The following is a 144179-nucleotide window of genomic DNA, read 5'->3' on the forward strand; positions in this document are numbered from 1 at the left end:
TATTTTTTATCTACGCAAAGCATTTAGGCACCAGAGACGCATTGAGGAACTGAAATCTAATCAGGAATTTAGGTAACAAAGTAACATGATGCAGCTTTGTTTCAGTCCAAAGCTTGATGTACCTGTATGATGGTGGGAAGAGCGAGTTCAGGGAAGCTGACTGAGCTGGCCTGAGTGTGGAAGTATTCCAGTATGAGGTCATACAGCTGGTCGATCAACCCATCCTGAGACAAAACACATTTTTACTGTCATTAAATGTGTAATATTGAATTTTGGTAACACTTTACTTGAAGTTTCATACATAAGGCTGACATTACGCTGACTTTAGCATAAATAAGGTGCCATGACGGCCGTTAGTGTAGTTTGCTAAATTATGACACCTTTTGGAGCTATGTCGGCATTTTTTGGGTTGGGTGGAAAGATCTAGTGGAGTTAGGTGGGGTCAGGATTAGGATAACTAACAACACTCAATGACAGCCTTCATGTCACCTTGTTCATGCTAATGACAGGTGTCATGTCATAATAATGACAGCGTAATGTCAGCCTTATGTATAAAACTTCAAGTCAAGTATTACCAATTTTTTTTTACATTCGCAAAAGTCACAGGCTCATATACAAACGCAAATTAAATTTTCTTTCTTGATAAATCGCCATGTGCGTGCGTGTTTGTTTTCCTTGTCACCCGTCTCCAAAAAGGCTGGAGACATCGTCTCTGCAAGATTGTTCCATAACAGAAAGAAAGGAGAAAACTCTTATTCAGGTATCAACCTAGCAGATCTATATGTGTGTGTGTGTGTATATATATATATATATTTACAACATATTCTGATTCTGTTAAGTTCTTAAATCCTTTAAAAGTAACAACACATTTATAAAAGTGCCCAGTATGTTTTATGAAAATAAAGTGTACAACTTCCAAGCGAAAATGCATTGAGGAGTGAGTTTAACAAGATCTGATGGTGCGTTCAATGACACCTAGTTACCGGGCGTTTACGTGCTATGCATGTTTGCACAATTAAATAGGTTTTTCGTTAAGAAACATGATTAAAAAATTTATTTAGACATTTTTTGGATGGATACGATGACTGCACATTTTTTTTCTAACACCCTTATTATGTATGCATGTAAGATATCTCAGCCAGTTTGTAACATTAGGAAACAGTATAAAGTAACCAAATTACCTCAATAGGTTTGCCAATACAGCATTGCAATCTATAGCCTAGAAAATATGGTACATCAGTATTTTCTTTCTCAAGAAAGTGGATTCTGGGTTTAAGTCACTGGTTCAAAATGACACTCAGGCACTTTTATTAACTCGCTCCAAAATATCAACATGTCACCATTTTTGGCATTTTCTCTCATGAGGGACAGCACATGTGAGTGAGTTCTGTAGCGTGGGTTCTTTCGGGGCAGGAGCCTTGACAGACTTATTGATTTGGGTTGCAGCAGCTTGATAAAAAAAAAAAAACTGTCTATGATGTAATTTTTTTTAAACTTCTGTTGTTGATGGTGAAAGAGATTTGTCATGCTCAAACTTTGAATAACAACGTGCTTTTGGCATTCTGTGTAAATTGCATTTTGGTGGCTAAAATCCGAACCCTTTCCAAAAAACTTGTGATTGTGCTTTCTGCTGCAGACCTGATGCTCCTCTCCAATAACTTCCTTCTCATCCACAACAAGCACAGATGGTGCACTTGTTGGATTCAGATGGTGCACTTGTTGCTGAACATACAACTCAAAGCATTCATTATTACACAAGTTTAGTTTTTAAGTCTATAAATGTGATAATTTGCAGTAAATTAGAACAGTGCCCGTCAGAAGAATGTATTCATATAGTGGGAGCTTAAGTAGAGTTGTCAAATATGATTCTACCTTCAAACACATAATGAGTACTGTATGTGTTTGAAGGTAGAATCTGATAAGACACATACAGTAAATGTGTATAAATAAAACCATTTAGTATTTCTTACTGCAGGGGTGCTTATCTTTTATGCGCGTGTGATATTATGTTTATTGGATGTGTTGAGGTCCTGTTAAAACCTTTCCTGTTTGTGGTTGGGGGGGCGGGCGCACAGGGGAGATCTGTAATCTCCAGGGTCGGAGGCTGCTTGTCCTCCGGGGTAAACTCCCGTAGACCTCATGCTTTTTAATGATGGTACAGCGTAGAAAGAACAGGCCATTTTGCTGTTGTAGACCTGCACTTTATTGACAGGCTGCACTATATAACATAAGACTCGCTACCTATCCCGGATGCCGTGGCGGACTCTATTTATAGGCACGCCCATGCATCTCACTTCCATGGGCTCACTCTCACACATGCATGCGCATCAGCCATATACATGGTGTGGCGTGTGAGCATGTGAACAGGTTGAAATGCGCGTCTCTCACACCCAATGCGTGAGACTTGAGAGCTTTGGTAGTGTGTGTGAGGCTCAGACGCCCCTCCCCCCTCTCATGTCAGTCCGTTCTAACCCGCGTTGATTGATTTCAAAATAAAATGAAAATAAACGTTTTGAAATGTAATCACCAAACTCCAAAATAATGGATGCACACCCTCGGGTCATGTACAAGCTGTTCAAAAAAATTCAGGTCCATCAGACACTGCGTCAGGGAGATATGCGCTCCACACACGTGCACAGACTTTCCTTGTATTTATAGTGTGATTTAAATGTTGACTTTTTATCCAGCACTAGCAAAAGACAAAAAGCATCAGTTAAGTGAAACTTTCATTAAGGGACAGGAAGTTAGTCTGCCTCGCAGTAGTTTTTTTTCATACTTTTAGGAGTTGAGGTTCAATCAGATCCGGTTCTTTGGTCAGGTCAGCAGTGTATTTACGAGGCTGGGGTTTGTGGCAGCCATCCAGGTGACAGCAGTGAAAACGATCCTAGCGAATGGAGCGCAGGGATAATCCCAGGGAGCCGTGTTGCAATCCTCTTGGCCACGGCGCTGAGCGTGGCGACTAGTCGCCTGTTTTAGAGTCTCAACAAGGAGCTTTCAGCCCTGCCCTCAATCCCCTTATGCACACACGCCAGCTAACACTGTTACTGTGAGTCACTGAGCAACACAAGAGCATCATCTAATCAGCTGTTTGTACTGTTAGTGAAATGCTGACAAAAAGGCAGCAAACATTAGTGCTTTAATGCACCTTGTTGACTCAGTGTGCCCCGAGTATCATTCTACATCAGTGTCAAACTCATTTGACCTCAGTGGCCACATACAGTGCACTTTGTTCTCAAATGGGCTGAACCCATAAAATAATGTACTATGAATAAAAAAACAAAACACAATATATCATTTATTTCAACACAGTATTTAAAAACCTTGAAATTGAATAAAATAACTGCAATTTAAACAATATTATGCCTCAGCTTATTTACACATGTGCATTTCAAGTTACAGACCACAGAGGATTTATACTTCATTTCTTTAACAAGACCAAAACAAAACAAATACAGAATCGTTTTTGCAATAACATTGTGCATTATGTTGTTCTCCTACTCTCACTGAAAGAGTGTGCCCCCTGTGGTCAAACATGAAACTTGTGGTATAAAAAACATTGTGTTATGTCAGTGACTTGCAGTTTTATTTTATGGTCCAATAAATAAATTAATTTGATCACCTTCTTATATTTGGTAAATTGACCTGGTGGGTGATAGACCCTCTAGTGGGCTGTGGGCCGCCTGTTTGATACATCTTGTTCTATTGCACTTCCTGTATGCATATATTACATGGTATTTAAAGTGTGTGAAACCTTTTAAATTTCAAGGAAAACTGCATGCATGGAATTTTAGCATGTAATAAAAACACACGCTTAGCTGGCAGCGAGGAAGTCATCGCTGTAGTGACATTATTCTGACCCTTTTCTTAACTTTCTATTATTGATACTTTTTCAAATTTACAGAACAAGGAATACAGCCATATATACGTATGTTGATCATAAAAAATAAGAATGAAAACATGAAACAGGGCATTTTAAATTGAACATTTGTTTTAAAACAGTAATCTGTCAAACCTATTCCCTCAGTGTTTGCTACTGACCTTGTAGGCTTTCTCCATCAGGTTGATCTTGTTGAGTTTCAAGATGACTGCAAAGTTGATTGGTTTCTTACTCATCCGACCAGGTTTCTTGTTGAAGTCCACTTGCTGAAAGATCTATAAAGAGACAAAGACGTTTAACCTTGATGTTTCATAACTTTACAGACATAATGTTAATTTACAATATACAGAGTGGAATAATGTACACTGTTACTGCTGTGAAAGGCCTGAAAAGAAAACATGTTTACTTTATAGTAAATGCTATGCAACATTTTTTTTTAATGTCACTTTATTTCAAGGCCACTTATTGAGTTTAAAATCGTTTTGTTTTTTAAAAAAGCTTGTGCAAACAAAATGAGGTTGTTCTGTTGCCCAAATTATTTGTCAAAAGATTCTACTAAAATAAACTGATATTAAAGACCTTACTAGAAAGGTCCAAACGAGAGACGTAATTACTTTTAGAACAACAGTGTTTCTTAAGTTGAGTGTGTGTAATTTTTTGGCAGTCTTCATCTGACAAACCTGCCTTCTTGCAGGATGTTTTGATACTTGATGTTTTAAACTGATAATGTTAAAACACTTTAGTCATAATGAAATTAAACCTTTTCATCTTAGTCTGATAAAGTACATACTGGGCACTATATGGCTATTGTTTTACACAATAGTAGCTTCAGCCCACAGTGTATGAATTGTGTCCTGTATCTGTGTATAAAGCTATTTCTGACTGTATGCATCTTCCATTGTGTGTATGTGTGTGTGTGTGTGTGTGGGGTCGTTAATGTTCTCTTTTTTTGCAAGACAGAGCAACCCTTCTGGCCTGCGCTGCCTGTACAAACATAGGATGTGGTGGCGGTCTGCGGGGGAGCCAGAGGGAAGTGGGAAGGCATGGGCCAACCCAGACGTGCTCACGCACATGCTCACAAACACGTTCAGCGACTCAAGCAGGAAGCTCAAATCACCCCCACCCCCTCCCTCGGAGATACAAGAACACACACAGGCGCAGCACACACAGGAGGAAGGGGCTGCTCTAATTAAAACAGAAGCAGTGTAGCTAAGCTCTGCCTTTACAAGAGGAACAGTAAGGGGAAAAAAACAGGAAGTATTGTGCGTCATAAATAAACACAGCTTGGTGTGAAGGTACGGGAGGGCTGCGAGTGTGAGAGCGGGCCAGAGGCAGGGAGGATGTGGTCTGCACAGCATGTTAGGACCAGAGACTAAGCCACAACCATGCCTTTACCGTCTCGGTCAAACTGCTGCCTGCACACAAACACAAAGACACACACAAGGACACTGACCACTGCCTCCATGCTTAGCGGGTCCCTGCATGTAACTCCTCCACAACAAACAACACAATGTGCACAAACCGAGGACACAAAAAACCACACACACAATCATGTGAACAACACCTGACTCACAGAAAGTGTTGCTGGTTGGTGACTTGTGATTGATCTGATAACAGAATCAGCTCAACACTGAGATGTTTCCTGCTGAGCTCTGACAGTTTTGACCGTTAAGAGTCAGGATGCACTGATGATATTTTTAACACAACAAACCACTGAGAGTGGTTTCATTACATCTACCATTTCACTTTTTTAACTGAAACTAAGTGAGCCCACTAAAGATTACTTTAGATTACTTGACTGGTTATTGTCTAAACAACTTCAGAACAGGTGGTGGGGAAACCTAAACCAAGACTTATCTGAGCTCATGGGTTCTGTAAGATCGTTGTATTAGTTCATCAGTCAACTCTTACCTCCAACAGAAAAGGTAGGACGGGCACAAAGGTGTTGGTGCTGCTGGACAGCAGCGTGAGGACTCTGCAGCAGTGCATCCTCAGTGGGTAATATCTGGCTGTGGGGACCAACCTAAGAAAAGAAATAGTGGTCAGTGTCTCCTCCTGCTGGCAATAAAATGTAAAGAGGTACAGCGGCTTCATGTGACTATCAGGTCTGGATAACCAAGGCACATCCCAGAAACCATGATTTATTCACAACTCAGTCATACTGCTAGAGGTGAGATTCAACAGTAGCAGCAGTGCAGCTCTTTCAGCAGCACATTCTGGCCATTTAAAACCAAATACAAAAGAGAAACCTCACATTTCAAGGTTAGCATTTTACTGTAGTTTATTTTAAATGAAAATGTTAAGTTGCCAAGTGGATATACAACTACGTTAAGTAAATACAACACCACCCACAGTTTGTTTGAATCTACACAGCCATAAAACTCAACTTCCAGCATCTGCAAAATGATGAACACAAACTGATTTTACAGTTGTATGCCTTTATTAGTATACGAGACCTACTTTTGTTGTACTGCTGGCTAATGTAAAAAAAAAAAAAAAAAACTAAAATTGGGCTCCAGCATGACACAGAAATGCCTCAGAGAATGTTTTTGGGACAATATCACTTATTTACATATTTTTTTTATTACTAGAAAACAGGTGATTGAATGTCTAGAAAGTGAGACACATGGACACAGTTGTCCGGTCCACCCATAATCCTGTTCAAAATCTCGTGTGATGTGTTAGGTTTGTGTAGTGATCAGGTTATCCTGTGATTGAAAATGAATGCAAAGCTTAATCTGAAGTGTGTTTTTATGGTGTTGGGATAAACAAGCGGTTCACAACTTTTAATAACTATATTAAAATCTGAAAAGGCACTAGTACAAAGACAGGTTTAGCTCTTGGTGTATTGGCTGAACTGGTGATGAATTTAACTGGTGACATGTCATTGCAGAAACATAGCACCTCTAATGACACGGCTTTTTGGGGTTTCGTGCAAAACATAAGGGTGATTCGCTGGTTGGCAGTAATTAAAGGTTTCACAAATAACGTTTTGGGAGCAAATCACATGTTTTCATGATATTTTTCCTGCTAAACGGATGACTGAGGGTCTAGCAGAGTGGCTAACGTTACCCCTACAATGTAATCTTGCGTGATTTCAGCATACCATTCCATTTACGTAAATTATCTGAAGCATATAAAATGTTAAATAATAATAGTAGTTGACTGTTTTAAAGCCTCTTTGATACAATTGTGAAAGCCCTAAATTATGCCTAGATTTCTAGGCATAATGACATAAGCTGTCATTGAATTTACACTTTTAATTTCATCACTTTCAACATCTTAAGCATTAGTTTACACCAGGGGTGCACAATACGTCGATCGCAGAGGCATTTTGTGTCCATTGCACACGTGGGCCTCATAAATGAATGAGAACGGCACCGTCACATATACCAGACATGAAACCAAACAATTTAGCTTTTGACCTCGATTTGAGGGGGCGCTAGCGCACCAATCTGTTCATGTAAATCCTCTAATAATAAGTAGAAGAAGATTCTCCTCCAGCCCAGAGACACTGACCAGGTACATTTATTATCAGCATCTTCAGACAACCAAGTGTGTGACAGCTATCGAAGTTCTTCTAAAGAACAAAGTGAGCTACAAATACTGAAATGCTACTGACTGGATCCGCTAAATGTGGTTTTTATTGTGGACCTTTGATGAAATGAGCAGCTGTGTTTGGTGCTTTGCATTTTCAAAATTTCTTCATTGTATTTTTAAAAATGTATTTTAATCAAATGTTTTAAGTGTTACTGTTTAAATATCATTTTTGTATTTTAATACAAAAGTGGAACAACAGAGCAGAGCAGAAGTCAGCATCCAATATAAACATTTTTAAATCCAAGTTAAATGAACTCTTTTTCTCTACTGCGTATGACTGAGGGATATTCTTAATTGATTTAATATTCTTATTTATTTTTTAAAAACTTGAATATTTTCTGTGGAACATTGAATTGTTTTAACATTCCTGCTTTTCTCAAAATATCCAAACAAAAACTTTAATGTCTTGATTGCATCAAGTTTATGAAACTTTTTGGGGACCTATTTTAAAAGATTACACGATTTGTAGGTATTAGGGTCAAGGATCAGAAGTCATGTGATATACTTCACCTAGATGTTGGTAATTTATAAATAATCACAAGCTAGTTAGAAAACGCTGGTCTTTCTACCAGGATGGGGAATGGGTTGATGGGTTGGTGTGTGGCGTGAAATAAAATAATATTTCAAATGTATCAGATCATCTAAAAAAATAAATAAAACACTCACTTGATGGTTCCTAGTATGACTTGGCAGAGAGGGTAGATCAGAGGTTGGAGGACATCACTGGGGTACAGGGTGCTCAGGACTCGACACCACAGATACAAACAGTGGATAAACTGCCAGTTATACACTGACTGGTAAGTTTCCTGTTCACAAAAACATCATACAAGCATTCCATTAATCTCCAACAGTTCATCTTTAAGGGAATAATTTGGACTTCGAGGGGAAAATTCCTTTTTTCCCCAGCATTAACAGAAGCTGTATTTAAAACTGTTCGCCATGGATTAATCTCAGCAATGATTTGACTCCCTCCTGTGAGGTCAATTAATATATTTCAAAGAAAAATGACCTTTTTCTTCATGGTCATTGCATTTCTGAGGTGGATGGCCAGCTGTCGAATATAGATGAAGGCGTGTTGATAAGCAACCTGTGTGTCCAGGGCGTACATCTCTGTCAGAGTTCGCTGCATGAAGTTGATCATGGGCAGCATGTTGGGAGATGTAAACTTGCAGTTTTGTACGTAAGAAATGTACATTTGCTGTGAAGAAAACACAAACACGTGTTCATAGAGAAGAGACCTGATCAGACAGTTTTTAATCTCCCGACCAATCACGAAGCTCACCTTGAGAATTGGGTTGAGATACGTGTCCTGTTTGTGTCTACAAATCTTGTTAAGAGCCAGAAAGGCAAGGACACGACTCGTCTCCTCCCCTGTGCTCCACTGCTTCATTAGTTGCTGGAGACAAAAACAAGAAAAGAGCTCAACCTTAACCTTCATTGAACATTTAAAACCATGTTTGTTTATTTATGTAGGACAGTGCATTTTATAAAATACGCCAGGATTTGCCAAAACAGCTAGTTTTCATCCACAATCTTTCAGTACCTGCTTTTATTAAACCCTTCAAGGGCTTGGTACCCTACCTTGAGCAGATGACGACATTGTTTGGGCAAACAAAGGTAATAAGGAATGAGCTGGTTGACATGCTGCAGGACGGCGTTGATGACTGTCGCTTCAGTTAAAGATGAGAGCAGCTGCAAATGGAGAGCAGAGAAACAAGAAAAGATCATTTCAGAAGTTTTCTGAGTAAAAGGGAAAAGCAAGAAATGAAGAGAGCTCTGGAATACAACATAATTTATCCTAGTGACTTTAAACCAACGTATAGGAGAAAATCAGTGAGACGTGGCTGTGTAAAACAGTCCAATTCTACTCCGTTCTTCCTAAATGTTGCGCAAATAATTCAGTGCTGTTAACATTTGTTGAGTAAACAGAAAAAAAAGGAGGTCACCATGACAATTGGTGGCAGTAATTAGAATAACCAGGGTTGGGAAAACGCGCTCCTTGTCGTGTATCTGTGTGATTGCGCGAGAGTTGAAGAACACACACACACACACACACACACAGGGAGAGAGAGAGAGAGAAAGGAACAGCTCTGTGTGCGTGCGCGCGTGTGCGTAATAAGTCCGTGTGAATGTCGTCATGTTTATGCCTCCGTCCATCCATGTCTGTTAAGGCTCTTATTAAATAAATATCGACTCTAGTCCGGATGGACACCCTCGACTATTGAAAGAATTTGAAATTATAAACACAGATCTGCTTTCTTTTATGTGGGCATCGGCTAGTTTTTAATGCACTCTCCATGTTTAAAATGCCTTAAATTTTTTTCCATACACTTACCTGTTTAAAGGATGATGGTGTTATGCCTTATATTGCACGTTGTTTTTATACGATTCAAAATTTTATTTAAGGATTGGATTGACACCTCAAGTTGTTTGTATTTAATGAGCAGAAAAATGTTGCGCTAAGTGGAGAGAAAAGTTATTTGTCTCGTCTTTTTCTTTGTTTTCCTGCTGATCCGAAAAATGATCCGATCCGTGACTCAAAACCGTGAGCTTTTTGATCTGTTGCACCACTAGAATTAAGGGATAAAATAAGAAAAGGAAAAATCTAAAAAAACGATTAAAAAAAATGGAAGGTCAGCCCTTAACATGGATGTTAAAAAAAAAAAAAAAAAAAAAAAACATGGATGTTGGGAAAATAAAAATTAGCATCAGCTTGACTTTAACGACCAGATTTTGTGTGTGTTTACTTGCGAGTATATCGCTACTCCTCAATCACATGCACAAGGCACATTGCTTATTACTGGAGTATTGAGGCCACGCCCCCTGCCTAACCCTAACATAAACCCCGTTTTCAAATAAGAGGTCAGGGAGATGAGTAATATTTTACAGAGTCAACATTGATGTTTTTGTTGTGAAGGAATTCATTGTTCACTCAAATAAAACAATGAGCTGTTTGAGCAGTTATTGTTATCAGTGCTGCAGTTTTTACCACAGAGATTTTCTGTTATTAAAGTATTGCGTTAAAATCAATTTTCGATGTTTAGGATCATATTACTTATGGCAAATCCTAAAAACAAGATTCTTACAAAACTTCAATAATTGTAAGGTCCTATTTACAAATAAATCTGTTGAAATGTATTATTAATTAAATTATTTGACTTGGATGCTAATATTTTTGTTTGGATATGATACAGATTGATCCCCAGTTATTTCCAAAAAATAATTCCAATGAAAAGTTTCAATTTTTGAATATTAAGAAAATTCTCAAGCTCAAGTTCCCGAGGAAATTTACCACTCCTAAGCATAACAACCTGCAGCGTGCCTATTGCCGTTTACAGTGTAGAATAAGTTACAGCCCTATTTTTTCTATTATGTCTGCCTTTGGAGAGAGGCTTAAAATGAAAAATAAACACACAAAACATACCTGAACGACTCCACCGAGATACATCTTAATGTCAATCTGATTCTTTTGCCACTTAGGACTGGACGAAGGCAGCACAAGCCTGGGAGCAAAGCACAGCACAAACAGCTACATTTTACAAAACATACTTTCATAAAAAATAAAACAATATATAAAATACTTAAGCCTAAGAGAGACAGTCTGATGCTTTTCTCCTTACTTTCTCTGGTCTTTATTGACCTTCAAGCTCAGCAGCTTCTGCAGCATCGCATAAATGTCTTTGATACAGAACAGCACCAAAGCATTAAACACTGCAAAGACAGAACAAAAGAAACCATGAATACAGCAGGAGTAGTAACAGGCACTCAACAATTTCAAAGTAAAATTATTCACTGAATTTACCAATTTCGATAAAACACAGAATGCTTGGATTGTATAAAATGCTGTTTTTACGACTCAAATGCAAATTTCCAGCAGCTCCAGTTCTGACTCTACTGACTCGTTATATCTTATCAAGAGATAATCCAAAATGCAATTAACCATTTAGCATACTCCATTTGTTTTGTTCAAATATGAATTAGGAACATGCTTTGAAAATAATACAGTATTTTCCGACGCTTAGGACACTATTTTTTCATTGAAAGTTGAGGGTGTGGCCAATGCGGCGGCGCACTCTGTGTTCACTTTTCAGTCAGTCGGTAGACATTTGTCCTGTGAAAACTGGTGTCAGGAGGCAGAATATTACTGACAGTGCCCCCTGCAGCGGAATGAATGAACTGTAACAGCCAATGAACATCACGGTGAACTGAACCTTCAAAAACGAGCTTTGAATAAGGTAGGAAAAGTGAAAGCTCCCAAAGCATAAAATAACTCAGGACGATTGCGTCATAGTCCATGTGTAGGGAGCGAGTGACAGTAGAAGTCATACATTTGTTGAATATTTGTTTTTATTTTCTGTGCCTAAAATAAGATTGCTGATTGTTTAAAGGTAGGGTAGGCGATTTTCCAAAGCTAGCATGATTTTGAATGTAACTTCCCTGATGGCTCCGCCTTTACTCCCCTCGCCCCTCCCCTCTGTGCTTCGTCTCACTCACATGCATGTGCACAGCTGCTCTAGCAGCAGACCTCAGCTCATTGCTTCTATTGTGTAGAAACTTCGGTGTCTCATCTCATTCAGCGGTAAGTAAACAATAAACTTTACCATTATATATGTTAAAAAACGTGACCAAAAACTCTGTTTTAACTCTGTCAGCGGTGACACGCTTTCAGTGTGAGCTCGTGCAGGTGAGGGATCAAGAACGAGCAGGGAGACAGGAAGACGTGATTGAAAAAAAAAAAACGGTTTGTTTTTTCCATTGGTTGAAGTTTTTATAGATTTACAGCTGCTACAGTTGACAGTATTTCTTAGTTACTTTTTCAGAGCACATAAGATCTTAATTTCTGTCAGGACATAAAGACAATTTCAACCAAAAACCTAAAAAGTGTATCTGGAGGAAATCGCATACCCTAGCTTTAAATAAAAAGCAAATACCGGGGAGCAGTGCGCACGTATGTATTTATACTGGGAAGAGCATTAAAAAAAATACAATAAGGTTTAAAATGTAATATCTCAGCCAATTTTTAATAGTAGGAAATAATCGGCATAAAGCTGTCAAATCACCACGTTAGGTTTGTTCAGGAGCCATCGCGCACAGGACTGTGAGGCTGACAACTGACGTAACTGACATGAACACCCGGAGAGAGAGAGAGAGCGCTGCATCACTCCGGATACACTAAAAATCAGCCAGTTTGTAAAAAAATTAACAGCAATAAGTTGTCAAATCACAGTGTTAGGTTTTTTCCGAAGCAATCACGTCCTATGTGACGGTGCTGCCTTTACGTGGATTGTTCTTGGAGAATTGCTAACTTGCTAACTTTTTTTCTTCCATTGTTTTGGTGCAGTGTGATTGTACAGGAGAAGACCTACCTGAGCTATCGTCCACTTTATAGCGACACGGTCCACCCTCGCCTTTCGTGGTGGCCACAGCAGCTTTAAAGGCCTGAGTGACTTCTCTGAACAAACGAGCTGAAGGTTCCTTCCTCACAGCAGATCTCCACTCCGCCACCATTTTCTCCGTAACTTTAATTGCCTCCACTGCTTTTTTGGATTTCTTGGAACTTTTCTCCCCTTCTTCATCGTCATCCTCAGAGCTGGGCTCCTGCACTCAGAACAAGACAGTAAAATAAACACGAGAATTCTTTATGGTAAACACAGAAACCAAACACCAGCAGCTCCCTGACCTCCAGAGCAGACGGCAGTTTGTGGTACTTTGTCTCCTCCTCATCCTCAGAACTGTCGCTGTCATCAAAATTTAGAAGCGTTTGATCGTTGTCTTGAAGAAACTTGTAAAAATCTGGATCTTTGTCCTTTAACCGAGACAGCTGTTTTTTATGCTGCGAGGTTTTGCCGTTCTGTTTGTCATTTCTAAAAAGTAAACCAAAAACAGCTTTATGGAACACATCAGAGGGCTTGAAATAATGCTTTATGTTTGGAAAACAGGTTCAATCACAAAAGCCTTACGTCTGAGCGGAAGCATCGCTTGGCTTCTCTTTTTTCTGAGGCTTTGACTTCCCTGGAATCTCTTTCTCAGCGTTGCTCTCGTCTGCAGAATCAAACCCTGACAGCAGGAACTCGTCCAAATTGAGATCTTCTAATTTCCTGAGGGGAAAACGACAATGAATTTATCAACTATAACTATTTATTAAATAATTCAACTTAAACAAACAAAATAACAAAAAACAAGTGGTTGTACATTTTATGAAATAGCTGAGTGGGAAAAACTGTGAATGTGTGAACAAATGGATAATCAGGATTACTAACAAAAAATATTTGGTGAAATTGTGCTGATATTGAAACTTCATCACAGTAATGTAGAGAGGATTCAATGTAAACTTCAGAAGATGAAATATAAATACATAAGATCTATCTAAATAGACAAATGTACACCACCAGTAAATAAAAGAAGCGTCTCCTTGTATGTAATGTGTATTCATTTACCATCATTCTATCTGTACGAAAGATGACGTTACCGGAAGGCACATGACCATTCCGTGCGGTTAGGGTCATTTAGTCCGTAACGTAGTTTAGGGACGTGTTACTGTTATGGCTAGTTAGTTCGTTAAGTAGTTGACAAATGTGTAGTGTCTCATTGGCCAGTTTAGGTCATGTGGTGCCCCTAACACGTGACCTAAACTGCACAATGAAGAGTGTTGCGTATGGATAGAATGCAGGTATATAAATAAGCGTTAAGTATTGACAGCCACTGCCATAAATACATACCTATATGCTTTTATTCCTTGTGGAATTAAACATTAGTGGAAATATTTCACTCATCAACACATAAAACTTTATTTTGTGCACTCTTATCTTTGTTTCTTATGTGTTCTATTTCAAATTCTTGTTTTTTATGCACTGAATAAAGGAATTTCATTGTACTTGTTGCAACGACAAATAAAGTTCTATTCTGTTCCTATAACTGAGCCTTTTGTCGCCCATACCGGCTTATTGATCTTTGAAATTTACAACATACAGTATGTAATAGACACCAATGATTTATTCTTATACATCATTTATTTACAGCTTTATTTTATGACCTATGCTGACATTTTTCATAATTCTAAAGTTTTTTCTGTGTCTTTCCACATATTGCTCCTGAAAGCTATGCTAGTGTTCTTTAAACTCACCTTCAGCCACTTACTGAGACTTTAAGAATTTTGTGACATTGGAGAAAATAAATTACTTTAAAGTGCTGGGAGACTTGATATTTCGATTCTGTTCATGTGTCAATAAAATACCCTTGTGTCAAGGAGCTCGAGAGCTTGAGTTTGTACAACTCTGAAGACAGAAATTGAAAAAGCTTGAGTGAAAATACAAGGAGAACTTACTATAAAATGAGAATACATCAATATAAAGGCCTCTAAACAACTTCAGACTTTTAACTCAAGTAATTTGTAACCTAGTGTTGGGAACCACTCAGTTAGAGATAAGAAAATATTTTTTTCTTTCGTCTCTTTCATGAGCAAAGAGAAAGTTTAAGTTAAAGTTGTGATGAAGCTAATAGTCACTTCATGCTAATAGTAGCATTGACAGCTAACACACTACACCGCATCCAGTTAAAGGTCATATTTTCACCTCTTAAAGCTAACAGCAGGCTTCACCACACCATAGTCTACCTAAGGTAGCATTGTGTTTAACATGAGTCCAGTCAGGGGAAGTTATTTAAAAGAAAACGGGACACATACCTTTTCTGCTTCGCTGCCATGCTGGATACACAACGTGACTACAGTGCTCAGTACCCACAATGCATCAGTGCGAAACGGAGGGGTTGGTTTTGTGTTTCACAGGCTCTTTCCAGGGTTCACTTAAAGAACAAACCCCAAACTCAAACTAAAAATGATATTATTATTTGGTTTTCATTTCAAGAGGAAGGAATTACAACTAGATTTGGATTAAGCAAGAATAAATAGAACACAATAGACCCAAAACACCACAAATATTAGTCAGTAAAATGGCGATATTATACGCATTTGTATAACTGTTAACGTCAACTCCTGAAGATGCGCAGTGACGTCAGCGCCGAGGCGTGCGTGTTAACCTTAACATTAAAAGTTTGAGCAGGAACGAGCAGTGTTTTGATTCCACACGTGAGGCCCTCAATTAAAGATGCTGACCGGAAGACACGCAGAGGTGAAGGTTTTTGCTGTCTTATTTTCTTTCTGACCCGTGGGCACACAAAGATATAAAGCTGGGCAAGCAGACCGCCCGGAAAAAAACAGCCCCGTCACACCGTCACCGACGACGGCTGCTGGTGAGCATCCGCTTTGCTTTATTTTGAAAAGCGCCAACGTTAGCTTAGCATGCGATGCGCACTGGGATGATATCATGACCATTACTCAGGTTTAGGACTCCAAATAACATCTACTCAACAGTTAGCTACTCATTGATCACCTGATATTCGGATAGTTCAATGTTATTATACATTGGTCGTGAATTCAAAGCCCAAATGTTTGTTAAATTAATATTTTGTCAATTATTTTGTGTCCTCTGAAAACAATGAAAGTTATTTATCTGAAAATGTTGGTATGTCTATTCAAATGCTGAGGTTATTTTTGAGTAATGTTTTGTATCCTTGTTCCTCGGTACTGCTGTCTTTGTAAAAGAAAACCACATAATAATTTTCACTCAAATTAAATGTAACTGTACAACAAATATGCTAATTTTGTTTACTTCCTATCTCTTTTTATTTTTATTTTTTTTACCTTGGATTGTAAAAACATACATCGGTAATCTATGGAATCCTGTTTCCGCCATTAGAAAAAAAAAAATAATAATTATGGCAAGTCTTAAATATTAGTTAGTGAAGTCATAATTATGAGAGAAAGTGTAATTATGAGATAAAAATTCATAACTATGCAATGAAAAGTAATAATTGAGATAAAAAGACATAATTATGAGAAAGAAAGTCATACTTATGAGATTGAAAGTCATAATTATGAGAAAGAAAATCATATGTATGAGATAAAAAGACATAATTTGGAGAAAGAAAGTCATACTTGTGAAATAGAAAGTCATAATTATGAGATAGAAAACCATAATTATGAGAACATTATTTGTGATGTAAAGTGCAAAGAAGCATACAAAAATGTGACAGAATAATTTTGCAATAAACCTATTTATGCACTTCCACCATTTTCTTCATTATGTACCATGTGTTGAATTCTAACTATATAAGCGGCCAAAATATGTGTTTTGAATGAATTATTATTCAGTGTCATTAGAATGGTAACAGTCACAGTGTCAGTAGAGTGCTGCAAATGCTCTGTTTGTATCTCATAATTATGACTTTACTAACTCATAATTACTACTTGTCGTGGTGAATATTTTTTTTTTTAGTAACGGAAACTGGCTTCCATAGTAATCTATTCATTTGCAACTAGATAAAAACTACTGTGATGTACACACACGTTGTTGCTAATCCACAATAAAAAATTATATTTTTATGTTGACAGTGTAATCAGAATCTCAATTTTTTGCCATATGATACGAGCACAACAAAATCTTAGTTGTGTTTTATATTTAAATTCCTGATATTTACACAAAGAGGAAGAAGAAATTCACCTGGTTTCGTAGACTAATGAAGAAGTGATTTAAAAAATAAAATCAAACTTCATTATGATAAGTGGGTTTTTTCTCCTTGTATGAAACAGTGTCTAAGAAAACACAGATTTGAAGTGGGTAGAAGACAAAACTAAGGAAATTATTTCTAATGTGTGTGTATTATTGCCAATGTATGTATTATTTTAGGTTCAAAGCGTGCACTCTGTAGTTTAGTGGTTCCCAACCTTTTTTAGATCGCAACCCCATTTTGATATCCAGAATTTCTGGTGACCCTAAAGACATCCCCCCCCCCCTCTAGAATTAGTTTTTGGTAATGTTTGTTATACTGTATTAATTACAAATACAGAGTACCCAATATTAGTGACAAGTTGTGCCTGCTCAGATATTTTTTCTTGCTACATTTTTAATAAAATTAGAACTACATTTATATTTGACAAAATGAAAACATTAAATACAGATTGTTTTAATTTGAAGATAATGGGGGAAAAAAAATCAGCATATATATAATTTTTTATGAATTACTCGACATGTTGAATTTATTCTGTTTTTGAACAAAAAAAAAAGAAGTCAGAAGTGTACACTGTACAAAGGTACAGAAAGGGGACAAGCAAGCAAGAATCAAATATACACAATTGAAAGAAGAAAAAAAAATCAAATATTAAGAGGTAAATCAGTTATTATTCCACTTCAAATATATTATATGCTTTTTTGTATGAATAAATTACAAAGTATTAATATATTCTTTAAATTCACACAGAAAGCTTACAGAAAGGGGAGAAGATTTGTTGAATTTACACTTGTGTATGTATATATGTACATATAAAATAAAATTAACAGGGAACGTATTCAGTGTGTCTGAGAGCGAATGTGTCGTTTGGGTCGGGCTTGACCAATCAGAGAGCTCCTAAGACAAGCCACTCCTTTTATGGGCGGGACTTGTACATGTGGCTCACTTCCTGACTCTGAGAGGACAAAAGGAGGCGCGTCAGGACCCTAGATTTGTTATTTACATCTGATGGACAGTATATCGCGCGACTAGTCTATGGATTCGGATTAACCCTCTGTGTATTTATTCTCGTTGTGTTTCCCCTTCGTTGGGAAACAAAAACAACTCACGCAGCGATTAGTCCCGAATCCCGCTCCACCTTAACAAACCGATGTCAGCTTTCGTGCAGTTTTTTCCCCCTTCTTTTGCATTGACGTCAACCACATCCAGCACCAAACAGAGGCTTTCTGCACATTTTTCTACGCCAGCCTCTGAACATGGACACACAGTGAGAAGATGATCCCCCATTCAAACCAGTGAAATCACTACCGAGGACCAGCGAGGAGGACACACGGTCACTGGTAAAAAGATGACATCCTTCCTCCTCTGCAGCTGCTGCCATTCAGCATAGATGGAGCAGGGCTGGGGGGGTCTAACCAATGATGGTGTCCTGCTTCTCTGTGCATGTCAGTCCTTTACTGGGAAACCCAAAGAGCTTTACTTTGTAAATGTGTTTTCAAATGTGTTTAACCTGGGCACACAGGAAACCTAACATTTAGCAACAAACCACGTTTAAAATTCAGATGTGAATTATTTTGTTACTTTTGACCAGATTTACAGCAATACTTGTTTGTTTACTTTTCTTGTAAAAATATGTCAATTTTAAATTTAGATGTTCAATATTCAATTTAAATCTAAATCTCAAATCTAAATGTAAATCTAAATGTTAAATCGTAAATGTAAATCCAAATGTTAAATCTAAATCTAAATGTCAAATCTAAATGTAAATCTAAATGTTAAATAGTAAATGTAAATCCAAATGTTAAATCTGAATTTCATATTTAAATATAGACGTTAAATCTTAAATATGAAATCTAAATGTTAAATAGTAAATGTAAATCCAAATGTTAAATCTAAATTTCATATTTAAATATAGACGTTAAATCTTAAATATGAAATCTAAATGTTAAATCTACATTTTACATTTAAATCTAAATGTTAAATATTCAATCTAAATCTAAATGTCAAATTAAAATGTTACATTTAAATCTAAATGTTACATTTAAATCTAAATGTTACATTTAAATCTAAATGTTACATTTAAATCTAAATGTTACATTTAAATCTAAATGTTACATTTAAATCTAAATGTTACATTTAAATGTAAATCCAAATGTTAAATCTAAATTTTTCATTTAAATATAAATGTTAAATCTAAATGCTAAATTTTAAATCTGAATCTAAACCTAAATGTTAAATATGAAATGTAAATCTAAATGTTAAATTTGAAATCTAAATGTTACATTTAAATCTAAATGTTAAATATTAAATGTAAATCCAAATGTTAAATCTAAATTTTTCATTTAAATATAAATGTTAAATCTAAATGCTAAATTTTAAATCTGAATCTAAACCTAAATGTTAAATATGAAATGTAAATCTAAATGTTAAATTTGAAATCTAAATGTTACATTTAAATCTAAATGTTAAATCTAAATTTTACATTTAAATATAAATGTTAAATCTAAACCTAAATGTTAAATGTACATGTTAAATCTAAACCTAAATGTTAAATGTCATTGCTAAAAATGTTAAATCGAAATGTTAAATGTTGAACAAATTTCACAAATATTGCTGGAAATCTGGTCAAAAGTAACATAAAAAAAATGCATACGTTTTTTTTAAACTTTGTTGCTAAATGTTGCTGTTTTTCAGGATGCGCTACTTTACAGTTGCTGCCCCATAGCCCATTCCCTGCAGATTTCAAGGGAAGGTTTTTGTGTTTTTTTGTTTTCTGGGGCCTGTTGTGTTTTTGTTAAAGGGACCAGGAACAGGATGCCAGGCCACTGCACTGACACTTGAGCTGGTGTTCAGTTGGACCTTAAATGGTTTTCATTTGAGGAAGCAGATGTCAGCCGTGCTGTGATCCACTCAGACTGTGAATTGTTGTATTCAAAGCTTTGTGTCCAGTGTTTTGTACTGGTGAGGAGTACATTATTCAGTCAGTGTGTTGAACTGGACAGATGGTGGGTAGAAGGTTGTAGGTTCAGCCCCTGTAAGGCCCTGCTCTCACTGGGAGAAGTCTGCATGTTCTCCCCATTCTGAGTTTTTTTTTTTCTTTTAGTAAATGTTATGTTATAAGCAATGCTCATTAAATTATTGTTTTTAAGTCAATAGAGGAGTGTGTCCTTGATGAGTTTAATTTGATTTTACTTTATTAAGTTACTTAATCGTGTTTTTGTGTGTTTTTTATTTATTATTTTAATAAATGATATAATTTGTGCTTTACAAAATACTTTACAGTAAAGCACAGACAATAGTCAAGCAATATATTAGTCTCTGCATGATATTCAATTAAATGTCCTTGATTTTGTGACCATTTTTGTCAATTGTGGGAGATTTTTTGAAACAATTTGAGGAAAACTGCAGGATTTGGGAAAAATTGAAAGTTCTTTCAACAATTTGAGTTTAAAAATAACTGCCATCATGTGATATAAGCATGGATAAACTGTGGGCAGTGCAAATATATTATTAGTTTCATTGAGTTAGTGTATATGGAGGGGCTGAGGTATCTAAAACTGATTTTTTATTTTTTTTTTAAATTACAATTCATGTTTTTGCGGTAATTTTTTCTATCTCCTGCAAGCTGAATTAGATGCTTTAAAAGGCCAGATTTGGGCCCCAGCATTTAGTCGGACACAATTGCATTATGCAAGGTTTTAATAGTGCGCCCTGCGTTCAGCAGCTGATGGAAGAACTGTAAAGTAGCTTCAGAGGTATAGAGCATCAAATTTGGCATGCAGGAGAATGTTAAGAAAAGAAAAAAAAACATAATTATTGTCTAAATTACCAAATAATTCAGTTGTTATATCTCAGATCATATAGATATCTAAATACACAAGTTTAATGAAACTCCACAATATTTGGAGGATTGCAATTTTCCCACGCTTTTTTCATGACTGCAGTCATTTAAATTTTAAATTGTTCAAAGAACTCAATTTTCCTGAAGTTATATCACACAATTTTTACAAATTAAATAAAAATTGGTCACAAAATCAAGAGAAAATCATACAGGGATTGATATCTGTCACTTATTTCCTGGATATTGTTGGCGCCTTACTTACATTTACCATTTATGTATCATTTAAAAATTGTGTATAGCGCAAACTTGGGAACATTAATGTTGAAATTTCTAGATTTCCTGCCTAAAATCTGTGGCCCATTTAAAATCAAACTACTTTGTATTTGGCCCCTGAACTAAAATGAGTTTGTCAGCCCTGGTATAGAGGAATGGAGGTTGGGAAGCACTGTGACATGTGCTGTCCAATGGAGATTTAACTACTTTGTCCTGTGACCAGAAGGAAAGAGTAAAAGCTCAATTCCATCAGCAGTTCGATTCCAGGTTATCTGATGAAGTTCTTTCTCTCTGAGATTTAATCGTTCCTGACACAGAATGTCAGATAATCAGGCCAGCTGTCCTTCTCCCACTCTTTGTACTGGTGTGTCTCAGCTGACAGAGCAGCTTCTAATGCTATGACCGACTGTAGTATTTGTGATTGTTGTGGACACCTGTCATAGCTGCTGCCTTGCTTCAGATGAACTAACCTCAGTAGACACTGACTTTTAAAAAATGGATTCTCTTTGTGCTGCAGTTGCCTGGAGTGCGGCCGAGTCACGAGCCCACGGCGGACACATCAGGCATCATGATGGAGGGGGGCATGCAACTGCTCAACCGCGATGGCCACAGCATCTCGCACAACTCCAAGCGACACTATCACGACTCGTTCGTGTCCATGAACAGGATGCGACAGCGCGGTCTGCTGTGCGACATCATCCTTCACGTCTCCAACAAAGAGATCAAAGCGCACAAAGTTGTGTTGGCGTCCTGTAGCCCTTATTTCCACGCTATGTTTACTAGTAAGATGTGTTGTTTTTTTTCGTCATAACTATGCTTTTGTTGTTCCTTAGATCTGGCATTGATTAAATGTGTTATTTTTTCTATGTTTTATAGCTGTAAACTAGGGTGACCATCCGTCCAGCCGGATTTTATGAATTGATGAAAATATTCGGGTTTCCCAGGGCAGGGACTCTGAGCACATCTCGGGTTAAATGTTATTTTAAAAAAAACGTAACTCAGCTAATATTTGTAGTATTGGTGAAATTCCACAAGTTTCTGAAAGCTAACGAGTTGTTTTTACAGCCAATATCATGCCATTACATCAATCTTACCCACACGTGACAGAATCATTAAAAATACCACTTTGTTTTGACAAAATCCTGACACACGCAGCAGAGAGACGAGAAAGACTGAAAGAGACCAAATAGTGGTGGAGTTAATTAAAAAATGTCAGCAGGAAGACCCTCCTGATGATCAAACCTCCATAGACGTTCAGAGAAACGTATCCTATAGGAAGTTAGGGTCCCAGTTATTTATTGAAGTGTATATAAATGATTATTTAATGTTCTGTAAGCCTTGAGGGATTTTTTGTTATAGTTTTAATTTCTAGAATTAGTTTCATTGATTGAGAGATTTTAAGAAGGTAAATACGAGATTTTTCAAGGACAGATTTTCATAAAGCATAATAAAGGTGATTGATGATTGACTTGAGTCACAGCTGATTTCAGATTGTTTTTAAAGAGAGAAATTCATTTTTAAACTTTCTGAACAAAAACAACGTATTTATCTACTATATGGTATTTTGCCATTACAAGGTAGATTCAAGAAAACGTCAAGTACTGCTGGGGTTTTTTTTTTTTTATTTAAAATCAAAATATGGTCACCCTATTTAAACTGATGCAGGATACTGCACTGTAATTATTCTTAGCCCCTAAACTTCACCCTCTGACCTGCTTTTAAGACATTTGTGTAAAAGCACTTATTTGATATGAGCATTTTTTAGGTTACTTACTCATCAAAACTGTCAAAGAACTTTGAAGGGGCTGAAACTAGCTCGGACTGGCTAGATTTTTCTATAGTCTTGTGCAGTTTTTTAAGCTAATTTAACATTGAAAGTAACATGCTGGATTCAACATCAACAGGATGGTCTTTATATTGGACAAATTACTGGTTTTAATTTATCGGTGTGAAACCAACATTGTTTTTTTTTTCTTCTTCTCATCGTGTCTCACAAAGATGAGATGTCAGAGAGTCGGCAGACACATGTGACTCTTCATGACGTTGATCCTCAGGCCCTGGAGCAGCTGGTTCAGTATGCCTACACGGCAGAGATTGTGGTTGGGGAAGGGAACGTGCAGGTAACCCAGCAGGATTCAGTTTGATAGATAAACGTGTATTTTACAAACATCCTGTGGGGATGCTGACCCTGTATTTGCTCCGTCCAGACACTCCTGCCCGCGGCGAGCCTGCTGCAGCTCAATGGGGTGCGGGATGCCTGCTGTAAGTTCCTCCTCAGCCAGCTGGACCCTTCCAACTGCTTGGGGATCCGAGGCTTTGCAGACACGCACTCCTGTAGCGATTTGCTCAAGTCGGCTCACAAGTACGTTCTGCAGCACTTTGTGGAAGTGTCAAAGACTGAGGAGTTCATGCTGCTGCCACTGAAACAGGTACGTGCATTGTACATGGATCATTCTGACGTGTGGATGTATGCTGGCTACACTCGCTTCATTCCAAAGTTTAAAATATCAGAGTGAGGTTATTTGTGACTGGTTGTTTGGATTTTCTAAAGTGTGTGTGTGTGTGTGTGTGTACATGTGGGTGTGTATTAAATTCCTTAATGATTTATAATTACTTTTACAGACAGTTATACACATTCAAGCTAAGTACTGAGGGCTGTCTTCATATTTTTTTCACTTGGTTTTTTATTTAATTTTTAAGTAATAATCGGTATAAAATACAACAAACATAATTTGAACAAAAGGGAAAACACCGGTATCGAATTGTTCAATATGTTATTGAGAATTGTTGCATGCCTAACATATACAATATATATATATATATATATATATATATATATATATATATATATATATATATACATATATATATAACCATCAATTATTTCCAGCTGGGCTCAGCAGAGACATGGCAGCCATTCCTGTTCTGGAAATGATAGTATAGGGCAAAGTGGGGCCATTTTTGCAGCTGCTGCTCTGCCTGTAGAGCAGAAGAGCAGCCATAAAAATAGTAAAGTCAGCTTTTCTGCAGGATGTTGATGGTTGGTTTATTTTAGTCTGGGAACAACGTCAGTAAATGTTGTTATGGGATGGATGATGGATATGAACATATATGTATGTAGACTAGAAACAGCTGGTTTTTGCATTAACTTGTGTGGGAAGCAAAATGCCCTTGAATAAAGGAGGACTTCCTAATCTAAAAAAAGAACTGTAATGCATTTCAGGGGATAAAACATTTCCTTTCATTGGTCAGACATAAGTAATAATGTTTCAAGCAAGTCATTTGGCAAGCAGAATATGCTTCTCTTGGGACACAAAGAAAGTTATTTTATGCCAAATTTCTAATGCATAAACAGTTCCACCCATAAAGGAGCCCTGGATCAAATCAAAGATGACCATAATTGATGGCTTGAGTGAATATTACTGGAGTCAGTAAATCAATGTGTAATTATCAATGTGTCAACTGATTCTAACCTTTTTAAGGCTTAAATAGATGATTATTATGTAAGAATAATTTTCCCCATCATAATGGAAAAACCCTGAGCCTCACACTGGGTCTGGCCTTCAAAGCCCTGACGGTAAATCTGCTCTGGAAGTTTGTGTCCATTAAAGCCCAAAGTTAAGCTGCGTTACAGCAGATTAAAAATAGTTTCTTTTGTTTTTTGTTTCTGTTTCCTTTGGCTCACCACAGCTGTTCTGCGTCTGTACCAAAACTTGAGACGACCGAATGGCCGTGAAATTTCCCCAATATTTCTCATTTCTGAGGAAGACGCAGACTAGCACGGCCAGTTTTGTGAGTGACCCGTCAGCTTTAGTGATGTTTTCACCGAAGCAGCTTTTTCCATTCACGAATCCCTACTTAACAGTGTGAGGCACAAAGGCCGATCCTTTACACACGCAGCATAAACACTTTCTATTTCTATATTTCTCCCACTGATGTTTTCTCTTCCTGCTTTTTTTTTTTTGAGAGCTGATGTAATGCAGTGTGTGCATGATGAGCTGAGAGGGACTGCTGTGTGTGTGTGTGTGTGTGTGTGTGTGTGTGTGTGTGTGTGTGTGTGTGTGTGTGTGTGTGTGTGTGTGTGTGTGTGTGTGTGTGTGCGTGTGCGCGTGTGTGCGTGCGTGCGTGTGATGGTGGATTAGTGGATGCTGCTCCTGGGAGGCAGCGCCTGCTAGCTATTTCCCTGATCTGTCCGAGAAAAGCAGCAGCAGCAGTTACTCTGCCCTGCCAGCTTTGTGCTGAGCTGGATCAATGCCAGCTCACCGCTGACTGCAGCATTCACAGACCGTTGACTAGAGTATATACTGCACACAAAGGCTCTGTTCGAAATGACATACATAATGTATTTACATAATGTTTAGGGAAATCACTTTGGCAGAGTTTTTCAAGGCAAACACAGTAAGAATAAAGTAAAAACTATGGGTGTCCCGATCCGATATTGATATGGGTCCGATATCAGCCAGAAAACGAATATCGGATTTTATCGGACTGCATCTAAAATCTCTGATATAAGCGTTCCAATAAGTTTTTGTTATTTTTGTCCCCAACCTCAGTTGTTCCCATCATATACTGAAAGGAAAAAATAACTGAAGTGAGCTTGAATTGTTGTCTATTGTTCTATGTTTGAGTAACATCACTTGATCAAGCCTTTTCTAACATTCCACACTACAAAATAAGTAATACAAGTATATATGATTTGTGCTGATATCGTATCAGATCAATATTGGTATCAGCCAATACTCAAGGCTGCAATATCGGTATCATATCAAAAGTGCATAAGTTGTATCAGGACATCCAAAGGAAAAACATATCTATGATTTCGTCTATGAAACTCCACATCCCACAATTCAATGCAGGAAACTTTTCTGATCATCACAACAAATAGTGTTTACAGTGGAGATTAAAAAAAAAAAACTTTTATTGGCAATCTCTACCTTCTACATTGGTTTCTGAGTAAATGATCTTCCATTTATTGATTTGTGAAGCCCAAATTATGGTCTCCATCAGCTTTAAATAAAACCTGATGTTAACAAACCCATGGTTGAATCTGTTCGAATCCTAAATGTAATACATTTACACCTGTGCTCTGATTATTTATGGTGTGCCTCGTTTCCCTTTTGCTTTACACTGTTATAAATAAATGCATTTTGAGTTCTGCTTCTGATTGAAGTGACTTGTTTTCTATCCTCTTTGAAATTTAGGTTTTAGATTTGATCTCCAGTGACAATCTCAACGTACCATCAGAGGAGGAGGTGTACCGCTCCGTGCTGAGTTGGGTGAAACATGATGTCGATGGTCGCAGACAACACGTACCCTGGGTAGGAGCTGTTATTTTACCATTTCTTTTCAGCGTACGTTGGCTCTCATGAAGCAAATATGTCATTTTTAAATACTTGAAAAAAAAACCCCACTCCCATTTACATCTGCCATACTTATGTGAGGAATTCACACTCAAACTTGATTTGGATTCTACTGTAAATGTTAAAACGTCTTTAGTCACTTGCCTACAAAGTTAGGAGTCTGACATTAATAAAACCATTAATATTTGGCGAGACCAAAAACACTTGCTTGGAGGTAATTGTTTATGTTTGATGGTAAATCTCTAAAGGAAATCGGTTACATCAGAGTTGACAGCGTGTGGGGAAACATCACTTCCTGTTTACAACAGATGTGTAGACTCCAGGTGCACGTTGTGTGTGTTTGGGACACGTCCACACATAAAGAGCTCCACACACACTTCTACCATATTCACTTTAATGAAGCGAAACCAACAACGGCAGCCTAACGCTAGTCTGATTTGATATTTATATTAAAAACATGTATCGAAAAATTGAATGCAACTGACTTGTACATTTTTAGGAAGGTGAATTATAAAGTTTTATGAGTGTTTTATGCTCTTTTAGAATGTGACATTTGTTATTCTAATAATGTTGATTGATTTTGTTTTAAGGGTTCCTTTTAACAGCTGTACATGGACAGCAGATGAAAAAAGAAACTCTGGTACATTTACTGTAATGTTGATCAATGTACATTGTCCTTGTCAAATAAACAAAATCATAACCAGGCAAGACCTGTATTCGCAAGGCAAATACATATTTGGCAATTGAAAACTGGCAAAATGACAACCTGTATCTGGATTTGTTGACAAGTTATATAATGCAGGAAAAACAGAAGACTGACCTTGACCTTAAATATGACATTAGGCAAAGGTCAAGGTCACACACTGAAAGGAAATGTTCAATGGTAGTAGTGAGCACTCTCTCAATTTGTGGCCAAATTATAGGAATTTCTTTTTTGTGACGTCATGAACTTTGACCCCGACCGATATTTTTATTGGTAGGTCACACATTGAAAGGAAATGTTGTTCAATGGTACCAATCTGAGTACTGTATCTCAAACTGTGGCCAAGTTATAGGGATTTTTTTTGTGACGTCATGAACTTTGACCCCTACTGATATTTTCACTGGTAGGTCTCACAGCTTCGGTGTAATTAAATAAAATACTCTGTAATATAGCTTTTCATAAATGTAGGCATCGAACTTGTACGATAAATATTCATAGAGATTTGGAAGATTTTGGTTTTTGACACTTGACACAACCTTGACATTTTGGCTCCAAAAAAGGTTAACAAATCATCCTTGATATTGCCCTTATGAGATGACATATGTCATTAGTGCTGCATTAATAGCCTAGGAGGAGTTTTACGATAACTAACTACGATAATGGAAGTCGGTCGCCAATGAAACCATAGCACTGTCTGGTAGCAGAAATCATGCTTTAGCATGTCAAAAAGTCACTGGAATCCTTTTTTTTTTTTTGTAAATAGACAATGACTGAGCATCCAGAGCTGTAACTGTTTTCATTGCTGTTATTTCACCATCTGTGGGTGCTGCAGTGTTGTGTTGGCTAACCGCTGTCGCTCTCCTCAAACTACATCCACGTTGCCAATGTTGCAATATTTTTCTCAAACTTTAATTTAAAAATAAACAACTGTATTTATACTGACATTGCTTTTACACCTTCAAACTAGCGATGTAAACCAATTGGTCGAGGCTAAAATCCCGCACTGTGGAATCAGAGTACACACCAGTAATGTGTCCGATCCGATTTGATTTGATGGCAGCCATAATGTTTTGTTTTCCTATCCCACAACTGATCCCTCTGACTTTTATTTTCTTGTAGAACTTTAAATTCAACGTTTTCTTCTTATGTAAAATTTTGATATCAGTGTCCAACGTGTAATAACTACCTTTACCTTTGATCCCTACCAACCTCCACACTGTTCTCCTACTGTTCTCAGTTGATGAAGTGCGTGCGGCTGCCGCTGTTGAGGCGAGACTTTCTGATGAGCAACGTCGATACAGAGCTGCTGGTACGTCACCACTCAGAGTGCAAGGACCTGCTGATTGAGGCTCTCAAATACCACCTGATGCCCGAGCAGCGGGGAGTGCTCAGCAACAGTCGGACACGGCCGCGGCGCTGCGAGGGAGCCAGTCCGGTCCTCTTTGCTGTCGGTCAGTTTGCAGCTGTGCTGCATTCTTCAGGGCCTTCTTAAGTCAGTGTTTCAGAGAGATAGAGAGAGAATTTAAATAGATTTTTGAAATTCTTCTTCTTTTTTTTTAAATTAAAACAAAACACACTGTTAAACAACTGTATTTCTATACTTTCACTTTGTGAAATATAAATCAACTTCAACTAAAATGCAGTAAAAAAATAAATAAATTAGCTCAAACATCAAAAACTACTTCTAGAAAAAAATGTCTTTGGGGTCACGATCCAAAAAAGGTTGAGAACCACTGCACTAAATACTGTTTCATTCCACTTATGGTATTTACAAAATTAGATTCTTTAAAATGTGCTATTACTCATCCATTCCATCAATAGTTGTTTTTAAATAGTTTTCTAAGCAAAATGTTGTAGTTGGACAAAGGGGGTACTTGGATTCAGAAATAAGAGAAATGGGGTACTTGAGCCTAAAAAGTTTGAGAACCAATGACTTAAGTAATGATTTGGTTGGTTTGTGATGTGTAAAGAGCTGAGATAAGATTTTAATGATAACCACAATGAAAATACACAATTAAAGTAATTAGTTCTTGGTTCTTACTTTGTGTCGCAAAGGTGGAGGCAGTCTGTTTGCGATTCATGGAGACTGTGAGGCCTACGACACCAGGACTGATCGCTGGCACATGGTGGCGTCCATGTCCACTCGTCGGGCACGAGTGGGCGTGGCAGCCATCGGGAACAGATTGTATGCTGTCGGAGGGTAAGTCATGTTAAAACTGACATTCAGATAAACAACTGGACCCAATATTGGCCTTTGAAATGGACTCTTCCACCTTTAGTTTTGTCTCAGTAGCTGACGTATTTGTCTTTTCACATCTGCTCAGGTATGACGGCACCTCGGATCTTGCAACCGTTGAGTCTTATGATCCCATCGCAAACTCCTGGCAATCTGAGGTTTCCATGGGAACACGACGGAGCTGTTTGGGCGTGGCCGTCCTGCATGGCTTACTTTATGCAGCTGGAGGTTACGATGGAGCTTCTTGCCTTAACAGGTACACACATGCACAGCTGACATTTGCAGGTAAAAGCTTAAAGCTGATGTCCTGATCATTTTTTTTTATTAGATAAAATCATCGTGTATGCCTCATAGATCAATGAATTGAAAATTTTTTAGGAAAAAAAGTTGAAATTGTTGCTTGAAAGTTATTTTCATCTCCATTGTTTTCGTCCCTGCATTGTGGGATGTGGAGTTGTGGAGACGGATGCATGGAAGTGTTTTTACTTCATTCTGATACCACGAGTGGTACTATCTATCAAGCGAATCACTGTCCTCCTTGTTTGGCAAAGAAAAACAAGAAATCACAGTGAGAATGATCTTAAAACACTATCGGTTCACAATGCATCTGTTTACAGGACTCCATATCCCACAATGCAATGCGCAAAAATGTCAACAATCTGAGTTTTGACTGTGGAGATTAAAACATTTTTTTTTGCAGCAATTTAAAACTTTTTCCCTTTCTTTATGGAGTAAATGATGCTTGATTTATTGATCTGCGTCATACACAATGATTAACAAATTTAAACATGATTGCAAGGTGCAGCTTTAATTCAATGGCAGTTACTCTTTTATAGTGGAATCGCATCACCAAATAATTGTTCTCAGTTCTTTCTTTTTTTAATATTAATTGATTTATTTAATTGATGTCTGATTTAGTCAATCAAATAATTTTTTTGCTTTTCTTAGTGCCGAGCGTTACGATCCTCTCACCAGTACATGGACGTCAATCGCTGCCATGAGCACCCGAAGAAGATATGTGCGAGTAGCAACTCTTGGTATGAATCTACTGAAAACAGTTAATGTGATAAAGTAGCTGTTGTTTGCAATCGGTCAAATAAAAAGGGAGTAGCCACCTCCAAATGTTTGTGTTTACTCCATTTTTTTCCTTCCAGATGGCAGCCTGTATGCAGTCGGAGGTTATGACAGCTCATCACACCTCGCAACAGTGGAGAAATATGACCCGCAGGTATAGTGCTTGTAAATTTACCATCACAGCACAGTATGATTCTGTGTGACCAATGCTTGTTGTTTTGATTGGCTACTCAGAGCAACACATGGACAGCCATTGCCAACATGCTGAGTCGACGCAGCAGTGCCGGGGTGGCCGTGCTGGATGGTATGGTGTACGTCGCTGGAGGCAACGACGGCACTAGTTGCTTAAACTCAGTGGAACGGTTCAATCCCAAGACCAACACCTGGGAGGGAGTGGCCCCCATGAACATACGCAGGTTAGCTACTCAAACTCAAAGTACAAGCTCAGTGTACAGAAGAAAAAAATATAGAAAAGTATCAATATTAAACCAATGATATGTTAAGGTTTTTCAGGAAATTTACTTTAATCTCCACTGTCATGGTAACATGTCAGGAGATCAAAGTAAATTTCCTGAAAAAATGTTGTCTGAATAAATGAAACCTTAACATATTATTAAAAAAGAACTTGCTGGAATTATTTCGCGAAAGTCAATGAAACATCAAAGCATGAGCAGATGCCTCTGAAGAAGACTGGCAGTTGACAGTCTAAATATGTCAGGAGATCAAAGTAAAATTATTGAAAAAAAAATAGTTGTCTGAATAAATCAAACCTTAACCTATTATTTAAAAAGAAGACAATAGTAAACCTAGAATACAATAAGAGCTTAAAAGGACAACAAGCTTTCCTCAACAGCCAATTATCTTAAAGAGCGATGACTTTGATGTCACAGCTTTTCCTCAGCAGAGGTAGAATTAAAGGCACTGAAACAGATCTCAGCCAGTCATGTAAAAGGTGTCTGAGCAACTCTGCTGAACCCTGTGACGCCCTCCGTCCACTGGTGGACATGAGTCATGGCAACATGCCACTTACCAGCATTTTCTCTGTAAATACAGTTTGTTTGGTTTCACTTTTATTCTCTTGTTGTACCTTTTCAGAAAAAATGCAAAATACAGTACTTAAGAATAATTTTAAGCACTGTAATATGTTTAACAAGGTGATTGCAAGTTAATAACTGAGTAATTATGTGATTAATTAAATTTCAAAACTGAATCATTCCCAACCCTAAAAATAACCGGTTGAATTTAATAGCACACGCTAATTCACTGAGCAGTCACAGCGGTCCAGTTCTGATCCCCAGCATTGTGCTGCCATGGCAACTGCTTTTAGGGTTTAAAAATCAGTTTTTAAATGAATCCTGTTATTCATGAAATTGCATTCAAACACACCTGCTACACTTTTTTTTATTTAAATAAGAAATTCCTTGAAAAGCTGAAAGTCCTGCTACAGATATTTGCACTGAGGGAATTCTTTCCTGTTCAAGCGGAGGGATTTGGGGCATTTCCATGTCGTCTTAAATGCTTAAATCTTCTTAAGGCATCAACATCAAATGGCTTACTCGCCTGAGGCATGGTGGCTTTTCTCATTTTGTAAAACGGGAGCACGTTGATATAAGCAGTGCATGCTAACACAGTATGGGATGGTTGGAGGAGCTCCATCAGAGATGGAGATTTTAAGATGTAACAGTCTGAGTTTTTTCTGATCACATCAGCAGATTTGAATGTTCCCAGGAGTTCTGTCACAGAATTCCACACATTGGCACTTTTAGTTCGGTGTTGGCATGTAGAGTATATTCATGGAGCAGCAAAAACCTATGACAGCCTTTGCTAATTAATAAATGAAATAATTCACATTATTGTTATTAATGTGTAGTTCTCCTAAGTTACTAAAGAACGTATTTCTAGCTGGGTACTGGCCAGGGTTGGGGTTAATTACATTTTTCTGTTGCAATAGCTTTAAATTATCAATGTTAAATTATGATTACAGTGACCAGAATTTTTTCCAATTACAATTAAATTGCACTTATTTTTTATTCTGAGAAAGTAAATGACAAAAACATTCTCAATTACAATTAATATTGTTTACTGAGCCTGAAATAAATAACCTAATAAAAGTTAACCTTAGCTTTCTGTTAGCATATCTTATGATAATGGTCCCTGAATCAGCTGTAAATTACGCTAAAAACAAATATCGATCATCTACTGGATTTCCTATCTATTGTTTACCTTGTTAGGCTTTTTAATCAATGAAAATATAGGTTTTAATATTTTTGGTGTGGGTGTCTGAGCCTTTTTTCTGTCTTTATACTCCTTGATTTTCAATTTTTTTTAAACGGTAAAACGTGGGAAAGCTTGCAATGAAACACATTGATAATTGTTTCTACATACTGCATGTGTAAGCCATAGAACTGTAACATGGTTCCCCAGTTTTGTGTTAAATTATAAATGACAATTTTTATAGAATTTTCATGGCAATTACAACAACAAAGTCAATTATCTGAACTCAATTACAAGTTAATCACAATTAGGACAGCAACATTATAATTACACTATAATTGAATTGTGATTAATTATTGATTACGCAATCACAATTATAATTGACCCCAACCCTGGTACTGACAAAATCACATTCCCTGTGGATCCCTTCCTAACAAATGATCTGATCCCGTTCCTCCAGGAGCACCCACGACCTGGTGGCGATGGACGGTTGGTTGTACGCAGTGGGCGGTAACGACGGCAGCTCTAGTCTGAACTCCATCGAGAAGTACAACCCACGGAGTAACAAGTGGGTCGCCGCCTCCTGCATGTTCACGCGCCGCAGCAGCGTGGGCGTCGCCGTGCTGGAACTCCTGAACTTCCCTCCCCCGTCCTCACCCACCCTGTCCGTGTCCTCCACCAGCCTTTGACACGGGGTCGCTGTTTGGCTGACCTCGACCTCCGCTGCTACAGCCCAGACTGGCTCTGGGAAGAGACGCAACTGCTCCGTTTGAGAAGGGGGGAAGGGAGAGAGGAGGGAGTCAACGGGTGAATGCATTGATGCAGCTTCGGAATTAGAGAGGAGGTGTTAAATTTGTAGAAATATATACGTTAGAAACACTAAATCCTTCATAGACCCCATAAAAATCTCCTACAGTCTAAGGAGTTTTCAATTTACCAACAATAGATATTGTACGGTTTGAGCTTACACAGATTTCTGTTAAAAGTAAATAGTTACAAACCACCCTGTAACAGTCCAGCTGCTGCTGCTGTTTACCACATCAGCCTTAAATCTGGCCTGCACCTTATCCTCTCATCTCTTCTCTCCTCCTCTCACGGTGCGTGCTCTCTCTCTCTCTCTCTCTCTCTCCTCTCTCTCTCTCTCTCTCTCTCTCTCTCTCTGTCACTTGTGATGTAAATGTCTTATTTTTATTTATTGTCATGAAGTATTTAAATTATTGTGCAAAAAAAAAAAGAAGAGAGAAACTGAATGGTTTTTATTTTCGGAATGTAGCTTTTAGCTGGTTGTACCATGCATGTTTACATTCCCCAGTTTTTTTCAAGGTGTCGTAGTGCTTCTGAGCCACGCTAGGTGGCGGTAAATGGCAACGTTGTAAAAACCCTTCACACCCAGCAAGAAGAGCATGAGCACACTGGGGAAAAACTTAGGCCAGCTGTAAATGAGTTAATTATTTTCAATATGTAAAACAGAGAGATATATATATGTGATCTATTTATGAAATGATGTAATTTGTTTGACCACAGAAGGAAAGAGAAACAAGCTATTTCTATTTAAGAGTGTTCTATTCTATTTATTTAGTTGTGTGGTGTGTTGGCAAAGGATGTTTACATGTGGGGGAGAACTCTCAGTGTATTTACAGTTATTTTTAGGGTGCTTTTTTTTTTTCCTCACTGCTGTAGGTGTGATGTTGCATGACTACATCACGCTACAAAGACACTGACGGGTTGAAAGAAAGATTATTTTTATGATTTTTCTATCATTTTACATGTTGAAGTGAATTGACTGCAGTAGCAAATGATATTCAATCAGAAACATGGTGTTGGTAATTCAATACAAACAACAATTTGTTGGAAAACCTGCTTCGTGTAGTATTAACAAATCAATTTTGCTTCTTTCTGAATCAGTCATCAGTGCAGTGTTTCAAACTTCTGAGAAGTTTTTTTTTTTCTTTCCTTATGTTAAAGGATTTTGTATTTGAACTTCTTTGATATGATATTTATGAGTAGAAGGTGTTGAATTGAAACATCAGTCAAGTCAGGAAGTAACACAAAGGTGCACAAAACCAGGTTGAAAACCAGGTTTCTGTTCTACAGCAGGAAATTAAAATGTTATTTCTTTTTTTTTTTTTTCATACATTTGTGCAATTTTAGTGTGACTATCTTTTTTGCTTAGTAATTCCTGTGGTGAACACTATTTATTTATGTTTATTTAAGAGTTACAAAAAGAACTTTGCACTATTGTGACATGGAGCAATACTATACATTCAAATAAATATGCTTTCAGACATGGTACCTGTGCGGATGCTTTTGTAATGATTCATTTGATCAAGTAACTAGAATAGAATAATTTTGTCATTGCACATGCCCCTCCCAACAACATTCAACTACACTTCAAAGATTCAAGCCAAACAGACAGTTATCATAAACACATAAGTTCTGTCGGAATAAAAAGTTATAAAAGTGTATGGGTATAAAAAGTTAATCAGTATAGGCATGCATGGTATGAAGCAGTGTTTCTCATATGGGGGTATGTGTACCCCTCAAGGTACGTGAAGGCAACACAGGGTACTTGAGAGAGAGAGAGTGGAAAATTAAAAAATAAAGTATCAGTCTTGGTCCAACCTTATGCGTGAGATGGCTGGAAATGATCAAAACTATAAAAATAAATCTATTCAGGAGCCATGAAATCAGTGGTTTTCAACATTGAGGTCGGAACCACATGTAAGGTCGCTTGAAATTACTGAAAAATGAAAATATATTTTTGAACTTTTTTTTTTTTCAAATTAAAACACAATTTTAAACAACTGTATTTCTATACTTTTACTTGTGAAATCTAAATCTAGTTCAATAAAATGCAGTAAAAAATATATATATCTGAGCTCAAACATGATCAAAAACTAATTCTAGAAAAAAGCATTTCTTTGGGGTCGACAGAAATTCTTGATATAAAAATGTACAGGAAACGTTTCTTTCCACTTATTTACAAAATGAGATTCTTTAAAATGTGTGTTCACTCATTTATTCCATCATTATGCTCTAATAGTTTTTCTCAGCAAAATGTTGCAGTCGGACAAAGGGAGATACTTGGATTCAGAAATAAGAGTATCAGGAACACTGGTATAAAGTATTAGAAAAGAGACAAATCTAAAAACTGAACAGGAAATGCTGTGAAATATTATATCGTTGCAGAGATGAGATGCAACCGAAATCCTTTTGCAAACCAATGCAAAGATACATACACTCACTAAGATTATATTGCTCGCTGTTAGTTTGTTGCTAGGCTCACGTACCTTCCTTACTTACTCTTCTTTCACAGTGATCTCAGCAAACAGCTGAACACTCTCACTTTACCCTTCTTGACCTCAGTCACAAGGCATTCACACCTGTGTGCGCGTGTGTGTCTGTGTGCGTCTGTGTGTGTCTGTGTGTGTGTGTGTGTGCACAAATCACTTCAGCTGAATGCACCACATGTGATATGAACAGGAAGAATGACTTAAATCAGTGTTTCCCAAACTTTTCACAGTCCCGTACCCCTTCAGACATTTAACAAGACGCCATGTACCCCTACTGCTGCACACAACATAATGTAATGCAGTATATTTCCACCTTGGGGTCACCTGGAATTCAATTGGGGTCCCCTGAAATGTCTAATAATTTATAATACTAATAAAAAAAATTATTTTTTACAATATTTTAATTATTGTTGTTTTTCAATAATAATAATAATAATAATAAAAATAAAAATACTAATTAAAAATGTATTTTTACAATGTTTTAATTATTATTCTTTTTCAATAATAATAATAATAATAATAATAATAATACTTCAGTTTTCTATAGGACTTAAAAAAAACCCCCAAAGATGCTTTACAGGAAGTAAATTACAACACCACTTTCTCAAATATAAATCTAGTTCAAAGAGATGCCAATAATTTGTACTATTAAAATGGGAACCACTGATATAATGTCACATACAATGTATCCCTACAGTGGTATTTGTCTCTGAATTTGACCTATCCTGTTAAAAAACAACACATAATAATTTAAAAAAGAATAATAATCTGTAGCCATGCAGTCTTACATCGGCTAATGTGTAATTTGTGGCAATGCATGGAGGCTCCTGACTGCTGGTCTATTTATAATCAAGTTTCCAATTTTTATTTTTTATTCATGTACCCCCCCATGACAAAATGCGTACCCCACTTTGGGAATCGAGACATTAGAAGACACCAGAACAAGTTGTGACACAGCTCATGTTTAGCATGACAACAATAATAAAAAATGTTATTAGAGGAACAACTTTAGCACAAACGTTGATATGGGATTCTTGATTATCCAGATAACGTCCCAGAAAACCAGTTTGTATGAAAATGTTGTTCATCTTCTTTTCTGTTTTAAGAACTTCACCCAGTTGATTAAGAGCACGATAGTCAGGTACAGCTTTATTCTCATCACCAACAAACAATAGCAGACACAAATAGGGTTAATTTTGCAGCCCTGAAGGCATTTTAACAATCATTCATACGTCTTGACTTTGAGAACAAAAGATGACCTGATATTTCCCTATTTAACACCATGTCCTGTCCCTTCACACACTTGTTTTTAACTCAAAAGTAGCCAATAAAATGAAATAATTGGACAAAAGTAGTGCTGAATAATTTTAAAGCTTTCAAAAATGTTAATCCAGTTTTTATTTCTTCCTTGAAAATGCCATACATGGTAGTCATACAATTTAGTCAGGTAAAAAAGTATCGTCAAAAAATGACTAGTCAACTAAATGTATAAAGTGTATATTTTATGAGGAGGTTTCTATCATTTAAAACAATGTTAAATAATGTTCTTGTTGACTTGTTTTGGGTTTTTCTTTTTCTTACCAAAGCCAGAGACATTCCGAGATTCTTTATTGGATATTTATTTATATAAAAGTAAGCACAGCCATGTGAAGAAGCTTAATATAACATAGTTTTCATAGTTCAGGCTTTGAGTTGGCACACAGCAGCTTTACTGCTTGCTCACTAAATCCAGTTTTTGTTGTAGATCTTCCTTTCTTAATTATTTCCTTTTTTTTTTTGGAGCACTTTTTTTGTCTTTCAGAGGAACAGTGTTGTTCTTACTGAGGCACAGGTAGATAAAGATAAATAAATTTCAATTCTTTCTTAATTTTCAATATATACATGTATTTTTTGGCCTAACACAAACTTGCAGAAGAAGCCAATGTTACAATATATTCAGATCATCATCCTATCAACAGATAGATAAGATAGGAAGGTAGTTCATCTTTGATCACAAAAATAAAATGGTGTATATCATAATATTTTATGAAATGGGACAACAAAAACATGTTGCCTCGAAATGGCAATTTATATTGTATGTATAATCTATAGTACATAATTTGGTGTTTGAACATTAAACTTTTTTTTAATGAAAAGTCACAGCTCTGTGCCTATTCCTGGTTAATTTGAACAATTACAGTTACAATTAACATGCTCCCTGTAGCAGTGATCAATGATTTATTACTAATCAGCTCTTCTGATATTGGCCTATCAGTGCTCACTTAAACTGTTAACCAATAACCTGACTTTTACACCCAATATACAAACTCTACTGTTTGAAAATGTTTCTCCATTAATCAGCGCCAATATGTTGAATCGGATCAACACGTCTTTAATAGGTAATAAGCCACAGGCTTTAAGGACAACTGTAATTAAACCTCACCAGAGGCTACTCTTGATCCAAGTAATTCAGTCAACTAAAGACCCATATCTAACTTTTCTTTTGTTTCTAAAATTCCACATAATGCCAATCTACACAGGAACATTTTATACGAGAGCTTTCAGTCTGGTTTTAGAGTCCATTGCAGCACAAAGACTGGCTTAGTAAAAGTAAGCAATAGCCCAAACAAAGGATTTGTCTCATTTCAGCTCCTCTTACATATCGGTGTAACCTTTGATACGGTAGATCGTGATTTATTGCTGCAAAGACTGGAAAGTGTTACTGGGATTAAAGCAACAGCACTGGGTTTGTTTAAATCTTACCAAACTGAACCTTGAACTTTGTTTATGTTAATAATCTTTAATCATGGAGTTCCACAAGGTTCCGTTTTAAGACCAGTACTTTTTACATTATGAATGCTTCATCTGTGCAACATCATCAGGAAGCATGACTTTTGCTGTCATGCATATGATACACCGCTCTATTTTTCTATGAAATCAGATGAAACATCAGTTTTTAAAACTCCAAGCCTTCATTAAACACATGAAGTCTTGGATGAGCTCCACCTTTTTCCTTTTTAACCAAGACAAAAGAGAAATGATTTAATTTTGCCCAAAATATTATATCTAGACTAGATTATTGTAACTGTTTATTGTCAGAACATCCCAATAACTCATCCATAAGTCTCCAGTTGAAAGCCACCTGTTAGCATCTAAAGCTCACAATGATTAAGCCCCCCTGCTGGTGGTCTATTGTCCAAACAGGGCACTTTAATCGCAGCCTGCTGGTTTACTAGATGTTTCTAGCGCATCAGAAGGTCGAACAGGAGGTAGAGCGTTCTGCTATCAGACTCCTCACCTATGGAACCAGTTCTCTGTCTCAGTAAAGGAGCTTATTCATATTGTTTGAGAAAGTTGTTGGAATGAGGGATGGCTCAGGTAGTGCTGAGCCTTTTTTTCCAGTTCTGCTGCTCTAGGTTTAGATGCTGGGGAGCTTTTTCTGTTGCATTGAGCATCTCTTTATCATTACTCCAGGTTCTTTTAAATATTGATTCTTTGACTGTGTATCTCTCTGGCAGAGCTTCTTTCCCTTCTCCTCCAACTTCCCCCTTCCTTTTTTGGTATCCTGGCTTTGGAGCATACAGTTCCTGATCTGTGGTTCAACCAGTTTGTGATATCCTGTTTTTTCTCTTCATCCTGTTCTGTTCTCCTCTTCCTGTCCACTAAGCCCAGCTTGTCTGTCTGTATGGTTCTGTGGAGGTTTCTTCCTGTTTGTCCTCGACATTGTTGCCCAGGCTGTTCACATGGATATGTTTTTTTTTCTCAATAAAACATGTCTTTATTCTAATAGTGCTATTAGATGACAGTCTGGGACTATAATGTAAAAGCATAGATACCAAGCCTGTCTTTGAGTACCGACACTTTGCTGTTGAAGTTTCATAACTTGTTGCTGTTTTCTTCTTCCTTATACCAGTGATTCTCAAACATTTTTGGTTCAGGTACCCCCTTTCTCTTATTTCTGAAGCAAAGTACCCCTTTTGTCCAGCTACAACAATTTGCTCAGCACACTATTAAAAAAAGCATAATGATGGAATGAATGAGTATTAACACATTTTAAAGATTAAAACTTTGTAAAAAAAAAAAAAAAAACTAAATTCCACAGTCTTTCTGAACTCCTCCAGCAGAAGAACCATGTTAGGAAACAAGATTCTAAAAACAATCCGAAAATTTAATGAGGATAATCCCTAATTTCATAACTCTACTAACCTATGTACATTGAGTTATGTAACATTTTCTTACATTTTAAGGTCATTTAAAACAGGCTTCTCTTTACAACTTGGAAGATAATGTTTAGGCTTTGTATGTTACCACTTCTCTACAAAAGCAGTGTTTTAAAACTCATTGTCATTGTGGAAGTAGCTCTCTGGCCACAAATGAGACTGACCCTTGTATTTTCAGTTGATGTTTATAATTATTATTTTAACCAAAAGTACACATTTAAAAATTCCCATATTTTTCAATTCCTTTTATTTGTCAATTGTGAATCACTGCCTTTTACAATAAACTGAACACAGCAATGTTTTTCTCTCTTCCAAAGATTTAGAATGGGGACAAAATTGTTGATCAGCAATGCTCGAAGTTTGCTTCCTGTTGGATTATGTACATAACAAAGCAGCTGTAGAAGATAATTAAATCATTGATTTGTTTAGTATTGTTTCACATTTTTTTCTGGTTCTCCTTAAAGCTGATATTTAGAGTTTCTGAGAGGACGTCTCGATGTCCCTCCCTCAACAGTCTCACTTCCTCCCTCTGCCTCTGCAATCTACCAGAAGCCACGCCTCTACTTTTTTGCACGCGCATCACGGAACAAAGCAAGGTCGCATTGGGTCGCATTGATATGCAGTAGGTCTATTAGTCAGGTAAGAGCTAAAATCATATTTACCTGTTTGCTGTAGTGACGCGTGGCCTTGTTTCCGTGCACAGTTTTGTATTCACTTTGATTGACAGTCTCAAAAAAAGGAAGTTGAAGCCTATTGGCTGGGTGCACTCAGCGATCGTTTGTATCGGGGTCTATAGGACGAAGGAGGGACTTATATACATTAATGTATACGAATGACTACTGACAGTAGACAATAGAAAAAGACTAGTTCGGTATTTTTATGAATTTCAAAAGAATTCTACATGAACATAGATTTCTCAGAAACTCCAGATATCAGCTTTAATTATCAAAACAAAAACTGAAACTATCCGCAGTTGGAAGAAAAACCGTTGATCTGGCTTTGACTGATCCTACCATCAAAGGCGAGCCGGAGCCCAATTAAGATTCCTTTATGGTGGTCCTGTGTGAGAACTTTGGCACGTCTGAGTCTCTGCTGGACACATGATGTTGGAAGCCTCTCATCCAGACTCCGTTTAAGTGGCCCGAGGTGCGACTTTAGCACCACTGCTGTCACCCACTGAGTCCAGATAAACACAAAGGAGGGACTTCTTGTGGAGAGTCAAAGTTCAACCAACCACACATCGAGGAGAACATGGCAAGTGGAAAGTAAAGGTCTAATTTTCATCTTTTTGACAGTGATGATGAGTATTTTTTCAGTTAATACTTTTTTTCATGTCTACCGTCTTTATGAAAATGTTGATGAATATCTACTTCATGTAAACTTGTGTCAATGGAAAGAAATTGAGTGTTTCAATAAAACTATTACATGTAAAAATATGGGGCAATTTTTGTTTTCATTGCAATATATGTTTTATATGTTCCAATATACAGTACAAGCAAAGCATATATTGCTTTATATTGAAAAATATAAACTATACTTTCTCATAGTTGACTCGTTGGGTTCTTTTTTTCTTACTATGGACTCTATATTTTCTTAAGCGCTTTGAGATGACTTTGTTGTAATTTGTGCAATATAAATAAATTTGAATTGAATTGAATTAAATATATGGAAATGTATTTTCCAATATAATGTACTATATTATTTAATATATTGCCATATAGTTTGTTTCATAAGGTTTCATTAAGTTTTTTCTTTGGTTTTTGCTATGCAAATACATAATATAACAATATTGTTCTTCCATTAAAGGTGTATTCTATTGCCAATTATACTGGAACAAGTTATTATTATTATTATTATTATTATTATTTTCAAATGATGAACATTTATTTGGATCTTTTGGTGTTATTGTTTTTTAACCATTGCTCATCCATTGGCCGGCTTAAAAACTCAGCCTATAAAAGGTAAATAAGTTTGACTATCAGTAGATTTACCAAAGGAATGTATTTGTTGGATGAGCTACAAATGTGATGCGTGTCAGCATTATTACATTCCAACTCTGATTTCAATGAGAGGATGTTTCAAAGAACATAAAAAAGAAAGTCATACAATAACATTTAGTGTTGTGTGTGAAACTCTATCTAATGACAACAACGTGTGTGAAACTGCAGGCTGCGGAATTCTTCGGAAACCCTTCATGTTGGAATTGGGAGCGTCACTACAGGAGTGGGAAGAAATGAATGAGCTTTTTTGTTTCTGCATTTTAGTTGCTTTTGGCATCGCGAGGGGTTTTTCCTTTCCCGTCTGACTGTGACACAAACAATAGTCAGAGTTACTGGACTAATTTAAAAAAGGGTTTGATAAAGCCACGAGTTTATCAAGTTTTGTTACAGGTTTTTCAAACTTTGTAAGTTTGAAAACTTCAGTAACAAATTTGACTTGAGGTTATCCACGCGGTCTTGCATGCATACAGAAGTAAGAGAAATGAACGCCTACCAGGAGAATAGTTAACATGTCGTAAAATATTCCAATAAAACTGATTTTCCTTTTTATGAGCTATGGGGTATAAACAAAGAGTAACTAGACAAACAGAGTTCACAGATTTTAGATTGAACTGTGTTGAGAGACAACAAAACAAATGTTTTAAAGGCACACTGTGGACTTTTTGACCTAAAGAGTTGACCCATATCAGTTATTTTAAATGATTCCTCAGGACAATATACAGCGCTTGACAGTATCAATGCTCCGAGAGGGGCTGCACTCTTGAAATACTGACCATGTAAGTTTGGAGAAGAAGGGCCGTCTTTGGCCATGTCATGTGACCTGGAGAATGCCTAAAACACGTATCACTTTACGGCAGTCATGTGACCACAGGCTTGTATATGCTCATTGGGCTAAGGCTTTTGCTGGTATTTTTCTGCTTGTTCGACTCCTGGTCATGGCCGAGGCAAGCAAAAAGTTTAAAACTGCTTCTGAGGAGGCTAAAAAGACGCTGCCGAGACCTGGCCCCCTCTGCCGACCTGCCTTCTGCCCGGCGCCGGACACCAACCCACGCTCACCAGATCGCCGGTCCGCCCTGACTCCGGCGGTGAAGGGGGCCGTCGATGGCGGCGAGGCCAGGGAGTAGCGAGGGAGTGACACCGACGCAGCGAGGCGGGCCCTGCGCCATGCAGCTACTCCTTCAGCTGCGCCGCGAGCCCAGCCCCGCTTCACACCCTAGCCCAACCGACCCACCCCTTAGAGCCAATCCTTATCAAGAAGTTACAGGTCAACTACTGTCTGCATATAAGGGAGGCTGGCCCGAATGACTGTTTGTTGATTTTTGCGACAGTGCTGCGGCGCTTGTGGCCACTAGGGGGAGCTTGACGTGGAAGTTACAGGTCTTGTGCCCCTAGTGGCCAAAAGTTACACAGTGTGCCTTTAATCAATCAAATATCCGTCGAGTGTTAAGCCAAATACAGACGAGATTTATCATTATTTAAAGATTAACTAAACCCCTAAACCACTTGCTTTTTATTGAAAACAAATGTATTTGGATATGAAGTGTTGTTGATTGATTCTTATCCATCTCCTGACAGTTTAGTCAAAGTATTTTAAAGTGACGTATTATGTCGTAAAGGGACTGTCCTCTGTGGTGAAACCTGGCTATTACAATTATCTTTTGATGTTGTGTTTTGTGGCTTCACGTCACTAACTGCAGAGTGTAAAGTTGCACATGCTAAAATAAACAGCAACTTTTGCAACATTGAGCAACAAACCACGTCTCAAAAAAACGTATGTGACATTTTTTAATGTTACTTTTGACCAGATTTACAGCAATATTTGTGAAGTTTGTGACATTTACTTTTCTATTTTTGCAACATTTGACAAACCACGTTTACTTTTGACCATATTTACAGCAATATTTACTTTTCTTATAAAAATATGTCAATGTTAAATCTAAATCTTGATATTAAATGTAAATGTTACATTTACATAAATCTAAATTTTAAATTTAAATCTTGAATATTAGCTTTTACTTTGGTACTTCCGGTGAATTAGCATATTAGTTAAATATTTAGTTCCACCTGTGACATTTGGATTTAACATTTAGATTTAGATTTAACGTTGACGTTATATTTTATGTATAAAGTTTCTCACTCGGTCTTAGCTGTCTTGCTGAGATTATCTGAGAAGTCAGAAATTATTCAAGATGATCAGTTATTGAACTATACTAATTTTACTATTTAATAACTAATAATTCTACGCTAAAGGTAACAATAATATTTTTTTTTTAAGTGCATTAATTACTGATGTTATTGTTATATTTTAGCCCATAAAGAGCTTTCTTTATTAAACACATTTAGCGTTTTGATTTTCATTTAGAGATACTGTGTCACAAACCTTAAATCAAGTGGGGATCAAACAAAATGTTAAGATTTTATTGAATTTCCATTAATTAATAACATGCCATGACAAGACCACTTGTTGTTGTACATTATCAATGATCCCATTTCATTCATTAGTAATAATTCAGTATCTAATACCTTGATGGGAATACTGGCTGTAATTTGGAAATTCCGCGGGGTAATTTAACTTTAACACTACAGTTTACGTAAGCACATTTAGACATGTATTCACATGATTTACACGTCCCTTTTCATGGGAGGAAAATTGTTTGTTTCATCTTCGAAAGGACAATTATAACTCACCTTTTTTTTTTTTGCGTTATCGTGTCCGGAAATTCTGATGGAACGCAATATTTGCCAATACTGGAATGTTAAAAATGAAACTAAATCAGCTCTGAAAAAGAAAACAATTATTGCCCCCTTTGTTTGCGTAGCTTACTTCATCATGCAATACTGTGACATAGAGGTGAGTCATGTTTAGACAAACACAAACTCACCTACTGTGTTTGGTTCTGGATGTCAATGATACTCGTTCAAGCCAGGTCATATTTAGTTGTAATATATTTACACCTTAAAAGAAATTGATAGACTATTACATCAGAGTTTATAATACAATATTAGTTATGTGATTTCATTTAAATATTGTTGTATTGTTGTGAGGTTTAGGTTTAGGGTGAGGGTTAGGTTATAACCCTACATCGCAACTATTTTTAGGGTTAGGGTCAGTGTGGTTAGGTTAACAGTTAGATTTAGTCTTAGTCACATGACCTAAACTGGCCAATGAGGGGCGCTGCGTACGGATAGAATGTTGGTATTTTGATTGGATAGCCACTGCCTATTTAAAAATGCTTTCAAATCATATTTTTTTTTTAAACCAATCTTAATGTACAGTATATATAATATCATATATTTCATGTGTCTTGATGTACCTTTTTATGTAATGTTTCTGTATATTTTTAACTGTCTTTCAGTTTTTCTGTTCTTACATGTACTAGAATCTTGATTTTTTTTTTTATGGACCCCAGGAAGATTAGCAACCACCACTACAATGGAAGCCAATGAACATATAAACGTTTAGGCTTAGGCTTAGGCTTAGGCTTAGGCTTAGGCTTAGGGATGTGGGTATGGATAGGAGTTATTTGATAAATTGGTATTTGATGAATGGAAAAACATTAAAATTTGGATTTTGTCACCAATTGTAAATATGATATAAATGTGAAAGTCTAAAGTTCACCAAAAAATTTCAAATGAGGAGGCGGAAATGAAATATAAAGGTTTTAATAGTACAGGAGCAACAAATGTGTTAATGATCTGAAAGCTATTCTCAAAGAGGACACTGCAGAAGAGATTAAAGTTGAATTTGTTCTGTCCTTATCTGATTCTTTCTCCTGATCTCATTTTCTTATCTCGTCTGACACTTATCAAGTCACTACATATTTACTCACTCTGCCCATTTTACCTATCAGCGCTTTTGATTACGTTTAGCGAGCCTGGTTCATTTAGATTGAAAAGAACAATTAGGCAGTGCCTTAAAGGCCAGACTAGTGGCTCTGTGGTGATGACTGTTAGTTCCCCGGGTGTATCAGCTCTAACAACCAGCTCAACAGGTCGTTGGCTCTGAGTAACTGACAAACTGCAGCACACTTTACATGTTATGACGCGAACACAGACAATGACTTCAAGAATGAGCAAGCACAGGTTGGTCATGAGTGTTTGACCTTTTTTTTCTTCTCCAGACTGATAAGACCACTCGGTTCATTTAACTTCAGGCAGACGACTGGAAAATTACACGGTTTCTCAGGAAAAAAGTGAAAGTTCCAACTTAACCCCCCCAAAAAAAACCCTTTAGGGTGTAATGCAAAAAAGAAAAAGGAAAAACACACAGAGTTCTAAGTATTTCTTTGGAAATGATTGAAGAAAAAATAAAACTAAACAAATGGATCCAGATGGGTTAAATTTTGTATACATTAACATCATTTGGATTAATCTATAAATAATAAATAGTAGGCAAATCATATTCAACATGTATATTTACTGAACATTTCTCATATCTTAAATATCTTCATTGCATTTATTTACATGTATTCATGACAACTGTCCTATTTTAGACTTGGTCAGTCATCTTGTGCACTTTTTGTGTAGAATTTTTACAAATACTTGAAATATTTAACTGTAAAGAACAAAAATAAAACAAAAACATAGTAAAGATAAAGGCGTTTCATTATTATGCAAATAGTTCCTAATTGTAGTTGATAACTGAAGCACATTGTGCAAAACACATCATTTGATGCTAATTAAATCTAGTCTCTCTGGTGAGGTGAAACCCTGTTTTTTTGTTTTGTTTTGTTTTTTAAAGATACACACTTCCATATCAAATTACAGTTAATTTAGTCTTCTTCATTCAGTCAAAGAAGCCTTTATTCCATTCTTGTTTTCATCCGCCGTGAAACAATCACAAAGACGCACAGACCGGTTTTAAAATAACATACTTTAAGTTTAGTGTTCTCTGTTTTCTCAAAGTGACAGATTGTTCAATGGAATCCTCCCTCAAATATGTAAGTGTGATTTCGTTTTGGAGTCATATCTCATCTAATGAAAGTTATAATCTTGGACTCTGTCAGCATCCTGTAACTGAGAACTTCCTACTTTTAAACAATCCCTGTGATCTTTTATCTGTTTTCGACATCGGCACTGTTTTACTGTCAATGTGTGACAAAAAGATCTAGTAATATATCAGATATTTTGGTTTCAAATCAACACCGATGTGCTTGAGTGGTCAGTAATAAATGGTAAATCTGAGTGTGGAGAAATTTTCAGGTCTGGGCATGCCAGCAGAAGTCCCCATCTAACCTTCTGATTGACACACACCATACAGTGTGTGTGTGTGTGTGTGTGTGTGTGTGTGTGTGTGTGTGTGTGTGTGTGTGTGTGTGTGTGTGTGTGTGTGTGTGTGCGTGTGTGTGTGTTTAATGACCATTCAATGCAGTAGTGACCCAACGACCAGCTCCATTTGGCTCTGGGAAGGTGTGAAATGGCACACCTCACTGTTGTTGCTGGGACTTATTTAGCAGACAGTCTCACTCAGATGTAGGGCGTGTGTGTGCGTGTGTGTGTGTGCGTGTGCGTCAGTCCTACAGCATAGCCCTAAACTCCACCCCTTTCATGCAGACTCATAGCCTGACTCTACAGCCCTCACCCAGCCCACTACTTCAGTTCAAGTGTGACTTCAGTGAAGAGCACAGTGCACTCTTGGATTACACTCATTCATCCCAGAAGAAGCCCCAGTTTGCCCACAGAGCACATCAGACCAGCAGCATGGGGAGCAGCATGTCATGTGTCCCCCAACAGAACTTCAGATTCTCCAGCAAAAGTTTCATACGAAGAAACAGGTAGGAAGGAATTATTGAACCTGTTCAGGTATTCACTGTGTGTCAGTGGGAACATGTATTCTGTCACTGAGTCTAGTTGGGTGTTGTAGATCTTGTGTTTTTACTTTGAAGGACCTCCTGGTTTAAGGAGTGAGTTTAATAAGAGGTTGTTAATTTTGTGAGGCCAGGGCTTGAGATCAAATGGCAATACAGGATATTCCCTGAGTCGTAGCAGAGTGGTGCCTGTCTGGCTGTTGGTTGGTGTCAATGATCCAGTTACCATTTGCCTTCTCTTCAAATTTCTGTGAAGATGATCTACCAGCTGTCGGTAAATCCGGTTTCCCTCCAAAAATTCAGACCTGAACCCCATTTCTTATCACAATCACATGTGTAAGATGCACTCATTAAATGATAAGAACCACTGTATCAAGCCAGATGTTAGAGATGATAAATTGTTGTGAAGACTTTGAAGATCTTTTCTTGAATCCTCCAGGATTATATGCCTGGGCATGTCACTCAGGTCCAGCTAACTCTGTTGGATCTACACATCTGACATGAATTAGCACCAGCTGCACTCTGCTGACCTGTGAGATGATTCATGCTCAGCTCATGTACTCTCACGGTTTCATTGATCAACAGGATGTTTTCCATTAATGCACTTACTTCAACGACTTAAGTTTGAATGGTGCTACACCTTCCAAGTTGGATCAGTTGTTCAGCATTAACAATACCATCACTGTTCTGGTTTCCCAACCCCTGTGTCCACGCTTTGTGTTGGTAAATCAAGCCATGCTCAGGTATTCCCAAAAGAAAAGGGAAGTATGTACTCGTGAATGCCACAGCCATTACTGTAAGAATGTTAGGCGTACAATCTATGGCACTATCTATTTACTGATGTGCATTCCTTTCTCACGCTGCGACTGCATTTGTATAAAACAAGTTTGCATTCCTCATTTAAAAGCTTACAAATCATTACATGAGGACATGAGAATCAGAGACCATGTCCAGGAAGTCCATGAGATCCACAATGGCCTGTGTTGTGGCCCAGGGACCCTGATACACATGTACAGATAAGCAGATCGACTACAAGCTCAGATAGTAAACACAGTCCCAGGGTTTTATCTCAGCAGCGAGCAAGCTTCCTAATAAAGATGGTGACACTAACGATAACGGATGAGGGCCGAGCAAAACAAAGAGGGACATTGAACACTAGGTTTTTTTTTGGCATATCCTTCCTATCAGAAAGACAGGACCTGATTGTTTCTTATCATTTAAAATGGCTCACGTTGTTGGAATGAAGACAAAGGAAAATCCTGCAAAAGATTTACATTGTCAGGCAAAAAATAATTACAACAGAGCAGTAAAAACTTCAGATTCTGAATAGCAAAACAGAGTAAAATGAAAAAAGTATACTATCTAGTTCATCTCTACATCAAAGAAGACAACAGTGGACTCCCATAAACAGGATGTATTTCTTGTTGACACTGCAATGGGGAAGTTAAATAAACAGCAAAATGGAATGGATGGCAAACACTGGAGATTAAGGAGTAACACATGATTATCTTTTCTCCCAAACAGCAGTCGCCTGTTTCGTAAGTCGAATCCTCAGGAGGGACAGGAGAAGTCCAACAGTATCATCAATATCCTGTGCACAGTCACCCCCAGGAAGGTAAGACTCACCATCAGCTGGTGGAACAAAGTAACACCAGGAGAACTACCGTCATCATTTCTACATACCAAACATGGCCATTAAGTCTTCTTTAAAATAGAAAACATGACATCTGACCAGGGGTGGACTGGTATACTGGGCATCATCCTGATGGCCGTTGACCCAAAGGTCAGGTTTGGTCCTTTTTTTGACAAGCAAGTGGAGGCAGACATGTTAACAGGTGGCAAAAAAAACTCCCAAAAGTGACAAAAAAAGTGACAAGGAAAGAGTGAAAAGTGACTAAAATAGGCCAAAATCAGTCAAGAGTGGCCAAAAAATGGGCAAATAAAGAGGAACCAGGTGGTATGTAATGGCAAAAGGTAGATTAAATGGTCAACATGTGGCAAACAATAGTGGAAAAGGGCAAAAATGTGTAACAAAATAATGCAAAATGTAGGGGAAAAGGAAACAAGTGGTATGTATTGGGCAAAAGTTAGCTTATTGGGATGATAAATGGCCCAAAAGCAAAATTAAAAAAAGGACACAAATTAGATAAAAGTGTCAAAAAGAACTTGCAAAAATGGACAATATATAGTAGTAAAAAAGGGATATTTATTAGCAAAAGGTTGATAAAGACTGAAAAAAGTGTTTTGAAAAGAGGAAAAATTGGGACACAGGAAGTTGCAAAATGGCCAAAGGCAATGGGTAAAAAATTAAGACATAAAGAGCCACATGTTGAGCATCACTGATTAATAACAGCTTTTAGATGGTGTCACTGATAATGTAGTGGGCTGGTCTGGACAGAAAATGCCAGGGCTGAATATTTGTCCCAGTCCACCCCTGCATCTAACACCTTGTCCGTTTACAGGAAATGTCTGATAAAGATCTACAGAAGATAGACAACATAAAATGGAATCCACCGTTTCCCTATGACCTGGCCAGTGGCTGGAAGAAGAGCAGTATCAATGTGAAGAATTATGGACGAATGATTCACAGCTCCAAAGTCCGTTTCCGCTTCCATCATTGCCAGGTGAGATAAAGATATTGCACCACAATGCAGACATTCCCTGCTGCGGTTCAAAACGTTTGGAAAAATCCGCTTCACATGATGTCAGGAACTGAAAAACAGTGGAGAAACAGATCGAAAGTAAACAGGTATCACAGCTGTCTAGGAATAATCCAGTGTTTCTCACCAAGCGAACGTGGGTCTGTGTTTGGACATGCTTGTGTTGCGAAACACCTTTGACAGTAAACCTCAGGCTAGATCCCATCTGACAGACTGATATAGAACATGCTAGATTCTCACTGTGGAACAACTACTGTACTATTTGTCAGAGCCGTGACACAACAGCACTGACACAGAAGATGGATGGAGGTTCGTCATGAAGAGAAAAGAACACGCTGTAACACCTCATTCATCAGATGATACTAACGCAAGGTGGAAGAGTTTAGAACAAAACTCAGAGGGGGGAGAAAACGTGTATAACTTTGGGCTTTGTTGTTTTAATAAAATGATCTACTTTGTTATTCTTAATTAGTGAAGATGTACAGTATATTATGTGTTGTTTATTGTTATTGGAGAACATATATTTGTCACATAACACATCCCACAAATTAACTCAAATTTTACATATCAAGGTAACCCAGCGTACAGATTAATAAGGACATTCCTGCAATCTTTTGACGATTGATTAATTGGCAAAATGTTATTTAAATTTTCATATTTATACCTATTGGAACCAGTGGGCGTGCACTGTAGCTGTTCTCACTTAACCTTCCTTCAGCCAAAATACGGTGCTTAGGGGCGCTTCCATCTTGGAGCTAGAGTTTGAGCAGTAGGGTCTGGCGGGAGGAGCCCTAGTAGCACGCCCCACCCATTTTGCGTACTGCCCAATCATCGGCTGTCAATCATCGTCATATATGACATCAATCCCGTTTTTCAACCTCAAATAACTTATTTTAAACAAACTTCACAGAAAAATGAGGACTTGAACACAATGTAGGAGGATGATAATTAATGATCACAGCAGAGTTTAGGTTTGGAAAAATGTTATGTGACGAGTATTTCAATTTTACAATTTCACCATTATCCCATCCGTTAACACTGAGGAGGCGGGGCTTATGACCTATACTGCAGCCAGTCAGCAGGGGGACGTCCATTCTTTCTCCAGTCAATGATTGGAACAGTAAACTACAGTTTACTGCATTACTAATACTGACTATAAAGCGTTAAACTGATTCCGAGGGGTTATAAAAATACATCAGAGTTATATAACGCTTTTCAAAAACTCAAATACGTGACTTTGAGGGCTAATTCTGACTCCAAGGGGTTATATAGGAGGGTTATACTGACTCCGAGGGAGTACCTCTATGCGATCTGTCTCGTTTTAAACTGTCTTGTCACCTTTTCTGCAGGACATACATGACTGCTACCTGGACCTCTTCCAGACGCACCTTCACTTTGTCTCTAACAACACAACTGGACTGACGTACCAGGTAACCAAGCTTCTGTCTACCCCTTGACTCATTTTAAAACCTCTGACACTCTTGTGTTACCTTAATTCAGCACACTGTTGGTAAACAGAAAGTATGACCAAGCAGCTTCACCTGCCTCATAAAGCATGAAGCAGCTGCTCACCGTAGCAAAGAAACCCCCTCAATGCCAAAGACAGACAGATGAGCACATGTGAGAACAATGAGTCAGGCTATTGATGGCAAATAGAAGCCAGACATGAATACATCGTATACTCACAGCAGTGACCTCAGTGATATTCTATGTTAGAGTTTGAATTAATCAGTTAATATTTAGGGGTTAAACTACCAAAGGGTCGAAAGCGAAGAGGAGGTTGTTTGTTAAAAGAAGTGTCAAACTCATTTAGTTCAGGGGCCAAAGTTTGATCAGTAATATCAACATTATCGTGCCCTAGTTTGCACTTTTATGTATACATAAAATACAAAATATGTAAGAAACCGACACTATCCAAGTGGTAAGTGATAGATATCAGTCCCAAAAGGGATCATCACTTTAAATTTTCAAATTCTATTCAATTAAGGGAAATATTATGTAATAATTTGAGAAAATTAGAGGATATTGTAAGAATTTTAATTTTTTTCAACAGTAAAAATAAAAAAGAAACATTATGAAGCACAATTTGTACATCCTTATGCAGTTCAATTCATTAAAAAAAAAAAAAAAAAATCCTGATTTTTTTTTTTTAAATTTTTGTGTAATTTAGAAGAATTTTGTGGAATTGTTTGTGAGGAATTGTTTTTTCCACAGTTTGCAATTAAAAATGACTGCATTCATATGACATAAACAAAGGAAAAAAAAACACAAGCCCGTAAAAATATTGCAGTTTTAATACATTGGTGACTTTGACATACAGTATCTACAACTGGATTATTTGGTCATTTACACAGTAATTCATGTTTTCTCTGTCATTTTTACTTTCTTCTGCGGGTCAAATTGGATGCTGTAAAGGGCCGGATTTGGGCCCCGGGCCTTGAGTTTGACACATGTGAACTAGTCCTTGTTTTGTGTGCAGGGAACGCTTCCATTAAAAGAACTGACCATCTGCAACCTGCAGCAGAACTGCAATCACAGCCAGCCGCAGGAATTCTCCTTCCAGATAAACGGTAAGTTTGGCATTGGCAACAAGCCTGGTATATTAGAATGATCAGGTTTGTTTCATTGGTATGTTGAATGCTGCTAATCAATTTTAAAGAAGCAGTTATATTAATCAGAAACTATAAAACAGGAGCTTGTAACACATAATAGGCCAGGGCCCAAAGGCAGATTAGTATCTACAGTATCTCTTATTTTAATGAAATATGTACAATTTCAACAATAGTACTCTAACAGTTAACTACTTAAACATCCTAGATAATCTACTGAAGTGCACAGCTTTAATGTGAGCAATTAGGTGTTTTACTTAATGATCAAAGTTTTCCTATGATTCTTAGTGTATGAGACAAGCCTGCAGGCCGGAATTGACTTACGTTTAACATTATAGAAGTAAATAAGCTTGAGAAAATGAACTACAGTACTGTATACCCAGAAATATGACTCATGTTTACTTCAGTTAAAGTATTGTGTTCTCTCTCACACTTCATTTCCTAACCTTTAATTGTGGCTTGCTGAGCATCAGTAACATTTCTCATCGCCTACAACACTTTCTAGCAACGGTACACTATTTTCAGGCCACAGCATTTCCTATGTTATCACATTCCAGTGATTCAAAGGTGCTACGCTCCCCCTCACCTCTTCACCTCTATTCAAACCCAAGACTAACTAGAGCTGGGCCCCTTTCACCCTCGGTCAGGGGGCCAAACTGGCCTTGGAGACCTTGCTTGTTAGACAACAGGTGCACTTCAGTGAGTCCCAGCTGTCGAGCAGAAAAGCCGGGCTGCTGTTCTTAGCCTTGTCACTGCGTTTAATCTATGGCACATTCCAATAACTGCTCAGGTTAATGCCTCAGAGAAGCCACGCTGAGCTTTTAAACTCCCAATGAAGAATCTGACACTTGATTTGTTTTCAGTAGGGATGAAAAAGCAGCAGTTGTGGCGAGATGGCTTTAGTCTGTGCTCCGAACTGTGTGGGAAACACAATCAGGGATCAAATGTTGTATAGATCATCTGAGTGAATGCCTGTGACCTGCAGCGGGGAGGGAGGGGAGAGAGGGATCTGAAAGTCGCGGACTGCACCTTTAAGTTACATACTTTATTTATCATTTAAAGGTGTAAATGCAAAGTAGGGCATATCATTGTTGAAATTGCTTGTTTTCCCACCTAAAATCTGTGTCCCACTGAAAATCAAACTGGTCCGTATTTGGCCCCTGAACTAAAACGAGTTTGACACCCCGGTCTAAGGTTTCTGTGTTTATACGTTCCTATCTGCATCATCTGACTGAAATCTCTGCTGTCACAATATTGATGCACTCTGCGGTGCAGCTTTCACGTTGAATTATTTGAACAACTTCCCAGCTTGAGCTTGGTTTTTAACGGTGTTGTATTTCTGTGTTTTATTTTCCTAATGGGAGGGATCACAGACAGGAAACTGGAAGAGGAAGCGTGACATAGTACTGAGTCAAGTTAAAGATGTGATATTATTGTTGCATTTATGAGACCAGCTTGATTCTTTCCCGGAGTGAGCACTGACGAATCAGAAAAATTCACAGGAAGAATGGTCAAAAATCCCAGAAGTATTCACATGATTGCTAGTCATGTTGCTTTAAAAGTTAGATAATGAGGGATATTAACATTTAACAATGGTTTACCACATGTGTAAACTCAAGTTATTTCACCCGAGTGTGGCTCTGTGAAATGTTTTCTGAGGTCGAGCTATAGACGGTCAAGGTCTATGTGTATTTGGGAGCCAACAGTCTCTGGTTTTCGACAATTAAGCTACAAAGGCCCTGGGCTGGGATGAAACAGATCATCTTCCCTGGTTATCTCTGGTATGTGTGGGATTGATAGTCAGAGGGAGATTTTGCCTCAGCCTTGGCTCAGTTCTCCTGCGGTAAAATGTTTGTGGGAGGGAAAGTGTGCCACAAGCTTTGAATACCAGACACAGCAGGTCAAAGGGGTCAGTCACACAATAAGCCTTACATGTGGTTTTATGTCCTCAACATATGTTAGAGTTTGTGTAATTATTGTATAACATCTAACGAGGCTGGGTGTGAACTCTTTATAGATGTTTGTGTAGAAAATACTTAATAGGGGAAATTCTATTGCCCATGTGTCAAACTCATGGCCTGGGGGCTAAATCCGGACCTTTGGAGCATCAAATTCAGCCCGCTCGATGAGGTAAAAATGATAGAAAAAACATGAAAAATGCTGTCTCCAAATGCAAAAATTCTATTAACATCCACAATATTTGCAGAGCTCAGTTTTCCACTTTTTATATCACATGACAGCAGTCATTTTTAATCTCAAATTGTCGAAAGAACTCTCAATTGTTCCAAAATCTGACACATTTTCCTCAAATTGTTTCATGAATTTTCCCCAAATTCCCCAAATCAGGGAAAGTTAAGTGAAGATCCTGCAGGGACTGATATATATCAGGGATTTATTTATCATTTATACATGAAAGTACAAACCAGGGCACATTAATGTTCATTTCATTCATTCATTTATTTGTTTTTTTCGAGCAAGGACAAGAAAACAAAAAACAAATGGAACAAAAGAACTCTTTGTGTACAAGGAAACTCCAACAGAGAAAAAACAATCACAGATGTTCAAAATAATATATAAGATCCATGTACACTTACAGTTGTCATATGTGTACTCAAATGGAAAGGGAAAAAAGACTTATTTAATCCCACCCCCATTTCTTAATCATACAATTTTCATCGTATTGCTTCTATCTGTTTGGACTTCTAGAAATACACAATGAGTACTAAACAGAACAGGAAAAAAACTCAGCAAAAAACTGACTAACTAATAATCAGTAACTTACGATATGTAAGAATACAATGTAAAATAGCATTAAATTACATTCAATTCAATTTGCATATAAAAACAACACTAACCTTAGATGTAATGGGCCCATTAGTGGCATTGAGCCCCGCCCCCATCCTAACTGTATTGTGACTCGGAGTGTGAAAAAAAAATCGATTTCACAATATATCGTAATTTTTTGGGTGTCATTTTAAATCGATTTTTCTAATTAAAAATTGATTTTTTTTAAAATTAAATCAATAAATAAATAATAATTTTTTAAAAAAAATCAATATTTTTGTGTTTTTGTGCAATATTTCAGTGGTTACAATGCTTTCAATGTGTTGCAATGGTTACTTGATGCACTTGATTTTATGATGGCAGTGTGTAACACTGTATTTATTTATTTTTTCAGCAAAAACACTAATAAATAATAAAAAGGATGTTTTGAAGCAAATATTTTGACTCCGTTTGTTCTCTGAATGATCATTATCTTCTGATGAACATATACAGCCACTTAATTTTTCATCTCTACATTTAATTTTGATATTAACTGGGTGGAATATTCTGATATATCGCATCGCGCCCCAAGTATCGTGATACGTATCGTATTGCAACATCCTTGCCAATACTCACCCCTAATTGTGACTAGATCATACGTTTATGAAGTGACTTGAAACTCTAAATGCTTAGACATCCCAGGCTTTTCCATATGTTCACCTCACATGCAGACAGACATAAACTCCAATCTTGGGTATTATAAAATGTCCAAAGCCCCTGGTACCTCTTTAAAAATGTTGAATTTGCTCTTTTCCCCACAAAAAAATCTGTCTGACTTCAGGTCAAACTGCTCCGTATTTGGCCCCTGAACTAAAATAAGTTTGACACCCCTGCTCTATTATGTCAGAATGTATCATTTTAACTGTGACCTGTGCAGGTGTCAGCTTGAACCCTATCGTCGTCTACTGCGCCAACCAAGCAGAAATGGATCTTTGGTTTGGCCTTCTCAAAGAAAACATCGAAGCCAATGGAGGCACAGCCATTTCTCCTGAGAGCTACACCAGAGTGAAAGTAAGTTAAACCACACGCGTATTAATATCAATTATCCATACTTATTAGGCAACACAGGAATGGCCCCGTGTTTGCTGCACTGATCGACGTAGGCCTGTCTCAAAGAAACAAACACGCACTTGATTGTGTTTTTTCTGAGTGCTCACACTTGGATTATCCAAACAAATATTTTGGCTTCACCTGATCCTGGTAGAACAGGATGTGGCTGAACGTTTGGTGAGTAATGTAGGGCAACGCTGGCTCTTCCCTGAGGCCTGGATACTAGGGAGGGGCGTTGGCAGAGTCTTAGCTTTCATCAAGCTACCGTCACATCTGTACAGGGTTAAAGGGCAGAACACACCCACAGGTGTGAAATGTTCTTTTAGGAAAGAATACTTTAATTAATGACTTTTCAAAGCAGTTTTTTTTTTTTTTTTTTTAAAAAAGAGAAAAGCTCAGAGTTTTGTTCTTATTCACCAAAGTGACAAAACTCTCTATTCCATATATTGGTTTGGTTTATTGGTCAGAGCATACACAGTTTACACTCTGGTCAGACCAGGGGGCAGAAGCCTTAGCTTATGTTTAACCCCCCCCCCCACTCCCTCCCCTCCATTTGACATCTATATTACAAAATACAACATTAATTGATAATCAAAGCTAAATAATATACATATATGCCTATACAAGTTGAATTGATAATCAAAGCAAAAAAACATACATACATACGTACGTACTGTACATACTAGGACTGAACAATTTTGGAAAATAATCTGAGATTATTTTTTCTAGGGCCTCTTGTCATGTGTTTTTCAATGAACACAAGCAATAAATCAATCTTTTTCATAATAAACAATTTCAGATTTATTTAAACTTTAAATATATATATAAAATATACATTTTAAAGCACAGATAAAACAAAAATAAAGCAAACATATCTGTGGCTTTACCTCTTCAACATGTTAAACTTCACGTTTCATGAAACATGTAAACATGTGGACTGCACTACTTAAACACTCTCTGAACTTAACAGGACAGTACAAGGAGAAAAAAAAATGAAATAAAAAAAATTGCAGCCTTTGCAATTAGAAAATGGTGTTTTATGATATCACAATAATACTGCAAATGCAATTAATCATTCAGCTCTAATACATACATATATACATACATATATACATACATATTCTTGATACTGACATACAGAACACTGTTTCAGGGATAGAGAAATTGAAAAATAAAAAAATAAATAAAATGAAAAAAATGTATCGAAAATACACCATTTCATACACTCTCTGTAGCCCAGAATCACTTCTGTACTTTTCCATCATATTATCTTTGTACGTTTTTTTAGATATCAACACATTTCTACTATACAGTATTTCAATTCATTTGGTAACACCCCACAGACAGACATACATCTACTTTTCATGGTTGTGTTGTGTATGTTTAGATCCCCTCTGAGGGGACGACGCCCCTCTCTTTCTTTGAACATATTTATTAAGTTGGAGGGAAGTAAGTTATTTCTAGTTTTGAACATAATTATTGCTGTTTTTGTGTACAACCTTTTAGCAAAACAAAGATGAGTGTCCAGAAGGAAAAGAAGAGTTGAGGAACTCCATCAACAGAGAGCCAATCTTTGAATGGGAAGGCTCCCAGAGAGATAGCCTGGGCCCCATCACCTACGTCACCAAGGTCCGCCTCCAGCACCTGCCCTGCCAGGTATGACATCACTGATCTCCATCAAAACTTCCCACCATTTTTGGTCACATATTATTGACGACTACATTTCCCGGTCTTCTGCTTAGTTAGGTGTTTTCAAATCCTGGAAATCTTTTACACAATGAAACCAAAGTTAGGACAATCCCTAAATCTATGTGACTCAAGTGTTGTTGTTTTTTTCAGATTGCACAACATACATGTAAATGTGAAAAGGGTGGAGACCAAACTAGGATTAGATGAAATTCACTTGACATTCCAAACAGAATACCTGCATAAACCAGCTTTTTTTTTTTGGTTGAAAATGATATAAATATTTTTGCAAAACTACATGACATATGAGCAATAACACACATTGTAGACATTGTTTCACATACCAGCCAAGAAACACAAGGGTATTGACTCAACTTGCTGAAAGATATTGATTTTCAGTGGGAAATAGCGGCGAGTCTCATTGAAGTGATTGAGATTTAGGGCCTGGGCGTGTTATAGTGACACTCAGTCAGCTCACCTCACAGCTGGAATGTCAGCTGTCCATCCAGACACTCCCTCCCAAACTGAAAAGAAACATAAACTCTTCATCTGCCGCACCTTTAAATGCCCTGCTAACTGATTTCATTAAAGTTCTCACTGGTGTGGTGGCCTGAAAGAATCCCATGTGTTTGCACAGAGGGCTAACCTTACCTTTCTGCCTTCTTCTGATCTCTGCTGGAGTTATCTGGACCTGTGTTTTTTACCTTCTAGTAGAGCTATGTGTTGTAATATTTCAACTTTCAAAGAGAGATAGAAAAACAACACAAAACGAATCCATGCTGTTTGAAAACATTCAGGTTTACACTGTACATGTCTTCAACCTGGGACATTCTGAAGGTACTGAAACCACATGTACAGAACAACCTTCCTGAACTCTGAAGGACTTGTTTTTGTAAATGTGACGCAGCAGTGAGTGAATGAATATTCAAAAACAGAGGTGTAAACAGCACTGATACTGTATATCCTGCTGTTACTTGATTCAAATTGTACTCAAGTACAAGTAAGTCATACATAAATTACTCAAGTACAAGTAAAAAGTAGCTCAATTAAATAATACTCAAAGTAAAGGTTACTAGTTACTTTCACCCCCCCATGTTTTTATTTTTGGTAATAAATCTTGCAACGGTTCTCTTGCGTACAGTAAAACAACTTCAAATGAAATACATTTTTAAAATAAAATAACACCAATTAATTCAATTTAAAAAGAAAAAAAAAACAACAACTTTGAGACCAAGTATTTATGAACTCTAGAAATGAGAAAATTCCAGGTGGTGGATTACGTTTAATCTGGTTGGTCGGCTATGACGTGATGCATCTGATTGTTGTCTGGTTATTTCAATTTTTGGTAGTTTCACAATGTCCGTTAATCATTTTAAAACAAAAAAATAATAATTTACTCTAACGGTTGAGTGTAAAAATGTAACAAATTAATTTACTTCTTTTAAAACATACTTTAGTACAAGTAAAATGACTGGTTTAGAAATGTACCAAAAAAAGTGCAAGTACCCATAAACGTAACTCAATTACAGTAACGTGAATATTTGTAATTCATTACTTTGACATCTGTTCTGTTGCATGAACAGCCTCACTACTGAATTTATAATTGTGTATCTCAGATGTTCAGAGTGTTATTTAAAGAGCACCATTGTTATGTATTGTCTATTTTACCTTTATTGTTGTGAGTTTTTGAAAAGCGCTTATAAATAAAATATATTATTATTATTATTATTATGAGTATATTTATTTGGTGTAGTTTTAATGAACATGATTACAGAACCAGACACGCTGCAAAAGGCAGAAAAACAACATGATGAAAAGTACAGTACTGTATAAAGCCATGGCAACATTAACACATTAACTCAAGAAAAAATTCAAATTTTCACTGAGGAAATATCTGCTTTGATGTGATCTAAAGGAGAGGTGAATTACAATTATTGTAGAAATATAAACATACATAAGCTTTCTAATATTTATCATAAACGCTGTTGTTTGCGTTAAATGAATGCAATGTGTTGAGATGCTATTTATAGCCTGATCATTAGAGAGTCATACTGTGTACACAGTGCAACTTAAACCTGCTCCTGTGTCACGTATTGTGCTCTTACTGTTGCTAGGCATTTTCTTTGTTTTTATTTGTTTATGTGGACATTGTGTTGAATGATTGTGATGTGATTAAGGTCCATAATCTATTTACCGTATGTGGTGTGATTTGTAAGTGAAAAATATTGTGAAAAATGTTATGGTGGAAAATTGACTAATCCGAATAAATGAAATGAACCACAATGAATAATGTTTCCACAGGAGCAAAGTGACAGATTACTGGTGATGTATCCATCAACTCTGATCATCCTGTCCGAGGAGAATGACGGACTCTTCTATAAAGTAATATTAAAGTGTATTTTCTACCCTCAAATGTAATTTAAAATCTGGTGTGTTTTTTTTTTTGCTGCAGTTGCTTTAAATAATCAATGTGATTTCAGGGAAAACTACCACTCAACATGGTAACAGTGACGACCCCCTGTCAAGATGTCAAACCCAACACGTTTATGATTGAAGGTGAATAGAAGACTCTCATTCCTGCATGCTGATGATAAATATGTATGATTGATTTTTAACATGCTAAAGGAGAGGGTTGGGGTCAATTACATTTTCCAGTTACAATTCCGTATTCAATTACCTAATTCAGTTATGATTACAGTTATCAGCATTTTTTCCAAAGACATTTAAATTACAGTTATTAATTTTTATCCCCAGAAAGTCGATTACAATTACATTCTCAATTACTAAAGTTCAATTACAATTACTCACAATGACTGAGCCTTTAATAAATAACCTAATAAAAGTTTACCTTCCTCTTGTGTTAGCTTTCTGTTAGCATCTGTTATGATAACGGGTCCTAATTCAGCTGTAAAATACACTAAAAACAAATATCTATCATGATTTTTTTCCCTATCTATTGGTTACCTTGTTAGGCTTCTTAATCAAAGAAAATATAGGTTTTAATATTTTTGGTGTGGACGTCTGAGCCTTTTTTGTGTCAGTATACCTCTTGATTTCATTTTTTTTTCAAATGGTGAAATGTGGGAAACCTTAATATAAACTATATTTTAATAGTTGTTTATTATATATGTGTAGAACTGTACATAGAAAAGTTTTGGGTTAAATTACAATTGACAATTTTTTATAGATATTTCATAGCAAAACAGTCAATTTTCTAAACTCAATTATAATTTCATTACGATTACGACTGTGACAGATTTTTAAAATGACAATGACAATTATAATTGTGCCATAATTGTAAATAATTATCAATTACAATTCTAATTGACCCCAACCCTGCTAAAGGGGTTGTACATTCCCCTGCATGTTTTATGTAAAGTAGCTGTTTGCATCATTCTGCTAACGTCACAGAGTACATATGAATGAGCTGGTTTTATCCCTGGTGAATAACGTCCTTACTAAAGCACATTCCACTGAGCCATTGGACCAAATGACAGGCTTTGTCCTCACAGGGAAGCTGATCAACCCCATAGTGGTGTCCTGTCTGGATAGATCCGCCTTCTGCGACTGGATCCAGCATTTCAAAGCTGCTGACGTGCCCGTTCTCAGCCCGCCGCCTCCCGTCTATGACATCATCTACACGCCGACCAGCACAGAGGTGAAGACTGCTTTCAATCCTTTTATGGGCAAAGAATTAATTACACATGATGATACACAACTGCAGAATGAATTATTGCCTTTCAAACAGAAGGTTGGAGTGTAATTGTTATGAAGTAATAACATTAATAAGCCAGACAGACAACTTTGAATTGTCTCTATTGCAGTGTTTCATAATAACATACGTCGAGATAAAATAATTAACTCACAGACATATTTTCAGATGTACAAGATGAATTAGGAATGAAAGAATGTTGATTATCTATAATTATCTACATTACATAGTGATGTTATTGTATAATGCACAAAGTGATGCATAATAGATGTTTTTGATACTTTTTTTGTACTTAAAGGCAGCTAATTGAATGAAAAAAGTGATTATTTTTACATACTGGTTTAAGCAATAGGATGAATGAAACATATACTGTATTATTAGTGAACGGTCAAAGACTCAATATCTACGGCAGTGGTGCCTAATTTCTTTTGTCCCGTGTACCACCTTTGCATTTTTGTCAAATCATGTGTACCCCCTCTTTATATCATAAGAACCCTCTCCGTAATTTCATTTCTTAAACCCCCTAAATGTGTCTCAAACATTGGTTCCCTAAGACTTAATCTACAAATTCAAAACAATGAGTGGAATTTAAAGTAGTCAATAGTAAGTACAGTAAATACAGTGTTCTTTGTAAAATGTAGTTCATTATTGTCAGAAGTGTGATAAATTGTACAGCATAGAATAATCCTGTTTCAATAAGTTACAAGAAAATATTGTATTTTACTGAGCAATAATAGTACTGGTAGTTTGTGGTGACTTTCTCCAAAATATAGCTTAAAAAGGAACTCCCAACATTTCCTGATTATTTTTCAATTCATTGTTAAATCTTTCCAAGTACCCCCTGCAATGTGCTCCTGTACCCCTCGGGGTGCACGTACCCCTGTTTGAGAACCACTGATCTACAGTAATAGATAGATTAATAAATATAGAGATAGTTTTATTCTTGTGGTTTTGCTCACAGACAAAGACTACCGTACCTGGTTTCTGATGAAGTTTATTTTTTTTTGTATGTGCTTTAATCTGAAGGCTCCAAAGTTTGACAGATGGAGCGGAAGCAGCCAGGAAAGAGCCGACTCTCTTAAGTTCAGCCAATCACTCAGCGGACGCTTGTCTCAAAACCCTCAGCTTCCCATTCACGAAGAAGACCCGCTTTCCCCAGGATACACTGAACCTCTTTGTGTAAGTCAGCTGCTGCTCACCACTTCCCACTTCCTGTTTGACCTTTGTCATATAGTACGCTAGGGGTGGACTGGGACCAAAACTCAGCCCTGGCATTTTCTGTCCAGACCAGTCCATTACATTATAAGTAACATCATGTAGAAGTTGTTATTAAGTCTGTGATGCTCAACATGTAGCTCTTTGTCTTAATTAGAATTATTATTCCCCCAGAAAACCTTAAAAGGAGGAAACATTAACCCTTTTTTAACCTATTTCCTTTGGCCATTTTGCAACTTTCTTTGTCCCATTTTTTCCCCTTTTCTAAAAGTTCTGATACTCTTTTCAGACTTTAGCTACCTTTTGCCAATAAATATCCCTTTTTGACACTTTTATTTAGTTTTTTTCCTTTCATAAAATGTTTTGGACAGTATTCATCCCAATAAGCAAATTTTTGTCTAATAAATATCCCTTTTTTATTATTTGTCTATTTTTGCAAGATGTTTTCGACACTTTTATCAAATTTTTGTCCTTTCATTTTTTTTGGCGACTTTTCAACCAAATAAGCTAATTTTTGTACAATAAATACCATTTGTTTCATTTTTCCCTACATTTTGCCTGTTTTTGTTCCACATTTTTCACTATTGTTTGCCACATATGGTCCTTTTTCACTATTGTTTGCCACATATGGTCCTTTTTCACTATTGCTTACCACATTTTGCTCATTTAAGTTACCTTTTATCATTACATACCACCTGGTTCCTTTTTATTTGCCCATTTTCTGGTCACTCTTAACTGCTTTTGGCCCATTTTAATCACTTTTCACTTTTTTCTTGCCATGTTTTTGTCACTTTTGGACCATTTTTTGGCCACCTGTTACCACGTCTGCCTCCACTCGCTCTGCAAAAAAAACACGTAGCAGATCGCATTGGCCCACTTTGGGTTAATGGTCCACTGGGGGATGATGCCTGGTATGTCACATGGCCAGTCCACCCCTTGTACTACGCCCAATGAAACACAGCAGGTCATCAATGTTTGCATGGATATAAATGGTAGCAGGTTTGCACGTGCACAGGAAAAACCAACAGGTATTAACTTTGGTGGAGCTGCAGCAACGACACCTTTCTTGAGCAAAGATCGTCAATTATTAACCAAGGTCGAGACAATGAAGCGCTCGTGTTACACAGGCTCAGATAACAAAGTCAGTCATTTGTACCCAAAACAACATCCTCACATCCTTCTGCAGCAGAGAAACAGCCTTGAAGCACTCAAGCATTATCAGGATGTTTGACCAAATCTCCCCCAGGAGAAGAGCTGAGGCTGCCTGCCAGCGCTCATTAGTGATGGGCAGGATGTGAGCGTGTGTTCAGCTGCCAACAGGGGCCACTGCTTATTTCACCTTGTACTGAAAATATTATTTTTAATAGGACAAGCTTTACTATGTCTGCTATATATATTATTAATTCTTATACCTGTTTAACAAAGGCGTGTGAGTCAGGGTTGGGATCAGTTATAATTGTAATCACGTAATTGGTCATCAACTACAATTACGACATATTTTTAATTATATTCGTAATTGGAAACATGTGTTAATCGTAATTGAATTGAGTTTCGTTAATTTGCTTTGTAACAGTAATTGAGATGGAACTTACACAAAAACTGTTCATTGTAATTTAATTAATCAAAACTGGGGAACCATGTTACAGTTCTATGGCTTACACATACAGTATGTAGTATACGTACAATTGTTAAAAAATGTTTCATATCAAGTTTACCTGTCAGCTTTCTTCAGGATCATTTTACCATTTAAAAAATGAAGGGTTATACTGACACAAAAAAGGGTTTAGAGGCTCACGCCAAAAAGATTGAAATCAATATTTGAATTGATTAAGAAGCCTAATGAGGTCACAAAGAGATGAGAAACAAGTTGGATGATAAATAAGATTGTTAAGTGTATTTTAGAGCTGATTTAAGACATGGGTCAAAACTGACCCGTTATAAGAGATGCTAACAGAAAGCTAACACAAGAGGAAGGTTCAGTTTAATGCAATTATTTATTTCAGGCCCCATAATTGTGATTAATTGAAATTAATTAATTATTTTAATTGTAATTTACTATCAGAAGAAAAATTAGAATTGTAATTTGAAAAAATGTTGGTCAACGTAATTGTAATTGAACTTGGATAATTGAAGACATCATTTTACTTTAAAAATGTAATTGTGGTAGACCATGAACTTCAGATGCCACTATGGTCCTAAACTCCTCCTGCCTGCTGGTCTTTGTGGTCCATACAGTACAGCTCCAGCCGCCCCTCCTCCAGTGAGACCACCAGACTGGGCAGCAGAACCAACAGCGTGTCATCTCACACCCGACCCGAGCGTGACCTACGACCTTTCCCGACGCGCTACTCCTCACCCCAGCGTGGTTCCTTCCTGCAGCCCGTAGAGGGCTCAGTGCTGCCTCAGGTGTACGGCACACCCTACTCTGGCCTGCAACGGGGCAACGCCCCACGTTTTGAGAAAGCCCAGCTCATCAAGGTAAATCACATATCTGCATGTTGACAAACTGTTTAAAGCAGTGTATGCAGTGAAAAATGTACACAATGATAACAGAATTGTTTGGGGTAATACTGTATGTGGTGATGACATCTATGACAGGGAAAGCAATGTTGCCAAAAGTTTTGGGACACTTCCAGTAAACATACGTCAGCTTTATCTAGCTTTAAAGTTAGTATTTAATCAATGGAGTATTGTACATTTATGGAAGCCTGTCATAATTATGTGTTTGTAAAATCATAATTATGAGAAAATTATTTGTAATATAAATTTGCAAAGAAAGTTAAGAAAGACCTAAAAAAAAAAATGTGTTTTGAATTATATATTATTCAAAGAAAAGTAAGAATGGTAACAGTCAGTGTAGGTAGTCTACTAATTATGACTTTCTATCTCATAAACATGACTTTACTAACTCATAATTATGACTTTGGTGATTATTTTGTTTTAGTGGCAGAAACAGGCTTCCATAGTTACCATTTTTGATTTTCTTTAAATAATATTTCATTCAAAACACATATTTTGGCTGTTTATTCAGTTCTTAGAATCCTAGAATTCTTAGTGTTTATTGTGAAATGAGTTTGTCACATTTTTGTATCTTTCTTTGCAAATTTACATTAAAACAATTTTCTCATAATTATGACTTTACTAACTCATAATTATGACTTTCTGTGGTGAATTCTTTTGTGTGACAGGCTTCCATATAAATTCCTTGACTTTTTTTTAATTTTTTTTACTTAAACTGCTGTTTGATATTTCACATCCGATAACTATACACATTAATAAGCCACATATTTGACTTCTATTTCTAATATTCATTCTTTGTAAATGGTTAACGCAGTGGTTCCCAACATTTCACAGGTTGTGAATCCATTTTTAAATCACAAATTTCTTCCGACCCCAGAGACATTTTTTTTCTTCAAATTATAGAATAAGTTTTTAATCACGTCTGTTTTACGTCTATATACTGCGTTTCAAATATAGAGTAGCAGCAGGATTAGTGAGCAAAGTAAAGAATACTATTTAAATAATATTGATTTAATAATTTCAATATATATATATATATATATATATATATATATATATATATATATATATATATATAATTTTAATCAGTAATTTTTTTTTCAGGCAACTTTAAGGTTGAAAAACACTGGGTTAACATAGTGATGTAAAAGCCAACTAAACAGCAGGTTGTTGATGTCTAACAATGTCTCCAAAAGGGAGACACATGTACTGATGCCGCCTTTCGTTATTTTAATTATTTCTTTTAATTTGTGAGAGAATTAACACTAATTGTACACAACATTCATTGTTTACACCACTGCATAACAATGGTGGCATCCGGTCAGACATGGTTAAAAGCATTTTAAAGACAAAAAAAACAATAGGAATAATATAAATTATTCACTACATTTACAGTTTACTTACTGATATTGTAACAGAGTAAAGCCGGCAAAGCAAAATGCATTTATTTAATTCTATGTTTATTTGTGTATTACCAATGAGTTCATTAACATTTCATGAGGTCGTACATGTCATACATCAGGTAATATTTGGTGTCTCACTGCTGCACAGGATGATTGGCCTTCATTTCAGAATCAGTGTGGCGTATATAACTGACAAATACCTGACACATAGAAAGCACATGCTGCTCTTGTGTTAACTCTCTTTTTCTTTTTCCGTTCAGTCAAACAGCTGGAGCACTCCTCAGGCGTCCCTGAACTATTTAAACAACCCTCAGCGCCACTCTGACATGTGTACCGTACGGCAGCCATTGTCCCCACTGTACGACGTGCCGTGCAGCCCTGATATTTACTCCGTGGATGAGGCGAGAACAGCGGTAAGTGCAGGAGCTTAAGATCAAATGGTTCAATTTACAGAAACGAATGCTAATATTTAGCATTGTAAACCCACATAAACAAAGAGATACAGACGGAAGGATGGTTTTGATTTAAACTGCATAACAGTTTAGTTAAATCCAAAATTATATTTAATGAATTAACAACTAACCATAATTTACCCTCTAAACCTAGGTTCCCAAACTGGGGTACGGATACGCAAATTGTCATAGGGGGTACAAGAATTATAAATAAAAATTGTAAACTAGAATATAAATAGACCAGCAGTCAGGAGCCTTCATACATTGCTGCAAATTACACAATAGCCGATATAAGACTATCCATGGTTACAGTTTTTTTTTTCTTTTTTGATTATTATCACCTTATATTTAAACACCATACATTATTGTATTATACATTAATCACCTTATATATAATCTCCTTACATATAATCACCTTATATTATTAATTTTATATATAATCACCTTATATTGTTCATCTTAATATAATCACTGTATATTTATATATTGTTTCTCAACAGGAAAGGTCAAATTCAGAGACAAATTTCACTGTAGGGCTACATTGTATGTGACATAATATCAGTGGTTCCCAACTTTTTTTGGGTCGTGACCCCATTTTAATATCACACATTTTTGCCGTCTCCAGATACTTTTTTCTTTCTTTCTAAAATTAGCTTTTGATAATGTTTGTTGTTGCCAGGATTAGTGACAATGTGACAAGATGTGACAGCTCAGATATTTTTATACTGCATTTTATTTGAGCTAGATTTATATTTGAGAAAGTGAAAGTACAGAATATGTTGTTTAAGATAGTTTTTTGTGTATGGTGTTATAATTTGAAAAAGAATAATAATCAAAACATTTAAAAAAAAAAATTTTAATCAGTATTTTTGGAAGCTGTAAATCGGCAGTCCGGTATCGGCCCTAAAAAATCCATATCGGTCCAACCAGTCACGACCCCAAGGGTGAAACACACTGCATTACATTATTATGTTTGTGTTATGTGCAGCGGTAGGGGGTACAGGACTGTGAAACGTTTGGAATTACTGATCTAAAACTATCTCTTGCCTTTCCTTGAAGGAACAGATAAGACCAGAGTCGCTTCAGCACCGATCCCACCAGCAAGACTCCCACCAGCTCCTCCCCTCATCCTTCCAGCTCCGCACTCCTCCTTTGGGCAGACAAAGCAGGAGAAGTTTAGTCCTGTCCAACTCCCAAGGACAAGAGAGTGGAAACCCTGTGGGCCAATCAGAACAGAGAGTGGATGCCTTTTCCAGGCTGAAGCTTCTGTCTAGGCCCAACCAAGTGAACCCAGAGCAGGAACAGGTGAGAGGCACAGAACACTAGTCTCCCAGGACACTCATGTTCCTAGAATGTGTGTGTGTGTGTGTTGCAAGTAATAACAGGTGTGAAATGAAACATGTTTTCAGGAAAGACGAGACTATTTGCTGTGTTTGATCACTTTCTCCGTTTGTTCATCTGTTGACAGATCGTTTACCCTCCGAGCTCTGTGAGGAACCCCGCTCAGATACCCTACAGTCACTCACCAGGTAAGAATCTGAAGTATTCCTGTATGGACAGCATGCCTCTGTGAGTGTAGGACTTTGCAGCAGCTTCTTACATCACGATTTTACGTCTTGCGACTTCCCCGTAAAAAATTCTACTTTTACAGATACACATTTTAGAAAAAATTGCGATGAAATCCACAATAAAGAGTGGTAAATGAATAAACTTTCATGAATATTGGTCAATCATGAATTTTTCATGAGAAATAGGGATTCTTTAACTTTAAAAACTGATCCAGCTGTTCCAGCTGTTCAACCCTGGCGTTCAACAGCATTTCTTTCATTCTTTTCTTTCAGTACCTTTGCTTCGCTTTATAGGTTTTCCAGTGAGTTTTCCAGCGTCTTTTCCAACTACTTTATCTCGGCAGATAGGTTTCGTAGACCCTCGCGTATCATCTCCTTGACCTCTTCCAAACCCGAATTGGGTTCTGAAGGGCCTCCCTGTGGGTTTTTCACCATTTTCCTTCAGTCTTGGGCCCAATTTTTCAGGCTGTTCAGCTGTAGCCAGCTGTAGCCAAGGTCGTGTTATCGGAGCGAATGAAAACACGTCTGCTCTCTCCAAAGACCAGAGATATTGGTGGTGGTCGGAGGGACCGTTGGTGCACTAAAGCAGCTTCACTTCTGTCAATCTGTCCCAGGTTTGAGTGTCTATGAAAAGCGCTTTATGAAATCCAATGCATTATTAAAGCAGAACTAAGTAACTTTTTAATCTTAATAAATCCTTCTCGTAGTCCCTGTGAGGGTAATACAAATGTTTATGGGGTGATTGGGGGGTCTTTCATCCCCCCTGCTGTCTCTGGCCAAATAAACGTACTTGTAACTTTCCTGCCTCCGACCCTTTAGCAAGACGTACTGCTTTACTGCAGCCCAATACAAACTAATGCTAGATTATGACTGCATACGGTTGTCTACAAGTTCACGTTTCTCAAACTTATATCATGGCGGAGCCAGCAAAACAAAGGCAAAGAAGACCTATGTCCGAGGAACGGAGCAACTCCATGCTGTCGTCGCGGCAACAGGCACGCACACACACAAATATCCATCCATCCATTCTCAGAGACGCTTTGTCAGCACACAAACAAACATATCACACACAATTCCACACTCCCTTCCGTATTACTCCCACTTCATTGTCTCTCTTCCTCATGCTGTTCACATGGTCACATGGGACTATATGTGTGAAAGCACCCTGAGTGTCACTGTTGAATTAGGAATTTTCAGTGATTGGTTGCTACCGTCTTAGGAGAGCAAAGGTGCGCATGTGGCTGTGAGGTGGGGCAGGCAGTGGGGGGTGCAGAGTTTTTACGGCGGTGACATAACCAAAAGGGACCTTTAGGGGGAGCGCTAAGCTCAAGTTACATAGTTCTGCTTTAATATTATATTGATCCAACTCCCCCCAAAATGTATTAGAATCTTCCATGACGTGAGGTCTTTCTTTGGTAGAAATCTATGAAGTACATTTGACTTAACAGATTTTGTAATCCTGCTAACAGACAGAAATAATCGCTGGTGAAATTATTACTTCCCTGGCAGAGACAATAAATAACTAAATGAATCATTTAATAAAAATATAATTATATTATATAATTATAACTTGTCTGTAAGTGAAATGTCACAGTGATCTATAGGAGGACCTTGGACTCTTTAAATTTATAGCACAGCTGCATCGTGTTTCCTCACAAGTGACAAATGACAGCCAGCACGGTGAGCCGCCTCGCTGAATACCGCCAAGGACACGCAACATTGCACGCACACCATTGTGGCCATAAATTCAACACCACATGCTCTTTGAACATGGGGTCTTGTCAGTAGGTACGCAGACGGTTAAAGGTCACAGACAGGAAGGCACAGGAAATGTGAAAATGTGCCAAGAAAACACAAGTTAGTGCAACTTGTGCGCAGACGCCCAAAGAGGCAGAACGGCGATGTAAGAGAACACGCCTGCAGAGATTACTCCTTACAGTGATTGACAGCACACAACATTAGCACAAATCTGCGGTCTCTTTTATCGCAGTGGATATAATACTGTAATTTATCTGGCAGTGCTATGGAAGGTAGCATGTTACAAAGCGGTTTGAAGAGATTCCTATCAATCGCAGGTGGAGCAGCAGTGAAACGCTGCACCACTGGTTTTACAGGAAAGGTTTGCTTTAGGTCACAAACTCAAGGCCCAGGGGCCAAATCCGGCCCTTTGGAGCATCCATTTTGGCCCTCAGGAGAAAGTCAAAATGAGAAAAAACATGAAATATTGTGTAAATGACCAAATAATCTAGTTGTAGACATCTCAAATTCACCAATTTATTGAAACTCTACAAAATTGTTAGGGGCTTACATTTTTCCTTTGTTTATATCCAATGAATGAAGTCATTTTTAATTGCAAACTGTGGAAAGAACTCTTAATTTTTCTGCAAATCTTGCAATTTATCACAAACTATTCCACAAAATTCCTCTAAATTACACAAAAAGTTGATAACAACATCAAGATTTTTTTTTTAATGAATTGAACTGATATTGAAAACTAGGGCATAATGATGTAAAAATTGTGCCTTTTTCCCCCCACCTAAAATCTGTGGCCCACTTGAGATCAAAATGGTCCGTATTCAATCAAGCCTTTTGTAACAGAAAAACTCCTCCTTGTTTGCAGCATAGTCTTACTTTTTTGTTTAGACTAGAAAACATGAATGATTGTGTAAATGAAACACCAATATTTGCAGGGGTTAACAGTTTTCCAGGTGCTTATATTACATGATTGCAGTCATTTTTAATGTTAAACTGTTAAAAAAAAAAAAAAAAAAAAATCTAAATTCTTACAAGATCCTTAAAATTGGAGCATCCAATTCGGCCCGTAGGAAAGTAAAAATGACAAAGAAAACATGAATCATTGTGTAAATGAAACTCAACAATATTTCCAAGGGGCTCAGAGTTTTCCCTGTGATTGCAGTCATTTTTAACATTAAACTGTTTAAAAAAAACTGAAAAAATCTTACAATTTTCCTTAAATTACAACACAATATTTCCCTTTATTCAATGGACATTGGTTACAAAATCCAGGACACTTAAAGTGAAGATCCTGTTGGGACTGATATCTGTCACTAATTGCTTGGCTATAACCGGTTTCTTACATATTCTGCATTTTATGTATATGTAGAAGTGCAAACTATACCACATTGATGTTGAAATGACTAATTTTCCTGCATAAAATCTGAGGCCCAGTTGAGATCAAGCTTATTCATAAATGGTCCCTGAACTAAAAGGAGGTTGACCCCCCTGCTTTAGGTCGATAAAGATCACGGCACAATTCTTTCTTGGACTCATTGAAGTTTTTTACCGTCATGCTGAGATATTTTCCTTTGTAGCATGAAACTAAAATCCGGGGATTTCTTTCTCCCTCTTGACTCTGACAGGTCGTCACTCGTATCTGGAACCCACAGAACCAGATGACCAGGAAGTGGACTATGACAACATATGGGAATACGACTGTAATACCGGAATGATTCAGCCAGCGTCTGGTATTTCGACACACTGGACGGGATTAGAGTTTGGGGCCAGAGGCCTTGGTGCCATGGCAACACCGCAGAGATGGTCATAGAACAAAAACAGCGGCCTCGGCACTCGTTGGGACGTGTGTGCAAATAGCAGATCTCTATCAGAAGGACAATAAAAGCCGCTGATCCGAGGCTGTGCTGCTCCCGCTGTGTACAGTGTGAACACGTGTCGCTCAGATGGCTCCATAGATGTGACGTGTACAAGCAGGAGCATAAAAAGAATATGAAAGATGGTTGTAGCTGTAATTGTATTTTTTATTGTATTATATACTTATTTTATACTGTCAAAGATGACAGTCCTTCTGTTTAATAACTATTTTTTTATTTAAAGGATTTGCTAACTGGTTGTTTGTTTAACTTATGAGACTATTTTGACTAAATGAAGCTATGTAAAACATTCCATCAGGGCTTGTTGAAGAAGACTATTTGTGTATATTTTTGTAAAATGTTTACATTTATTATTTGTACGTACTACATAGTCGTTGGCCGACAATGCTGTTCAGTACGGACTATGTGCGTGGCTTTTCTGCTTTTTGTTTGAGGTGTTATTTATATTTGGAAATAAAACTAATAAAAGAATTGTGGAAGAAAACTAATGTGCCTGTGAATGAGTCATTGTAACTAGCTGCAGGTTTGTTGATGCATTTCCACAGAAAGCGCGACATTCTGACGTAAAAAAAAAAGTCAAATCTTATCTTTGAAAATAAGAAGTTGTGAGTCATAAATTATGAAGCGTGTTCAGCAGAAACGAGGCGGGACAAACTAAGCAGGAAGATTTCAAGTCTAGTCAAGCTTTGGCAAAACAGTTACAGTATATGAATCCATGTATTAATTTAATTTCTTACTCTGGGCTAAAACCACTATTGCGTAACAGTCTCTTCTACTCTCGCCCAAGTCAAAAACTACATATTAGGTACTGTAGCACACCGAAGTATACACACAGACAGTGCATTGTGCATTCTTTAATTATATTTAACTTGTTTTATTCTTTAGTTTTTGGTCTCATCCAGCTTTTTAGCAAAGAAAAATGAGTTATTTCTATTTCTACCTCATCCTTGTGTGCTATAGAGCTTTTTCACCTTTTTTATCACCTTTTTTAACAAAATGAGCTTTAAACTCATAAATACAACCATGTATTAAGAAAATTAATGTATAGAAGTAAAGTATTGTATTAAACGTTATTATTTAAGGGGAAGGCCATTTAAGTTTATACTTACTCCTACTCCATTTCGAACATGTACAGACTACACGTGCAGGATTTTGTACCCATTTATTCTCTCTTTGCCTTGTTAGATTAAAAATTAAAATAATTATATATATATATATATAATTTTCTTATCATGGCAAATACACTGCTGTTGTGTTCATGTTTGAAATAAAAATGAAATTGATCAAATCAATCATGTTATCCAATGACACCTCTTCTGTCATTTTTACATTTGTTGTTTTTCTTTCTGCTGTTTTCTTTTTATTTATTTTTGTCCTACTTTTTTCCCTATAATTCAATTCAACTTTATTTATATAGCGCCAATTACAACAAGTCATAATCCTATGCTAGTATATATTTTTGTTCTTACTCTCTGCTCTTATAATATGTTGCTGTAAATGTAAATTTCCCCATTGGGGATCAATAAAGGTGTATTTTATTTTATTATTTCTACAGTGGAATAATTAATTGTTAAACTACAATTTAAGATTAAAGGCTTTTGTTGTGTTACATTAGGTGAACTGAAAATAAAGAAGCAGTATCAATAAACAGGAAGTAGTTCCAGTCTGACGAATAAAGTTCATAATGCATATTTTTCCTATTTTTAGTCTTTTTATTTATTTATTCCATTTGTTCAGTTTGCTGGGTGATCATACATAATTGTCTACTGTAATTAAATCCCAAAGCAAGTTCTTCACAAAGTGCTAATAACAATATTTAGAGTAACTTCCGGTGTCCACGTGCTAACAGCACGCGTTCATGTTTATTTGTGTGAGTGCAAAGAGACACAAGTCTGTGCTGTTTTCTGCTTTTTTATTCTTTTGTTCACCTGAATTTGCGTTAAAACACAATCACATATATTATGTCACACATCAGTGTGACATATATGTGCACATTCAAATTGTTTAGTGCCCTCGAACACTGTTAAAATGTACAAAGCAAACAGTCGGTCCTGTGTGATTTTGTTCCCAGCTCAACACTGCCACCTGCTGGTTCAAGAGCCACACACCATATATACCCCTGACAGAAGTTTTCATGGAAAGGCTTTGCGAAAATCGTAAATTATTGCAATGCATCGTAACAATTGCATAAATCTTACAAAGATAAATAATTATTAATCCTTAATATAAAAAAAAATAATGCAACGTAGCTAAAAATGAGAAATAGCAGAGCTTCCATTGCTTACACTGTTAATGCTTTGTTCGCCCTCTAGCGGCTCATAAACGACACTGCAGTCAAAAGAGAACAGCTAAAGTCAAATATAAGGTCAATAAAATCATTTCTGATGAATGATGATTTTACCTATGCAGTGGTTTGTATTTCAACATTTTAATGAACAATTTAAATTCTAAAAAAAAATAATTCACCAAATAACCTGCAAACTATGGAAACCCCCAGTAACTCCCCCCCCAAAAAGTAGGAAAATTAAAATAATATCAATAATACATTCTTAAGTCATAATTATGACATACTAAGTCATACCTCATAATTAGTTCTTTAAAAAAAAAAAAAATTTATTATTTTGCTTTTTTTTTTTTTTAAATCAGCCCTGAAATTAATTATTTACATAACAGGACAATGTCAACGCCCTAATAATGCCCTTTTATTTTTTTATTGAATGTTTTGAAAAATACAAACTCTCGATGAGGATAATAAACTCAACTTTTAGTTTCTTCAAAACTAAAAAAACATAACAAAAAGGGGTACAATAAAGAAAATAAAATAAAAGACAAAATATTCCAAATCAACAAATAAGGTGCATCAGGGCTAGTGCCCTTCTGATACTGGCACAAAACAATGTCCCTCAAGATGAAACTTATAGTTGTACAATCCAGCATCACATGAACAAACTGAGGAGAATCAATAGAGAAAACACGTTACATATGAAAGTAGTGGAACAGTCAGACTTGTTCACTCTATATATACCATCCATCATCATTCTCACTTGACCTCAGAGTCAGTATTCCTTCAAATATCTAAACTAACATAACTATTGCACAATATTTACAACTTTCAAATCTGTCCCAGCTTGTTTTTGGTCATTCCTAATTACTTCCCACATTCGCATATTTACTGGTCTCACCCAAAAAGGAAATGATCATCATTTAATAATAATAATCTTAAGGATTAAGAATTTGTTGAGTCACCAAAGTGCAAACGCATAAAAACAGATCGAAGGGTTGTAAAATTCATCAAAAGAGTGGGATCGTTGCTTGGCTCGTCTTCATGGCAATTTGGATAATACTTTGACGCATTTGGAGGAAAAAAATAAAAAATGAATCAAAATTCAGTCAGGGCGTGGTGAGGGTATTCTGTCTCACTGGACGACGCCTCCACTTTGACGTACTTACGCAGGTATCGGATGGCAGACAAAGCACTGAAGTTGGCAAGAAGAACTGGAGGATGCAGAAAATGAGTCAGCACAGTTATTCAAAGTCTTAAAAGTCAAGACATTCATTTTAGATTTAAGTCAGGGCAAAGCAAGTTTGTGTGATTTCACTTTCAATACAAATACTGTAATTTCACACACATACCAGCCTTCCAGGTATCTCCAACATCTGGATTAGCAGTCTTTAGCACCCACGAAGCGAATGCAATGCAGATGAGACACATATCAGTCTGTCTGAGAGGCAGGAATGGTGCATCTAACCCTTAAAAAATGAGAACATTTCTTCAATCATTCAAAAGTTCATCCAAAGGCAAGACTACTAGAATGTCTGCTGTGTCATTGGTCACATGATCACAGAGATATTGTGGACTTCCTGTTCTGTCTTTGTCTCATTTCATTCCCAACATACACACAAATGTGTGCAACCATGCAACACTCACTAATGATATAATCCCTGTTGTAAGGCACAATGAAACTTGGTGGTAGGCCTGGGCAATATATCGAGAGTCAAGATATATCGCGGATTCTGTTTAATTACAATATTGTCGATATTTTTTTTATTTAAAAAAATTGAAATTTTAGGAGACCATAAACAGCATTAAAAGCACAGTTATATGGATTTGTGAGTGTGGCTTAACCCAGACCTTCCTCTAAACAAGAACTCACTCATACGTGCTGTCCTTTACAAGAGAAAAAGACCAAAGTGAAACATCTTGTGCAGCTGTTTGTTAATAAATGTGTACGTGTGGCATTTTGCATCAAGAAATTGAACCCAGAACTGTCTTTCTGCCAAGACTTTCCCAACTTTTTTTAGGTTGAACTTGTGACCCCCATTTTGATACAGTATCATACATTTCTAGGGACCTAGAATGAACTCATTCTAAAATTAGTTTTTGATCAAGTTTGTGATATTGTGTTGTTACAAGTAGCCTGGATGAAAGCACAAAGTGACAAGATGTGCCAGCTCATGATATTTTTATACTATATTTTTATTTACAGCATTTGGATTAGATTCACATTTGAGAAGGTGAAATAGAATACAGTTGTTTGGCATCACATGTGGTGTTTTAATTTGAAAAATTAAGATTTTTAAAAATGTAATTAAATTACATTTCCATTTAAATTTTTTGGTCAATTACTGAAAATTTTAGAGTCGCTGATTTGAATTCCGAGTAACCTCACATGGGGTTACAACCCCAAGGTGGAAAAACAGCTTTATTGAGTTGAAAAAAAAATCCAGATTAATATTGTATATCACCAGTTTAAGGAAAAATTTTTGAGATATTAATTTTGGTCCATATCGCCCAGCCCTAATATGTGGGTGATGATTTATTTATTTATTTATTTATTCAGTTCATTTCCGACATGGTTGCATTCACAGAAATTCATTTGACATTCAGAGCAAAATCACATCATTGTTTTTTTTTTTTTTTTTTTTTTTTTTTTTTTTGTCCTTTTTCATGCCGGAAAGGGCGACGGAAAAAAGCATTATGCTTATCCATGATGATTAAACTTGGTATTTTAACCTCCTTGGCTTCCATTGCCTGACATGATTTTGCTGTGTTTATTAAGAGGCTTAGAGAAGACGTTCATTATTATAAAGTCCAGTGATGGCATGAAGCCAATGCTGTTGGCATCCCCGCTGCAGCCGAGTCAGCGCTGCATGTTTGACAGCTGAGGAAAGATAATCTGGCCCCATCATGGCTGTAACAGCTGACCACATGGAAACCTCGTCCTACATTACAGCTGACCACGAGGGACGGAAACAACAAAACGGAAAGAATCCCCACAACGCTCACATGACGGATACATTAACCTGTTTTTACTGCACAGCCAAGGGCTACAGGTTGATGCAAATCTGGCAACCCAGCAGAAACTACTTTTGTGAAGAAACTTTATTTTTTCCACTGACTAAAACTATGTATTCACGACATTTTCACTAAAAACTAAAAAGCAGAAGAAAATGCTCCAAAACGGTTTAGAATGTATTTAATCTGACCACTTCCTATATCTGAGGTAGACTTGAATAATACAAGTAGAAGTCAATTCTGGCAACTTTAAGGACTACAAATATCGGGAACACTTTACTTGAAGTTTTATACGTAAGGCTGACATTACGTTGTCATTAGCATGAATAAGGTGTCGTGAAGGCTGTCATTAAGTGTTTTTTGCTAAATTATGACACCTTTGGAGCTATGTTGGCATTTTTTGGGTTAGGCGGAGGCATCTAGTGGGGTTAGGGCAAGGAATGTTTTGGAGAATTGCATGCTAGTAGTAAAATCAAAAAGAAAGTTAGGGTCCCTGAGGCTGGGATATTGAGTGGAAAGTCCACCTGCGTCTGCTATAATTTTAAGGAAGTGGTTATCCGTAGGGTTGCCTTGTCAATACATCAACATTCTATCCGTACGCAGCGCTCCTCATTGGTTTAGGTTTAGGTCATGTGACCAAGACTAAACGTAACCCTAAAAATTGTAGATATGTAGGATTATAACCTAATCCTAACCCTAAGACGCTACATACGTGTACTTCGGTAAACGTACCAATAGCACCGGTCTGTACTGCAACTGTACGAATAGAAACGTTCTAATTTTAATTAGTCAAAAAGTACATCCACGGCCTGATTTCTAATCAAAATGTATCAGGGGTTGGCTTACCTTTTCCTGCGTCCAGTTGGATTCACGGCCTGGTCACTGGTTGATCCAGGGAATCAGGGAAGAAAATTTGTCAAAAGGGGTCTAGGTCCCGTTGCACCCCCGATCTAACCTCTAATTTCGGTTAGAGGGTGGAATTTGGGGGAAGGTGACAATTTGAAGGAGATCAATTGGTTGTTTTTTTTGGGGGGTAGTTTTCGAATTGATTCGTGTGTAGTGCAGAATGTGCTGTTGTGTGAGCGAGGCTATTCCTCATAGAAAACTAAGCTTCCGATTAAGGTCATGCAGCTCAAGACCACCACACCCTGCGTGCTGTTCCTAGAGTCGGAACCCAGGGGGGCCGTGTACTCACTATCTGATTGACTAAGGCGTTAGTTATCACCGCTAGGTATCCAGCCTAAGTCAAGTCAATCAGACTGAAGAGTTGGTTGATCCTCTCGGGTTGGAGTCGGTCTCTGGTATTGGTCTCTTCCAGCTTGGAGTGGTTCCTAATTAAGTTTGGTTTTTTTAAGTGTTTGGGCATAAATTCATTAGGACTATTTAGGTTGGTTTATCAAAAAAAAAAAAAGACAGAAGAGGTTTTAAAGTTGTTCAGAGATGGTTTTTGGCTCGTAGGCCTGGAGAGTCATGGAATTCTTGGCAGCTGCTGCTGGTTCTTCCTTGTGAGGGATGGTTCTTCCTGATGGTGGTCATATCTTACAGGTGAGGGTTGATTCTGACTAATAGGGTGACTGCAGTACATCTGTTGTCCTCTGGGAGGCTTTATGTCTGTATCTGGGTGGTAGTAAATCCTGGTGCAGTCTTGTTCCCTCATGGTGTGTAAAGATTTTCTTATTTATTTATTTATTTTCTTTCTATTTGTTCCCTGGGCTCCAAAGAACTTTGAGAAGTTGATGTATTAAATATAATCTGTTTAGGGGTTGTTTTTATCTTCAAAGGTAGATTTTGAACGATTTTTTTTAATTTTTAAATAAGCTCCCATCATGCTTTGCTGTTTTTCATTTTAAATCTGTGGTTGAAATTGATTCTTGTATGTGTGTTTGTACTTTGTAAATCCATCTTATGTGATTTTTGTATGGTTAGTGGTTTTGTAAGTTATTTTAGTGGTTATTTGTTTGTTTGTTGTTTTGCGGTTTGTTGTTGTTACTTTAGTGATTGTTTGTCCGGTATCGGGCAGGGGGGCTTTATTTCCCACAATTGTCCCTATTCATTGTTGGTTTAAAACCCATAATAAACTGTGAGTGTGTTATCTGTCAGGTCAATGTTGTTTAAATAATTGTGGATTTTTTTGGGATAGAGTTTTCATTTATTTATGTATTTTTAATTATTATTATTATTAAAAAATTCTGATTCTGGTTTGCTTATTGTTAAAAAACAATGATGGTCTATTGACTGGTCGTTTTTAGGTTGGGCTACTCCTACTATTTGGACCACTAAGTGTGGTAGGCTGCATATTTAAAAGCTTAGGGTGTTTGAGTATAGCAGACATGGGCAACTGGCAGCCTCAGTGCCAAATGTGGCCCTCAGTCTAATTTTGTGTGGCCCCAAAATCCAATTCCCAAAAATTGTATTTCAAGAAGTTGGAACATTAAGCCCAACATAATACACAAAATAACTCCCAAGACACACAAATTGACAGCAAAAAGCACAAAGTACACAAAAACACATGAAACGTTCAAAAATACACAGAATAACTCATAAACACAAAAATGACAAAGACAAACACAACAACCACTTAAACAAAAATACCTACAAAACACAACAAACATTACAGAATAGCTCACATGAAACCCAAACTGTCAACAAAAACACAAAATGCAGAAATTAACAGAAAAATACACGAAATTACAACAAGAAAACCCCCCTGTATTAATGCTCAGATCGGTCATTATTCTAATGTTGATAATGTGGCCCTTGGATCAGATACTATCACATTTTTGTGGCTCCTGCTGTAATACAGTTGCCCATCCCTGCAGATGGTTGAATTTCAGGTGCATGTTCCCTCTCCGCCATGGGAGGGCGCACTCCAGCAGAGGGAGCTTACCCCCGACAACTGCTACAAACAAACTGTGATCTTATTTTCTGTTTCAATAAATGTTGGTTAAATAATTATTGATTTTTTGCTTTTATGTCTTTTGTATTCTGCTTCTGGCTTACTTGGCCTTTTATTAATATTTTTTTTTACTTTCTATTTTTAATTTTGTGGTTATTTTAATTGGCTATTTTTGGATTGGGCTACTGCTTCTATTTGGACCTCTGAGTGAGGTAGGCTGCATAGTTGGAGGGATCTAATGGGGTTAGGTAGGGTTAAGGTTATGGTTTGGTAGGGTTAGGGGTTATGGTTAGGGTTTGGTAGGGTTGGGGTTAAGGTTAGGGTTTGGGGTAACAAACAACACTTAATGACAGTCTTCATGACACCTTATTCATGCTAATGACAGGTGTCATGTCATAATAATAACAACGTGATATCAGCCTTTACGTATAAAACTTAAAGTAAAGTGTTACCCAAATACCTTTTCAGGAAATGTAACCTTCAGTCAGCGTGTGCCTGTTTATATTGAGCTGAACTTACCTGGATTTAAAACCGACGTCTGTAAGTCTTCAAATGCGAAGGGCCGTTGTGCCAGTTGTCTGGTCACCTTTTCCTCCCAGTGGTAAAGCAGAGGATCTGGAAACAGAGTCTCTGGGTTTCCAAGAGCATTGAGCTGAGCAGCCAATCGTGGATGAGAACCCCTGCTTCTCCTCACAGGCACACAGGATACAGCGTTGGATGTCTGCTTCGGGGTAGTGGATGCAGTGAAATTAATGCTCCTAAAGGAGAATGTTGTTTTCCAAAACAGGTTCTGTTTTAAATCTCTGTCTGTGAAGAAATTGTCGTATACGTCCGAGCAGATGTTTGTCGAGCTTGCTTTGCGGCTGAACCTGGTCACAACCCTCAGAGGACTGCAGACGTCCTCTTCGTCAGACTCAGTGGACGATTCGTCCGATGAGGACGATGGAAAGAAATAATCGTAGGCTTCTGGGAACTGTAGAATTTTATTGGCTGAGCGAGAACAGGAAAAGATGGGAATCTGCTCATCTTTAGCTTTTTCTTCATCTGAAATAAGGGGATAGAAAAAGCTTTCTGTATCAAACTCTGAGAAGAAGTGATCATATGTTTCAGCGACAGAGTTTCCCTCAGTGTTCACGATGCTGACGTCGTCAGTGCCTGAATGTGTGGGATCTGATGGCTTTCCTCCAAAGAGAAACTGAAAAATGTCTGTGAGGGAGGAAGCAAAAGTTGTTGCGTTTGGGTTTTGCTTCTGCACAAATCCCTCTTCAAAACACTCCTGTTGAACTACTTCGTCGTTAAAGTCCTGTAAAGACTTTCTTTTTTGTTGGTAAACGAACGACTCGGTTGCCAGGGAACATAAATTGTGAGTGCTAATATTTTTGGGGAGCTTTTTAGAACCTTGTTCAGGCTTTAGGAGAAAGAGTGGGCTAGGAGTGTCAACCACAGACATCAGTGGGAGGTTCTCTGAGTAGACATCAACACTTTGTCTAGCTGATAAAGGTTCACTCTCTCGGGGATGATTTATTGCAGATGAATCATGGAGAACGAAACGTAAATCTGTTTCAGCCCTGGTTGCATTTTTGAAGGTTTGGTGCTGCCTGGTCTCATCTATTTGAAAAAACCCTGAGTCGGTTTCCTTGCCCTCCTGTAGCGGTGGCAGAGAGGCGGGAGAAACTGTGCTGCTAGTCGTTCGCAGAGCCAGGATGTCGTTTATTGTCAGCTTCTCCATTTCCTTCCAAAATGAGGACATGGCAAACACTGAACTCGTTCCCTTTCCAGGTTCACACTGAGCTTTGGATGCTGGGACAGCATCGTCTGCCCCTCCACTGCCATACGACTGTGGTTCTTCTGGTTCGGGCAGTTTCTCCTCTTGAATTTCACACTCTCGATCACTGACAGATGAACAAAAGCTTGCTGATAAATCACTGATGGTTTCATTGGAAAGAGACAAAGCTGATTGAGTGTCCAGAGAACAGAGGGAGGAAACACAAGTGATATCTGAGAGACTCTTTAAAAATCCCTCAGACATAGGGGATTCTTTGTAATTTGACTTTATTGGGGTTGACTTTTGTGACACCTGGTGCTGATTTTGATCGTTTTCATTGATGTCATCTTGTGTAATTGACAAAGGAGAATCATGCAACTTATTTCCATTAACACTGGGCAGTGAGCTCTGCTTGGGCGATACATTATCGCCGTGCATTAGTGAATACTTAAGAACACTGTCTGAGAGTGGATTGATTCTGTTAGGAAGTTGCTCAGGTTTTGTCTCTAAAGCAGGAGAAGTGATCCCACCATGAACAGCAGGAATAAAGGCAATCTTTTCCGTGGAGCTGCTGACTCGGTGGGTGTTCAGCTGTTGTTGGGGCTCAGCGTCCTTGTGACACACTGTGTCTTCCTCTCTGCCATGATTTCCAGCCTCCGGAGCCAGGCCCGACATAGCAGTAGATAGTTTGACATTTTGGACGGCATCCACCAACAACGGATCATATGACTCTGGAGTTGTCCCCAAATTTATTGATTTGACCTCGGCCGTTTGACACATTAGAGTCTCTTTATTTTTGTGACTATCGAAACAATGGTTTACTCTAGTCGCTAACAATAAACCCTCTTTTTGATTTGCTCTTGTCACATCAGATTTATTTGATAAATAACCATTTTTGGTTAATTCTTTTATCTGTAATTCACTGTATGGCTGTAAATGTGTGGTGCTTTGTGGTGAAAACTTTACCCTATCATCTCTTTCTGAACCATCATTTGATGCAAGATCCTTCTGTCCAACTTTCAATTCCTCACAAAGATGAAGCGCCGGTGATACACTTTGTATAAAACGTCCAATAGCTGCATCAGGAAAGAACTCTAGTTCCTGATCCTTCTGTGTTCTTTTTAAATGAAATATTGTCACATCTTCAGAGAATCGCTGATTTAGTGCTCCTCTTAAACTCTCCTCGTCTGACTCACTGAGCTGGATCCAGCTCTGCCTCTCACATACTTGTTCTTCTTCACTCAGTCGTTTCTTCCTTCTCCTCCTCCTCCTGATGGAGGCAGATGGAGAGAACTCGTGTCCTGCTGCTTTACTCATACTGGACATGTCCGACTGGGCAATATGAGTCATTTTCTCTTCTCTCTCCTTAAAGTTGCACATTCTGTCTGGATCGTCAGTTAAATCGGAATAACAATTCTTCCCGATTGCTGATTGACCTATCAACAAGCCCAGCTGCTTTTCCTCATCCAGGGGTTTGTGTATTTCCACATTGGAGGTGTGAAGCATTGAATCAGAGCATATTGGGCTATCCAGTAAGTCATGGGACTTACTCTGTAGAGTTTTGTTTTGCTCTTCATTGACTGTCTTTCTTTCAAATGAATTACTTGCACCTGATTTGTTCGTCTGCAACTGTGAGTTATTAAATGTGAAATTAGAATTGGAGGAAATGTCGGTGTCGATAGTGTTGACATTACTTGTGCTTTCATTATAAACTGCTGCTTCTTTTCCCCTGACAGGCAGATATTTTGACTTTGGGATGTTTTTTGGTAAAGTACTACCAATGGTTTGTTGGCCATCATCACTAAACTTTTCCACTGGCCCCGCGTCTCTGCTTTTTCCATCTCTGTCCCGGTCAGGCCGATCGTGCTGCTCAGCTTCTGTGAATCCTTTTAGATTCTCGAAATACATATTGATCGACTGCAGGTGTAAATCCTCCTCGCTGCCAGACAGGATGCTCTCCATTCCACCAAAGCCATGTTTGCTGAGATAAAGCTCCACAGGAGAGCTCTCGCACTCTGGGGGACTGTCAATAGGGGGCTTGGTTAGTTCACACCTTTCAGCTTCCTTCAAAAGAACAGACCCTGTATCATCCATATCACTCATGCCTGAATCATCTAGCCCTGCTAATGAAGGAGGAAGCATGTTACACTCCTCACATTCTTCAAAGAAGCACTGCCAGTCACGATCGCTGATGTCCACGCTGTATTCAAAGTCCTCCATATTGAGTTTGGCTAAATAGTACCTGCAGAATCAATAAAGAAAAACAAAATAGGTTATAGTGCAACAGTGTTTCTATTTTTTTTTTAAGCAAACAATTATTTATCATACACATAGTAGAAAATATTTCCCACCCAAAAGTTCCACAACTTTATAGTCTTCGTGCTCTTACAAAAACATTCCAAGTGCATCACATTAAAAGATGCATATTAGTCGCAGAAAGTTTGACGTAAAGAAACAATTTACAACTTCTCTGACTATATGTAATCTATTCTAATCTGGTGATTTACAGATTTACGTACCTGTATATCTAGAGCAAAAAGTAATACATTTTACAATATATACAATTACAATTATTGATGCATTTTACCTGTAAACTCAACCAGGTTGCCTACCTGTTGTGGTTCAGCTGGTCAAGGCAGCCTCAGCCGCAGCAGACTGTTGCACTTCCTCCAGTGGGCGGACACACAGGCAAGTATAAAGTGCAGCAAGTCTCATGATTTGATAAATTTAGCGTGGTGCTTCTGATCACGTAATGTGCGCAGTGTTCTCTCAGCAGTCATTCTCAACAGAGGCCTAACATTTCAGAGCTTTAAATAGATCCTTCCAGTAGTAAAGCATCCAGCTGGATTCATAGTGTGGATTTTAGGATGGATAATAAAGGTTAGCGTTTGTCATTAATCTATTGTGTTAAGCTCTTATTCACATTTCTCTATTACTAAAGGTTATAGACTTTACTGCCTCTTCTGATAACAACTACAAGTCATCCCTCAGCAGATACTGGATGAGTTTCATATGAGGTGTGTTAGTCAGCTGATACCTCATGGATGTGATGTCAGTGGAGCGACACAGAGAAAAACTTTCCCCTGCGTAGTTTGGAGGCCGTCCAGCAGAATCAGACACAACCTAGTCAGGGCACAAACTACAGAAATGAAGGACTTCCTTTGCAAAAGCTAAAATACAAAAGCAAGCAAATGAGGAGGAAGTTAAATTTAAAGGTTTTAAGTGTCCGAACAACTTTGAAAAGTTTCTGTGTGTCAATTTCTGGAGTAAAATTATGGAACAAAATGAGCGTGGAGCTAAAACAATGTTCAAACAAACAGGTATAAAGAAAGGATTTACACAAGGTACAGAAATGAATGTGATCACTAATAACTAGTTGTTTTGTTGTTGTTTTTTTATGTTTTGATGATTAGCTATGGACTATTTGTAAATATGTAGATTGTTTGTTTCATGATATATGGGTAAATAATCGTAATATTAGTTGTAGTTAAAGCAAAATTAGTAATGATTTAAGGAGTTGGATTAAATAGGTTTACACTCCTTCCTCCTCCTTTTCACACATGTAGGTTTAGAATTTCAAGAGTTTGTGGATCATATCAATGGTTTATTTCTGCTGTTGTATTTCATCATTTTCTATTGTTTGTTTTCTAAACTGTTGTTCTTTTATCATTTGACATTTTTGAAATAAAGACGTCAATAAAATGTAAACAAAGCTAAATATTGCACCGTGTAAAGGTGGAATTAAACCTTTAACCTTATCTTAATCAGGAGTAAGTAATGTTTATTTATATAGCACCTTTCACAGACAGAGGTCACAAAGTGCTTTACATATCAGCTCATTCACACTCACATTCACACACCAATGGGACAGAGCTGCCATGCAAGGTGCTAGTCAACCACTGGGAGCAACTTGGGGTTCAGTGTCATGCCCAATGACACTTCAACACATAAAATTGAACCCTCACTCTCAATCAGAGGACGACCCCTCTACCACCTGAGCCTCAAACCGCTTTAAGGAGAGTCTCATTGACATTAAGAATTTTAGGCACTAAGGGTTTAAGGGACCCTGAGTGATGGGCCACAGTGGATTTTAACCGGTGTTCCACTTCCTTAACCATCGGCCAGTGTTTTTCAACCTTGGGATCGGGACCCCATGTGGGGTCGCCTGAAATGTCTAGTAATTGATAGAAAAATAAAAAAAATAAATAACTGATGTTTAAATTATTATTTTTTTCAAATTAAAACACAATATTAAACAACTGTAATATATACTTTCACTTTGCCAAACATAAACGCAGCTCATATAAAATGCAGTAAAAAATAAATTCTTAATTGGCGCAACTTGTCACTACTTATGACTGATCTGTATTTGTAATACAATATAACAAACATGATCAAAAACTAATTCTAGAGATAAAAATGTTTTTAGGGTCATAAGAATTTCTTGATTTCAAAATAAAAAAGGTAGAGAACCACTGCCATAAGCTCTCAGTGAACCCACAAAATCTCAAGTATTTAGTTTGGACATCTTTTAAAAAATGATGTAGATTTCTTCTCTTTAGAACTGCTTTAGAAAGCTATATGCAATGCATTAGTGCCCAGTATCAACAACTGTGAGTATAGTTTGTGAAAACAACTGTGACATATTTTGCCATAGTAGGCCATCAAATGTTTAGATATATGTTTAATTCCTAAAGATTGTAAGTTATCCTACATCTTAGATTTGAAGATAAGTGTAGAGAACACTAATGTTTTCCAAAGAAACGAATTACCACAGATTTATGGGCCATTACAAAATAATTTAATATACTACATTCTATCCATTAAAGTTAAAACCAGCAAATGAACAGCCTGGGTGATATTAAGCTTATTTCACTTTGTTTTTTTTTTAAAAAATTCAAACATAAATGACAATTAAAAAATATATAACTGAAGACTGAAACAGGCAGAAGCAAAATGCTTACCTTTTTCATTAATACACAAAAGAAATGCAAGCAGTCAACAACTACATGTGTTGCCTTTTTCTAAAAAATGCAAAAAAATAAATAAATAATACATATATATATATATATATATATATGTACATGTATTTCCTTTTATATACAACATTAAAGAAATATATTTCTACTACATGCTTCATTTAACTCCCTAAAATATATTGTGACATTTTAATTTTGAAATTAATGTTATTCCACAAATGAACTCCTAGAACAGACAGACATCTTTGTTTTACTTCTAATCTTGCTTTTGGTAAAATAAACATAAATTGATCTCTTAGGCTTTTTTTGCTGGTGTTTATTATTCAAACATACTTAAAGAGGAAGTTAAAATTGCAGCAGTTTTCAGGCTGGAGGTGCTTCCAGAGAGGTTTACAGTCTGCTGTTGTTGGTTAGGTCTGCTAATCTGTGGAGGGTCTGAGCCTTTGTTTACAGCTACCTGTCTTACCACTTACCGGAGACAATGTGATCCTTGTTGTCAAAATGTTTCAAACACTGAAAGATACAGAGATAATCGACCACAGCTCATCTCATCATGCGCCGCTAAACTGTCTTTAACAGAAGCCTAATGTGTCTTAATAGCAGCTGATTGTGCTAACAAATGGCAACGTTCTTGTTCATCCCCTACATGTCCGCACAAGTCACTGCTGTTGGTTACTAACTAAGGAGCACATTATCTACAGGATGGGAAGTAGTGCTGGGTGATATGGACCAAAACTTTTTCTCAGAATGTTGATATACAATATAAATCTCTATATTTTCTAACTCAAAGTCTTCCCAGAAACACAATTCTGAGTTACATTTGCATTTATTAAGAAACAGCTTCACAAAATGTGGCACTTTTGGCTTTTTCTGCTACAAAGGACAGCACGTGTGAGTGAGTTCTGTAGTGTAGCTTGTTCAAGGAAAGGTCAGCGTTGAGACGCACCCAAAATCCATCTTTTCATGCTGATCTGAGAAGTAGCGACTCATAAAATGCGTATTTTAATCCAAAACAAGCTATAGAATGAAAGTATATCACCAGAGGTTAAAGTGACAGATTACAAGTACTCACGTTACTTTAATGGAGTTGCTTTTATTGGTACTTGTACTTTTTTGAGTATATTTCTAAATCAGTAATTCTACTTGTACTCAAGTATGTTTTAAAAGAAGTAAAGTCATTTGTTACATTTCTACACCCAACTATTACTGAGTAAATTATTATTTTTGGTTTTAAAATGATCAACAGACATTGTGAAACTACATGAACATGAATTGACCAGACAACAACCAAATGCATCACATCATAGCCAACCAATCAGATTAAACGTAATGCATTGCGCCCAAAACAAACATAAAACTCTAAAACATCATTTTTTTTAGTTATTAAATGTCGCTATACTTAGAGTCTTAGAATTTTTTTTTTAAATTTTGAATTGAATTCATTGGTGTTATTATATTTGAAAAATATTTGTACATTTTGACAAACCTTTTATTTTATACAGATGCCTTTGTGGAAAATAAATGAATTTCCATTTGTGGTAGATTTGGTCTCTTCTTTTTGAAGTTTATACCTGAGATTTTTACTGTGTGCAAGGGAACCGTAGCAAGATTTATTACCAAAAATAAACATGGTGGGTAAAAGTAACTAGTAACTTTTACTTTGAGTACTATTCATTTGAGCTACTTTTTACTTGTATTTGAGTATTTTATGTATGACTTGTACTTGTACTTGAGTACTATTTCAATTTAGTAACAGTTCTTCTACTTGAGTAGAATATATCAGTACTCTTTACACGTCTGCATATTATTATAGGCAATGTTGTCATTTTCTATATTGCCAAAAAGGAAATATCGATATATAACTTGAATCTCGATATATTGCCCAGCCCTAATTGTAAGCGTACTATAGTTGCTTTTCTGTAAGCTAATTTGGAAGCGGTCATAAAAAAAATATTTGTAGATATATATATATATATATATTATTGCTATAGTAATACAACATTTTCAAAAGTCCATATATAGATTTCAATATTTTCCTTCTGCACTGAGAATTTGGAAGCCAATCTTTCACACAGTGCACCCTCGCCTTTTTTTTTTTTTGCCTAGTTTTCATGACTAAAGATGTTTATGGGAAAACAAACGCCCTAATTAACCAAACCACAGCCTGGGCCGTGCGCCCAAGAGGGCCCTCTCAATTCAAGCCTGAGCCTGTGTGGCTCCTGCACCTGGGGCTGGGGGCCATTTCAACAAGGCCTGAGATCCTGTTTCCATCAACAGGATTAGGGCTTTCACTGGGCCGTTTGCACAGCTACGGGCTTCAAATCTGTTTGCCTTGTTTCACGGCTGCGTCTGAATTTCACTCTAATTGCTTATACCACACCAGGCCGGCTATTCAGATGTAATTAAACAAAAGCCAAGTAAAGAGACACATTGAGCAGCAGCTCTGTGACAGGCTGTTTAAACTGAAAGGGTTTGTGTTTGGTCCCGTTACCAAGCATCCATAGGAGGAGGCATCTTTTAAGACAGAGTGGGATACAAGGTCTTAATTATGGTAAAAGCCAGAAAACAGAGAGCAAAAGTCTGCTTTCTGTATCCGTGGAGACTGTTTGAAGAGTTTACAACAAATAGAAAATACCACACAGGTCGATGTGGTTTTTGCTGCTAAACAATGTGAAAGAAACACTTTACAACCACAATATGATGTGGGCAGAATTCCCAACACTCTGAAGCTAAATGTTTAAATGGTACAAGGATAATCCCACATCAGCCTCTATTTTAGAGACGAGAGTATTTGTTGAGTTTCTCACTTTTTCAATAGATGGAAGCTGGAGGTATAAAAGCCCCGGTGTAAAAAATCTAAAAATATAATATACAGTAATGTTTAAATAGATACAAATGTTTAGTCATAGATATTTTCATAAGAAAGCATTAACAGTGATAAAAGTACTTTATGCTTACGGTGGGAAAAAAATAAATAAAATATATCACTCCATTTTTCAATTATAATTACGTAGTCAATTATCGATGTTCAATTACTACTGAAATACAATTACGGTGACCGACATTTTTTCCAATTACAATTAAAACAAAAATTATTTTGAAAGTAAATTACAATTAGGCTAAATTACTAAAGTTAAATAACAATTGATCACAACTACCAAGCCTATAATTCCATAAAAAGTAATGTTCAACTTGTGTTAGCTTTCTGTTAGCATCTCTTATGATAACGGGTCAGTTTTGAAACATGTCTTAAATCAGCTCTAAAATACACTAGAAAATATTGTCGATCAATTTGTTTTTCTTCTTTTTGTTGCCTTGTTAGGCTTTCTTTTCCGTGAAAATACTGGTTTCAATATTTTTGTGTGTGGGATTCTGAGCCTTTTTTCTGTCTGTATACCCCTCAATTTAATTTTTTTAAAGGGTAAAATTATCCTTAAGAGAACTGACAGGTAAACTTGATATTAAACACATTTTATTGAATGTTAATGCTATAAAACTGTAACATGGTTCCCCGATTTTGCAATCAATTAATTTGTAAGTGACAGTTTTAATAGAATTTTCATTTCCAATTACAATTATAAAGTCAGTTATATGAACTCAATTACAATTCGTTTAAGATTACGTCATCATGTAATTAATTATCGATTAGGCGATTACAATTGTAATTGACCACAACCCTGGATCAAACAGTATGTTTGGCACATCATTTGCAGTTTTGACGTTGTAATGCTACACTATGACCACATGGGGGCGATAAACACCGACTGTTCACAAACAGAACAAGCTCAGGATTCAGGACAAGCATCAGTTTGATGTTTATTGCTCATTAAAACAAAGTGTAAAACTTTCATAGAATAACCATTTTTACAAGCTAAGATCAATCAATTTCACTTTCTTAAACATATTTTATTTTACAAATCTTGCACATATTTTTTTAACATTTTTTTTTCATAAGGTCCAATACTTCAAAGTGGCAGTTCAATAAGAAAGTGTTAATATTTTATAATCCAGGCTTAATTAAACTGTGGCTTCTCTGTGCATCATCAAGCCAATGGTTTGGAAACATTTAAATGTTTCTTTTAATTTAGGTCAGACAACAGTAAAATTTACATTCCCATTACCTAGAAGAGCAATTACCACGGTGTGTAATTTATTGATATGAATGTGTTGTCTTATTACACTGCGATGCTAATGATAAAAGATATTTTCAAGTGTAACTTTTTAATCATTAAGACCAATGGTTTAATGGTCAAAATTGGTTCCTACTGTACGTTTCTTCACAGGATAGAATTGTAAATGCTGTGATTTGTCAAAGCTAAAATCATGCTGCAAACTTTGCTTTTATACCTTATGCTAGAAAAGCTTTGCTTTTTTCTGCAACAATTGTACATCAAACAACATTTTAAAATCCTTGATCTTAATGTAGGGCTGGATGATTAAGGCCAACATGATTATCACGATTATAATCACGATTATAATCACAATTATAATCACAATTATCATGTTAGGGAAAAATCTGTATTTCTTTTGCACCACTTTTTAAAAAACAATGTATGAACAGTTTACAATGCCAAATGAAGCTTTAAATACAAATTTAATCAAAAAGGGGAACCCCCCCCCCCCCCCCAAAAAAAAAAACACTAAAATGTACCAAGGGTTGATTAAATAAATACACTATTACAGAGAGCTTTCATGAAATGCAACTCAAACAATTACAGCTCAGTTATCATCATTTTACCAAATGACTCAAAGCTGCCGCTGACTAATGATTGAGAAAGGGCCTGATTTGATATTCAGCAGAGCCCGAACTTTAAATGCAAATATTGCCAATAATCCGTGTATCATTCATTCATTTGTTTTTCATTATGTAACAAAAACATGAAAAATGAAAAAAAAAAAAAACACTCATTATTTATTTTTATTTTTATTTATTTATTCAGTTTATTTCCGACATGGTTACATTCACTTTTTTTTTTTTACATTTTTTTTTTTTTTTGTACATGCCAAAAAAGGAGACGAGAGAAGCAGTTTGCTTATCTGGGTCCCGTCCCCTGTTTTACCATCGCAAATTTACATGGGTTTACATGTCTCTCTGGTCAAACATTCTTGAGTTGTTCTGAACAGTCCGTTTTTGTGTATTCTCATATGTAGTCAGTGTTGTCTTTTTTTTATTTTTTATTTTTTATTCCTCCTCCTCTCTATCGTTGTTCGTGTTGGCCTTGTTCTCTGCCAGACGTTGTTAGCATTCCTCCAGTTCAAGAATAGTTCCTCTTTCGAAGGTGTTTGGAAGGTTTTTCCCTTTTCATCCATAATGTCACCACTCGGGAATGTCTCTTTTGGACACACAAGTTTGCAGCTTGTTTTGTTTCTACATCAAGGTTAATCCAGCTGTTGTTAGTTCTATTGGCAGTGTTGTATTTTCCACTGTTAGATTTAACTTGTATAAACACATTATTATATCTTAGTTCATAAGCAAGGTAGAATTTCATTGTACTGGAAAACGTGTTTCTAACTGCACATATGACAATAAACACTTTGAATTTAAATTGAATGTAATCCTTAATCACCCCACCACCTAGCAATTGAAATGAATAAATGACAGACCTTTTTTACTCTTGGTTTCCACATTTAATTCAGTCTCCATAAAATAATCACAGTCTGAGTTTTGTTTCCAGTGTTTATATAGATCTGGGTCCATATCCATGATTACCATCAGTAATGTTGTTGTTTAGGTGGATCCTTCGTATATTCCCAAGTCTTCCATCGTTTTAATGAGGATTGATTTTCCGTTCTCTTCTCCCAGTGGTGTGATGTAAATCCTGCAGTTCCTTGTCCATGTCTTTAAAATCTTTCCTCCTTTTTTTATTTGGCGTGCCTTCCATGCGATGCTTGCATTTTTTTTTGTCAGGCTTTCATTAATAAAAACCTTCGTTTCCTTCAGCTTTCTTCCTTGCTTCAGTAGTTGTCCTTTGAATTTCATATTCGTGAAGGTTATTTTTACAGCTCTGTTATCATTTTTCTTTGGCAGGAGATGGCAGGAGTTGATGTTGTCAGGGTTCAGGACAATGTCCTTCGACTCCAGGTAGTCAATGACCTGTTGTTCAATCGATTTTGTTTCTTCGTCACTTGCGTAACTCCTGGGTTTTATCTTTAGGCCTGTGATGATGACATCTTTCTCTCTTTCCTTTTGTTCCAACTCTTCAACCCTGGCGTTCAACAATTTTATCTCTTCAGCATTTCTTTCATTCTTTTCTTTCAGTACCTTTGCTTCGCTTTTTTAGGTTTTCCAGTGAGTTTTCCAGCGTCTTTTCCAACGACTTTATCTCGGCAGATAGGTTTCGTAGACCCTCGCGTATCATCTCCTTGACTTCTTCCAAACCCGAATTGGGTTCTGAAGGGCCTCCCTGCGTTTTTTTCACCATTTTCCTTCAGTCTTGGGCCCAATTTTTCAGGCTGTTCAGCTGTAGCCAGCTGTAGCCAAGGTCGTGTTATCGGAGCGAATGAAAACACGTCTGCTCTCTCCAAAGACCAGAAACAAAATTTGATATTTGTTTCCAAAACCAAAATGAAAAAATGAAAAAATGGAAAACGCCTTGTTTTTCAAATTCAAGCTCTTCTGCTTCGGTACAGAAAACGAAAAACGGAAAATGAACACCTTTATTCGTTTTCTTCATTACCGATTGGCCAGAGTACGTGACTCGGAACTGTAATCTCATCCGACGCTAACGGCTATGCTAACGGCAGTTCGTTATGACAATATCGCTGCTTCCGACTGTGCATCCAAAACTTGTCATTTTCGCTTTAGCTGGTGTTGGGTACAGCACCTCCTCACGGACATTTTGGAGGATTTAGAGACTCTTAAGTGTTGCACTGTTAAAGATATCTCGTAATGTGTAAGGCTTCACTTCCGGGTCACGTGCTTTGGCAAATCGGTAATGGATAAAACAAATAAGTGTTCATTTTTTGTTTTCTGTACCGAAGCAGAAGAGCTTGAATTTGAATAACAAGGCGTTTTCCGTTTTTTCATTTTAGTTTTGGAAACAAATATCAAATAATGAGTGTTTTTTTCGTTTTTCATGTTTTTGTTACATAATGAAAAACAAATGAACGAATGATACACGGATTGACGATGATCAAGTTGATTTAATTGTGGCAACCAAAATCTTGATCATGATTAAAACTTAATGCCAGCTTTTATTTTGTTAAGTTTAACACATCTGCGTGTTTGTAGGTCCGTCACACATACAGAGTAACTTTAAGTTGAATATTTCTTCTTTCTTTCACCTTTTCTGCAAAGTATGTGACCACATAGCTCGAGGTATTTTTAGACCATTCAGACAACAGGGGGAATTCTTCTCTGTTTCCAGCCTTTGGGCAAGTCTGACACAACAACAATCTGCCCCTTTCTCAGCACTTCTCTCTGTGAAGTGAAACAAATGAATTGATTGTACAGCAGGGCAAGCAAGACCTAGATATTAGCAAAACCGTGGCGTGCACACATGAGCACTTATTGGTTGGGAATGACCTCGGTTGACTCTGGTCTGTCTGCTCCAAACGCACTCAGCACTGCACAGTTCAACAGATGAATGAGTTGGAGACAAACAGCTCCTAATGTTCACTGCACATAGTCGCATCGGCTTGGTCGCTTGTTGATCACTTGTTCATTTTGCACACGTGTCAAACTCCAGGCCCAGGGCCCAGATCTGGCCCTTTAGATCAGGGGTGTCAAACTCAATTTAGCTTCACTTTACATTTTTTTGATTTTGTGACCAATTTCTATTTAATCAAGGGAATTGTTGTCATTGTTATGTAATAATTTGAGGAAAATTAAAGTTTTAAGTTTAAGTATAAGTTTTTTTCAACATGCAAACGTGCGATATATGGACCGGTAAAACTCTGAGCCCCTGCAAATATTGTTCTTTCATTTACATGATGATTTATGTTTTCACTGTCATTTTTACTTTCTCCTGCAGGCAAAATTCGATGCTTCAAAGGGCCGGATTTGGCCCCCGGGCCATGAGTTTGACACAGGTGCTTTAGATCATCTAAACTCGACCGAAGGAGAAAGTAAAGATGCCAGAGAAAACATTCATCATTCTGTAAATGACCAAATATTTAAGTTGTAGATAGATCAGTCGCTCTAAATTCATTGATTCATTAAAACTTCCCACTGTTTGCCAAGCTAGCTCCTTTTCTAAACACACGACTACAGCTTTTCTAAAATCCTTCAATTTGTCACAATCGCACAACATCACCTTAAATTACACAAATGTATGTAATTAGTGGAGATCCAGCCGGAACGCCACTGATATATCTGCCACTTGTGTTGTTAACATTTTGTGTGAAAGCATGACAAATATTCATCATTAATCTATGAAGCTTATCAGGGTCTCTAATCAACAAAGCTTACCCCTAAGGGTGGGACGATGCGCTGACTTCACAATATGATCCAATATGCAATAATGAGCTCATGATACAATATTTTTAGAAAGTCTGCTACGTGGTTTTTTTTTTTTTTTTTTTGACGAGAGATTGGAGGCAGACATGGTAACAGGTGGCCAAAAATGGTCCAAAGGTGGCAATGAAAGAGTGAAAAGTGACTAAAATGGGCCAAAAGCAGTCAAGAGTGGTCAAAAAATGGGCAAATAAAGAGGAACCAGGTGGTAGTAATGGCAAAGGGTAGCTTAAATGAGCAAAATTTGGCAAGCAATTGTGAAAAAAGGGCAAAAATGTGGAACAAAATGAGACAAAATGTAGGAAAAAATGGAAACAAGTGGTATTTATTGGGCAAAAGGTGGCTTAATGGGATGAAAAGTGGGCAAAAAAAATGAAAGGATACAAATTGGACAAAAGTGTCAAAAGGAACTTGCAAAAATGAACAAAAATTGGTTCCAAAAAAAAAAAAAAAAAGGATATTTATTGGCAAACCGTAGCTATAGTATGAAAAAAGTTTTAAAATAGGGCAACAATTGGACAAAGGAAAAAGATAAAAAGGGGATAAAAAGTTTCCTACATTAATACATAAAGAGCCACATGTTGAGCACCACTGACTTAAAAACAGCTTTTACATGGCGTTGCTGATAATGTAGTGGGCTGGTCTGGACAAAAAATGCCAGGGCTGAATTTGCTCAGTGTCCAATAATAATAATTATCTTTTCTCTTCTTCACAACGGCTGCTCTGTGGAGGAACACCTTGAAAGCTCATGTTTACTCTGAGTTAACCATAAGGCGAGACCTCTAAGAAACCATTCTTCTCCTGGACGACTCTGCTGGTTAATAAGTTATCAGGAAACAAAGCGTCTGCAAGTCCACCACTAAAACCCAAGCAACGGCCTTCCTTCTCCTGGCTCCGGTCACAGAGGTTATCAGTGACGGGGAAACAATAGGAAGTGCTGAGACCAATGACATCACAACACTCAGCGACTGCCTGAAAGCTTCCACACACGTCTCTGGACTGCAGTTTGTAAACAGAGGAGTCATTCCATCACTTGTCATCATGTTGTATCTAAGCTCCTGTGTTGTCATCACCATCTCCGGACGGTGGTTTTTTTAAGCTCTGTGAAGCCTCATCAACACAGGAAATGACCATGTAAATAACTAAATAAACTAGATATAGATTGTCATTTATTTCCATCGTTTATATAATAATAGTACTAATGAATTACATTTTTATGTATTATGACTATGAACTGATTGTGATTAATACAAGCTTGTGCCAAGGGACATCCACCATAATTTTCTTAACTTGATTTAATATTTAATTACAGTTGGCAGCATTTTAAAAAGCTCATGCTTACAGTCTTACTGAACATATAGCAGAGCGCTACACACAGCGACTAGTAGTAACAGCTGGCATGCTAATGCTAGGGTTTTTATACCTAACGCAGTTTCTTTTATTAGTTCTCCTGCTCAAACTGTATAGATATAGATATAGATAAAGTTCTATCATGTCAGTTTTGTTTTTATTTTATTTTATTTCAACAATTCTTAAAGTTCTACTGTTTGACTGCAATCCTGATTTAGTAGAATAAAATATATACACTGAACAGTGAAAACCTGGATTCAGACGTGAAGAGAACACCTCTCCCACGTGCCAGACGCCATCGAATGTGAGCATTTGTCCACTCAAATCAGTTACGACGAGAAACTGCAGTCAGGTGGAGACCCCGATGAGGATGACGAGCATACAGATGAGTTTCCCTGAGACGGTTTCTGACAGTTTGTGCAGAAATTCTTTGGTTATGCAAACCTATTGTTGCAGCAGCTGTCTGGGTGGTGAACATGCTGGATGTGGAAGTCCTGGGCTGGTGTGGTTACACTTGGTCTGCGGTTGGACGTACAGTCAAATTCTCTGAAATGCCTTTGTATTCACGGACCATAGCTCTGGTGGACATTAGTGCCGTCAGCATGCCAGTTGCACACTCCCTCAGAACTTGCAACATCTGTGGCATTGTGCTGTGATTAAAACTGAACATTTTTAGAGTGGCCTTTTATTGTGGCCAGCCTAAGGCACACCTGAGCAATAATCATGTTTTCTAATCAGCATCTCTGCAAACACAACACAGACTTAGACAGATTTGTGAAATAGGTCATTAGTGTTTATAGAAAATGTTTTAGATCTTTCAGTTCAGCTCATGAAAAATGAGAACAAAAACAAAAGTGTTGTGTTTATATTTTTGTTCAGTGTGTTCAGTGTTTTTTGTTCTTCGCACCAACTACCAAGTTAAATTCTTTGTTTTTAACTGTACTTGGCAAATAAAAACTTGTCTGATTCTGAATTACAGCATAATTGTAATTAATTATCAATTGTGCGATTTCAATTGTAATTGGCCCCAACCCTGGTTGGAGGGTTGTGCGTTGCACACTGAGATTGTTGAGTTGCTGAACACATAGGGTAGCCACGGCCCACTGGGTATCTCCAGTGCAGTTTTGTCAAAAGATGACACAATTTCTTTCTTTCCTGCGACGCAAAATTGTCACTCCATGATCCACCTGTGGTTTAACAGATCATGTTACTTCCTTCAGCTTGTTTGCTTCCACCCACCAGGTTAAAATGACTCCATGGTGAAACCAGTCTGGGTTTCACCACGGAGGTAAACTCTGGTTCCGACCTCTCCAGTTTGTTTAGCAATCGGCTGTTTGTTTCCTGACATTTGTAATGACGCATTACTTCCACAGTGAATGGCGCATTCTTGGCCTGACACTTTAGATGTTTTTCTCTCTTGTACCGTTGCAGAAGATGGTGGATCAAGTAGGACTGAAAGGCAGCTAAATTAACACAGCCAGTGAATGCTGGCCTTTGCCGTCTGAGAGTGTGGAAGAATTTGCATTGAGGGAGAACCATTCATGCCACAATGCCGCAGGTCTCTGTCGAGTACTCCCGGGAGCATCGAGGTCTCACAGAGAGCTGCTCTCTAAGGAAAGAGACTCTTCACTTGTATGACGGAGGCCAAATGGAGAGCTTAGGAAACAAGAAGCAAATTGAAGATTATTTGCTCGCTAGTTGCCATAACAGAAAGGCTAATAACAAGTGTCGGCTAATGTGCTCACTATTTCAATAAGACACGACAAAAGCAAATGGTCAGAGGTCAGCCTCACCAATACAGTCAGAGACCAACCCCCCCACCCACCTCACAGAAAAATCTGCACCAAATGCTGGGAAGAAACACTCAAACAGTTACTGCTACGTTTACGCAGCGTTCATACCTTGTAAGAAGTCATGAAATAAAAGAAAAAAACTCTTATCATCAACAAAGAATTATTCATGTGTTGTTTTCAGCTTGTCGTCTACAGGCCAGGAGTCATTTGAGAAAACTGACCAAATGTGTTCATGTTTGTGACCTTTTCTGATATTAAAAATAAAAATCAAGAAATGTATATGAAGCACATTATATTTTATTGACTCTTCTTTTAAAAATCACAATTACTTGGACAATTTCCAGTAATTATTATGTTAAATTAATTAAAAACAATCACATCGGCATAAACTACCTTTTTTATTAAAGCCTGGTTTGGCCCTTTCCATTCAAAAACAGGTTTGTGTAGTCTTTAATCCTAATCCTAAACTGCTTATTATTCAAATTGTTAGTGTGGCTATAAAGATCTGCATCTCTGTTTGCTGTGCGATGGACCATTCCTCCAGTCTCTCCAGCTGAAAACGAGGCTTGCATCTTCTTACCATACTTATCTTACCTGTTTTATCACCAATTATTCTTTATTTAAAAATGTTCATAAGCCATTTAACTTTTGTGGGGCCATCTTCTTTACCTTCTAACAATTATGATGACCAAAGTGTAGAACACCTGCTGTGATGACAGTGAGATTATTCATCTCTGTGGACAATAAAATCCATCGCTCAATGTTAGAAATCAGTCCAATAGTGTTACAAGTTACACTGGTTTGCCTATAAGCAGCCCTCTGTGTTTTTATCTGCTTGTTTTAGATTCAACAAGAGCACCCAGAGAGCGCAAACTTCCGCCTAGCTCTAAATCTCCTCTTTGCTAAATATTGGCAGTTATATGGATCATTGATCCTGATCATCAGTTGGATCGTGGTACATTCACACTTTAAAAACATTTCTGTCCCCGGTCATAACCATACAGTAGGTCCAAATATATTGGCACCCCCATAAAAAAATAAATAAAATCCAGATAAATATACAATCTGGATGAAACTTGTTGGGGTAAATGAGAAACCAACCTGACCTAACTCAGTCAAATTCCACAAAGATCGGTTAATTTCAAACAGAGATAAGAATTTTTGAAATTGATCCATAATCACTATATTAATTTGAACCCCTCCAAAATGTATTGGAATCTTCTATGACGTAAGGTCTATCTTTATTTAAAATTATTGTCAAAATCTGTGTACTTTTGACGTAATCCTGTGAACAAACACTGGTGAAAATATTACCTCCTTGATGGAGGTAATAAAGACTTACCTGGAGCATGGAACGATACATTATCATGTGGGCAGGTTGTCGATGCATATATTTTCACCACAAAGACAATTTTCCTCTGAATCTTACCTTCTACTTTTTCTTTTGAACATATGTAAATCCATCATGTGTGAAATGTCAAATTGTGAGGTCGTCTGTAAAAGGGACAACAAAGAGACATAGTTCTTAGCATGGAATGTTGGGAATAAGTCCACCCCCATCAAAGCCTGAGAACATGGCAGCTTGTGTTTAGAACTTCTGAGCAATCATTGCTGCCCTTCCTCTCCTCTCTCTGACTCCTGCTGTGTTGTAATATAACCTTGGAAGGGGGTGGCAGGGCTGTGAGAGGTTAGCGCTGTCAGTGGATACATTATAGTGGAAGCTTCCACACTGGCACTCAATATTACCAAATACTAGCCCTTGCTTTTAGGTTGCTGAGGTGAACGGCTTGGGTTTGGCAGGTGGGGAGCCGGGCGGGGCTCGGGCTCTCACAGTGGGTTCTGATTAATTAAACGTGTTTCAGCACAGTAGTGACCGGTGCTGCCCAACGGCTCGCCATGAACAAACCTTATAACATTATGTGCTGAAATGATGAGCTGGGGCGAGCCAGCGTTCCCACATCAATCACTTCATGAGAAGGTGGGCCAGTAAAGACGGACATTTTAAAGGGAAAATGTTTTCGATGTGCTGGAAGTGCTCATAAGGCGTTTGAGCTCTGGGGGGCTGAGCAGGGCGGGACAAACTCATGCAGAGTGACCAATCAAACGAAGAGTGGAGGTGATGACGATAGTGCGACAAGCTAAGCCAACTCCTCAGGACTTGACGTGAAAGACCGCACATTTTCACGCCCATTCCAGTTTCTGAACATTAACAGTTTGTGGCAAGAAGACAGTGTAAAGTGACTAAAATGGGCCAAAATCAGTCACGAGTGGGCAAAAAAAATGTGAAAAATAAGAGGAACCAGGTGGTATTTAAGGACAAAGGGCAGCTTAAATGGGGAAAATTTGGCAAACAAAAGTGAAGCAAGTAGTATTTATTGGTTAAAACCTAGCATATTTGGATGAAAAATGGCCAAATAATTTCAAGAAAAGACAAAAACAGGATGAAAGTGTCAAAATAAAGTTGCCAAAATGGCCAGAAATAAGAAAAAAAATAGGTATTTATTGGAAAAAGGTAGCTTCAGTCTGAAAAAAGTGTCAGAACTTTTGGAAAAGAGGCAAAAACGGGACACAGGAAATTGCAAAATGGCCAAAGGAAGTAGGTAAAAAGGTCTTAAAAAGTTTCCCGCTTTTAAGGATTTCCGGGGGAATAAAATGAAGACATAGAAAGCCACATGGTGAGCATTACTGACTTAATAACAGCTTCTACATGGTGTCCTCTGATAATGTAGTGGCCTGGGCTGAATGTTTGTTCCAGTCCACCCCTGGATCAGTGTGTTAGTGAGTTTATGTGTGAGGACAGTGTGGGTTGTTTCAGTTGACCTCCACATTATTTAGCCAGTTTAGCTCCCTCCTGATTTTACCTCAGGCCTGAATGTCGCTTTTTCTTCCTGCTGTTTCACCTTCTCTTATATGACCATCTACTGTTCCCCCTGCTGGTTTCCAACCTTCCATGTAAAGAACCTTACTTGTGGAGAAAGAGACTCCACAGGTAAGAGCAGCCTCAGGACGAGCTTTCCTGCTGGGCCGTTCAAACATGTTCGCACGCTCTGGCCTTTCTCTTTTCAAAGCTAAAGTCCTCCTTTTACAATCTGTCACTTACGTGCAAGTGTGGCAACACTCCTATGCACAAGCTAGAAAGCACTTTTATTGTTGAAACAAACATCTAGTGTTTTTTTTTAAGGCCTTAGCACACAAACAAATATTGAAGGATTAGGTAACAGTCATAATGATTTGTAAAAGCCTAAATGCTTTATAGAACTTGTTGTATTCCTGGGTTGTTATTTTTTTCAGTCCGTCGTCACAGCTAGAGCATGAAGCCAATGATGGTCAAAGCAAAAGAAGCAAGACCCAGACATGGCCAGCCACGCACTCAGGCACCTCCTACTGCGTCCTGCTTTCAGTCAGGAGCTATTTCAGAGGTTATTGATGTGTCTGCCAACTGAGCGCTTTCTAAACAACTACCCCGCTGCAACAGGTTACAAGTCCAGCTTCCCGCTCATTAGGCTCTAATTGATTGTAATCTGGCCTTTGAGATGTACTGGCCCGCTATGGGGTTGTTCTGCACATGTGAGTGCCCCCACTGTCCCTTCTTCTTGTCCACCTCACTCACCAGCAGGCACTGGAGTACAGACACAATTGGTCCTCTCGCATGAAATCATTAAAGCGGGTGGGATAGCATGAGCTCTTTCATACATCAGGCCTCAGTGGACCAGCTTGAGACCAGGGACGGTGGCCACTCTGCCTGCCCAGTGGGACAGCCCCATCCTGGGTCGGCTATTGTTGGGCTCACCCCTCCACTGGCTGCCTGTGGCTCCGGCTGCAATGGCTTGATTTGTATGCCAAGGTTCTGGACTAAAGACAGCCATGCAGGGGAGCTGGGTCAATATTGGTTTTTAGAGCTAGAGGGAAAATGTCAAAATGTTAAATTCTATTGACTTCCCCCCACTGCTATTTGTTTCTGTGGCTAAAGGCCTAGTGGGCTATTAGTGTAAACAGGGCTTTGTTTTAGAGCTCAGCTTCCAGCAGGAGGTTTACAGAACAAAACCAAGAGATAGAAGATCTGCCTTTGGCCTAAAAGTGGCTGAGCTGCGGGATTCAAGAGAGACCTTAAAGTGACAAAGACAATGACACATGACACAAACAGTTTTTATCTCCACTGACCCTGTTAAAGTATGCTTGCCATTTCAATACCTGGTCCATTGATGTAAACATGATAGACACATCTACAATACAACAGTCTTATATTTGTTTTCTAAATAGAAACTACATGTATTCATTTTTTTCTGCTTCCTTTAGTGATAAAGCTATATGTTGTGTCTGTATCCTGATCACTTTGTGCAAAATGTGTCATTGTTTTAGGATAATAGTGAAGCCCAGCAGTTTTACAGCATCTCTCTTTCTTGTCACTTCCAGCCCTTGCAGGAATATGGGATTGCTTTTTAAAAAATCACTCCAATTAACATGAAGCCATAAAAAACCTTCTCCTGAGTGCTTTCACACCCTTTTTCCTCTTTGCTTTGTCCTGTGCTCTTCTGCTTTCTTTTTGCTCTTTCCACTGAACTTTTATTGGGTCACTTTTGTAATGTTGAAACAAGTCACATCCCCTTCAGGCAAACTGGGAGGGGACATGGAAATGCTGAGGAAACAGCACATTATATTTAAGACTTTCCTTTCCTCTGAATTCAAGGCGTACCTGAGTAGACTTTGGGTCTTAGTGAGGTGGATTTTTTAATGAAAGGATTTGGCTTTGGGTTTTTTTCACCATCCAACCTCACAGTTTAATCAAACAGATCCTAATTTGAAATGGTCTGGTTGCTTTTTCACCAACAGGACACATAAGTGTGTATCTACTCGCCCACTATAGGAGTGTGTTGTCTTGCCCTTCTCTGGTCTTTCCGTAAGCATGTTGCGCAATAGATTTGTCGTTAGATATATGCAGAAGGAAAAAGGAGCAGGACCATAGAAACTCAAATTAACCTACCATACATGTTTTTAATACTGTGGGAGAAAATCTGATTACAAAGGGAGAACATGCAACCTTCAGACGGACAGGTTCATCATTGATTACAACCCAAGGGCCTCGCTTGAGAATTGTACTTTGCTGTCTGGGGTGACACAGACTAGTGAAGGTAAATGTGGCAGATAATGTAAAGTGCACTAGCACTCTAAAGCAAGAATCTTAAGAGATTCTGTTTATCACACCTCACACGTGAAGATAAAAAATTGGGTGTTAATTAGTTTTAATCGCAATGATTCTGTCCAACAATAGCTGGGTTTCCGTTACAGATTTTTGCAAAATAAAAGCAATATTTCTAAATGTTGACAAGTATAATTGCGCTTTGAACGCGTTTCCATTGAAGGTTGTTTTGGGCTGGAGCCTCACAACTCCCATGAAATCTCATCCCGCAAGACATTGCTGCAGTAAGACGGACGCGCCAAACCGTTTAACTTTGTTGTCTCACGTCTAATGTAGCAGTAATAATTTTTAAGTATGCCATGTTTTCACGGAGAAAAGTGGTCATGTGACCAGGTACATCACGTCATGTGATGTGTATTTGTTGAAAAAGTGTTTCCATTGCACTTTTGTGACACATTTCAATATTGAAACGTCAGAAATTCCTCCTCATGAAAGCGTAAATACTTTTTAGCAATATTTGAGTGTTTTTTTTTAAATTCAGGTGTTTCCATTACCAGTTTTTATTGCTCTATTCAGATTTTGGGCATTTCCAAAGGTAATGGAAATGCAGTGATTGAAAAATTCACTCTTAATACTTCAGACCACACAATAATCTTATAAGATAAACATATACGTTTAAAATTTAACGTTTGCCGTCTCTAATCGGGAAGGAGGAAAATCGGAACAAAAACAGCCCAATTCTCTTGATGCAGATTTACTCTGTAGGGAAAATGTAATAATTACTATTAATTAATAAAGTAACCTGTGCTTGGTGAGCCTTGAAAGTCTAACTTTGTGCCTGAGGTCTTTTCATAATAAGGGCTTACTGAGCATGCAGTGCTGCTGGAAATCACTGTCAGCGTTCACTCTGCATGCATTAGTGTTGTCCAGGTTGGTTTGGGAAACTTGAATGTCCACCTGGACAACAGTAGACCTGTTCGACAGCTAAAGGAAAGAAAACCAGTCAAACAACCCAGTTTGTGTTGGCAGGAAAATCCAGGTTCACTCCATAAAAGATTAGTCACACATTTTAGGCTTGTTCCTTAACACCAAAGAAAGGGATTCAAGGATTTAAAAAAAAACAAACAAACACCTTATACGTTAGAGGTAGTAGCAGTGGTCTGTTCCCTAATTTTGAAGGAATACTATATCTATATTTAACAAAACCTACAATATGTCAATAATTGCAGCAGATGTGCATTATTTTGCTGTCAGTGCTTTGGACTTTTAGAAACAGATTAATTGCATTCACCTCTTCATCACAAGGTGGCAGTAGATAGAACCATAACACTGTATTATGGCACCAATTGTTTAATGCTAATCCAGTGTCTTTGCATTTTGTATTCTGTGCATTAAATTTAAAGCACCTAAGCTTTTTTGATTCATTTTTTAAAAAAAATCCACAACTACTCATTTTGATGGGAAAAAAATAGGAAATGTTATTTCTAATGCAGGCATGTGTCACCTCCAGAACTCCAGAGGTTGGGCTGAGGTGGTCACAGCATTCATCACGCTGCCAACAAGTAACCAACAGTTTCCTTGACAGAAGCTGACTTATGACTGCATGAATGTATTTACACATGGTGATTGCTTGTTCCCTGTTAGCCCCTTTCTGATGAGAGAATGAGCAAACATGTCCCTCACGTTGGTGGATCCGCAGCAGACCAAAGATTGAAAGAAGTTGAACAAAAAGAGGGGCAGGAGCTGCAGGAAAGGCAAAGAGAGGTTGGCTCAAGTCTAAAAGAAGTGGAAGTGAAACAGGAGGATAAATAAAACATGTTTGTCTTTGCTGCTACTGAAACCAGCGACAGAAGGAAACTAACTGAAAATGGGAACCTTTTGGGAAAAAAATTAGGTATCTAAAATGCATCGGTGGAAAAATGCAAAAATGATTAGTAACATAATTGATAATGTTGACAACAAAAATTTGCATTGACGCATCGTAACGTCCATCGTCCCAAATACGGGTCAAAATGCATGTTCTCACTCAATCAAGCAATTAAGGGATTAAATGCTTCTCAAATACAGCAACATAGCACAAGTATATACCGTTTTGAAAGCTTGTAATCTTCAGTTTTTAACCTTATAAACCATTCTAAGACACAAGCATCACAGCAAACAGTAATTTATTGTGTCAAACTTGGAAAAAAGTTACGACATAAACAAGCCAGCACTCCTCACCTTTAAAGCGATGCCACGTCTTACTGAATTCATACATTCCATTAAATGTGGTAAGACATTAAAAAAATCCAATAAATTCCATCCTTTAGTTCAAAACACAGTAAAACTTCTGTAAAGACAATAAAACGTAATGTCCTATTTGCAAGAAGAAAGCAGCTCCGTCCCCCCTCCACCCCCACCCGCAATCTACCTGAAGCTCCGCCTCCACTGTTCTGCATGTACATTGCGGAACATAACAAGGTCGCATTGATATAGGTCTATGGGTCAGGTAGGAGCCAAAATCATATTTACCTGTTTGCTGTTGTGACGTGCAGCCTAATCTAAATGTTATATATTAAATCTAAATATTATAGGTACATATTATATCTAAATGTTATAGGTACATCATATATCTCAATGTTAAATGTAAATCCTAAATGATAAATCTAAATCCAAATGTTAAATCTAAATGTTACATCTAAATCTAAATGTTAAATGTCACAGGTGAGCTTTTATTTTGGTACTTCTGGTGAATTTGCATATTAGCTAAATATTTAGTTTCACCTGTGACATTTAGATTTAACATTTAGATTAACATTGGCATCATTTTACGAGAAAAGTAAATATCACAAATATTACTGTAAATCTTGTCAAAAGTAACATAAAACAGTTCACATACGCTTTTTAAACATGGTTTGTGGTTAAAGGTTGCAAAAAGTTGCCTTTTATTTTAGCATGTGCAAATTCACAGCGCCCCATAAATAACACTCAAATAAAGCATTATTTTAATAGACACAGGATACAGACATTAATATCAAAACTGGATAATAATAAGGAATTTAATGCTGAAGTAAAATATTCGTTCAGCATCTGCAAAAAATGCAAGTTTGGGCTTTTAGTAAATATATAGAAAATGTGCAAATATTATCATGTTATCATCTTGTCTTCCCGATTAGACAGTTTTTCTAGTTTTGACCGTATACTGCACTGTGAAGCAAAATCAAATTAGGGTAATTCCCGCTGAAGTACCAGGAGATTAGCATGAAAAGTATCTGATAACATTTGTCAGTGTAACTTGAGCTCTGTTAGCAACACCACCGATATTACATCATGGGAAAGAGTTTGCCTGTAAGGACACAAAACTCTGTTTGCCCAGGAAACAGCTGCTGGTTCATTGTTGTCTGGAGTTTTGGTTTATGGACAACATGAACCTCTCCACAAAGCCAAAGTCCCAGTGGATGACAAAAGGCCTAAGTAGGAGCCAGAGTGAAGGGCATGCAGTGTTAAATGAAGTGCAATGTCAGCCTTTTTACCTGTTTTTATTGGGTGGACGAGTGGATGGTTCAGTTCACCCCAGGCTGCAGTAAAAGAGGAGGGAAGATACTTTCACACCTAGCTGTCGACATCCGCAAGCTTGTGTTTTTGCAGCAATTTCACAATCCTGCCATAAATTATACCGTTAAATGTGAATTTTTTAATCTTTAGATCACATCAAATGAAGACTCTTTAGTCCTATTTGCAAGGGATTTGTTTTACCTAGGGACCACATGCGATTTGTAATAATTGCGGATAATGTCTGTGATTTTTGATTTAACGTTTGGTCTCTGTGTTATTTCTCTCTTTATAGACAAAAGTCGATTCAGGGTTAATCTGAAACGGTGCCACCAAACTTAAAACAGTTATTTAAAATATCAAAACTGAGCACCCAGTTGCCACAGAATGGATGAGTGGATGGATGGATGGAAGAACAGATGAATAGATGGATGGATGATAATTACAGTAGAACTTGAATGGAGATCATAAAAGTTACTAGTTACTCCCCCCCAACGTTTATTTTTGGTAATAAGTCTTGCCACGGTTTCTTGCACAATTTGAACTAATAGCTAAATTTATGAACCCAAAAACTGAGAAAATAACCTTCATTCAATGGTGTTTTCATTGGCACGGTGCATTACTTTTAATCTGATTGGTCGGCTATAATGTTACTCAGTAACGGTTGGGTGTAGAAATGTAACAATTTACTTTAATTCTTTTAAAATGTACGTAAGTAGAAGCAAAATTACAGATTTAGAAATATACTCAAAAAAGTACCAATAAAAGCAACTCACTTACAGTAACGTGAGTACTTGTAATCCGTTACTTTCACCTTTGATCAGCAGTTCATTAACATGTATGATTAGTTGGTTGGAACCAGTTGCTTTGAAAGGCTAAGCTTTTCCAGCTGTGTTTTTGATCCTGAAACACAGAATAAAAATGATTTCAGCTGCTTATTTTTACACACAATAAAGGAACTGGGGCACTAATCCAGTGCTACAGGTGCTCAAAAACCTGCATAAGCAGAGATAATACTTATAAAAGCTCTTGAAAGAAGAAAAAAGGCACAGGAAAAAAATTCCCACACTTTGGCTGTTTTGTTTCTCCTCCCAACATGTAAAGCCGTGTGCCAGCAGTGAATAAAAAAAAAAATGATGGGGGAGAGGGAAAAAAAGAATACACAAGAGAAAGACTAACACTGACTCGTGTAACTCACCTGTTGGCGAGAGGTTTTGTTTGGTGTTCATTCAGACAGCAGGCGGCTGGGCGGCCCCTCCCTGGGGCGGCCTCGGTTCCCAGGTAGGGAGAGTAGAGATGGGAGGAGAGTTCCCACCACACTTCTTAACCGTTCTCACCACTGCTCATTGGTGGGATGTTGCCTCATCATGGAAACATGACACTCCTGCAGCAGTGCATAGGCAGGTGGATGAGGCTGCAGGGCAGAGGGAGACGGTGAGTGTGTGTGCCAGACACGAGAACAAAGAGAGACGTGCGAATGGGGAGGAGGAGGAAGGGGAGGAGGTGAAGGGCGATGAGCAAGTTTCTCTCAGCTTTGTCATACCTTCAAACCCTTTAACTATCATATATGTCAAGCTTTGCAGAGCGACCTTTTTGTGTGTGTGTGTGTGTGTGTGTGTGTGTGTGTGTGTGTGTGTGTGTGTGCTCGCCTTTGGGAGTTTCACATGGTTTCGCAGCTGCTCCGCTAAGCTGCCGTGTGTACACAAACATTAGCGGCTATTTTGCAAATACATAGGCAAATGAGCCTCTTGAAAAGACGATGGCAGTTCCCACGGAAATCACAACAGTCACTGTTACCGTCACGTTTGGTTGCTGCACTTCAAAGATTACTGAAGCCGCGCTTTGTAGCCTGCTTGAATATTTTACACAACTTCAAAGACACACAGTGAAGTCTATAAAGAACTGTAAGAGGTCAAGAAATCACCTAAAGAAGCAAATTCAATGTATTGTTTCAAATTCAGGAAGAAAGAAAAAAACAAATCACTCAATCTTTAACAATTTTAATTTGTTTAGGATTGCCACATGGGCAGCACCAGCTTACCTGCAAGAGGAAACATTAGATGGGTGTCCATTACAGATTTTTGCAAAGTAAAAACGATATTTTTAATTGTCGACAAAGTGTAATTGTACTTAGAATGTGTTTCAATTGAAGGCTGTTTTGGGCAGGAGCCTCGCAACTCCTGTGAAATCGCATCCTTCGCTGCAGACTTCATGTGACCAGGTAAGTCACGTCATGTGACCATGTACGTCACGTCATGTGACGTGTATTTGCGGGAAAAGTGTTTCCATCGCGTTTTTGCGACACATTTTAATGTAGAAATGTCTGAAATTCGTCCAATGTCTGTAAGTCTTTTTTTGGAAATTCAGGTGTTTCCATTACCAGTTTTTATTGCGCTATTTAAATTTTGCGCACTTCCAAGGGAAATGGAAACACAGTTAGTGTTGATGATGACTAGCAAAACAAAATCCAGCATTTTGTCTAAGCAACAGGTTCATAATGTAGCTCACTCATACCGAAAGAAAATTGTAGCCACAAACAATGCAGAACTACTGTAGAATATCATGTTGAATTGAATTTGTGTATTTTATATCACCAGTATATATATATATCATTTGCTGGGTTTCTATTGCCCATGGAAATGCGCATAATCGAAATAGTCGAGTAAAAACTGGTAATGAAACCCTTGAATTTCGAAAAAACTCAAATATCGCTGAAAAGTATTTACGCTTTCATGAGGAGGAATTTCAGACATTTCGATATTGAAATGTATCCCAAAAGTGGTATGGAAACATTTTTCCAGCAAATACACGTCACAGAATATGACATACCTGGTCTCATGACCACTTTTCTCTGAGAAAACATGGCGCGGTACGTGTAAACAGAGGAAGAGATTGAGACATTTCTTAGTGTTATACTGTAGGTTTGGCACGTCCATCTTCCTGCACCAAAGTCTCGAGGGATGAGATTTCACGGGAATTCTGAGGGTCTTGCCTAAAACAACGTAAAAAAAAAAAAACACGTTCAAAGCTCAATTATAAACTGTCAACATTTAGAAATATCGCTTTAATTTTTGTGAAAATCTGCAATGGAAACACAGCTACTGACAACACATTTTAAGAAATGACAAACCATTAAGAAACCATTACTTAAAGCTGATATCCGGAGTTTCTGAGAAACGTCTCGATGTCCCGCCCTTAACAGCCTCACTTCCTCCCACTGCCTCTGCCAATCTACCAGAAGCCACGCCTCTACTTTTCTGCATGCGCATCACAGAACATAACAAGGTTGCATTGGGTCACATTGATATAGGTCTATGGGTCAGGTAAAAGCCAAAATCATATTTACCTGTTTGCTGTTGTGACTCGCGGCCTTGTTTCCATGCACAGTTCCACATTCAATTTGATTGACAGTCTCAAAAACAGGAAGTCGAAGCCTATTGGCTGGGCACACTCGGGGATCGTTTCCATTTGTATAGGGGTATATAGGATGAAGGAGGGGCTTATAAACATTAACCAGCAGTAGACCATAGTAAAAGACTAGTTAAGTATTTTTTTTCGCATTTCAAAAGAAACATACAACAGTTTTCTCAGAAACTCTGGATATCAGCTTTAATAAAAATGATAGAAATTTAAAAGAGATCCTTTTCATCACTGAGTGATTTGTGGCTTGAAGACAGGGCTGTTGTTTAGTGTTTTCAATCTAAATATCTTCAGAATATTGTTATTTCTTGGGACCAAACATGCTCATTTTTAAATTTCCCCGAAATGTTTTGCTGTTAGTTTACTGTCAGTCATCATAGATTTAGGGAAAAGCCTCAAATAAAAAAAAAAGGTCCCACGTACACTTAAAGTGTAGGTTTCTCATCATTGATCATTTTTCCTATTCAATAGGTCAGCTGGTTTACTTGATAAAGATGGATCTACAAGTCTTTGTATCCCTGTCAGTATCAGTTTCTCTCCCTATTTCTTCCATTTATCTGTTTTCCAAACCGCTTGCTCCTTTTTCAGGGTCGCTGGGTGCAATATTCTTATCATTTTTAATAGGAGTCACATTGGGTCCAAAATTGACTGCTGAAGGTTAAGAATGTGTCTCACAGTCTAAAGGGGGGTCATTGAGTTTCTGCTTTATCTTTTGTCAAACAGGAAGTTTTCCAGAAGCTGACTCAGGTAAATAGAACATGTCTAATGCCTAGAACTAGAATCCAGATTTATTTGTTTTTTTCACTGTTGCAAAGCAGAGTGAGGTCAGTGCAAGGTGTGAAGTTCAACAAGTCGGCCATGCATAATCTCACCCGTGGCTGGTATTTGTTTCTGAATAGAGTACGAGTATACCGAGATATGAGTGGCCTGACAGCGCACCTGGGAACTTAATAAACTACTGGTAGCTTTCTGAAATCAGATCAAATTAGAGGATTTTACATCAGCAGCTTGCGGTGACAGATCACTTCCTGGTATTGGTTTCAACAAGACGTGGCTTTCATGTATAGAACCAACAGTTCCACACCTGGAGATCTGGCTGTTATTTAAGTTTGACCAACAAGGTAGAAAAATAAACTTTCTGTTTTTTCACTCCACACAAAACAAAGTCACCCACTAAAAAGAAGGTGTGAATTATGATGAGCATTTGGTAAAGAAGTAGTGGCTTAGTCTGACAGTAACTGGATTATTAAAGCTATCAATAGCTCGATTACCACTCTCAAATAACATGTAGTGATGTTAGCTTGATTAGGGTCAGCCACGGCATAATTTATCCCACCATCGTCTCTTGGAAAAAGGAAGTTGCGTAACTCCCAAAAAAGAGAATGATGGGCGCGAAGAAGAAGATGCAGTTTTGGACGAAGACGGAAACCAAGTTCATGATACAGATAAAGTAACTGCAAATTCTAAATCACACAAATGGGAGAAAAATGCTGAAATTTGGGCCCTATTCTCCTTGACCGTAAGCTGGAAAACTATTGATTCATCTGAAATTAACACAAATGGTTTAATGACTTCAACGGGAGACACCTGGAAATATGAATTGTGTTGAGAACCTGTGATAGGGGCAGCACAATAACGCCAAAGGATTGACCATCGCCATTTCTAATCTGTTCAACAGTTTTTTATTAGAAATGAGACGGTACATATTAATGATCATGTGACATGTAAATATGTCAGACTTTAGCCACAGGCTAATTTACATCTGTTGTCACTGGACAGGCTGATGGTATCATTAGAAACATACAAGACATTATAACACACATACGGGCCACAGACAAAAGGAACTACACATTAAGATCACAAACAACAGCAAACTCAACACAGGACAGGACAGGAGAGAGTCACCACCACAAACTCTGTTGTGGTCAGGCGGAAAAAATGAACTCATTAATTTACAATTCACAATTCATTGGTTACGTATTGTAAAAAAAAAATCACGTCATTTCTTCTTAAAAACTAAATTTCATCTACTGAGTTACTATTTACAACCATCCAAGTCGGAGACACACACTTAAGAGCAGAGTCAGTACAATGCATCATAGCCAAATAATCCTCTTGCTGAAATGCACATATCTTATCTGTTACATTCTCCTTCAACCGATAAGGCCTTTTCAAATTAAAAGTGTGCTTTATCTTTTTCAAAGATTTCATTGACGCTTACAAACTCCATGTTACGTGAATTCCAGATTGACATTATGGCAAAGTCCGCCTCCTTTGTAAACGAATGATATAAAACCGGCTTCATTCACAGCCTTACGTGCATTGACTTTATTTATGAGTGGTAGGCATATCAGGAGTCTGAATGGGAGAATACGCGTAAGAGAAACATGTAAAAAAAAAAAAGCACAAACGGGAGAATAGGTCGCTATGTGCATTAGAACAAGTGTGTATTTCCTTTATGCGTAATTTAACTTTTACACTATCTTACTGGAACTCCCTCCCACCAAACATCAGAAACATCGACACCCTAACTTTTTTCAAATCAAAACCATCTCCACCAATCTGCATATTCTCTGTGATTCAGTGTTTTGTCTAATTCCATAATTTACTTTATACTTACATTGTTTTTTTTTTTCTCTTTTTGAATTATTCTGTTTTATATTGTATTGCACTGTTTTTTCATTATTCTGTTTTTATTGTGAAGTATCCTTGGGTGGCCTGAATTTGCCATTCTTTAAAAACAAAATGCATTATTATAATTATCATTATCTTGGCTGTGATGTCAGAGGCAGGATGGCATTATTGCCTCTTTTGTTATGTCCACCAGTCGGCTCACAGTACTCTCATTAACATTAAAAATGATTGCTTTATTACCAACTAATCAAAATAGATGCTTATTTGTGTGGAAGCATTTACTTCAGTGATTCCCAAATTTTTTGGGGTCATGACACCATTTTCATACCACAAATTTCTGGCGACGCGTGAGACATTTTTCTTTCCTAGAATTCGTTTTTGATCACTTTTGTTATATTGTGTTACAAGTGGCCAAGTGACAAGATGCACCAGCTCAGACACTTTTTATTCTGAGAAGTGAAAGCATAGAGTACAGTTGTTTGAAATTGTGTGTGGTGGTTTAATTTGAAAAAGAACAATACTTAAAAACATTAAATAATACAATTTTAATGAGGAATATTGTTTTTGTTTTTTTTTAATCAATTACCAGACATTTCCGACCCCATTTGAATTCTAGACGTTCCAACATGGGGCCATGACTCCAAGGTTAAAAAACACTGATTACTTCCTCTTGAACTTGTAAATAAGCTCCATCAGTGGGTCAGTATGAAGAGGACAGACCAGGCCAACTTGTGTTTTTTAATGCTATTTAAACGTCCAACAAACTGACTTTTTAAAATTTTCTAAAGTTAAACTATAGTGAAGTATTGAATTCCTCTGTTTATCTTTCACAAGAGGTAGTGTGTGTGTGCGTATGTGTGAATGAACAATAGCGTGTGTATGTCTGTGCACGCGTGTGGGAGGGCGGGGTCTGGCTTCTGCCTCTGTCTGTTAATGTGTGTCAGTCTGCATGCGAGGCAGTGAGCCTGGCTGCGTGCCTGCTGCCTGGACTGCACGTGCATGTGTGTGTGTGCGTGCGTGCGTGCGTGCGAGTGTGTGTCTCCATCCTGCCTGCTGCTGATGGGACCTGTCACTATCAGGCCAACACATCTCTGGCACTGTGTGTTGACACACTGCCCGAGGGGGAACGAGCCTGCAGAGGTTGAGGAGAGCAGCGGTTTCCCACGGCTGCTGCTCTCGCTCTCAGCTCTGCCTCTGCATTCCAGGGCTGCCAGCACTCTGTAAATGTTTGGACAGCCTTGAACAAATAACACACCTTGAAAGGCACAAGCACGGGCCCTCTATGTTTCTCCGAACACCCCTTTTTTCTTCATCCGCCTCCTTAAGCTCACATAACTAACACCCCCCAACCCACCCAAAGTGCAAAACCTCCCTCGCAGCCGCCCGCCAAGCTACTGCCTCCCTCAAACTTTCCCCTCATGTACAAATAAACATCAGTCTGTACTATGTTACAATTGCACACTTGCGTTTGCAAGCATGCAGCCACACAGCTGTGTATATGTAAATAGAAAGTGTTGCATGTCAAAAAGTTTGTAGACAGATATATGTTGTTTTTACTTCCTTAAATCTTTATCCTCAGATTATATGGATAGAAACATTTTTAAAAAGAAATATTCTTATGGGGCGCATGGTGGATTATTGGTTGACACGTCTGTCTCACAGCAAGAAGGCCCTGGGTTCAAGTCCTGGGGTGGACATTTGGTCCTTTCTGTGTGGAGTTTGCATGTTCTACCTCTGACTACTCCGGCTTCCTCCCACAACCCAGAAACATGACTGCAAGGTGGATTGGAGTCTCTAAATTGCCCGTAGGAGTGAATGTGAGTGGTTGTGTCTCTGTCTGTGTGCTGCCCTGATGGACTGGCGCCCTTTCCAGGGTGTACCCCCGCTTAACGCCCAATGACAGCTGGAGATAGACACCAGCAGACCCTGCAACCCTGAAAAAAGGAAATGGGTCAGAAAAATGATGGATGGATGGATGGATGGATGCATGTCAAGGGGTTAGTGGACAGATATATCTGTTGTTTTTAAATACTTCCTGAATTACTATATCCTCAGATCATCAGGATAGAAACTGAGTGTAACTTTAATATTTTTTTGGATGAATAATAAATTATAAAAGGAAAACACATTTTGAAAAAGAAGTACTCTTCTGTTAGCAGAACGCTTTTCCCACTGGAATCCTGAGGCATAATCACAACAGACTGCTAATATCTGTATATGTGTTCTGTCAGTGAGGTCTGTGATTGAACATTTATCACAGCTCGAGGTCCTTTACATGCTACATCAGTTTCAACTCTTCAAAGATCTGCCAAAGTCAGACACAGTGGGATTGGTTTGGTTGTCTGAGCCACAAATGTGGCAGAATGCAAATATTTGTACGTCCAACAGTGGTTAAGTCCCAGTGTGCAGCATCTCGCCTGAAAACGTGTATGTCAGTGTTGGCTGGACAGAGATTTGTTTTCAAATTCAGCTTTAATACAAGCAATGACCTTACAATGACTTTGTGTGTGATTTTCTGTGGATAAATCTTAATTCAGTGCGGTAGAGCAGTAGCTTCCAACCTACTCTTCCTCACATCCAGAACTAAGCTCTGCACGATGGGGGACCGTGCCTTCTGCTCATCCACACCTCGCCTCTGGTACATTCTCCCGAACCACATCAAAACCCCACAGACAGTTGAATCTTCCATAGAACGTTTTCCATCAAACAGACAATCTTGGACAAATATAGTATTTCATTAAGTAATAATACTGTTAGTTTGTGGTAAATTTATCCAAACAAATTGCAGAAAAAGAAACTGGGAAGTTTTCCCATTATTTTGAACTGTTTTTGAGTACCCTCTCCTATGTGCTCTTGTACCCCTCTTATACAGTATATCCAGCACTTTGGAGTGCTCCAAAAAAACAATGCACTTCCTCCAAATTACAAAAAAATTGGTCGCAATATCAAGGATATTCTAAGTGAAAGTGACTTGTTCCTTTTTTCTGGGTCGAGGCTGTTGCCTGCTTCCAGCTCTCATTGGGCGGTAGGCGGGGGTACACCCTGAACAGGGCGCCAGTCCATTACAGGGCAATACACAGACGAACTACAGCCAATTTAAAGACTCCAATCAACCTAAGAGTCATGTTTTTTTTTTTTTTATTTTGGGAGGAAGCCGGAGTCCCCAGAGAAAACCCACACAGCACTGGGAGAACATGCAAGGTCCACACAGAAAGGACCCAAGTGTCCACCCCAGGGGTTGAACCCAGGACCGTCTTGCTGTGAGGCAGACATGCTAACCACTAAGCCACCAAGCGCAGTATAAAATGAGCTTGACACCCCTGATATAGACAGAATGAATATAGTGGTTGTTGACAAAGTGGGCAGTGGCCATAGATGTGGTAATACCAGCTGACTGCAACATCAGAAAGAAGGAACAAGAGAAAGTGTAAAAGTATTAAGAGCTCAAAGAACAACTGGAGCAGATGTGGAAGTTGAAAACCAAACATGGTTGCAATTGTAATTCTACCGCATTGTGTTCTATGACCCAAATGTTGTCATCAAGCCAAAAAGCCACTAGTCTATACTCCATGGACCATGTTTCCCATGCAACACACAAAAGGCCCATTTAACAGCATGGTAGCATAGTAACAGAGCTTAAGCTTGACTTCACAACCTAACTAAGAAGTGATTGTTTTCTTTTGTGAGTGCACACAAGCTATTGAAAATGGAAACATCCATTTCAATAGACGAACCGTTTGCCTTTCTGAGTACAGTGTGTGAAAATTACACGTGTGTAGGAAACAATCAATCGTGTGGCACAATAAAAGATAAAAGTGAGGCTGATTCATGGTGAATTCCCGCATCTACCGGCAGTGCCCTGATGTCTGCCAGCAGCTGTGGAATCTGGAGTTTCTTGTTTAGGGTAAATCCCATGAAACATAAAGCAGAACGACTTCCACAGCGCTCGTCAGGCAGCAGCCAGTCAAACACGGCTTTGTTTTCACTGCTGAAAGGCTTTGGTGTACATATTTCTGTAATTTGTCTTTTATACTCAGCAGTTTTGCAGCTGGGATGACATTTGGGTGTCGCCCCCCTGTTTCTCACGGTCTGGCTGCCAACACTGCTTTGACCACTGGTCACGAGCCAAGACTGAGGTCTGAATGTCAGCCTTCACTCCTTATGTACACATGCACACTGAGCTTTTGAAAAAATATACTGCTGGCAAATGATTTAAACCACGGCTGACTTTTTCTCTGTCAGGGTCAATTTAGCAAACTGTTGCTCTGTGGTTTCAGAGGAAGGGTTTGATACTGGCATAAGCTTTCCTCCTACCGTTTATTTCTGACTCATGAAACCTGGAACAGTAATTAGCAATTCAACATTGGCCATGTTTACATGAGCTTTAATTCCCCTTTAATTCAGAATAAAAGTGAAATCCTCTTTAAACTGATCTTGTAAACACTTAAATTAAACTTAAATCCGAATTAGGTGGCTGGTTATTCCGATTTTAATTTTGAATGAAATAGATTATTGATCTTGTAAATGCTTAATTCCGCTTTAAGTTATTTCCAGTCATTCAGTGCATGCTCGTCCAGCAATTACGTACGGGTGATGACATATACCAAGATGGCCGCCCGGACTCGACCCGAGACTACCCGTATTTATTTAATAAGAGCCTTAGAAGACATTGATATAATGAAAGGAGTGGATGGACGGAAGCATGAACATGCAGACATTCACACAGGACTCGGCAAACAAAACAGGCTTCATCAGGAACATGAAACCTTGCACCAGGACAGGTGATACTAAAACCCGGAAACATTTCAGAGACATCCCGTAGACTGAATAAATGTGGCCCCGTACTGTATGTACAGGCTGTTATCTCACCAATTTCATCATTGTACCAGTTGTTAGAACTACTATTGTTTATTCCTGGTTATTGTCATAGGAACTTTTATTGGGCTTTATTTACCGGCAATTAGTTTCTATCTCCTTCTCAGCGAACCAAAGTGAAACAGTATTTAATTGTTGAGCAGCTGCTTCAAAACTAGGATCAAAATAAAAGTGAAAACAGTTCTTATTATGTGGTCTTCAATGTTGGAGCGGAAAAGAAAAGGTTTGTTGTGTGTTTTTTCCCGATAGACGTGTTACGTCTCGTTCAACCCCCGTCCAATCAGAACCTTTCTCAAATCCCAGACCGAAAGCGGAATAAACCTGTTTTTCATGTAAACCTAAATTCGGAATTACTATTTCCATGTAAACACGAAGCAGAACAATTTAATTCTGAATAATTAATTCAGAATTTAAAAACATCGTGTAACCATGGCCATTGCTGCAACAGCCTCCTGTTCCTTTATAAGTGTACATGTAACTTTATCTTTCAGTGATAAAAAAAAATCTGCTATATGCACTAGTTTGTTGGCAGTAGAGCTGAGACTGTTTGGGTTCTCCAGTTTCCTACCAGTCCAAATATATAAGCTGTGTCACGTGTGGAGCATCAGAAAAGTCGCTAAATATATCAACAAAAATACTGAGTTGGCAACACTGATGATATCAAATGCAGTATATTAAATGCCTCATGTAAAGTTTTAATCATCCAAAAAAAAAATTTGATGATCAAATGAGTTTAGTAACTTAAAAAAAAACCAACGCTAACATATGAAATGTCCACTATGTTATTAGCATGTTGCAAAATTGACCAGTTTTTGTCTCGTTTAATGTGCCTATAGCCAAATATTACAGCCAGATACATGCTTTTAAATAATGTTTCCCATTTGTGTATTTGGCTTTATGTAACAGGCCCACTTTTTTATTTTTTTATTATAGCTTGTTTGCACAGGGTTTACTGCAGTGAAAGTTAAGTAAGTACTAACGTGTGCTATATGTAAACTGAGGTCTTACAGATAATAATTTCACTGTCCTGTCTTTGCGCTGATGTCCTTGTTGGGGGGATAATGAGGTCTGAGTCTCAGATCTCAGATGAGTGATAATGTTGGGAGTTCCCCGCAGTTGCTCCCCCCCCCCCCTTCACTCTTCTCAGCTGTCCTCCCGGAAATCCCGGTCCAACTGCGGCCCATTACATTAGGAATTTACCCCGGGGTCAGATGCCAGCAGAGTGGTGGCAGCATTAATGACTGAGTGACCACGGGCTCCAGCCACTTGTGAGTTATTTACATGGCACTCTCAGATCCTTCCCATACTCCCTGGCGGCCCCTCCCCCCCACCGCCACCCACTCAGCCTGCAGCTGTCAGACTCTCAGTTTCCCATAACCAGGAAGCAGGGAGCGTGTCAGCATGTTTATGTGTGTGAGAGCGTGTATGCGTCTGTGTGCGTTTCAGGGTGGGGTTAAGGCCACTGATTAATTGGTCAGATATGTATACCATTGGTTCCTGTTTTGTCTGTCACGGTTTAGGCAGATTTGTCTCCTTGCTTAACAAAAATGGGCCTTCATGTTTGAGAAGACTAGACATAAGTATCCGTGTCATAAACTGACTGGAGAACAAATAGCCATTAGAAATGTAATGAGAAACCTAAAAAACTACCTGCTGTGGAAATGTACAGTATATTACAAAAAATGTGTTTAATGTTCACCTTTTTATTAAAATAACACATTAAAAGGACTTTTAGAACAAATTTACACCTTGTGGCATAAACTATGGATAGCTGCCATTTTGCTCTGGATATGACGTACTTTTGTTGATTCCAGTGTTCCGTTAGTCTACAGTTTCTGAACAATGGCGGAGTGTAAAGCCAATGGTTGCTATAACAACAAGATAAAAAGCCTGCAGAAACATTTCGACGACACTAAGTCACAGCTCCATAATATCGGTACGGGATACACACTTAAAACGTTTCCGTTCAGACAAAATTGGATGATATGCGAGGAGCGTTTCATTGCTATGAGATGGATCTGCGGGCTAAGCTATTTGGCTAAGCTAATGGACAAAAAGCCAAAGTTACATCTGAAATCAGACGTGGTCCCGACAGAATTCCTTCACAGAAAGTCTCAATGCAGCTTGTAAACGTACTTGTTCAAAGCACGACTACGTTTCTTCTTACCGGGGATACTATGGGCGGCTGTCATGTCACTAACCACACCCCCACCATTTTGTTCCCTCTTATTTCCTTGTGGCTAAATTATGAACTGTCTGTAGAACTTACCTGTTTGTCAGGACGTTGTCAGGCACTGATTCTCAGAGGTAGCGGCGCTTCATCCCGTCACTGAACAGATATCCTTTCACGCAGCTTTCATCGCAGTTGCTCGCCATATTTTTGCACTTCCAACACCTAAATACTCGTCAGCCATGGCCCGTTTCTGCTGGTAACAACAGCTCTGTCTGTTAGACTAATTCTGCATGCTAAGTGTGTGCAGGATGACATACAAGAAGCAGGTAGTTGCTGAGAAAGGTACTTCTTCAAGATGTGGATGAAGTCTTCAAACTCATCTGCATCTGCTACTTATGTGGCCACTCAAGAAATGATAAAGCACGGGAAGCCGTTCACAAATGGAGAATATGTAATATAATCATTCATTCAAATTTCACATCTATTCACAGACTTTAAAAAACAAGAGTGAAAATGTGTAGAAAATAAGGGAAATGCCCTTCTCTGCAAAAACTGTCAAAGACCGAACCATCAAACTGAACTTTGGCTTTTTGTTCTTGAATACAAGAAGGACTAAAATGGACATTTATAGATAACCTTCAACCCAGCGCCTTTTTCTTTCGGAGATAGAAATATTTTTGTTACATGCACAAATGTAATCTATGTAACAGTTAACTGATTTCATAAATGCAACACACTATAGTTTGTTAATATATAGCATAAAGGTAAAAAGTTATATACAGTTTTGTCTTCATTTTAACTGTCATAAGGGTTTGCTGCTCCCAACGCTTTCTTTTCTGTGGGAAACGAGGCCAAATGGCTCTTTGACTGATAAAGGTTGCCGACTTCTGGGCTAGGCCGATCAACAAAAGTGCATTTTATCCTGACCAAAATTGCGGCCCCTCATAGTTTATGCCCCAAGGTATAAAATCGTTCTAAAAAGTCCTTTTAATGTGTTTTTTTTTTTTATAAAAAGGTGAACATATTTTATTTACAGTTTTGGAATTAACTAGTTATTTTTGTAATGTATTCTTTTTGAAGTAACTTAGCAGTGTAACTCATTACAAAAGTGAAAAGTGGTAATTTATTACTAGTTACAATTTAAGTAACTCGAGTTACATGCATATTTAATTTAAGTGCATATTTGCTTTGTTTTCTCACTGTGTGCAATTACATGAGGAAAAAAAGATTATCATTATAGTTAAATATAACTTATGGGGAACAAAAAAAAAGCTTTCTGCTCCTGAAACAGCAGAAGTATTTGAAACAAAACTTAGACTGATGTTATTCGAACACTATCAGTGTGATATTATTAGTGTTCTGGACCAAAAGTAAGTCAAAGTTGTGTAACTCAGTTATATTTTAAAAAACAGTAATATTGTAATACAAATATATTGCATTTTTATCCCAGTAACTAGTAATATAAATATATTACAACTTTAGATTAACTTACCCAACACTGTTTGTTTATTGGTAATACATTAAACACATTTTTTGTTATATACATTTCCATTACAGGTAGTTTTTGAATGGGTGATTTAATAATCCTTTTGAAGGGATAATGTGGAGGAGGCAAGATGACCTTTGGAAAATATGAGTGCAATGAATTTTTGGTTAAAAAAAATAACTGTAATTGACTCTAAGTGGTTGTGAATGGAGCTCCTCATGTAGCATGTGACTCACTTGGAGTCTCTCTGCAGCTTCAAAGGAAACTGACGTTACGTCTTAAAAGTCACATAAACATAAAACTAAAAATACATTCAGGTTTGGGTTTAAGCTCAGTGTACGACAAACCTGTGTAAATCTTCTCATCCCCGTATTTTGGATCCTGGTTGGTCATTGAATAAACCGCTTTGACTGGCAGCTTTTAAGGACTCCACTCATGCCGCCGTATACGAGCCCGAGAGTGTGTTACAAGGCCCGAAAAGTTTGCAGATGGCTGGTTTTCTTTACACCGTGCTTTAACATATTGAGGCTGTGAGCTCCTGGGCGGATCATTTTGGTCCTTAATGATATGACCAACAAAACAACCCCAATGGTACTTGAGGACATTTTTCTTTCAAATCTGGGGCCTAATTACAACTTAGGACAATAAAATCAAACCACCCCTCACCTAATTGGCTGCTTTTATTTCACGGTCCTATACATGGCCATTCAATCATGAGATGGAAGCAAACAAAACCCTTGCTCTCTCCTTGACCCAAAACATCCCCCTAATTGCCACTGCACGATCAGCTTCGTCTGTAGATGGACAATCCTATAGAAGGACGTCCGAGACAATAAGAGCACGATAAGATTAGTGCACATGGCTACATCAGAAAGAAACATATTCAGAGAGTTCAGTTATTTCTATACTTCAGTCTTGCAATCATGCCATTGTGAGATGTTCATTACTGCAAATGGAACTAAGTTTAATAAGATTACATGAATGGGGGCACAAAATTAGAGATATTGTTATTTTTCTGAAGAAATTAAAGTTAAACAAATGTGAAATGTGATTATATTTGAAAAATTTACTCAAGAAAACATGTTTACATAGTATATTTAATAAAGACACATTAATTAGCTTTAGAAATAAGAAAAAAATTCTGTTATGAAGTGAATAGGTTTATTTTATTTTTGAATGAATGGTGTACTTATTATTGATAACCTTGTGCGACTACAAACTATTGTATTAATAAAACCAAATGACAAACTGTGATCTGTTCATCAAAGGAATCCTCCACTGTTTTTACAAGTCTGGACTAAAATCTTCGATTTTATGTCAATCTTCTTAAAGGCAAAAGATTATTAACAGTAAAATGCCCACATACAAAGAATGGAACAATGAGAAGCCAAAGAGTGTAGCAGAAATTAAAAGTTCATTAAATGATTAGAACAAAAATATTAGCTTTTTGGTTTTATAATCATTTTGTCACAGATTGCAAACAATGTTTTATTATGTCCTGTATTTTTCACTACTGCACTTTTACATTTGTGTTTTTAAAATAAATATAAATAATAATATAAATAGTTTAAAATAATAAATACATTTATTATTTGTCTTTTTCTCCGTAAAACAAAAAGAAAAATCTATTAATTATTAAATGGCTTTTAAGCTCCATGAAATTGTGCCAAAAATGCTCAATTCAATTATTTGGGTTAACTATTATAATTAAGTACATACATTTATTTCACACAATTTTTTTTCTAAAGCTAAAATAATAATAATTTTATGTGCAAAATAGGTAAATAATGATTTATGTCGGCATGTGAAGTGCAGTGGAAGAAAATGTGTTATTTATCAGGATTGGGGTGCAATGGATGGGTATAGATGGGGCTTTAAAGTTTGTTCAAAGTGGGTAAAACCTAAAAAAGTTTGAGAAATACTGGTTTAAAGGGGTTAAATGCAGAGAACACATTTTGTGTATGTAGCTTTACATATTTGACAGTAAAGTATAATGTATGTTCTATATTAAACCGCAGTGTTTGTTTTAATTGTGAGATAGTTTGAGAGGGAGGAGCTCACATTCTTATATAGGGTAGGAGAAGCCAGGATTGTCAAGAGGAGGAGTTTCCGCTACATGACGTCAAGTATCGAGAAAAATCCAAATCACCTGTTTGAAGCTGACTTTTTAGTTTTTACAAAATGTGGAATAACAATGGAGGGAGGAAACAGAACTTTTTCAACTTTGGCCTTCTGAATGAGGCTAAAGGGATGTATATCACTGTAGCAAAACCATAATAAAGTGATTATTTTCATAATACCGCCCCTTTATGGGAATGTAAAGGTCCCTTAGGAGAGTTCTTCTTCTCTGCTTCGTTGTCTATTACAAAATCGCAAAGGTGGAACTGTCGGCCCCTGCAGTCATAGATTTATTTCGGGTCAGGAATGTTTTTGACCTCTTTTGGTAAACAAAATAGGTAACAGCACCTTTAACTTTCCCTGTTTTTTTTTTTTTAGAGCAACCAAAAGCAACACAAGTTGGTACTTTGACCGTAAAAGTTGCGAAATGATCTGAAACGCAGGCTGAATGCTTGACTTTAATAGAAAACAATGGGATATTTACAGGGACTGGGGCCGTGTGATGTCATCAATCACGTGATTTCAAGATGACGGAACACAGGCTCGACAAATGAGAGTTAGTCCTATTTTTAAAAGGCAATTAAATTTAATATGGTGCATAATAATGTGTTTCGTTAGGATCTTTTAATGAGTACATTTCAAAGATTATAGGCCAAACTTGTAAAGACAATAGAGGATCTCTTTAAAGAAAAAGTTGCCTGCTTCCCAAAGATTCAGAGTTTTCCCCTTCAATCTTCACTGGTTGGCTGTGAGTTAAGTGATTTCTCTGCACTCTGTTGTCTATTTTTGTGCATTGAATGTTTGTTGTCGAGGTCGTGACCGAGCACATGTATTATCTGCACGGAGGACACATGCAGTGCTCCACCAACACAACGACTGATGGGATGTGGGTGAGGAAGCAGCGTGAGTCATGGCATCAACTTGCGTTTTCATTGAGTAATTCAGGGGAAACTGACTGGTGATTGTGTGCTGGCAGCTTTGTGAATCACCTCGCACTTTAAATATGGGAAATATGGTAAAACCAAAATGTGCGGAATCTGTTCTGTTCTTGTCCAGCTGCGATGAATAGGATCCACAGAATGTCTGAGTCAAAGTGAGGCCTTCGTTTTGGGGAGCCTCTTTCACTCACACGGCTGCTTCTAATCTCTGACCCCCATCAATAAGATGCATTCAGAGTCCATCAAACCGACGAGCTGCTGCACAGACAGCCACGGGCCGCTGGGGGGAGAGCCATGGGAAACACTCTCTTAATTGTCCTGCAAAACCTTTTTAAAGAATATTAGGCTGCCTTGGCTGACCGCCTTTCTTCATGAGGCTTTCTTCCGGGGAGTGCTACAGCAACCCACTCAGCCAACAGGCCATTAAATGTGACAGGTCTTTGTGAGGAAACTAACTGGATGGAAAGTGCAGCAAGCAAACCCCTGCTTAAGCATGGGCAGGCTTACAGGTTTGTTAGCTTTGCATCTGCTTTGTATCAAACTGTTGCTGCCTGAACCACTTGGCAAGCATCACAGTTGTTAGGGACGGAGTCTATCCATACTCCACTGAAGATCTATCAAATGTACTTGTTTCTAAGTGCCACAAATACGCCCAAATCTAATGTCATTTGTTAATTCAGCAAATTAAAGCTATTTTAATCAGGTTGTTTTCCATAAACAGGGTAAAGGTTCAGTTGTGATGACTCTAAACAAGGCACTTTTTATTGTACAGAATCGACCCTACAGTATTTTATGTGGTTTTATGTGACTGTTTATTGTACGGTATTTTACATTGTAGTATTTCCAGTGGCATTCATTGATTGATTGTTGGTTGTTTGTTTTATTGTGAAATCTCTTTTTAAATGTTGACAGTGAACTTTGAACTGAACTGAACTTCTTGTATTTATTTTGCTCTATTTTTACTACACATGCAACAGCAAATGACAAGGTAATAGCTTATTAATAAGAACTAATAAAACCAAGTAATAAAAATCAGGAAATCCTTCAGATTAAAAGTTTTTGGCTGAATGACATAAATGGGTTATGAAAACTGAACTTTAACTTCATGCATTCAATGTTGCGTCAGACACGAGACGTTTGTTTGCTGCAATTTTCTCAGGGCATGGTCACATTGTCCCTCACATTAGCCACATTAGAAAGACTTTATGAGCCTTGATGGAGCGAGTCATGTGTTAATGTTGGTGTTAAGTTGCTGCGCCCTTTTTGTGTTCAGGTCTGAGCACGTTGTGTTGCTCTGAATGACATGAGGGGATTTACAGAGAGCCTGAGCACTAAGAAGGGGTTTTACTTTAATGTCAGCCATCAAGCTGTCTTTGAAAACAAGCACTCTGAATTGAAATATGACAACAACAAAAAGGTAATTATGTCTATTCATTATGATGGGGGATCAAAAAGATGGAGATGGAGTTTTCTCATTTTTTCCTTCACTCTTTTTTGAAATAATTCATACGTGTCAAATAAAAACACTTGTGTCATTTGAATGTAGATAAGGAAACTAATGTGATCTGACAGTTGGTCTCATCTCTTGACTTTAACACAATATTTAACAAAACAATGCAACTAAAACCTTGAAACCAAAGCCTTTTTTTTTCTATTCTCAGCCTGTTTTTCAATCATTTACTTAGACGTTGGGGATTTTCTACTCAGAAAAGTGAAGAACAAAGTCTCCTTAGTAGATCTTAAAGGTGGCATATGTTGCATAGAACGCCCACTACATTAATCATACGCAGTTAAGCGCTAAATAGGCAGATCTTGGTAGAAGAGGCAGGAGGAGTGGTCTCCTAAATCCAGACCACAGAGATGTGTATCACTGAGTGAAAGGGGATTCCTCTGTGTGGGCTGATGGGACTGGGATCAGTGTGCACGTTCTGTGAGAAGCTGATGGTCAGGAATGGGCGGGGCCTTCTTGTCTGAGACATAAATTGTTCTGTGCAATCAGCTCGGTGTAAAATCGCCGCTCTGTGGCCCCCACAAAGGCTGACAAAGGCAGGGGGCTGGTGGCTCGGGCGGAGAGCAGGGACACAGCTGTGAGCAGACTCTACACGTCCCGCCTCAATATGGGCTCCCCTCACATCTGTAGCAGCTTGGCCCCTGCTTCCGCCAGATCCAAGGACAAAGGAGGGCCTCTGACCACCCCTTTGTTACAAAAGTTTTTCAAAGTCCAAATCTTAAATATTTCATTAGGCTTCCCTCTCTAACGCTCCTTCTTCACAATCTATGTGAAGAGCATCACCAGTTCCTCTAGTCGCCCCCCCCTTTACTTTTGTCATATCCAGACAACAAAAAGGTTTTTTTTGGTTGTTGAGACCTGCTGTTGCTTAAAGTACTTGTTAAAGTTCAACAGAGAACAAGGTTTTTTTGAAGGGTCAGCTTTTTTTTATTTATTTATCCATTCATCCATCTATCTACTTTAAAGTTGAATAAGAAAAGAAACTAGTGGGTTAAATTTTGATCTATCTATTGACATTAAAACTGAATATTCCATCAGAAACTGGTGGATTGGGTGGGTCAACTTTTTGATCTATTTATCTATCCATCTATTCATCTATCGAATTTAAAACCAAATGATCCATTTTCTCAAGTCACTGTAAGAAGTATTACATCATCTTCTAGATCTGTACTATATCGAATGTGGGTGACTTTAATCCATTAGGCCTATTCAAGTTTATACTTACATGGTGCCTTATTGTAAATGGCTCATAAGCTAGATGTAAATAGTGTCAAAGGTGTGATTATTAGTTTTGATTATTAACCCTCAAAATTATAATGAATTATGAAAAGGGAAATGCTAAATAAACTGAAATTAATTCATGGCATATGGTCACATCAGCATCATCAATGGTCATTATTAGGTGTTCAGTCACAGGCTGCTTAGAGGAGGAGGACCACAGATAAATGTGGTGTATAGAAAATGTGACTCAACCCTCCCATCCAAATATTAAACACTTGTTAATAACTTTTCCGGCCTTGCAGCAGAACTTCTGTCACGATGGACAAAAAGCACTGAAAAGGATTTGTCTTGATGCTAAGCCTTAAACTAGCGTGATTGGACAGAGAGACAATGAGATGCTTTTGTTAAAATAACAAGAGAGGGGGTTGATTTATCCAGCACTTTAAGGCACCCTAATGAATAATTCAGTGTTATCATTCAACTTGATGCTCAATTATGTTTTTTCTTCTTTCTTCACACGTGAGGACCCGGGCAGACAGGGGGTATCATGCAGGGGCACTTTGGGGGAAGTCATGCGCACACAGGAACAATACAAGAAAGGCTGCAGTGCAGTCACTCCGCTGTCAGTTTGATAAATATAATGTGTCACCAATTAAAAACTCGTTGCCATTCTTTAATTCAGCTGAGGCCTTGTTAACCGCTCCCTGGCAGGGAAGCTGCAGGAGCGGCCTCGGCCTCTGAGACCAGCGCTGCCATAATAGAGGCCCCTGAATTCCCAACCCTTTAAGAGCGAAGCACTTTCCTTTGGCATGTAAATAAGACATTCATTTAGCAACACTTTTCCAATGGAAAAAAATGACCATCGATGTCTTTGATTTTCATCTTTTTTCCCTGGGAAAACAAAGATTTCAATAGTTTCAGATTTTGATTCAAAAAACCCTTTTTGGCCCTTTCTTTGGGAGTATTCTCATGGTAATTGTGTTGACTCAACTTTGTGCAACGTGTCTTTACAAGGCATATGAACCCTAGCAGGAGTCCATTACAGAAATGCCATTTAGCAAGCTGTTTCTGTGAGAAAGTCAAATGTTTAAGGGGCTTTTTTGTGCTGGTTGGTGACAAGGGTCTCAGTGGAGCAGCAGGAGTCCTCGGAGGCTTCAGGGAAACTAAAGAGGAACTCTCAGGTCTGAGATAGTTCCCAGCTGAAGTCAAAGGTGTCAGAAATGCTGAAAAGCAGGTTTTCTTACGCAACGTCTGACTCCTTGTCAACTGAGACTGTGACGCTATTTAGCCAATTCTTCATTTGACACTGGATAAGTGGTTGTCATGAGACTCTCACACAGACCCAAACAAAGACCTTTAAAAGTTTATATTCACAAATGGCTTCGTATTTTGAATGACAAGTTTGATTTTTAAGAATGTCCAAAAGTACAAAAATTACACATTCACCAAAAAACTATTACAAGGAACACAACACTGTTATGGATGGCACTTGGATGAGTTTTGTTAGTCCCAGTTTTGTTTTACTGTGAGATATTGAGTGTTTGAGTATTTGGCTTTCTGTTTTATAAAAGAATTATGTGTTATTTATCCACGAATATGCAGAAATAAATGCTGGTAATATCTTGATGGCAAATACAGTTGTGCTAATCAAGATGTATTCACCTGAATCAACACCTCCCAAAATGACCACATACTTCCTGGTTACTACATAGTGGTTGCTTAGGGCTTTTAAAGGATTGCCAACCTTCTGGAAATTGGACCACCCATTCTAGTTAGTTGTCCTGATACTGTTTACCGCTCAAAAATTGGTAAAAACCTATATATTTAGCTAATTTTTTTTTATAACAACTTGATCACTTTATTACTTTTTTGTCAATTTTTAGGAGTGTGAAGAGATAAGGATTGAATGTCCAGATTTTTGTAATTTTTTTTTGTTTATTAACTATTAATTTGATTAAAAGTATTCAACAGATTTTAACAAAAAAAAATTCCTTCCAGATTGTGCATTTCATCGCAATATATTCAAAAAACGGTCGGGCTTATACATTTTGACCTACTGTATGGTTATTAATGGGGATAGAAATTTCTTACAAGTGAATGATCATGATGATTAGGGTCATTTATCCAAATAACTGATAATTGGCACTTGGCGGAGGCTTGCGCTCTCTGAGTGTTCTTGTTAATTATGTTTAATTTAGTGACAAAAATATTTTCATCAGGGACTCCTCACAAAAAGGATGAATTATGGAACAAATATTCAGTAGTTTTATTCGGGGTGACATGCAGCTTCAGAAAATTTAATAAATGGCTTAGTCCGATAGTTCCTTGGTTTTTAAATACTTGCGGATTAGCTTGGCTGGAATCAGACTATTAACTATTATTGATACAGGTTTTTGAAAAGATACAGCGCCACCTATCGAGGCAAAGTCAGACGGACCTTGTATATTTGTCTAATTTCTCTCTTTCATGTATACTCAGGCACGTGGAGCCTACGGTCATCAACTCCATTATGGTTTTATTGTGCAAATGCATTTAGGACAAATATATAAAAGGACAAACATCAGAATATGATTAAGACTATATTACGCCTCAAAAACCCTATCATTACTCCTCCCCCCTTCCCTTCTCCTCTGCCCCCTCATTATCCCTGTCACATGGGACCAGAGCCCACTTGGCACGGCCGTGTGGGCCTAATTGAATTAGACATACCCACATGTTTAGGCATTGTGTGGTGGCATGAGAATCTCCCGGCCATCTCCATGAGGACAGAAGAATAGAGAGAGCTCAGCAGCACTTGTCGGTGAGATGTGAGGGATTCTCGGAGTAGTAAAATGGAGGATCACCAACCTCCCATCGTGCCACGAATTGGAGCCAGAAGCAGAGGTGTGCTTCATAAAAGATCTCGCGTCACTTCACAAAAAGAGTGGCATCTTTTGACACCTAATGAATTTCTTGTTTGGTGAAAACTGTCGAGTGTTTCCTGGAGAAACTTTCACTAACCAGTGATCGTCTGATCATGTCTAACAACTTTAATGTTACTTTTAGAAATACTGAAGAAAAACAATACCATGAAGTTTTAAAGCAAAGTTTTGATGACAAACACAAAAAGGATGTAAATCAAGGACAACAAAAAAGTAAAAATCTCCCAAAACATTGAAATGCTGACAGAAGTTTGTGTTTGGTTGGTTACTTTAGGGACAGTAAAATATTCAAATTCTTTTTGATGGCAAAAGATATGTGGGAAACAAATACTCGCCTGGAGGGCTGCTGTCCTGCAGGTTTTAGGTGTTGCCCTACTTAAACACACTTGAGCGGCTCTTTATCCGGCTTTCTGCAGAGATCACCTCTTTCATAAGCTCAGGTGTTTTGGAGTAATTAGAAAACTAACCTGCAGAGTAGTGATGGACCAAGTTGCATTGATTATATTAATTGAACAAAACTAACGCAAAAAGTCAGAACAGCAGAAGTCTGCAGAATGGTCGCAAATGAAACATTTAAATAGACTTTAAGAAAAATTCTTCTTCTGGTAGTACACGTTATGTCTGTCATTCAGTGACGGTACCTGCCACTTGTTCAGGTCCTTGTAGCCGTTTTCCAAACCATTTCATGCAGCTCTTGACACAAATGACAGCACTTAAGGTGCCAGCTTAACCTTCTGACTTCTGGCTTCTTCAGCTGATGCCCTGGAGCAGATTTTTAAGCCAAAAGTCACACACATTGTGTTCAGAAATGTCTTTCTTTTTTTCTTTCCTCAGTTTTTAACTTCAAATTGGAAAGAAACCACCGCTAATGTGATTGGCCTTTTCTCTTCAAGAAGCCGGGCTCTAAATGGAGGCCCTACATGTGGATGCCTCGGTACTCTGACTACATAATGTCACCTTGCTAACCCGAGGGGTCAGAGCCAGATTGACACCATAACCCACATCCCTGATCCTCCTTCAGCCTCTTTAAGGGTGCACCCGGCCGGCAGTAATACGGCCAGCACTTTATTCATTTGGAGATCAGCCAAGCTGAAAAGATAAGCTCTGAATAATTGGAGTCCATGGACCACGGAGAATCCGATGAGATCTTCCAGTCTTTAACTTCTTCTACCCTCTCCTCCTCTTTTTGTGTGCTCCTAAAGCCAGAGGACACCCCTTGTTAGATTCAAGCAGCCAGATGGGCGAGAGATGAGTGGGGCTGATCTGCTAGACAGAGAGAAGACACTGGCTGCTGGGACCTGTCACTCACGTGCAGGGGGAGTGAATGAGGGGCCTAATGAATCCTCCACAGCCACCAGTGGACAAAATGGAGCACTGTGTGGACACCAGAAAGCCAGACAGTACACCATCCTGCCTCCTTTTCACACATTTGCTCTGCCTCTCTCATTGCTTCTTTCATTCCACAGGCCAAGAGGCGACAATTGTGGGATCTTGTTCTTCTCCCTTTCATTTTAGATGGTGAATAAATGTTCTATAAAGACAAAAAAAATAATTCCCTTTTGGTTTTACATAAAATACTCAAGTACAAGTAAAGAGTAGCTCACTTAACTAGTACTCAAAGTAAAAGTTACTAGTTACTTTCACCCCCCCCAAGATTATTTTTGGTAATAAATCTTACCATGGTTACCTTGCATACAGTAAACATCTCACGTATAAACTTAAAAAAGAAGACGAAATTGTAACCTATTTTATTTTCCACAAAGGCATCTGTATAAAATATTGTTAAAATGTACTTTTTTTTTTTTTTTTTTAAATAAAATAACACCAATGAATTCAATTTGAAATAGTAAAATTCTCAAGCTCCTAAGTATTTATGAACTCTGAAAAGGTGCGTTTTTTTTTATTCTGATTGGTCGTATATGATGTGATGCATTTGATTGTTGTCTGGTCATTTCATTTTTTGCATTTTCACAATGTCCATTAATCATTAATTTTTTATTTTTTTTTAAATCACAATTTACTCAGTAACAGTTGGGTATAGAAACGTAACAATTTACTTTAAATATTTTAAAATGTACCATAAAACCAACTCAAGTACAATAACATGAGTACTTGTAATCCATTAATTTCACCTTTGAATATCAGTTCCTAAAGCCTTTATCAACAATCTTAATTCCTTCGGTTCATGACCTGCTTGCTCCTGTCCTGGGTTGTGGGGTCTGCTGGTGCTTTTCTCCAACTGTAAACAGGTACTAGGCCAGGGTACAACCTACCCTGCACAAAGCACCAGTCCATCGCAAGGCAATCACACACTCCCATTCACTCTTAGAGGTAAGTACAGTAGGAGACTCCAATTGACCTAACCCTAACCTAACATACTGTACAAGCACAGGGAAAACATGCAAACTCTTCACAGAAAGGACCATCATGGGGATTATACCCAGGACTTTTTAGCTATGAGACAAATGTACAGTAATAAGTGGTTCTGCTTTAGGGGAAGACTCATTTAGCCCAAGCGATATAGTTTTCTTTAAGAAAACAATTATTCAAGATTTCTGGGTTTATCTTTATTATCAGGGAATATTTATTATTGGAATATATATATTTAAAGAAATAGCTCCAAAATCAAATTACATAGAAAGAGTTGAAAGTGTGAGTTCAGTGTTTGATAAAGTAATCATTCAGCTGCCGGTTGGACATTGGAGACAGAAATGTGAAAATGAGGCAGGTTGTTACAGTGGCTGCTGTAGTTAATCATGCCTTTGTTAAATTAGGAGTCCTACTGTCTGCATGCAGGACACCACAGTATATAGACAGGCCATCGTTAGCTGTGCTACTCAACAATGACAGCGCAATGGGGAAGCAGCAGCTACACTGGTGGTGTCAGGTCTCAGGTCATCTTGGTCCAGAGCCAAAGGAAGCCCATGCTGGGCTCTGCCTGTCCGGTGTTGTCATAACAGAACGTTTTTTTTTACTGTATGAGGCCAATGAAAAGGGAAGGGCTGGCGGCTTTCTGAAAGCAGAACAACTGGACCACACGCTCGTTTCTCATTAACATCAGTTTTCTTTTATCTTCTCCTTGCTGTCCTATGTTCTGACATGGACTCACTTGGAGCTCAAATAATATGTGCCGTAGCTTCAGCTGCCAGAGGATGTGGACACCTGCTCCTAAATTAATCCTCACCAGAAGCAATTTGTGCCATTAAGTCAATACAATATTCAATCATCACTGCACTGACTAAGGCTTCATTTAGGCTAAAAAAAGAAGACCCGGCCCATGCCCAAAGAACACAACACGAACCCATTTCAACCCGACACATTCGTGCATGCGCATGTTGATCCAATGCAAGTTGCTTTAATAACTCTGCTTTATTTACTAGTCCCTTGTTCTGCATACAACTATAAACATGACAAGCAGCTCCATGTGCCGCTACAGATGGTACGCTCGCCTTTCTCTAATTGAAACATCACTTGACCATTTATTTACCGTTCAGCGTCCAAATGATAACGATCAAAATTAAGACCCGATAGGCCCAGTAGGGTTTGGGCAAAAACTTTAAGCTCTACCACAGATCTACTACATGAGAGTTTCTGCTTGTTGAAACTTGTTTTCTACATTGAAAATGGTTACAGTAGCAATGGTTGACGGAGGAGAATGTCAAACTTTATTCTGTCACGTATCATATGAGCATATATAGGAGTGTTCGAAAGGTACCTATGATGGACTTTAATCACATGCTCAATCAAAGGATCATGTATAATACTAGAAGTTTGGTAAAGGTAACGTTCCTTAACAAAACAACATTGTATCGGATCTGCTTTCTGGCAGTATTTTTGTCCTCGGAATCACTGAAATATCCACTTTATCTCCACCGCCAGGACTTCTAATCTGCAGTGTGTTCCAGGTGTAAACAAGAGCATGCAGTGAGTGCAAACTTCCTCCAAGTTTAAATCAGCTCACCAAATATAATTTCAATCCGTTCATAACTTTTTGAAATATCCGTGCTCAAAAACTTATTTTACATTGTCTAATAACTTAAATTTAATTTAAATATGTTAAGAAGTTTTTGGTAAAAATGCACTTGCTGCTCTGTATGCACAGCATAATACTACTTTGTGTTGTCCTTAGTAATAAATGTATAAAAAAAAGAAACGAGATTGGGCCTAATGCAAAATACTGTCCTATCAATGCTACCTTATATCACATCCGAACAATAGTTATTGTGATATTGTTGGAAAGCTCAGGGTTTTACAGGAAGGCACACCGTTTGCAGCAAAAAAATAACAAGAATAAGGACCATTGAGGAATTGTCTGTTCACTATTTATTATCATACTTTTAGATTTATGACATTGTAAACTAAATCCTGCCTACTAACCGGAACAGATTCTTTAGTTAAAGTACAATAATTCTCATTGAGTCAGGAACACTTTTAAAGGCAGCACAGGTATAGAAACAGTCTAGAAACAATACATTAAAAATGTATGGTCATAAACAGCCAAGAAATTCAAAGTAGTGCAAATTGCCTTACTCTGTGTTTAGATTAATTTTAGGTTTTTCAAGAGAAAGATGAACAGGTTGACATTGAAGATTAGGCGTAATCTCTGAGCATTTAAATTATCCACGAACCTTTTAAAACCCTTGTTGTCAACAGCAGAAAACGGCGTTCTTCTACACGTGAAAACCAAGCCTGTGTCGTTTGGAAACATCTGGAACCTAATTTCCAAACTGGAAACATTCAACAAAAGTGATTATTTTCTACCTAAAAATGTCAAAAACACTATATAGTGCAATCTTTTTGTGACCACGACTGTATACATGTTTTATTAATGCAAATTTTTTTAAAAAAACACATTTATTAGTTCAGTTTGCTTAGTTGTGTGGGAGTGTCTTTGTGGTTAACCAACAGTGGCATAGACTTTATAGAATATTGATGAATGATATGAGAATTTCCACTTGGATATTTCATAATGTAAGCATCTGAGATTGGGAAGTCAAACTGGGATTATTTTTGGTGTCATTAAATCATCTCCCTAAAGTGGGTAATTAATGGATTCAGTTCAGATGATTCAAGTGGTCTGATATTATCAATCACTGAGGGTTTGTAATTCTTTTCTTTTAAACAAAGGGAAAACAAATAAAAAGTCATTAAGATGACATGTGAATAGGCAAACAAACTGTTTAATTTGTGTCTGTTGTGTGAAGGAGGCTTACCATTGGCAGCACTGAGGGCAGCTCAAATTTACATCTGATTGGAGTTTAATGGCCCATGGCTGCTTTTACTGCACTGTCGTTATGGTAACCAAGCTTTTAACATTTTCAACTGGCTAAAATGTCCTTTTTTTTTGTCCATACGAAATGTGTCATGCAGGCCAAATGGGTCTGGGGCTTGTATGTATCAATTTGTTTCTGTTGCGGGGCCCACGCCAGCCCTGCAATGAATATATGGGCCATTGAATCCCTTCACACAATGGCTGCAGCTGATGCGGTTTCCACAGAGACACGCCCACACAAAGGGCCGGAATGATGACATATGGACCAAACCTGCCCAGTCGGTGGACCCCAATAGGTTGTGAGTGCATTGATGGACAAAACCCTGCGTTAGCCATTTATCCGTGCCCACTCATTTCATGGTAAGATAAACTTTTTATCAAGTTTCCACAGCCTGTGCACGAGAAGTAAACGGATGGTGAAAAAGCCACCATGTAAAGTGGGGGGAATTCATTATTTAAGTGATTAACAAAGGTTTCTTTACCACCTGCTTCCACATTAATACGGCCATTAAAGGCCCCTCTTTTTGTTTAAAATGAAAGCAAGGAGATGGAGCAAAGGAGCATCAACCCTAAAGAAAGAGCAAAATGAAGCACATGTTGGTGCTTTAAACACCTACTAATCTGAAATTCTAATTTGGAAGCAATGAGAGTCATTTAGCTGGAAGAGAAAATGCTTTTGAATGCCCAACAATGCATTTTTATACTATTTATTTATCCCAAACATGGCAGTGACTTTATATTACATACAACTGTAAAGCTCAAATGCGACAGATTTGTGGCGGTATAATGCACGTGAAAAACTCGTGGCCCGGGTGCCAAATCCAACCCTTTTGGAATATCCAATTTGACCCTCAGGAGAAAAAAAAAAATGACAGAAAATATGAATCATTGTGTAAATGAAACTCAACAATATTTGCAGGCATTCACAGTTTTCCCAGCGCTTATATCGCATGATTGCATTCATTTTCATTGATAAACAGTTGAGAAAAACTTCAATTTCCCTCAAATTTTGTAGAATTATTTCAATAAATTAAATAGAAATTGGTCATAAAATCTAGGAAATTTAAAGTATAGATCCTGTCGGGACTGATATCTCTCGCTTATTGCTTGGATATAGTTGGTTTCTTACATATTTTGAATTTTATGTGTACTTAGAAGTGCAAACTAGGGCAGAATATTGTTGAAATTACTCGTTTTCTCACATAAATTCTGTGGCCCGCTTGAGATCAAACTGCTCTGGAATTTTGACCCCTGAATGAAAAAGAGTTTGACACCCCTGCAAATAAAGTGTCTGCAATTTTAGAAGAGAAGAAGTCTTTATATGAAATCATTTTCAGTGTTGATTTGGGGATCCTTGCTTTTCTGTCATCCTGTTTTTAACAGAAAGCTGCGACAACACTTGTGGTGAAAGCGAAAACATTTAGTGATTTCAGTGATAAAGATGAGAAAAGATTAAAGTGGGAATATTAGAACAGACTTGCCGATTGTTTGAGGGGAAATCCCCTTGAGAACAGGCGTGAGCTTAGAAGAGCCCTCGCTTCATTGGAAAGATAAGTAGTGTGTGAACAAGACATTTAAGAGCTGACCTGATTCATTACTCACCATTCAAATATGTGATGATGTCACTGCAGGCCCCGTGTGTGTGAGAGAGCCTTTGAGACATTTTTCACATTAATTATTATTATTTTTTTTTAAGCCTCACTTCCTAAATACAAATTATCTAAACTTGTAATATCAGAGTTAATTATGACAGCAAATTGCACTTTAGTTTTAATCATAGTCTTTCGACTAAAATGTAACTTGGTTTTAAAACAAATGTATTTTTGAAACAGTTTTTGTTTTAATATTAGTCATAGTCTAGCTATTGTCACTTTAAAAATATTTACCAAAAACAATGACGAAAACTTTTAATCGAAAAAAATGAACATTATTTCATCTAGCTTAGGTTGGCCTGCTGTTGCTGACCATGACAGCACAAGAATGCATTCAAAGCATGAAATGAAGGTTACCACAAGAGTTAACAGGGATAAGAGATGTTGTTGATTTGTTAGTCATTAACTTAATTAAACATGTTATTTTGAATTATTTTAAAAAGACAATGTAGGGTGTAAGCTTTAGTTCACATTCTTTGGGCTGTGGGAAATAAATGCCAATCCAAAAGGAAACCTGCATCATGCAAACATCCTCTTTTTTTTCAACATAAAATATGTAACTAACCATTTTCATACAAGGATAATTTTAAAAGACAACATCACACAAACATTATTTTTCATGATAATAAACTACTTACATGTGTGGTGTCAGGGTTTGTTTAGCCCTTGTGGTCCTCTTTTAGTTCTTTTAGCTCAGCAGGCATGTAGCATTATTAGGCTAAGATGTTCACTTCTGGAACAAAGCATGAACACGTCTAGTCTATTTCTTTCATATTTTAACTCTGCTCTTTCTGTGCATCCAGGTATTCCTGCTCGTGTCTCCACCTCCAGGTGATGTGTGCGTTTGGGTTGTGAGTGATTAGCGCCCTCATGTTTTGCACCCAAGTGTGGCTCGTTCCCAATCAAGCCTCCCTCACTATTTAGCTGAGTGTTTAGACACAGAAAGATGGCAAGTCCATTGTCAATGTTAAAGGCACACTGTGTAACTTTTGGCCACTAGGGGCGCTAGACCTGTAACTTTCACGTCAAGCGCCGCAGCACTGTCGCAAAAATCAACAAACAGTTCGTCTGGCCAGCTTCATTTGTCTTTTGACTGTGTATGCAGACAGTAGTTGACCTGTAACTTCGGGATAAGGATTGGCTCTAAGGGCTGGGTCGGTCGGGCAGGGGTCGCGGCGCTGGGCTCGCCCCGCGGCTGAAGGAGGAGCTGTCACCGCCGCCCTCCTCTCTCCACATAAATGTGCCTGTGTGGCATTTTGCATCAGCAAATTTAACCCAGAATTGTCTTTCTGATAAACCTTTGAGTTAAAATTATTGAGATTTATATCTAGATTTTTTTGAGAAAAAATATTTAGGTGTGAATTTTGATCCATATCGCCCAGCCCTAGGCGGTACACATACAGAAACACATCCATTCACCTCTATGGGCATATTACAGACAATAAAAAACCAAACGTACATGTTTTGGAATGTGAAAGAATGAAGAGAAAAAAAACTTATGCCAGCAGAGGAGAACATGCAAATTCCACACAAAAAGGTCCAAGGAAGATTACGCCCTGGAATCTGTGGGTCCTCTTCCTGTGAGGCAGAAGCATGAACCACTAGAAAGCTAGAAAGCTATTGTGACTTGTTTTATTGATGATCGTTTCTGCTCCTGTGATGAGGTCTGATGGGTGTATTGTCTGTTTTGTTGGATGAATGCTTGTCCCTGCATGTGACCACATCAACCTCCTACCTGGGACCAGCTGTGAGAATAGTTGATGGTCTGTAATGTCTCTTGTAATTGTCAAACCTACACTTTAGCAAATGCCATAGTCAAGTAACAGGTTGCATCAGTCTTCTGCCAGCTTTAATCTCCCTCTGAACTTCAGCCTCAGTCCAGCTCTGGGTTCCATCAAGTCATCATCAGGTCTGACCACTACATCCAAGCCAATGTTAAGTCCTTAAACCTGTTTCTAGTCACCCTGACAGGCCCTAAATCTAACTGGGATTCACTCTGTCAAAAGCAAACTCTTAGCCTAAGAACCAAGGCTTCAATTGATCGTCTCCATTAAAGCAAAATTATGAAATAAAATTTGTATTACACAAATATATTCAGAAGTCCTCTCGCCAGTTTTGTGGTCAAGGAATGGTTAGCGCTACATTTTATGATAAGATAAGAAATAATGTTTATTTTCTAATGACAAAAGTGGCTCTTTGGTGGATCAAATGAATGAATGACTGTATAGCTGACTGAATGAACAATTAATTTGGTTTGTTATGTCAGTTCCCCAACTTTATGACTGATAAACAGGAATCGGCAGGATATAAGGATAACAAAATTAGGATTAAAACATGCTGAAGACATAAAGACTCAAAAATGCCCTGTTCCACACCTCCTGTTTAGACAAAGAAGAAGAAGCAAAAATCAGTTTGGTTTCTTTTTCTATTGCATCAGTTCTGAGTATTCATCATTCTGTCATAGTATTTCATTACTACTCTTGCGCCCCCCTGTCATGACGTCACGCCCCGCAATTTGGGAACTGGAACAGATGATGATGGGCTTGCGATACCCATGCGAAATATTTGGAAAGGAAAAAAGCCATAGGAAAAATAGCCCTTGTCACATCCACGTTCACGGTTTGGTTTTTATTGGTTTTATTATGACACTTCTTGTTTTGGTTCCTAATTTTCTTTGTCATTGCAAACTGCTTCCCCCTCTGTTCAGCTTCCCTTCAGTTTCCCCTGGGTTCCCAGCTGCCAGTAATCAGTCGCTAGTCTGTCTATTTAGCTCAGCTTCTTTAGTTGCTGTTTGCCATGAGTTCTGTCCTGACCAGTGATAAAGCAGTTTTCTAGTGACTAAATTCGACTCTGCCTCCTTTTTGCCTCAGTCTGCTCCTTATGTACCTCTGTTTGTGCTGACTCACTGATCTCCCGTGTGCCGACCGGTTTTGCAATGAACTCTGATTCCGCGTTCCGCATTTGAGTCCTGTTCTGTTTGGTCCAGCATCACGACCCTGCTTTTATTTGACTTTAACTCTGGCCATACATACATACTTACTCTGGGTATGACCTTTACAACTCAATAAAATTAAAAAAAACCACAACAATATGATGTGTACTGTGTATTGTTGTTTTTAATCCAGTTGTTTTTAATTATACCAGTCATACCCCATCTTGTGTTATACTATCTGCATATCTTGTGCACATTGTCCCACCTTTAGTTATTAATATTCTCTAAAATGAATATCTCATTATCATTAATACATTAGGGTAAAGACATCAGAAGAGGTTCAGTAGAGGGTGATGGTGGCTCCAACACTTTACATGTTGTGGTTTCGATCATTTATTGTGGTACATTTTCTGTTTGACTGCTCTTATAATTAGGGATGTCACAATACAACTTTTCCACTTCAGATACAATACCGATATTGCAGTCTTGCATATTGGCCGATAAATCATACATACTTTTATTAATTATTTTGTAGTGTGGAATGTTAGAAAAGGCTTGATCAAGAACAATAGTCAGCAACGGTAGGCATGAGAAAACCTAACCCATTTATTATTGTCCAATTGGTTACATAAATTTTAAAATTCAACATTATATCCATTATATTCTACAATTGAAAATAAATAAGAAATAAATGATAAGATCCTGAAAAATAACCTAAATAAATCCAATAAAAACAAATTGAATTTTTAAAATGCAAAAAATTCAAGTTCACTTCAATTATTTTTTATTGTCAGTATATGGTGGGAACAACTGAGGGCGGGGACAAAAACAACAACACAATATTGTCCACTGTCCACTGCTCAAACTTAAGAGTTAAGCTCCGATTTCACTGACTGTGCCCAAAACAATGTGATCATTGCCCTTACCCGGGGTTTCCACTGAATACTTCTCCGCTGCGCCACGGCACCGATCCGGTTTTGCCCCGCTGTCCGCCGTCCGGTGATTCACACTGGTTGCGTTTTGAGTGCGCCGCGGTGCACTCCGGTTGAACGACTGTGACGTCACGAGACAGAGCAGTTCTCACGATATTTATATATTTGCACGAGAACGCAGTTAAATGTATGTGTTATAAACGCAACAATAAACAGACAAACAGGTCAGTGTTCCTAACGAAGTAGTACAAGAAGGTTGGACATTTTTTATCAACAGCCAACAGAGAAGAGATAAAACAGCACCAGTAAAACATGAACTAAATCAAAGTTGCTGCAGTTTACAGTGTAGTTACAGTATGAGATTAATCAGTATAGTGGATGTGAATTTGTTTTTACACATTATGACGTTTTGGTGATGTATTTACTTGAAATATAATCTGAAGTGTTTTATTTTGAAAAATAACCCGATATTTTATTGCGGAGTACGTGCTTAATTTCCTGTTTAGCTTCACTTGCTCTGTGCCGATTGATGCGTCGCGCTCCGGTGTCCACCAAAAATAGAAACCCTGCGTATATCTGGCGGAGGGCACCGGACTACCGCATCTGGGAAGGAGCTGACACGCACCGCAGCTGACACGCACCGCAGCTGACACGCACCGCAGCGGACCCGGTGGAAATTAACACATAGAACGCAGTGACGGGGCGGTGACGTAACGCAGCGGAGCCGCATCCAGTGGAAATTGGGGGTTAGTCTTCACTAAAATATCGGAGCGCTTATATCGGAGATTTTAGATGCAGTCCGATAAAATCCAATCTGGCTGATATCGGACTGATATCCGATATCAATATCGGATTGGGACACCACTACTTATAATGACTACAAGCTTCATCTTCTCAAAGGTTTGCTGAAGAGCTCCCACATCTTTAGTGATGGAGAACTATAAGATTCTAATCAAAGCACACTGTACTAAAATCCAGTCAAAAATGATCTTATCTGTCTAAACATCCATATTCAGCTGATTATTTTTCTTATCTTTCCTTTTTCCTGATAAACAAACATTTCCAACACTGTGTGACCCTGAGCAGATGGAGGGATCATCCCAGGGTGTCTTTAACTAATATCTCTCAATAACTCCAAAGCTTCCTACAATGAAATGTTTCACTGCAGAAAGTAGGTCAGGCCAAAGTGTCACTGCGTGTCAGCTATAAGTTGACAGGTTGTGAGTAAGAACCGGAAGAAGATCTTTCATAGTTTGATTCCCGAGGTGACAGGTCCTTCTGGATATGACCTATCTATTCCCTGATTTCACCCCAGTCATCCGCCTGCCTGTCCCCTGCACGGACGCCTCCATTGACTGCTGTCAAAGAAGAAGAGCAAGAGGAGAGACCATAACACTGGGAGGTCAGAGAGAAGGAGACCCCCAGGTGACCCGGTGAAGACCCTTAGAAACACTTGAGCCCTGCAGGCAGTGTCCACCCCAGCCTCAGGATCACACTGGAGCTGTCAGACCGGAAACAGAGAGTA

General features: G+C 37.8%; 4 protein-coding genes across 7 annotated transcripts in view; 2 read left to right on the forward strand and 2 right to left on the reverse strand.

The window, feature by feature from the left end:
- noc2l (NOC2-like nucleolar associated transcriptional repressor) overlaps positions 1-15263 on the reverse strand; it is a 28191-nt gene extending 12928 nt beyond the window's left edge. Inside the window, exons 1-13 of the mRNA XM_028452624.1 lie at positions 15159-15263; positions 13438-13575; positions 13158-13341; positions 12844-13075; positions 11098-11188; positions 10902-10980; positions 9059-9169; positions 8760-8873; positions 8487-8675; positions 8144-8283; positions 5789-5900; positions 4039-4152; positions 123-224 (exon numbers count right to left, since the gene is read on the reverse strand). Of these exons, the coding sequence (XP_028308425.1) occupies positions 123-224; positions 4039-4152; positions 5789-5900; positions 8144-8283; positions 8487-8675; positions 8760-8873; positions 9059-9169; positions 10902-10980; positions 11098-11188; positions 12844-13075; positions 13158-13341; positions 13438-13575; positions 15159-15178 (1626 nt within the window). The 5' untranslated portion in view covers positions 15179-15263. The remainder of the gene's footprint in view (positions 1-122; positions 225-4038; positions 4153-5788; positions 5901-8143; positions 8284-8486; positions 8676-8759; positions 8874-9058; positions 9170-10901; positions 10981-11097; positions 11189-12843; positions 13076-13157; positions 13342-13437; positions 13576-15158) is intronic.
- A 192-nt stretch (positions 15264-15455) lies between these two features.
- klhl17 (kelch-like family member 17) lies at positions 15456-35006 on the forward strand. Of its 2 annotated transcripts, none has more exons than XM_028452625.1 (12): positions 15456-15724; positions 21673-21937; positions 23154-23275; positions 23363-23584; positions 26357-26473; positions 28456-28669; positions 29274-29418; positions 29543-29710; positions 30403-30491; positions 30609-30682; positions 30763-30944; positions 33203-35006. In XM_028452625.1, the coding sequence occupies exons 2-12, from the start codon at positions 21724-21726 to the stop codon at positions 33429-33431; spliced, it is 1776 nt and encodes a 591-aa protein (XP_028308426.1). In that variant the 5' UTR covers positions 15456-15724; positions 21673-21723; the 3' UTR covers positions 33432-35006. The 2 variants fall into 2 exon arrangements, with proteins under 2 accessions (XP_028308426.1, XP_028308427.1); XM_028452626.1 differs by lacking the exon at positions 15456-15724 and adding an exon at positions 17648-18381.
- A 12823-nt stretch (positions 35007-47829) lies between these two features.
- Positions 47830-73852, forward strand: plekhn1 (pleckstrin homology domain containing, family N member 1). The gene is made up of 16 exons (XM_028453903.1): positions 47830-48008; positions 49566-49656; positions 50504-50665; positions 52051-52131; positions 53181-53271; positions 57011-57144; positions 58690-58839; positions 61171-61251; positions 61350-61425; positions 62382-62527; positions 63608-63760; positions 66032-66274; positions 67980-68132; positions 69231-69476; positions 69640-69700; positions 73120-73852. The coding sequence occupies exons 1-16, from the start codon at positions 47935-47937 to the stop codon at positions 73302-73304; spliced, it is 2127 nt and encodes a 708-aa protein (XP_028309704.1). The 5' UTR covers positions 47830-47934; the 3' UTR covers positions 73305-73852.
- A 2141-nt stretch (positions 73853-75993) lies between these two features.
- perm1a (PPARGC1 and ESRR induced regulator, muscle 1a) lies at positions 75994-86277 on the reverse strand. Of its 3 annotated transcripts, XM_028453346.1 has the most exons (5): positions 85938-86005; positions 85482-85567; positions 82080-85348; positions 77002-77118; positions 75994-76863 (listed from the first exon to the last, which is right to left on the reverse strand). In XM_028453346.1, the coding sequence occupies exons 3-5, from the start codon at positions 85285-85287 to the stop codon at positions 76748-76750; spliced, it is 3441 nt and encodes a 1146-aa protein (XP_028309147.1). In that variant the 5' UTR covers positions 85288-85348; positions 85482-85567; positions 85938-86005; the 3' UTR covers positions 75994-76747. The 3 variants fall into 3 exon arrangements, with proteins under 3 accessions (XP_028309147.1, XP_028309145.1, XP_028309146.1); XM_028453344.1 differs by having other exon boundaries at positions 82080-85567; positions 85938-86277; XM_028453345.1 differs by having other exon boundaries at positions 82080-85567; positions 85913-85999.
- Positions 86278-144179: the final 57902 nt, after the last annotated feature.

The sequence above is a fragment of the Gouania willdenowi genome, chromosome 7 (assembly GCF_900634775.1).
Source record: "Gouania willdenowi chromosome 7, fGouWil2.1, whole genome shotgun sequence".
Lineage (NCBI taxonomy): Eukaryota > Metazoa > Chordata > Actinopteri > Blenniiformes > Gobiesocidae > Gouania > Gouania willdenowi.

Coding starts and splice junctions, on each gene's coding strand:
- klhl17 (XM_028452625.1), top strand. CDS start 21,724: ATGATGGAGGGGGGCATGCAACTGCTCAACCGCGATGGCCACAGCATC. Junction 28,670..29,273: donor TCCGGTCCTCTTTGCTGTCG/GTCAGTTTGCAG, acceptor TGTGTCGCAAAG/GTGGAGGCAGTCTGTTTGCG. Junction 30,492..30,608: donor TGTGCGAGTAGCAACTCTTG/GTATGAATCTAC, acceptor TTTTCCTTCCAG/ATGGCAGCCTGTATGCAGTC.
- plekhn1 (XM_028453903.1), top strand. CDS start 47,935: ATGGGGAGCAGCATGTCATGTGTCCCCCAACAGAACTTCAGATTCTCC. Junction 52,132..53,180: donor CAACTGGACTGACGTACCAG/GTAACCAAGCTT, acceptor TTTTGTGTGCAG/GGAACGCTTCCATTAAAAGA. Junction 66,275..67,979: donor AGAAAGCCCAGCTCATCAAG/GTAAATCACATA, acceptor TTTTCCGTTCAG/TCAAACAGCTGGAGCACTCC.
- perm1a (XM_028453344.1), bottom strand. CDS start 85,545: ATGGAGGACTTTGAATACAGCGTGGACATCAGCGATCGTGACTGGCAG. Junction 77,119..82,079: donor GACGTCGGTTTTAAATCCAG/GTAAGTTCAGCT, acceptor TCATTTTTTAAG/GGTTAGATGCACCATTCCTG. Junction 76,864..77,001: donor TGGAGATACCTGGAAGGCTG/GTATGTGTGTGA, acceptor TGCATCCTCCAG/TTCTTCTTGCCAACTTCAGT.